The sequence below is a fragment of the Cryptomeria japonica genome, chromosome 1 (genome assembly GCF_030272615.1).
Source record: "Cryptomeria japonica chromosome 1, Sugi_1.0, whole genome shotgun sequence".
Classification (NCBI taxonomy): domain Eukaryota; kingdom Viridiplantae; phylum Streptophyta; class Pinopsida; order Cupressales; family Cupressaceae; genus Cryptomeria; species Cryptomeria japonica.
Genome location: NC_081405.1, coordinates 380657612 through 380801790, shown reverse-complemented (window position 1 = coordinate 380801790; position 144179 = coordinate 380657612). Strand labels below are relative to the sequence as shown.

The 144179-nt window shown below is 36.3% G+C and overlaps 2 protein-coding genes across 2 annotated transcripts; one reads left to right on the top strand and one right to left on the bottom strand.

The window, feature by feature from the left end:
• Positions 1-29014: 29014 nt before the first annotated feature.
• LOC131857460 (uncharacterized) lies at positions 29015-29608 on the bottom strand. Its single transcript, XM_059210079.1, has one exon. The coding sequence runs from the start codon at positions 29606-29608 to the stop codon at positions 29015-29017; it is 594 nt and encodes a 197-aa protein (XP_059066062.1).
• A 9321-nt stretch (positions 29609-38929) lies between these two features.
• On the top strand, positions 38930-106595 carry LOC131070906 (replication factor C subunit 3). Its single transcript, XM_058006578.2, has 11 exons — positions 38930-39375; positions 53336-53446; positions 53547-53579; positions 63996-64164; positions 64665-64846; positions 65104-65240; positions 65766-65864; positions 69405-69474; positions 69640-69714; positions 69866-69911; positions 106230-106595. The coding sequence occupies exons 1-11, from the start codon at positions 39292-39294 to the stop codon at positions 106286-106288; spliced, it is 1065 nt and encodes a 354-aa protein (XP_057862561.1). The 5' UTR covers positions 38930-39291; the 3' UTR covers positions 106289-106595.
• Positions 106596-144179: the final 37584 nt, after the last annotated feature.

Here is a 144179-nt window from a genome sequence, read left to right as displayed (position 1 = left end):
GACTAAGACCAGCTAGCAAGTCTCTCTTCGCTCTACAAGTGCTCAAGAATTCTCTTTTGAATGCATTTAGGGTAAAAATAACATGGTAAAACTTGTTTTTATTCTTTTTGCCTACTGCATTAAATGCTTGACCGCTAGGGTTACAAACCCTAATACACCACTTAATAATGCATACAATATTAACAGGTGTAAAATCAGTTGATAAACTTTTGAAAAACCGATTGACAAATGATATCAAGATTTCACACATAATAACTCAAAAATACAAACTCTCTTACCACTCATCTTTCAAGGGGTTCGGAAGTAGATTTACCGCTATGCTCCCCTTAGCCCTATTGAAAGGCTCAATTCACCGGTGCAGAATTATTCACACTGGGTAAAGGATTAGGTTCTTCTGCAGGTATATCATCACTCTTCTTTTTCTAGATTCGGTTCATCTCTTCTCTGGTTTCCTCAATATTTACCTTTTGCTTACCTCTCTGATCTACAAAATGATTAACCGGTTTGTTCTTTCTGGATCTACAGAACTTTGCCATGTGTCTCAGTTTATGATAATGATAGCAGGCCATTCCAGATGATCTCCAGGGTCCTGCATTGCCTCTTCCAGTTCTCCTTCTGCAATTCATAGCCACATGACCATAATTGTTACAAATGGTGCAAATGACATTAGTTACCTTTTCCATCTCAAATGGACTAAACCAGTTGACATGGGGTCTCTACCAGTTCATGTTACCTTGGTTGTCATAGGTTCTCATCCAGTTACCATTAGGTCTTGGACTCATGTGAGGTGTTGGATTATTTGCTCCATATCTACATTTAACTAATCTATGTCCATACATTTTGCATGTGAAACAATGACCTTCAAATCTCTTAGATACATACCTAGTATTTGCATTGTAGCCTGTATTCCCATTGTGTCTGTTTCTACACACATTTGCAGTATGTCCAGGTTTATGAGAGACAAAGCAAACAGGTTTAAAAACTTTCTTATCGGTAGGCTTGTTAGCCCTAGGAGCAGTTTTGCCCTTGTGAAAGTTGCTCTTTGTTCCAAAAGACTCTCCTTTCTCAGATGTGTTAAAACCTAGTCCAGATGTATCACCTTTCATCCTTTGTGATTGGATCTGCTCATCCAGCATGGTAGAACTTATGTTGACCTTTTCCAAATTTCCATTAGCCTCAATGAGCTCTCTAGTAAGATCTTCATTGTGTTTTGTAAGAGTCTCTCTTAGGGATGATGTCATTTCAAGATCTAGCTGCAAAGCCTCTTTTTCTTTTTCTTTTTGCATGCCAATGCTCATGAAAAGTTACATTCTCTTGTTTGATCTTAGCAATCTCATGATCTATTTCTTTGACAAGGTCTTCAGCTACCCTCCTAGATTCTAGCTCTTGACTCATGCGGATAGTTAGGGCTTCTAACTCTCTTCTCAAATTTAGCTTTTCACCGTTCAGTTTTTCAACTTCTTCAGCTAATGCATCAATGCCAGCTTCATCTGAAGAACCGTTATCAGATATTTCCAATAGTTGTTCAGTCAACTCTCTCCTTTCAACTTGTGAAGATTTAAATTTGACCCTTAGGGTTTCAAGCTCATCCTTAGTAGCTTCAAGCACTCTAGCCATCTCAAAGTAGCTCATATCCCCCATGGTGGCTTTAGGGTTTCCTTCCAAGAGATTAAACCTTAAAGAAGTTAGGCTCTGATACCAATTGATAAACTTATAAAGCACTAAGAGGGGGGTGAATCAGTGACACCAAAAAATAGTACTACTTTAAACACTGACCGGTAGATATACTTAACAAGTTTACTCAATACTATGCATGCAATCCAAAATGATATTGAAGCATCCACACTAAGTAAAACATCCAGCATAACACGTGTTTATACATGGAAAACCCAAATGGGAAAAACCATGGTGAGATGGGACTCATAAGTTAACTATCTGCAATAATAGGTAACTGACTAGTTAAGGTCTACAAAGGTGCTAAGCTAGGAGCAAATCTTGTTAAAGATCCCAAAGCTCTGTTAGGAGTTATACCCTATTAAAGGTAGTACCCTGTTAGGAGTAACCTCGATAGAGGATTTCTGAATCCAAAGTAATGGATCACCTTGTTAAATGATTTGTACAACGAAGCTTGTTAGAGCTTACCCAGTTAGGGGATTTGACTGATGTAGTGATTAGAAAACAACAGGTGGTGTGATCTAGAAGTAGCACAACTTGCTTGAATAGATCCTCTTCTGTGCACTCAAAACTGTATAACCAACATACTCTGCAATGCCTTCAACAACTTAACACTTCTATCTTCGCATCAAATCATCTCATGTCATATATCCAAAATAATTCATCATAATGTCATTATATAGACATTTAGATTTCATGTCGGCTTGGAAATCATATCACAATTTCCTAGGTGCAGTGTATCTGGACAATCAAACATAACTCATCACAAATTACTGCCAAAATTTGTCGGTTAGGGTAACTCATCACAACCGGTGATAACTCATCACACAATCACTGAATACCAGTTGGAACACTGATATCAATTAGAGAACCATTATCAGCATGTAAATCGATTGTCCTCCATTGCTTCTTTGATGGTCTCCACTGAATCTTCAAGTTGGTGTCAAGTTATTTCCTGCATATACCAGTTGTCTACATGTACCGGTTTGACACTCTCTAAACCATCATAAACAAAACTTCCAATACCGGTTGCAATACAAGTAACTTTTAGAAGTAATACCGGTAGACAATGTGAACATATGTGTGTACATGTTCCACCAATGACAATATATGAAGTCATTCATTACAATCATCATCAAGCCAACAAAAATACATCCCGAAAATACATCCATAGGTCCTATCCACACATTACATTAAATCCTGTCCATAACCTAGATCAATCGGGACATAGTATAGGTCCATACGCTACAACAATGATCTCCAACCGTCAATTCTCAAACATGATCACCAACAACATCCTGAAACTCCACCAAAAGTTGCACCAACACCATTTATGCAATTCATCAAAGATCTCCATCAAAATCTCTACTAGTGAAACCCTCGTCAGAACTAGAAATCAATCTTCTAAGCAGGCAGGATAACATTCAATCACCAGACAAAAACCAACTGACCAAATATGAGTATGAGTATCATGAACAAGCCAATTCCATTACCGGACTATACTGGAGCCTACTAGATCATGTTGGATCCAATTTAATCAGAAATCACTCAACCTACCGAGACCAGAAGGGTGTCGGTAAAGCATCCAAACAACTAGTGTTGGCATCAATGACAAAACATCAATGCAACACATAATCAATTCCACCAAATGACCAACAATCTCCCCATTTGGCATTGATGGCAACACTAGATGTGAAAAACATCTAAGTACCAAGAAATGCCAAACAAGTCTCCCCTTATGGAAGACAACCAACAAATTTCCACATATAGCTCTGAAGAAAAGTATCTATCCCCCTTTCTTTTTCTTTTTCACATCAATATATCACTCCCCTTTGACATCAATGCCAGAAATCTGACAGAAGTATCAAATAAAAAACATAAGCCTCTGAATCACAAAGCTGACTACTCCCCCTGAGCAGTGCCAGAATGAATAATATCTCTGATAATGCATGTTGGATTGATGCCAAACTGCATCAATCAAGTCTCTACCGGAGGGGTTGAAACTCCCAATCTATCTCTCAGGTACTCAAATGATTCCTTGGATATAGGTTTAGTGAAAATATCTGCAATCTGCTCTTTAGTGTTCACATAAACTAGTCTAACTTCATTTGCTTCCACCTTCTCCTTCAAAAAGTTATACTTGATAGATATGTGCTTTGTTTTAGAATGAAATATTGGATTCTTTGATATATCAATAGCAGCAGAGTTATCACAATGAATAACTACTGGTGCATCACAATCCACCTTTATATCCTTCAAAATTTGCTTCATCCATAAAACTTGTGTACAGTTAGTAGCATCAACAACATACTGAGCTTCAGTAGTAGATAAAGAAGTATGTTTCTTGCTGATCCATGAAACCAACTTCTTTCCAAGAAAGAAAGCTCCATCGGAAGTACTCTTCTGGTCATCAACATCTCCAGCCCAATTATCATTTGTATACACACATAAAGTAAATTTATCATCCTTAGGGTACCACAAGCCATATTCTGATGTACCTTGCAAGTATCTAAAAATCTTTTTCGCCATCTCATGATTTTTTCTAGGATCACTCTGAAATCTTGAAAGAATACAAACAACATTCATAATGGCAGGCCTATTCTAAGTCACATAAAGTAGACCTCCAATCATAGATTTGTATCTTGTAGGATTTACCGATGCAGAAACATTTTTTCTTGTCAATTTCTCTTTTGTAACCATAAGAGTACTTACTGGTTTAGCGTCTCACATACCAAATTTCTTCAACAATTCCTTAGCATATTTAGTTTGACAGATAAAAATACCTTTGTCAATCTGAGTAATCTGCAAACCTAAGAAAAATTTCATCTCACCAATCATAGACATCTCAAATTCTTTCTCCATATTCTTAGAAAATTCTATGCATAACTTATCTTCGCCTCCAAAAGTTATGTCATCAACAAATACTTCAACAATCAATATATCATCATCAATGATTTTAGAATATAAATTATTGCCAGCACTGCCTTTAGTAAAACCAAGCTTCAAAAGATATTTATCCAACCTTGCATACCAAGCTCTAAGTGCTTGTTTCAATCCATATAAAGCTTTCCTTAACCTAAAAACCATATTTGTATCATCTGATAGTGAAAAACCATCAGGTTGCTCAATATAAACTTCCTCATCAAGATCCCAATTCAAGAATGCACATTTAACATCCATCTGATAAACCTTGTAGTTTTTACAAGCAACATAGGCAAGAAATAATCTTACAGCTTCAATCCTAGCTACAGGTGCAAAAGTCTCTCCATAATCAATTCCTTCCTTCTAAGAATATCCTTTATAAACCAATCTAGCCTTATTCCTTATACCTTCACCATCCTCATTCAATTTATTCCTAAAAACCGATTTAGTTCCAATAATATTTTTATTTTTAGGTCGGGGAACCAAGGTCCATGTGTTATTTTTCTCAATTTGATCTAATTCTTCTTCCATATCTTTCAACTAATACTCATCTTTACATACTTCAATTACTGATACCGGTTCAACTTGTGAAATTAAACATACCTCATTAGTTGATAGTCATCTTCTTGTCATCACTCCATTGCTCTTATCCCCAATGATTTGATCTTCTGAATGATTCAATCTCACATACGTAGGGGTCTTCTGACTTTCTGTTCCTCTTCCTTGTTCTTCAGTTACTGTAGAATTCTCTGATTTTGTCGGAGTAACTGGTTTAAATCTCTATTCCGGTAAAGGTGCTACCAGTTCAGATATAATCATTTCCACTGTCGATTCCTTCTCATAAACTCTTATTTGACTTTTGTTCAGCTCATCTACTTTGACATTAGCACTCTCCATAATTCTTTGCAATCTCTTGTTATAACATCTATATGCTTTGTTTTCATTAGAATAACCAAGAAATATGCCTTCATCACATCTAAGATCAGATTTCCCAATAATATCATCTCTCGTGATATAACATTTACTACAAAAATTTTGAAATACTTAACTATAGGTGTATTGCCAAACCATAATTTATAAGGTGTCTTACCGGTTTCTCCTTTGATCCATTCTGCTGAGGTGTCTGGGGAGTACAAAATTGTCTTCGTATACCATGCTTGTCACAAAAGTTATTAAACTCACCGTATGTGAATTATCCACCATGATCTGATCTCAAACATTTAATCTTCAATCCTATCTTAGTTTCCACTTTAGCCTTAAAGATTTTAAACTTTTCAAATGCTTTAGATTTTTCTCTTAGAAAAGTAACCCACATCATTCTAGAATAATCATCAATGATTAGCATGAAATATCTCACCTTGAAAACTTTTAACTCTAGCAGGGCCACATAAATCAGTATGAATAAGATCAAGAACATCATTTGATTTATCTTGTATACTCCTAAAAGAGGTTTTGACCTGTTTACCCATTTGACATTCTTTACATACCGGATTATAGAGCTTCATAATCTTAGGTATATCCCTAACTGCCTTAGTTGAACTGATCTTCACAATGCAATCAAAATTCACATGACACAACCTTTTATGCCATAACCAACTCTCATCAATCTGTGTAATCAAACATGTCTTTTCACTGGATTTTAAGTGAAATATATTACCTTTTGTGTGTGTACCGGTTGCAATCTCCATTTTTCATCCTTGAATTGTAATTGAAATCCCTTGTCTACCAATCCTACACTCAAAATATTATGATTCAAACCTTCAACATAATAAACATTGTTAGTAATGTTCTTACCATCCAATGATATAGTTCCTTTTCCTTTGATCATACATGCCTTGTCATCTCCAAATCTAACTAGACCATCGTCAAATTCTTGCAAAGACATAAACTTACCTTTATCTCCAGTCATATGATGTGAACAACCACTGTCAATTACCCATTCATCCTTGTCTTCAATTTTAGCAGCAAGTGCCTTCTCTTTAGGTACATTCTCTTCCAGTGCTGGATCATCTTCCTTGATAGCCAGGAACACCCATTCCTTCCCATTGTCGGATCCACTAGCAGAGTCTTCTATCGGTCCATCATCTGAATCAGTAATGCCTTCCTCATCCCCTTTGTAGCATGATTTGTCTTTTTTTTTCTTGTATTTATATTTGTTCTGATATCCAAGGTTAGGCTTAAATGATCTTCTCACTCTTTCCTCAAATATTGAATTCCTTTCAGGACATCGAGAAGCAAAATGACCAATCTTATTACATGCAAAATATTTAAAAGGTGTTTTTGCTTCATACTTACTTCCTACCAGTCCTTTTGGTACTCTTCTAGCAAATAGTGCTTCAAGTTGCTCAAACTCATCATCTTCTCTCTTCATATCTTCCAACTCCTTTGCATATAAAGCTTTCCAGTCTTGCTTACTGGTTGTAGATGTAGATGCATGAAAAGCGGGTTCAGTCTTCACAACTTCAGAAGGTCCAAATTCCTCAAGCTCAAAAGCAGACAGTTTCCCAACCAAAGTATCTTTGTTGACAGATGTATTAGCCATTGTTCTCAACTCATTAATAGCAGTAGCCTTCATTTTGTAAGCTGGTGGTAGGGCTCTCAGGACTTTAGAAATAATTTCATCTTCGCTCAGAGTTCCACCACAACATTGAATTTCCATAACAATCTCATTTACCCTTTCCATGAATGCAATAATCCTTTCATCTTCTTCCATCTTCAGGTTTTCATATCTCACCCGGTAACCATCAAGTTTAGCAATCTTTACTATGGGGTCACCTTCATTAAGAGTCTCCAACTTATCCCATATAGCCTTTCCAGATGATTTATCTATTAATCCCATTATTTGTTGATCAAAAAGTGCACACAAGAGGGTTTTTCTTTCTCTACAATCATTCTCAAGCTCCTTGTCCAAGTTTGTCGGAGGAGGATTGCTAGATCATGGATTATAAGGTGTGATACCATTCTGTGTGATCTCCTAAATCTCCTTGCCAATACATCTCAGATGAGTCTCCATCTGAATCTTCCATACTGTGTAATTTGTTCCATCAAGCCTCAGAATATCCCTTCGAAAGATAGCTCCAGAAGAACTGGATGAACTTGAACTGTTAGTCGCCATAGGATCTTCCTCCAACGGTTAAGGTTTTTACAGAGAGGACCAAAGCTCTGATGCCAATTGTTAAACAGTTCAAATAACCAGGAGACAACTAAGAGGCAGGGGGGGTGAATCGCTTGTCACAGATTACAATAACCATTAGCAATTTAAACTTTAATGTCGAAACCCAAAACAGTAATACCGAAACCCAAAACAGTAATACCAAAACCCAAAATAGTAATACCGAAATAGTAATTAATCCAATTAAGCATAAACAATAATCACATAATAAAAGTCATCCACACAATGCCAAAATTTGTACGTGGAAAACCCAGTAAAGGGAAAAACCACGGTGGGAAGCTTACCCACAGTCAGATAATACTTCTGCAGTAAGTATGTGAATTACAATTGAGGGGTACGCACTTGCAGGAAGGCCAACAACCTAGAGCACACTGCTCATCACAAAAGGAGTCTCACTGACTACATATAAATCCAGACTACAATCCAAAGAAGTGTTGAACTGCAAAAGATAGCATCTACTATGCTTGAGTACAGTTTCGGTTAAGCTCAATACCGGAGGACTAAATCCTCTTAAATAAACCCAATTCGATCGACCAACTCCTCTGCTTGAATGATATTACATTATTCATACATTACATTCTTTGACCATGGCCTCTTACATATAACCATGATGATCTACAATGAGATCTTACATCTATTTATACAAAACCCTCGACCATAAACAATCAAGTCGGCCACCAGACAATAAATCGATTACATAATTACAAACCATGTCGGCCTTAGACCAAACAAACAATATCAACACATAAGACATCCTGGAAATACATCCATAGGTCCTATCCACACGTTACATTAAAGTTGGTCCATAACCTAGATCAATCAGGACCCAGTATAGGTCCATATGCTACAACAATGATCTCCAACCGTCAATTCTCAAACATGATCTGTGAGATTTTGCCAAGATCAAGAGCTCAATGAAAAGTACAATAGAGACAAAATATAGGATAAGAATAAACTGTATTATTATCAATAGATAAATGATCAATTGTTCCATTTACATACAATGTAGATGAGCCTGCTTATATAGGCAAGGCTAGGGATATGTGAGCACACAAACATGACATGTGGCTCAATAAGAAACAAGGGTAGGTAGGAAATAGGTGTGGGTAGGTAGGAGAAATAATATAATAGTCCACATGAGGTGGATCACCCACTGAATGTGGAGTGTAACAACAAGATCAACACCATAAAAGGTGGAAATTTTCCTACACACACTATCCCAATGTGGCACAAACACCCAAGTGTCTCATACTCAAACTACTATGAAATGCATTTCCTAAGTAAACTAAAGTAAGTGTAATAATATCCAAGATGAATAATTATTTACACCAACATGATCACCAATAGCATCATGAAATTCCACCAGAAGCTGCACCAACACCACTTATGCAATTCATCAAAGATCTCCATCAAAAGCCCTGTCGGTGAAACCCTCGCTGGAACTAGAAATCAATCTTCTAAGCAGGCATGATAGCATCCGATCACTAGATTTAAACCAACTGACCAAATATGAGTATAAGTATCATGAACAAGTCAATTCCATTACTAGACTATACCGAAGCCTACCAGATCATGCTGGATCCAAGTTAATCAGAAATCACTCAATCGACCAGGACTAGAAGGGTGTCGGTAAAGCATCCAAACAGCTAGTGTTGGCATCAATGACAAAACATCAATGCAACACATAATCAATTCCACCAAATGGGCAATAGTATGTGTGTGTTATTAATTTAAATGTGTATATTGTTTAATATATGTATACATATGTTATTTACTGCTCCATGTTTGTAATGAATTGAAACTAATTATATGTGTACATATGATAGTTTACAATCTATCAATTGCTTCAATTGTAAGATCTTTCCCCTTAAGCCATACATGCTAATTAGTTTCATCCCCTTAAGTCATCCCAATTAGGTCCTAGTTAGTTCATCCCCTTAAATAAGCCATGTCCTAATTAGTCCATCCCCCTTTAAGCCATGTGTCCTAATTTAATTGTGTACACATATTATCTAATATAGATGTATATTATTGATTCGTTCATGTAAATTGCTTTTATATATTAAATTGTATTTATTATGTCAATTGCTTCATTTATAATGTTTTAATGTGTGTGTATTTAATTTAAATATGTATAGTATTTAAGTTATATGATTATTATACATTGCTTTGAATTTGTAATCAAGGTACATACGAGCTTAGAAATCAATATAATTTAACACATGTACATTTAAGAACACGCATTATAAAGTCCATACATACATAGAATAAAGTACTAGAAAGCATGAATGTCCATACATGTATATGTAGAAAGCATATACAATGTCCATGCAATAAGTATAATGTAGGTCATGAAATGTACTCAAGCATATAATGTCCATGAAACATGTACTAAATCACATGTTGTCCATGATGAAACAAACAAACCATGAAATAAGTATAATGTAGGTCTTGAAATGTAAAATAAGTCCATGATGAAAAAAATTGCGCAAAACATGTACTGAATCTATATCTAGCCCCTAAAATCAATAGGACTCCCTAAAATATAGACTCCTCTTCAATCCATGCAAACCAGAATGAAGAGAATCACTCTGCAAGACAAAAATGAACTTGAAATCAAATATAAATTTAAAACGATGTAAAATGATTTAAAATATCTTATTCACTTTAAAATTTAAATTATAAAAGCAAAACTAACTAAAATGTACCATACACGAGTTTGATCATCTCCTCTCTTGTCCGGGTGCTCTACATCACCAAGTGCTATGGGAACTCCCAAAGTATCTCTTTTCTCATGCTATAGAATAAAAATGAAAAAAATAGAAATATTTATTTCATGATTATAAATAAAATTAGGCCCTAAAATTACATGTCCTAAAAGTAGGTGCTTTAAAATTTGTAAAGTCAAATATATACAACTAAATCGTGTACTTGATAATCTCCTCTAGACATATCTATGTGCTTTGCATCAGTATGTGTAGGTGCTATGGTCAGAGTGGTTGTAACATCAGGAGAAAAAGTGGTATTAACAATTTCCTATAAGGTAAAAAAAAAGCACATACATCAATGTGTGCTGTAATTTATCTATAGATGCACATAATATTATTTAAAAGTAAAAAAAAATTCACCCGAAATGCAACCGATGTCTCCAGAAATTCACCAAGAGGACCATATGGGTAAACCCATCCTAATAGTCGTGTCCACCTACAAAATTCATTTTTTTAAATTTAGTTAGATATGTGTGTGTATATACATGTACATTATATATAACACTTTAAATTTATATTTATACAAAATTGGTCAGTTTCAACGTACACTAAATGCAGGCTCATCTACAACAACTGATGTAGGAGGAGCACTCACCACAACTGTAGGTGGATGATCCGATGTGGAAGTTAGTGTCACGGGTCCCTTTAAAAAACACACATACCAATAAATTAATATATTTTAAAAAGTCCTACTTAAAATCAATCAAATAAAAAATATACCCCAAAAGACATGTTAAGATCCATAGGTGTCGACAATAGACTAAATCGATCAATAGATCTAGTCGACATGCCCCCCAACCATGGCCTAGAGACACAATTTACATGTATGAAACTTTATTAATATATTTAATTTATATATATGAAGTTATTATTTATATAAATTAATTATTTCATTTATATAGTATGTACCTATATATCATGGTGATTTGTCATATGATCATCAACACATGCAAAATCAACATATGAACCAATATTATCATGATCATCAGATGCTCCATGTGTAGCAATTGAAGTGGACAAATCGTGTGCACCTGAAGTGGATGCACCTGGATCACCAGGGCCATAGCATAATTGATTACAACTAGTACAAAAAAGGGGTGCTGATGAACAAGGAATGGATGTAATGTAACCATCATCTCCTCCTAATGCTCCACCATCTTCAGGGCTAGCTGCCATATCAGATGTCTGCTTAGTAAGGTTAGCAATGAGCTCAGTCAATGCGCCTAATGATGAGATCACAAAACCCTGGTGAATAGGAATAGCTATAGCAACAGAAGGGGTATCAACAATGGGCTGGCAAGGGATAGGTCAATTGGGGTCAACACGTGTCCCCAACCTCTATTGTGAAATGTCACCACCAACACCTTGGAATAATCTTATATCCAAATAATTGGGTTTTAAACCCATAATAAACTTTGCATATAATTTCCTCAAAAAGTAAATGGGGCACTCTAAGTTAGCATGTGTTGGTTGGTCAAAGACCATCCACCAGTACTCCCAAAAATGATCAACCATTGGCTTATGTACACACCACTTCATTGATATGTGAGATATGTTTGGAGGAATTGGTAGGTTTGTGATAGGGTCAACAAAATACGGAGATAAGTGGGCTTTGGTTATTTTCAAGTCTAAAATATCCCTATAAGAGAGGCCATTTGAATAGAACTGGCATCTCTCCTCCCTCCATGCACGATATGAATCTAGTTCTACATCAATGGTCCTAACTGCATCAATAACGTTTTGCATCTTCGATGCAAAAAACACTATATAGGGGGACATGTATGGTGCATTAAGGATCTCATTAACTCTTTCCTAAATGGATCCAATATTATCATTGATCTTGGCTCGATATTGAGCCTCGTCAGATCCAAGGGGTGGAGGTGGAGCACCTTGAACTAGATCATCTAGAGGAGGTGGAGATGGTGGATTAAGCAACTCGTTGATGCCAAATTCATTCATGATCTATAGATATGTGTTTGTATGTAAGATGGGTAAGAAATTTGCATATAAATACACAAATAGTATATGCAATTTTGAAAAAAGATTAAAAAATCAACTTTTAAATGAATCTAGATCTATACATATATATTTAATTCAAATTATTAAATAAAACATAAAAATAAAAACTCTAGGTCTACATACATGTGTAAATTAAATCCTAGATCATATGTACACACATACATGTACATATTGAAAGAAAAATTACACATCATGACATACATTTTTAAATGAGATACATATGTGAAAGTTTAAAGGTTTAAATTACAATCTAACTATATATAGATATAAATCAATCTATACATTTTACGCATGAAACTTTTGAGCACACATACATATATGATCACATGTACATTGAATTTGAAACTTTCATTTGCACACATACATACATGTATTTTAAATAACATTCAAAATTTAAATCTCTAGATAGAAACTTTAAAAAAAATACATGTACATATATATACTAAAAATTAAAAAATAAATGCACATGTATGCATTCTTGATGTCTTAAGGGGCCATGTATGTGATTGAGGATGTCAAGTTTAAGGGCTCTTATTTTAGTAGAGAGGTCCTGATGAGATCAAGTGAATAAATGTCAAGTATGTATATATCACATGTACATTTCAAAATTACTTTAAGGGTTTTCATATGTTATTTCAAGGATGTCTTATTAAGCCTGGGTCCTCAGATCCCCTTCAAGTCAAGAAAGAGTACATACATTGAAAGCATTTAATACTTAAGGCAATTTCATAATTAATGTCTTATTTATAGAGCCTTATTTCAGTTCCAGAGGTCCTAATAAGATCCTAAATACATCAAGTACATGTACATTGAAAGTATAATTAAGGGGTCCTATAAATCAACAAGAGGTCCTAATGAAATCCTGAATGTTAACTAGGTGCACATTTCAAAAGTATAAGGGGGCCATGTGATAATGAATGTCTTAAGGGGTCATGTGATCTAATTAATTATGCCTTAAGACTGGGTCATGTGGGATAATGAATGTTTAAACTTGGGGTCACATGTGATAATTAATGTCATAAGGGGTCCTAGACAAATGTTTGAAGGTAAAGGTTCTAATGAGATTCTGAATGTACATTAGGTGTACATATACATGTTGAAAGTACATGTAAGGGGACCTCATGTGATAATTAATGTCTAAAGGGGGATCATGTCATAATGAATGTTTTAAGGGGTCGTGTGATCTAATTAATTATGTCTTAATTCAGGGTTGCGTGATAATGAATGTTTTAACTTGGGGTCACATATATGATAATTAATGTCTCAAGGAGTCCTAGACAAATTATTGAAGGTAGAGGTCCTACTGAGGTCCTAAATACATTAGGTGTACATATACATTGAAAGTACATGTAAGGGGTCATGACTACATGACTTAAATAAATGTCTTAAGGGGTTGGATGTGATAATGAACATCTCAAGGCTCACACATGTGTGTGATTTAGTTAACGTATTAAGCTTGGATCCTATTTCAAGAAGAGGTCCTAATTCAAAATGTTGATTTGAAAGTAAAAAATGAAAGTATATATGTACATGGGGTCATGTGATTGACCTGATGTCTTTTAGAGGTCCTATTTTAGCTTAGAGAGACCTTACTAAGATCTTGAATGTCACTTGTACATGTGTACATTGAAACTTGTATGAGGGGTCATGTAATGAATAACATGTCTTAAGGGCTCATGTGTGATAATGAATGTTTTAAGGGACAATTATGTGTGATAATTAATGTCTCAAGGGGTCTTATTTTGACTATAGGTCCTAATGAGATCCTGAATGACAAGTAAATGTACATTGAAAGTATAAGGGGTCATGCGATAATTAATGGACCTTAAGGGGTCATGTGATAATTTTCATACCTTAAGTTTGGGTTTGAATTTCGTTTTCATTTTCATTTTTGTACACGTTTTCATTTTCATTTTTGTTTTTGATTTCGTTTTCATTGTTGTTTTTTATTTTGTTTTCATTTTTGTTTTTTATTTCATTTTCATTTTTATTTTTTATTTCATTTTGGTTTTTGTTTTGAACATTTTCATTTTCGTTCATTATGCGAAACAAAGAATTTAATTAAAAAAATTCTTAAATATTAAAACCTAAACTTAAATTTTGAAAAAAAACTAAAGTAAACAACAATTTTTTATTTATAAATTGGAAAAAAACTTAAATGAAACAATAAATTTTCATTTAAAAAAACAAACTAAATGAAACAATAATTTTTCTTTTATAAATTGAAAAAAACACATAAAAAAGTAAAATAGGGAAAAAAAGGAAAAAACAACCTACTTGGAGGGTTTGGCAAACTGTTGGAGGTCTTCAAATTGGGATCTCAGTGAACAAAATGAGTTGGGTCTCGATTTTTTAAAAATTATATATTTTTTTGAAACGGGATCCCGTTTCATTTCAAATGAGATCCCATTTCATTTTAGAACAGGATCTCGTTTCTAAAATCTAGGCTCAAAACCTTGTAGCCTATGGGATCTCGATATGTTTTTAGGCTTGTGATCTTGAGGCTAATTGGGATCCCAATTCGTTTCCCATGCGTAATGCCTGCCAAAATACCCTAGAGAAAATTAGCCAACTAACAAATAGAGATAATTAAAAAAAAAACCAAAAAAAACCAATGCAACACATATAAATATGTAACTATTTACATCTACTTAAACATCCACTAACCATGCACATAATCTACTTAAGCATGATTATGAGAATATAATATGGGAACTAGATTCATTACCCTGATAGTCATGCAGAACCATCTCAACCTATGAGAGAATCAAGGGAGTTCAGTTTATGGTCTTCATGGTTTCCTAAGGTACCTCTTGGTAGCCTATTATCTCATGACCCCTGCCATCACATGAAAGTCCACTCCTCCTAACCATCTTCCATGACCTTAGGGTAAACAACAATACATAGCAACAACAAGGGGTGTCACGACTCAAAGTAGACCTTAGTTATATTTATTGATTATGCCAGATATCTATATTGTTGACATTTTTTTTTGCACGTGATGGTTTGATTACATTAATGATGGATAGTTATTTTAATTTATGATGTTTTGTTGATATGATTTAATGATGATGAATAATATTGTTATGATATTTAATGATGTTAATATTTTGCTAGATTTTTATATAATGCAATCTGACGAATTTTTTGTCAAGTATAAGTTGCAGGGTAACCGTCAAAGCCGAACATATGACCGAGGAGGGGTTTTTCTAGCTCGCTAGTAGCCCCTAAGTATTGGAACCCTGTGCAAATTACCCAATTAGATAAGCAATTAGTAAATTAAATTAGGGAGTTTAATATAAATTGATAAAAAAAATAAAAAAATGATTAAAAGAAAAAAAGAAAATAATAATAATAAGGATAAATTATTAAATATACAAGTATTTAATATTACAATCAAGCTAGAAATTAATTATAATATAATTATTTAAAAGAGAGTAAATAAATTAATTAGTTGAGTAATTAAAAAATAAAATTATTGGAGATCTTATTTTTTTGGCGGAGCTCTGCAACCAAGGAAGCACATGAACGATCCTTGGCAGCAGGTCGCCTCTCCGCCCAGGGGCTCCCAGACCTAGTGGGAGGCCCCCGCATTTACTCTGCTCGCGCCTCCATTAATGGAGAAGGAACCCGATGACACTGGGACTAATACCCACAAGGCCTCCAACAATGGCAAAAAAACATTTAGTCAGACCGTTCAAGGGCTCCACACGACCTTTCCAAATGAGGCGAGGTTCGAACCAGAGGCGGCCCAAGATGTAGCAGCAACCCAAAATCGCGAAGAAGGTGAGGTTGCCTCGGCCCCAAGAGTCATCATTAAACCTAATTCCTCTATGACTGAATGCATTTCTAAAGAGATTGCTAGGCTTAGGGATTTTGTGATTTTTTTAGCAACCCTTGATGTAGATAAAATATCATCTATACAATATCTTAATAAATGGTTTCAAGATACTTGGTGTATTAAATTTGGAATTCAGTTTTCATTCTGTAGAATGTTGCAAAAAGGGATTTTTTTTTTTTTTTAATGATAAAGAAATGCAGAGGAAGGTTGTCGAGAAACAATTTTGGAGTATAGGTAACACCTATTTTAGGGCCGTTCCTTGGACCCCTCTTGCATGTAACAAGGAAATAATGGCACTCTCCAACCCTAAATGGGTAGTTATTAAAAATGTCCCTCCATTTTTATGGAACTGTATTTCTAAAATCACAGAACCACTTGGAAAAGTTATTAAAATTGACTCCTCGACTGCTTTACTACCCCATATGGATGCGAGGGTTCTCATAGCTTTCAACCCTAGAGTAACTTTTCCATCTGGAATTGATATTTGTATTGAAAACCAGCTATTCCCATGCCCCCTAGAATATTTAGGAGGGATTAATGCATGCCATAGATGTAGAAGAAGTGGTCACTACCTTAAAAATTGCCCACTAATGGTGAAGAAAAATGGTACCTCCTTCAAGAAGACCTCTATTAGAAACCACCTTCACCCGGATTCAGAAGAATCTAAAAAACATGATCCTACTCCCTCTGCTTCCCCACCTCTTGACCCATCCTCCCCAACCTAGGGTTGTTGAATCAATACCCTCATCTGAACCTACTCCCCCAATTTCTCAACCACAACCCCACCCTTGCCCTTCCAGTACTCCTCCCTCAATTGCCAAATCTTTACTCAAGTACCAGTTGGCATTAAAAGAAGCTAATTTGGCTGCCAGAGAACCTAAAACATTGGAACCGGATGCTAATAAAAACTCCACTAATACGGGTGGACCCAGGAAGCAAAATGCTCAGCAAATTGTCTTTGAAAAGTTGAAAATGACTGTAGAACATAGAAAACAACTTGAAATAACATTAATTAACCAAAAAAAGGAGATTGAATCATGTACCATACCCTTCCTCCAAGAGTTGATCGGAGGGGAAGATGGTGGTAGTCATGTTACCACCAGTGCTACTGAGGTGGTTAGTCACTCCCCTCATGGACCTAAAGATAGAAAAAATGACCCCTCTGGGGATATGAACATCCCTCATATTGAAAATACCCCATTGGAGACTAAGGATGGAGGGGATACAAAACCACACCCCAAGATTCATCCTGAAAGGACCTCTGATAACACTAATGGGGAGGTGGGGCCTACCACTTCTCCTTCTGACCAACCCCTAGAGAAAGGGCATGGTACTGAACCTGGGTTGCAGTCTGATGAAATTGTGACTAGCAATAATGAGAGGGAGACTTCATTTTCCCCCTGATCCTAGAACCTTTGAGGTTGGAGCTAATGATGGGGGAGAAGATATAGTTTGTAATAAAACAAAAACAAAAAAGGAGGAAAAGATCTCCTAAGGTAAATAAAGACAATACAGCTAGGAAAGAGTCATTGGGACTTGAATAGCTCTCTGAACTCAGGAAGAAGAGAGGTAGACCACTACCAACTGTGGCCTTTGATGCCAGCCATCTTTCTAAACCTGAGGAATGGCCCAAATGTTTTGAAGGGCTTAAATCCCTAGGGGACAATCCTGAAGCAACCTCCTAATGATGAAAACCATCTCATGGAACATCAGGGGATTAGAGGCCCCTGACAGGAAATATGTGGTCAAAAGATTTCTAAATATGCACAAGGAAATTGATTTCCTTATGCTCCAAGAACTAAAATCAGTGGGATTTTCTCTAGAAATTGGGTTAAAATCCATCTAGAGGGAGGCCACCCCCTTCTTCACCAATCACCCTAAGGGAAAGGGTGGAGCTGCAATATTGTTAAATCGTAAATGGGCAAATAAAGTTGTCAAATGGGGACAATCCCCTTGTGATAAAGCAGTATGGGTTATCATACAAAATGAAAGTACTACATTTGGTCTCTGCTCAATCTATGCATCTAATGATTACAGAGAAAGAGGGGACATGTGGGAATGGATTGCAAAATTAGAAGACATCCCTTGGCTCTTGGGAGGGGACTTTAACATGGTAATCAATGCATGAGATAAACAAGGAGGGAACAAGGTGGAATGGAAAGGTGCGAAGAGAATACACTGGGAAAGGATGGTTAACAAAATGAGATTGACTGACCCAATAGCAAGAAAAAAAGGAGAACACAATTCAATATGGTACACCTGGTGTAACCACCAACAATACAATAAGAGGGTCTATTGCGGACTAGATAGATTTTACTTCAACAAGGAGTTTTTTGAAATTATTAAAAATAAGGAGGGTGTTCAGTATATTGTCATACCATATACATTATCTAATCATCACCCCATTATGATTGGGCTAAAGGTAATTAATAGTAAAATGGCCCTACCAAGCCCTAGCTCGAATTTTAGAATGAACACTATCCTGCTAAAGGATGGTGATCTAAAATGTGCACTGCGCCTGTTCAGAATGTATAATAAATATGGAAACAACCAGTTGACAAACATTGATAGATGGAATCAAAATATTACAACCTGGACCTCACTTTGTCGGGTGGTGGGTAAAAAGAAAGCTAAAGATGCCAGAGCATCTGAGATGCAATTGCACAGTACCTTACAAATGGCAGAATCTGAACTTCAAGAGGATCCGGAAAATGTAACACTCACCAGTCAACTAATCAAGGCCAAAAATGACCTTAGAAGGCTGTAAAACCAGAAAATCAAAGGATGGAGAACAAGGGCTGAGCTAAACTGGTTAGATACTGGGGATCGAGGATCTAACTTTTTCTTCCAGATTCTCAAAATGAAACAAGCAAGAGAGAAAATAGACACCATATGGGAAGAGAATACGAACCTCTCTGAGCCAAATGAGATTCTAGAGTACTTTGCTCAGTTCTATAAGCAATTGTTCTTTGTAGAACCAGTTAGGAAGGAGCAGGCTAATGCAAGAAAATTAGTCATGTCTTTGGTCCCCAAACTCCTTGATGAGGAAGATAGTAGGATGCTTGAAAGAACTATTTCTAAAGAAGAAATCAAAGAAGCTATAGTGGCCCTCAATAATGACAAATCCCCTGGCCCTAATGGATTCCCAGTAGAATTCTACAAAGAAAATATTGAATGGATTGTGGATGATCTTCATGCTCTATACTCTGAGGCTATTCACATTGGGTCCCTGGAAGAAAACATAAACCAAGGCCTTATAAGCTCATTCATAAAGAGGGTGAAAAAACCCTAGTTAAAAATTGGAGACCCATTACACTGTTAAATGTGTCATATAAGATCTTAGCGAAATTGACAACAAGCAGATTGGAAAAAATCTTACCTAAGATTATCAGTACTACACAAACAGGGTTTGTCAAAGGATGGTATATACTAGAGAACTTAATCACATGTTGGGAATCTCTCCATTGGGCAAAATAATCAGGGCAAAATGGAGCTATGTTACTCATAGACTTCAAGAAAGCTTATGACTGAATAGAATGGGAATATATCATTCAGATGCTCCAGTCACTAGGTTTCCCCCCTGGGTTCTACAAACTGGTCAAAACACTATTATGTGATGCCAATGCCTCCGTTGAAGTGAATGGGATAAGATCCCCCAAATTTGCACTAACCAGATCTATCAGGAAAGGATGCCCCTTAGCCCCAACCCTATTTGTTCTAGTTGTTGATGCAATGTTCTACCTACTCAAAGACTCCTTTATCACTCCTCCTGTCAGGGGCATATCCTTACCTAATAAAAAGGAAATTTGTATTGTCCAATTTGTTGATGATACTGCAATTTTAATTAAACTTGATGAAGAGAACCTTGCTGCTCTGCTGAAAAATATAGATATATTTTGCCTAGCTTCTGGAAGTAAGATAGCTATGCACAAATCCAACCTACTTGGCTGGGATGACAGCCCCCCAAACTGGCTCTCAAATTTTTCTCTCAACTGGTTGGGCCCTACTCATATTGTAAAATATCTAGGCATCCCCTTCTTTGTCCTTCCAAATTTAAAAGAAATGTGGGAATGGGTAAGAAATAAGATAGAGAAGAAGCTCTCTAAATGGAACAGGAACTATCTGTCTCTAGCTGGAAGATTTCAAGTCTATCAAAAGATCTTGGCATCATATAACATCTACTTCTCCTCTGCCTAGCTCTTCAAAAACTATCAATTTAATCATATCCAAAAACAGATAAGGGAATTCCTTTGGTCTGATGGAAAAGGCACCAAGAAGCAACATGCAGTGAAATGGGAGTGGTGCACTATGCATAAAATCTATGGAGGGATGGGCCTAAAAGATCTCAAAACATAAGGCATTGCCCTCACATCTAAATGAATCCTCAAGGCCATGGATGGAGATGAGCCATGGAGAATCCTAATAAGAAACAATATTTCATCCTCAATTCCTAAGAAAGCCAAGAAATGGAAGGATCTCCCCATGATTGACCTTCTTCTTGAACAAATAGAGGTTGCCCCAGTTGAGTCTGGGGTCTTTAAGTCCCTATGGAAAGCTTGGGAGCAAGTGAAACACTTGGTACACTACAATGTAAATGGAAATAGACAGGGACAGATTTCCAGTGACAAATCTATATGGTGGAATCTATTTCATAATAGGAAACCATTAGCAGCTCTTCAAGGCTGCTCTGCACTAAAATGGCACAATATGGGAATCAAAAATTTTGATCAGATTCTGGAGATTGGCCAATTGAGAACATGGGAGGACTTGAAACTTACCTTCTCTATCCCGATGTCCCAGAGCAGAACCTATAACATCCTTAAATCAGCCTTAGCCTCTACCTTTCCCCCACCTCATCCTCCTCTCCCCCACTCACCCAATTCTGCACTCTATTGGGTTGATGACACACCTCTCCCCTCCCTTAAATTCAAATGCATATATGCATCTCTCACTGAGGCAAATACCATTTTTCTTCACCTGAACAGATGCTGGGATCTAAAATGGGAACCAAAGAAATGGAAAGATAGGTTAGGTAAATTCTGGATGGCTCAAAATGAACCAAAAAATAGTTCTTTGGCTAGAGACTGTTGTTAAATAAACTCCCCATAAAAGACAAGGAGGGTAACTACCTAAATTGCAAAATATATAGAGTACCAGAAACTGTGAAACATATCTTTTTTTATTGTCACTTTGCAAAGGAAATATGGAACTTGTTTGGTCTTAATTTGGAAACTAATTCTGTAGAAATCATAAATGTTGTTTTAGGCTACATTAAGGGCTATAGGAAAACTGCAAATATCTTATGGTCCTGTTTTTCTTTAGAAGTTCTTTGGCTCATTTGGAAATACCATAATGATGATGTCTTCAATAACAGCACTAGGCACCTCACTGAGTCTCTTAGGAGACTCGTTTTCTATACCGTTTCAATGCAGGTCACTGTGGTAATAAAGTTAGACTCATAAAAGTTTGATAGATGGATAAAGGAAGGTGCCACCACTATTTACATCCGAGATTTATCCCACAGATTCACATGGGAGAGAGATGAACTAGGAAAGGCCGCATTTGAGCAAGCACTCATGGCCTTCATGAGACAGATGGACCGTAGACACCTACACATGGAGATCTCTCGGGAGGAAGCTGACTTGTTTCATGAGTGTACCTCACACCCCCATAAGCAGGACATACTTGATGGCCGCGTGGAAATATGGTAGGATGGAATCATGGGCTGGGTGGCCTGGATCCCCCCATTAGGAGACAACCTTGCACCAGAATCTGAAATCTCTTTTTTCATAGTCCTTTAGAACTCTCTATTTTGGTCTTTTTTGCTCGTATAACTATGATGTAATTATTGTAATCATCTTCCCACAAGTGGAGGTGCTTGTTAAACTGTATATTTTTTGTGTATGCACCCTCCTACGGTGCCTTTATGTGGCTAAACTCAAACATTCCTGATGATATGTAATGACTATATGATATCTAATCCAAAATAAAAATAAAAATTATTTGATAATTAAATTATAAAATATATAAAATTTATTTAAGATATAATATCTTATAAATACTAAAATTAGAGGACTAATTAAAATAAATAAAGAGATTAATTCAAGAAATTAATTAAAATATTAGTTAATAAATTTAAATGAATGATCAAGACATGCAAAAATACAATGTTTGAGTAAACTTTTGTACTAAAAATATAGACGACATGCAAGGGTGTAATGTAAACTAAATAATTAAATTAGTGGATTATTTTCTTGAACTCAATTCTTCTCAATAAATTCAATATCATGCAACTTGGAGAACTAATTACTAAAAATATTTTTCCAATTATGGTCTTCCCCATACCTTATTTTGGGACTTAGTCTTAATGTTTATAGATATAGAACTCCCTATTCAAATTCATCATCCAATTTCTTTTGAGCTTTGTTATTACTTTCTTGCTGAGATTGATCTCAATTTAGGAGTTTTCAACAAGAGAATTGAGAGGAGAGCGATCAACTACAGGAAAGAACCAAGTTTCCTCATATTTTCTCATCACCACCCGACTCCTTCTCTTTATTCGACTGGTAATTGTATTGTTATTAGTTTTCTTTCAGATTTTACTGTTATTGAAATTATTGATTGGTTTGATCTAATTATTTGATCATCAGAAAATATGATTGTTTCTCTTTTACTCTCCTCCACATCTTCTCTCTTGTCACTCAAAATATCCTCTTTTATCACATATTATATTAAATAATGTCTGCTCCAGGAATAGGAAATTGTTTTCAGATTTTCAGTCTGCTAGTTTATTAGGCGTTAATCCCTCCACCTCTTTCTTTCTCATCTTCCACTCACCACAAAAGGAATGCTAAAGGCATAAGAAATATAAAAAGGGGTGTTTGTTGAGGCGTGGTGTATATTCTGGAGGGTTTGACCTCCCATGCCTCCTCTCTACTCCTCTTCCAGGCTTTCATGTTTCCTGCCACATTTTTACCCACGTGGATTTGCAGCTGGTACAAGTTAAGGAAGGGTATGACGGTGAAATTTTGATAGTCTAGTTATTAAATAATTTGAAAATAGTTTTCAACATTGACAATTCGTGTGATGGTAAAAGTCTTATTTTATTTAGAATCAGTAGGTCAGAGGATCAAATCCCACCATGAGCAACAATCAGTTTGACTTTTCTTTTTGACTTTTCTTCCTTTCCTATTAAAATATAGGTTTATGAATATTATTATTATTTGAGTTTTTAGATGAAGGTAAGTTAAATAATTTGAAAGGGAGAGAATATACTAAATAAAGATTAATTTGTTTATATAAAAATATTCTAATTGATTTAAGGAAATATTTTAATTTGGAAAAAGAGGATATATATATATATATATATATATATATATATATATATATATATATATATATATATATATACTAACAAGGATAAAATAGGAATTGATAGAGATTCTTTTTTTTTTAATAAGTAAGTTGTTGCATAGGGGCAACACCCTTGTATTAAACAAAAAGGAGGATACAAGGCCTGATTCAAAAAGAGCGGTAGGGGGAAAGAATCAGGAAGAAAACCCCCTACCATAGCTCAAGTCTAAGACAAGAAAGACCAACCCTGAGGGCTGGAAGAGTACAGACATAAACCAACCTCTTACAGAAACAGAGGTTTTCGAACAAAAACATACAAGCTCAAAAAAGCAGAGAGACCGGAGTGCCTAGTGACAACCGGAGTCAAAGAGAGTCTTCAGAAGCATCATCTGCTAGCACATTAGCCGCATCTAGAACAATGGGACATTTCGTGTCACAATTCGCATTAGCAACCGATTTTGCCTTCTCCTTTGGGAGTCGGTAATCGTTTGGGATCCACTCTTCGCCCAACCCAAAACCCCAGTCATTTCCCTCCACCAGATCTTCGTTCTCCAAAATCCCAAAGTCATTGATACCCGCAATATCTTCATCACAAAGAAATTTTGCCCGCCAATCTGAAGTGAAACCGCTATGAATGCCCGTCGCTTTAAACAGGAAGTCAATGTTCCTGGAGATGCCAGGCCAGGTTGCTTGGAGAGACTCGAAATCCAAAGAATCAACAATCACAAGCTTATTAACCTCTGCTCTGTTGCCTAGCGACATATAATAGTTTTGGGGTAGCGAAATTTTAAGATTGGAATCAATATTGTCCAATACGACATCTATTTCCCCCAACAGGCGATGCTTAAACATCATTTGCGTTAACAGTTTTGCTTTCTGCTTACTAGTACCCATGTAAATTATCATTGCAAGAAAAAAGGTTGGAATATCGGCATTGGCTCTGTACCTGTGATACGCCATGAAGAATTCCTTTCCTAGAATCCTCTTAACGCCATGGAGAATGAGAGGATGCCAAGAGAAGAGGACCTCTTGCAGACATCTGTCTGTGATTTTGCGCAGGAAAGCCATCTGGCGACAAGTAGCTTCAAGGAGGATTGGGGTCTCCATAGCGAATCGCCAAAAATAAAAGTAGTTATTTCATGGAGAGAAGGGTATACCATTGTTAAATAGCGTGACATCAAACCAGAGAATACGACACCTTGCAAGCAATTCATACCCAATAAATATCCACACGCGTGAGCTACCAATATCCACAAACCATCTGTGCCAAAGCTCCTCAACTTGGTATCGACTGACTTTAAGCATTAAGTGATTGAAAACAAATCATGAGATAATCTAGTCGTGACTAGATTTTAAAGTACACTTATATTCAATTGCCCCGAGGCCAAAACCATCACTAGTCAATGATGTCGGCAAGCATCACATCACGTTGGTGAGAAGAGACCATAATAGGTAAATGGGGCAAACAGTCGATCTCTCCACCGAAAACCATGATCGAGGGTAAAGCGGCTATCGAGGAGCAAAGCAGCAAATTGCTCCACAGCCGATAATTGCGGAATGAACCAAAGAGCGCATAACCATCAATAGACCCAACCGGAGAGTGACCCCCTAAACAGATAGCATGTCAACCGGTGGAACCAATGCCACATCACCAACCGGCCCCAAAAAACATCATCGATGAAAAATCAGGTGGGGTCACCTATGGCTATAGCCAATTTAGAAAGTCTATCATCTTCACCATTACCTTCCCTGTAAATGCAGCTAACCCGAAATTCCTCAAAGGTAGCTAGCAGTGCCAAGATTGGTTGAAGCCACTGGTTAAGACGCCAAATAGGGATGCTATTATAGCGGATCACATTAATAACATTTAATGAGTCTCCCTCCAAATTAATTCTCTGCACCTCTAGCTCCTTCCCTAACCGAAGACCTCTGAATTTTGCTTCATTATTAGTGGCCACACCAATCTTTTCAGAGATTTCTTTTAAACAGAGACCATCAGGGTCCCTCAGAATACAACCAACTCCACTTTGGCCCTGATTTTTTACAGACGCACCATCAAAGTTTACCTTGCACCACCCAACCTCTGTCGCATCCCATTTCACCCCCACTCTTGGATTGATCTAATCCACCAGGGTACCCAGTCTGAAGATCGAAGGGATGAGGAGGTTTGGAAGAAACAACTTAATATTACAATCCCAGTCCATGAACAAATTTTTCTTTAATGATTTGGATTGGGCAGCCTCATTCAAGAGTTCAGTCAGGTGGTTCTCTATTTTCCCACAAATAGACAATAGGCTCATTTCTTTACCCTGGAAGATTTTGCGATTCCTTTCTTTCCAAATTTCCTAAATCAAAAGAGATGGGAAGATAAAAAGCAAATCAACAAAAACAACCTCACCTGCCGGTTTAGGCCATTGCAAAAACCAGTTGACCAGCCCTGCTGGGAAGGGGCCAACGATTCATAGTTTACCCATGAAATGCCACCAGCAGTGACTGGAGAATTTGTAGTGGAGAAGAAGATGATCCACAATCTCTTCCTTTTCCAAACATAAAGGACATCTGCTGGGTCCATTGATACCCATTTATTGGAGCCTTTCTTGAGTCAAGATTTTTCTCTGACAAGCCAGCCAGGCAAAGGAGCCCGCTTTGGGAAGGAGATGTTGATGCCAAAAAAGATTAAAAGGTCAGTCTTGTTTGTCGATAGCCGCTTCTTTTAGTTTGTAACCAAAACATACTTTGTATTTGCCATTGGAGGAGCCACGCCACCTAATAATGTCCCTATCAAGGGAAGGGAAAATAAACCTTTTGTTGAGAATGTCAGTAAACAGGTCCTTCTGAAGCTGATCTAGGTCCAGCTGATCCAAAGAGTTCCATTTCCATTTGGCAATACCATTTTCTTGGATCAGATAACCATAATCATAGATACTGTGCCCCCAAAGGTGATAAAATTATGCCATAATAGGTTGTAGAGAGGGGTTGTGGCATAGGGCAGCTTCACCAGACCAAGAATTAAACCAAAAGGAGGCATCCCTGCCATTCCTGACATCCTAGGTAACCCGATCACTGATGATTTCCTTGTTGTCCACAATGAAATTCCAGATAGTTGAGCCTCTGGGAGGATTGTTGATAGTCAGTATCCTTTTAGGCTCCAAGGAGTCCATATATTTGTGTTTTAAGAGCCTTACTCATTTTTGCTTCCCGTCGCTACAGATCTCCCAAACCAACTTAGCACCCATTGCTAAATTCATGATCGAGATTTGGTGAATGCCAGCACCTCCTACCTTTTTTGGTTGGCAGATCTTTTTCCAAGATATCAAATGGAATTTACCTTTGTCATCCGAACCATTCCAAAGGATGTTTCTCATTAGAGAAATCAATTCATCTTCAGTTGCCACTGGTAATCTCAGGCAAGCCATGGAAAAAACCGGTAGCGCTAAAAGAATCGATTTTATCATAGTAAGCTTCCTAGTAGAGGATAACCACTTGCCTTTCCAAGATGCCAGTTTGGATTTGCACTTATCAATAAGATGCTTCCAGTAGTGAGATCTGTTGCTACCAATGAAGAGGGGAGTACCAAGAAACTTCCCAGGGAAGTTAGCAACTCTAAGATTAAGAATCCTTGATAATACAACTTGTAGGTTAAGCGGGGTGTTGACAAAAAACACTTTAGATTTATGCCAATTGATTTTCTGCCCGGAAGCCAAATAGTAATCATCAAGGCATGATTTAATAGTTCTAGCTTCCTGCCTACAAGACGAACCAAACATAATGGTGTCATCAGGAAACTGGAGATGAGTCATTTTTTCAACCCCTGTTGCCACATTAACTCCAACCCAACGGTCATCTTGCTAAAGAGCTCTAATAGATCAACCTAGAGCTTTAGCCATTATGATAAACAAAGATGGTGATAATGGATCACCTTGTCTGATTCCTCTTGTCAAAGAGAAAAAAACCATGGGATGAGCCATTAACCAGAACAAACAATTTGGGGGAATAAAGACAACTCGTGACCCAAGTGAGCCATTCCTTGCAAAAGCCAAATTTATTAAGAACATCAAATAAGAAAACCCTATCCACCATGTCATAAGCTTTCAGGATGTCAAGTTTTAAAACCATATAGGAGTCCTTGGTCTTTTGGGTTGTGTGAAGCATTTCATGAGAAACGATAATGCCTTCCACGATGGATCTTCCAGGGGCAAAACCGCTTTGTTCATCTGATATAATGTGATTAAGGAGGGGCTTCAATTTGTTAGCAATGATCTTTGTTACAATCTTATATACAATGTTGCATAGAGCAATGGGCCTAAAGTCGCTCATCTGTCGTGGATTTTGCTTCTTCGGAATTAGAGTAAAAAAGGTGTGATTGAAAGCCCCTAACATAGTCATCTTCTTTCTTGATTCTTCTACTGCAAGGTGTAGATCTCGAGCAATGATATCCCAGAAATGATGGAAGAAAGCAGCAGGGAAGCCATCTGGGCCAGGAGTCTTATCCGGATTCAGCTGGAAGGTGGTAGTCCTTACCTCATCAATTGAAATAGGAGTATGGAGAGTTGTATTTTGATCACCGGATATAACAGATGGGATTGAGTTCAGAATTATGGTTCTTGCTTCATGATTGATTTGATGGACCCCGTTCAACAAAGAGTCAAAGAATCTTACAACTTCCTACGTAATGTCCTCATAATTCCTGACAGTAACTCCATCCGATCTCATAATCTCCGATATTTTGTTTCTATTTTGATAGGTAATGACTGACCGATGGAAGAATTTGGTGTTTTTGTCACCTTCCTTAAGCCACAACTCCCTTGATTTTTGACGTTAGTGAATTTCCTCATATCGAAGGATTTCATTTAGGTCAGATTTGAGAGAATTTTCATTGATAAATAGATCCTTAGTCATTCCAGAAGTGATTACAAAGCTGGTTAAGTCTGCCAGTTCAGCCTTAATTCTTAATTTCTCCATATGAACATTCTTGAAATGGCTCTTATTCCATTCTTTGATCTTGACCTTAATATACTTGAGCTTTTTATTGAGAATGAGAAGTCTCGAATAATTCCCAAAAATTGGTTCATTCCACCAAGCGGCTATAAGGTCATATAGTTCAGGCATTCTGAACCACATTTTCTCAAACCGGAACGAGGTGCCCCCCTCTGCTTGACCCAAGTTGACCTCTAGACAAATCCAGTAGTGATATGATCCAATAAGCGGGAGAATCGACGATTCTAAGGCTAAATTTTGTCCTAACCACTCACCAGAGACAAGAAACTAGTCAAGTCGTTCAACAATATTAGTAAAACCTGTTCTCTGGTTCATCCATGTGAAAATACCATTTTTCAGAACAATGTCTAAAAGGTGATTCTGCTCAACAAAATCCAAAAAGTCTTTCTGGGACGTACCAGTTCTCTGAATACCCCCACTTTTCTCAGTGCCAGAGAGGATCGCATTGAAGTCCTCGGCTACCACACAACTACCATTGGTAATACTGTTTAGTTTGTTGGATAAGAGAGCCCGTTTATCACCGGTAGTAGATGGTCCGTACACATTGAAAAGATTGAAATTCTCATTCTGTCCAAGAATGGTAACCGAGCAGTGTTGCCAATACTTATCATCCCCTACAAGTGAGATCTTAACATTAATGGGGTTCCAAATGATACCCAAGCCACCAGAGGCTCCATCCGATTGCCTAAAAAGCTCATTCCACTGTTTCCAAACTCTCATTTTAGCAACAGTCTCAGCCATGCTCCATTTAGTTTCTTGAAGTAGCCAAATATCTCCTTTAGTGTCATCAATTTGGCGCTTAATCAAGCACCATTTGTCAGGGGCATTGATGCCCTTGACATTCCAAGATAGGAGTTTCATTGCTCCTGGGGAAGGGTATTTCCCTTCCCTGAATTAAGTTTGGTTTGACCACAGGCAGCACCAGCCACTGCAAGCATAACTTTTTTGGACTTGCACCCCCGCACACCTTTTGGCTTAAAATTAGGTTTGTCAATAGTTGAATCTGATTTACCAAAACCTTTTGGAGTACCCTCCAGTATAAGATCTGAGTTCGGTTCATAGTCTTCCTCCCCCTCCGAGGCGGAGGTCTCAATTTCACCATCTTCCAGCTCAATGCCTCTCGAGGAGCAGATTTGTCCTCCCATCTCCCTCAACATGCCAGTCTCCATAACCAGAGAGTGAAGATTGTCATCTTCAATTACCAGTTGATTCCTAGGCACATAGGGGGAGGGTGGAAGTGAATCCACTAACTTAGATTCAATATCTTCCTATAAGGTTTTGGTCTTCTCCAAAAGTGTGAGAAGATCTTGTTGACCCTCACATTGACCAGAGGAGGGAGGAATTACGATCAAAGGGGTTGCTTCCGTTAGTGGGACATTCTCATTGTCAAGAGTGTTGTTGCAAATAGCATCCTCGGTGTCAAAGGCAATAAAAGGTTTCGGTTGCAGATTTATCTCAATAAGAGATTGCATACAGGAATAACTTCGTTGAATCGTAGCCGAAACATCACAACTAATATCTGTATGATCTAAGGAAAAGCATTTAGGACAAATATGCAGTTGATCTTCTCTATCAATCTTTTGGATCCAGATCTTCCCTGCCCTAATAATTCTAACTTCGTCGGGAATCTTGGTGATTTGATCCGTGCTAATACAAATTCCGAGGAAGCTTCCCCATAATTTATCCTCCAAGATATCATCTGCCAATACAAAGGTGCCAAGGTCTTTGCATATATCCTTGATGACATCAATGTGCCAATAATCCGAGGGACAATTATACAGTCTTATCCATACCTTGTTGTCCAGCAGGTACATACATTTGGGGGTTGAAATTGGGCTGCCAATCAATGGTGTGAACTTCAATGCCATCTAAGATGTATGGACCTTTGTTTTGTGCTTGCCATTTATCCTTATTGCTCATGAATTCAATCATATAGAAATCATTCGAGAAGATATTAATGTTAATATCCTTACCCCACTGCGCTCTACACCAAGATTCAAAGTTATCCTTAACCTGCTTTCCACCACCCCACTTGATGAAAAGGCAAGAATCAAGCAAATTTGACCTAGCAGAATTAATTTTATTCTCATTTAAAAAGATGGTGGGTGTGGAGATTTTTCTTACTGGTTTATGAAAGCGGGGTCGCTGAGGGAGAGAGGCTTCTCTTCGAAAGTTAGGGCGTCTTTCGTAGCTCAACCGAGGGTTCTGATTGTTAGGGCGGAAATTGGATCTCCAAAAGCTGGCTTGGTCCGCCCTTGAGTTGTATTGCCTGAAGCACACATTCCACTTTTGGGGATTATCATGATCAATCGGGGGAACCAAAAAAGATTCAGATTGAGGATTGGCTCTCTCGGGTGCCGCACCAGAAATGTTAGGTTCAGGCGGTGGATACCAGTTTTGGGGAGCCTCGAAGGTGGGATGCTTAGCCTTACAAAACCAACCTTTGTTATTCGAAATGAAACCATTCTCCTTCCACTTATGCGGGTCAATAGGGCACTGGTTACCATTTGAGTAAGGGTTTCCAAAGTTTAACCGCGGTCTGGAATATCTGTTGCCCTGGACTATATCTGCTTTCCCAGCATTAATCGGTTTCTGAACAGATTGCAATCTACCTATCTCGATGGGGAAAGCCATATCCGCTTCATTGCTCCAAGATCCAACCTTCGAAGACTACGCGTCGGAATAGCGCACATCAGTAACCCTGCTCCTATTGCCAGTGTCGATCCTGCTGCCATCTGGTGCCGCCATTTCGCATTTTTATAATTGATAGAGATTCTTTAATTGAAATTATTGAAAATATTAAAATTTAATTTTTATTTGAGGAAATTATATTATAAAGGGAAAATTGCTAAAATTTATAAAGAACATTTGTTAAATAATATTATTCTGACATTAATCTGTGGAAGGTTAATTATTTTTCTGTCTATGAAGGATATTTATGGAACGAGAGTGCTTGTTATGGGCTAACCAAGGAAGGGTGATTTTCTTCACCTCCCCAATAGGGTAATTATGGCCATCATATTTATTTATTTATTTATTTTTCTCCCTACCATAGCACAAGTAGTTAGTTAAACCAGGATGGGTTTTTAGTTCTACATGATTGCACATGATTCCTTTACTGCCAGTTGGTACCGGCTTGCTAGGATACTCCATCGTGAGCGACGAGAGCTTATCAAGAGCACCGGGAAACTTATGCTTCATTTGGTTGGGTGGATAAAATGCTTGGGTCATATGTCCGTCATTCGATTTGCAAGAGGAGGTTATCCAGGTCAAACGAAGGCGAAAAATCCGGAGATAGAGAAAGTCAGAGATTTTAGATAAAAGTTTTTTTTTGTAATAATTAAAGATGTGTATTTTATTTCATTGTAAAGACCAAAATGGTCGTATGTAAAAGTTATGAAAAGGACCTATAAGGTTGCATGATGTAATGCGACAAGAAGTCGCCATGCAATGTAACTAACAAAAGAAAAGAAGAGAAAAATCTACTAACATACTAACCACTAACATGCATGGTTTACTTTCCTTAGATTAGTTTTCATTTACGATGCATGCATGGTCATATTTAATTATCTGTTAGTTGACTTGATTATGCATTTTTGCGTGTTAATCTATCACATAATAACTCATGCACACAATTTACTTTTACGCATGCACGCACGTAACTCGACATCGTAACTAATTATGGGTTTACATGCTATTCGATCCTCATGCATAATTTACTTATGTTATTTTTCTGCATGCAAATTTAATTTCCACATGTTAATTATGAGATGCATGGTTGTTCAGTTACTTATCTATTACTTGCATGTTGATAATCATTGCTTTTGCATGTGCAATAATGGTTAATTTAATTTTAATTGTAACTACGAGTTTAAGTATGGTTTAAGTAGGGTTAGGACAAGCAGGTCCTTACAAGGAGGCTCATCCATAACCACATAACAACATATGCAGATTTGAATACAATAGCCAAAATGCCATAAAGAAAAATCATATAATAAACCAAGAGCCTCATAAAAATAGTCAAAACCAGGACCAAGGCATAAACCCTCTTGCTCAACCATAATCAATATAATCCTCTATAGCAAGGCACAAATCATCTTGCTGGAGCCATAATAACGCATTCCTTCACAACAATGCAAAAACCATCTTGTTGGAGCTATAACATAATCAAATATCCAATTTGAACAATATAACGATTTAGGAAAATCACAAGGATGTGGAAAATAGCCTTTGGTATAAGATATAGACTCAAAAAAATGACACAGAAGGTCAAAATCAACTCACAAGTGAAAACACAGCAGATAGGCGCATTTGCAAAATTGAACAACTCATTTACTCATTGGTTTAGCGCTTTCGTATTACAGTTTAGCGCATATGTGAGACATGACAACAACTTTGAAAAAACTAACAGTGCATATACATAGAGAAACAACACATTTATAGGAAACATTAGCACATATACCTGCTTTGGTAGTGCATGTACTCAGACAAGTAGTGCATTCGTTCAACCTGACAACACATATACAATAATTTCTAGTGTATATATTAACTTAGCACATTCACCATAAGGTTTAGCGCATGTGATACACAAAACTCAAAACTTGAAGTAAAGATCACGATATTGCCTAGAAATACATTAAGACCATAAAGACGACACCATACTTGCAAATCGACCCGAATAAAAATGAAATCAAACTAGACAACGCAAATATGACACACACAACATAGGCAATCCTTCACATGTCAGATGCACAGATCAAAAGACTCAAACATTATAGCGAAACACAAAAATAACAAGGTATTCATTCCTGACGATGACACAAAGCTTCAAACACTGAAACAAGGCTTGCATAAAGTAAATGCAATAAACATAATTGCATATACAATAACCGACCCACGAGAATTCATAGAACATCCAAAATTTCAAAGATTGAAGCTCACGACAAACAAAGAATCAACCTAGCTCCCCATATTAAATCAAAGCTACATAAAATACAATTTAGCCAAGGTTCGTTCATGTGTAAATAAATATACATATATATCATTTAGCCAAACAACAAATCTCCATTTTCCCATTCTTGCAAACAATCTTTTCATAGGCAATCTTTTCAGGATGAAAATGCACAGAAAGCGAGATTCCTCCAACCTGGAATATTGAAGTTATGAACAAGAAATTCGATGAAGAGCAAATCCAATCCACAATCTAAAGCAAAGCTCTGAAACTCCAAATCTTGAGACCAATACAAAATTTCTCTAGCAAGCCAACTTTGACAAAAATTCAGAAAACTAGATTTATAAAAATTAAACCAAAACTATGAAATCTCTCAGCCAATCAAAATAATCTAGAAATATAATATTTCCTACCAACCATACCTGAAATCGGGATAGGAAAATATAAAGTAATATTATTTAAATCTCCTAGATCTCATAACCAATCATAAAATAGTGTAGGTGGAGTAAATAATAATTTATTAACCCAAATGGACAAAAAAGGAATTAAATAATAAGAACAACCCAATAATTAAATAAACCACAAAACTCACTAATATAAGATAAACAATAATTAAACAATAAATAAATAAATAATAAATCCAATAAATCAAAGGCTTAAATAATAAATATTCAATAAACATTAAACCATAAAATAATAATAATATAAAATCATCAATTAAATATAAATCCACAAAATAAACATTAATAAATAATAGATTCCCCGACAATAATAATCACACATTAATATTAAATATAAATGTCATCCATTAATTTAATTTTAATAATTAATAAACTATATGAATTGATTAATTATTAATTTAATAAATAATCACAACTCACAAGACAACCTTACATAGGGTCAAACAACATATCACATGACACTAACATGATGACATACGACAAGACATTAACCAACAAGGATATCAACGTGAGCTTGGAGTGTGTAGAAGGAGCTCATGTCATCTTTGATCAACTTGCCATTGAGATAAAGACATGCTCAGACCTATGAGACCAGGTGGAGTCAATGTCTAGTACTTGCAATCCTACATCCACTGATAACCACAAGACCACATATACAATAGCATAAATCATAAATAATCAAACAAGTGAAGAGAATCACAACATCCTATCACACTCATAATGAGTGGTATGACATTGTCTCTATCACAAATACAATAGTAAACAATCATGACAACCATAGCATCAACTCATCCAATATAATCATGAAATGGGGTTAGTACTAGCAAGATGCCATCATATCATCATGAGTAATATAATCCATCCATGAATAATGAGTGCATATAGATCATCAAGTGTAAGTCCATCCATCATAATAATCCATAATATATCATCATCCATATAATGTATCAAATGTCAATATAAAATGTCTAGCATCATCTAGAAACCTCTGAAATATAAATCAATACATAAGCATCAATCAAAAACCATCAAAGAGTCTAAGCAAGTCTATCGATGCACAAAAGAAAGATGAATCATGGAGGGACACTACACCATGCATTTTGTGCAATTTGCCATTTTTTTCTCCAAGTGTAAAACTTCCACACCAAGTGGACTCAACTTCTTGCACTTACCTTAGAGGGATAATCAAAGACATCCACAAGTTTCTTCTAGGGACAGGTCACTTTGAAATTGGTCATGTCGATAGGGTGGGCAATATGGTTATTGATGCCTTGGTGGCACTAGGTTTTCAAATTGAAGGATGGAGATGTTGGAGGAGGAAGGATGGCCTCCCTAATAATGTTTAGATACTTTTGCATGGAGATTCCTTGATAGCTGAGTCTAATGGGTAATTTCCATCTCTTAGGGAGCCGACTTTTGTAGCACCTATCAATTCAAGTTGGGGGCTGCAAGTTTGAATATAGATGGTGGGAAAATTCAAATACGAAGAGGAATGGGCCTTAGATGATATGGAATCAACCGAGGTGGACTCCTAGGCGGAGGTGGTACGATCATGTTGGAATTGGCAAACCTTACATACTAATGTGGAGTGGGGCCCACCATTTGTGTCTTGTGTGCCTTTTATTTTCTTGCGATATGGTGTTCTGGCATCATTGTAGTGAGTTGTGTGGGAGTTGGAGTAATGATGACAAGGTAAGCCCTAGGGAAAGAAAGCCTATGGATTTCAATTCTGCTATCACTTCTTATTGCATGTTGTGCTGCTAGCACATGTAAGGGATTAAGGAAAGATACAAGTGCATTTATGATTCTGACAACCTACACAAGACTTGCCCTCACATTTACTGTGACACCTCTTGAACGACATTCACAAATTTCTTTAGTGTTTCTTTGGTTTTTCTGCGAAACCTTAGTACTCTCAGAATTGGGGGAGATCATGTGCGTGCTGAGCCCAAAAAGCTAGATGAGTTCAGGAATATTTAAATTGTATGACACATTTGTAGGGAAGGAGGGGTTTATGGGTACCTTGAACTGATGCAAGGGTTTGATGAAGAACTATTGATACAATTTGCTACAACTTGGGTCAATAGGAGAGTCACGGTAGGAGAAATTTCGTTTGAGGTCAACAAGGAGATGATTGCACGGACCTTTCTATGAGAGGTAGGAAGTGGAAGAGAACTAGTCATGTGATAAATAGTAAAAGTCTTAACAAGTTCTTTCGTGAAAATGAAGCCCCTATGAAGTTGGAAGATGGATATGCAAGAGAGGATTGCTCGACCATTGAAAAATGGTATGCTTGATGATAATGAAGTACTTTACTTTGGAAGGTCATTTTAAAGTTTACTAATTTACAATATGCTGCAATCATTTTAGGAATTGTGACACCATCTCCTTCCCCTTCTATCTGTTTCACTCTTTGGAACACTTTGTCAAAGATGCCCTAGACCCTAAAAATCAAGACAAACAGCTTGTGTCCTTGGACCAAGGCTTGATTTATAGACCATATTCTTTCCATTTGGACTTGTGTCTACCTAAGAATATCATGGTCATGGAAGCTCCTGCCTCGAGTGCTTTCCCCTTGCTAATTGGTACACCCAATGTTTGGACCAAACATTGAGTTTGCCAACTTGAGGCTACTTTCATTGTTTCCCCTAGAACCCCCTCCACCGCAGTGGTAATTATATAAATTGATGTGCCCAAAACCCAAAAGCCCTTGACAAGCAAGAAGAAAGGAAAGAACACAATTTGCAAGAAGATTACTATTTTAGAAGAGTCGAGTAAGGAGGATGAGGAAGAAAGAGAGAGCAGTAGGAATGAAGGTAGAAGAAGGTCGAACAAATTGGCCTCCCATGATTCTGGGAATGGTAAAAGATTAAAGCTTGTTGATTATGGCTGAGAAGATGGGTAAGGAGAGCAGGGGAAGGAGTATGACAAAAAAGAGGATGAGGGGAATGTTGATGGTGGTGGGGAGAATTTGGATGAGGACCTAGAGAAGTCGGTAAATAATAGCTAGGCTAAATAGGGGAACTCGATTGGGGACGAAAGAATGGAAGAGGTTGCGTAGGTGAGAATTGCACGAGATGTCAGGAGGGTTGATAAGAGTTGAAGGAAATGGGGGAGGAACTGCGTAGGTTGGAGGACAAAATCCTTGAGCTGGAAATGAAGATGGGCAACATATCCAAATTTAACTTTCGAGTTATGCACAGTTCGAAGACCTCACTTTGTTTAATGTAGGACAAGGTGCTTGGTGATGCTGCAGGCGAGGATGACATTCACAAGGAGCTTTTAAGTTCTTGACCAAGGATTGGAACAATGCCTTGTTACAAGAGGGCCAAGGTGTTAAGAAGTCTAGTAATGCTTAGTGTCATAGAGGCCTTCTTTTTCTTTTTTTAATTTATTGAAGCTTGGCTCCCTTGATAAACTTATTAGGTTACTACAGTATGTTTTATGCTAGTTGATGTTCTGGACATTGGTTATTCTCTGGTTGGTTATGTTTACTGCTTTTGAAGTGCTAGGACTATAGCTATTACTAGTTGCTTGTTGTAATTTTTTCTGTTGTTTTTGGACGCCTTCAGATTGTGGGTGTTATAGGGACAACAACCTTGTTATGCTGCTTTTAATATAAAAAACAAAGCACATTCTAACTTCCAAAATAAAACAAATAATCATCACATCCGAAAACGTCGTGACATTGTATAAAGAGAAACATGTGACCGTTGGTTTATTTTTGCTTGTTTGCTTATAAAAATATCTTAAGAGCATGAGTATGCGTTTTCAATGGATTAGGTAAAACAACTAGAGGAAATTATGCATTTGATAGGGGAGAGGACCTAGTAGTTGTGCACCCTAACTTCACGCTTCTCAAAATCTTACGTGGAAATTTCAAATTGCTCCCAATTTTTTACAACAGCTTACTTGGCAAGTCTGTTGCTTCTAACTAAGGTTTTGGGGCCACATCATCAAATATTGTTGTTGTAAATAAATATTAATTTTGGATATTATTACACTTATTTAAGTTAACTTGGGATAATGCATCTCTTCGTAGTTTGGATTTGAGACACTTAGGGAAGTGTGCACGTAGGGATATAGCTTGTAGGAGAAATTCCACCTTTTGTGGTCTTATTTTGCTGTTACACTCCACATTCGGTGGGTCATCCACCTCTTGTGGAATATTATATTATTTCTCCTACCTACCCCTAGTATTTCTTACCTACCCTTGTTTCTCATTGAGCCACATGTCATATTTGTGTGCTCATACATCCATATGGCCTTGCCTATATAAGCAGGCCTATATTCATTGTATTGGTTAATCCAGTTGATCATTTTGCATATTGATGAGAATACAGTTTGTTCTTGTCATTCTATTGTCTCTTTTATGATTTTTATTGTGCCCTTGATCTTGGCAAAATCCTACAAATATGATGCCACATCAACATGCTTTTTGCCAAGGTGTCCAAAACAACCCAAAAAAAAAAGAGACCAATAGGTGTGCAAAAGGGGCCCTAATACTTGTGCAGCTGATGTGGCATCACATGATTGGTTGTTTTTCAATTATTGGTGAGCATCATAGCAATACCAACATTAAAGTCACAGAGTCACAACTATTAGTGCAATGTTGTAAAAAAATAGACATTAAATCAACAAGAATTGGGGTATTAAATCAACCACTTCTATTGCAACAATTGTAACATGCTCAAGTCCTATCCCTAATACCAATTTTTACAAAATTCTGTTTAATAGCTATCGGGAAATGGTTTTCAGGGAGACCGAAAGACGTTTTGAGGCTGAAAGATGTTTTTAAGCGTAAGACATGTATACCGGCAGTAAATCCTATTGGCTAATTAGATTTATGTTTAATCACAATTTCTGAAAATCTGACCAAAATCCTTCTTTCACGTGATTGTCTTCCCAAAATTTCGATCCTATTTTGCGGAAATACGGCCATCAAATTTAGGCGGTAAGATGATAATTGCCCTAAGCTCTTAGGTTTCATATTTTCGTTATTTATTCTCCGTCCAAGCGATATCCTCCCGCCAAAACAATTGTCACGGTTTTACATTGAGACTGCATATAGAAAGGAAAAGTCGGATAGAGGTGGAGTGTGCGTCATTCGCTGTATCAGATAAAGAGCGAAAATGCTGTGGGTAGACAAGTACAGGCCCAGGTCTCTCGATAAGATTATTGTGCATCGAGAAATTGCGGACAATTTAAAAAATCTGGTATTTTTTGTTTCTCATAGTTAATTCAGACTCTGTTTCCAATTGCAACAAGTTATATGTGATGATCTCACTGTCCTTCATATTTTTTATATATCTGTAATCGAATGCAATGTTATTAATGCTCTTTACACGAGAGGCTTCTAGCTTGAGGAGTTTAAAACGTATTCAGGTTCTCAGTAGGGAAAACTTAATGAATTGCTTAGGCATGGGTCTCATGAGGGGGCTTAAGCTCTATTTTTAAGGAAGAGGTGGTCGCATGAAGAATTTTTTTTTGTGCTGTTTGATTATTTGGAATCTTTTAAAAAAAAATAGAAGCTCTTACTTTTTAGGCATGTAAATTTGAGGAGGTGAAAAAGGTGTGGGGCTAGAAATTGCTCCACCAGCTTAGGGATGTTATCTGCCACTTGTCAAACATCTAAGTTTAATTTCTATTAAAAAATAGTTTTGGAGGGAAATAAATTATTTTTATATGTTCTAATTATGCACATACAAAGATATCATATTCATGAGACCACCAGCTTCCTTAAATTTCAGAGCATTTCACTAAAAATCTCAGTAGCTCCAGCTTTATTTTTTAGGAAGCTCCCCTCCATGGGACCCTAGCCTTACCTTTAGAGAAAAAAAGAATTAAAAAAAATCGAAGTCACCTCATGAATTTATGCGTAGAACTAAAAAAATATATATTTTCTTTGTGAAATTTTGTTTGGTGCTGAAAAAAAATCAAAGCAAAGTTGTGCCAAAGCCGCTAAAATAACAATTTATTTCATTTGGAAAGAAATGGAAATTTTTTTTCTTTATATTCAACTTGTTATAGCATTAAATTGAATATGGAAATAAATTATTTTTATATGTTTTAATTATGCACATACAAAGATATCATATTCACGAGACCAGCAGCTTCCTTAAATTTCGGAGCATTTCACTAAAAATCTCAGTAGCTCCAGCTTTATTTTTTAGGAAGCCCCCCTCCATGGGACCCTAGCCTTACCTCTAGAGAAAAAAAGAATTAAAAAAAATTGAGGTCACCTCACAAATTTATGCGTAGAACTAAAAAATTATATATTTTCTTTGTGAAATTTTGTTTGATGCTGAAAAACAATCAAAGCAAAGTTGTGCCAAAGCCGCTAAAATAACAATTTATTTCATTTGGAAAGAAATGGGAATTTTTTTTTCTTTATATTCAACTTGTAATAGCATTAAATTGAATATAATATTTTTGATCGAGTGGGCTATGCAAATGTAATTAATGCAGTATGTAAGACCTTAAACCAACTATTTAGGGGACTCGTGTGCTATTTTGATCTCATACATGCAGAACACAAATGAGTTATATTTCTCAGCTGAAATGGAATTGCACATTTGTTCATTTGTTGAAAGAACAACAAAGATTAGATATAACATTAAGTGGCAAATATTGCTAATTTTGTAATGATGTTTGAAAATGCCTGCTGATTAGGTCCCAGATCTGAACGTGCATTGTAATTTCAGGGTGTATATGGCCCAAACATGCATATTATTTAAGGGGAATTCACGCTTATCAAAATTTCAAAAAATAAATATGATGTCTTATCAGTATTCAACTCCATAGCTTCTGGATTGAACTAATTAATGCATGTTTTATGAGTAGTTGTGTAGAAGAACCTATCTCTCACGAGCATAAGCGATTCATGAAACATGCATTGCATCTAGCTGATGTACACAAGGATTAAACATCAGGATTTCTGAAGAGGCCACCCATCCCAGTACTACTTAGACTCAAGTGTGCTTAACCATGGAGCTTTCTGCAAGATTAAAGCCCACTCAAATTGCTATCCCATTTGCAAAACCTTCAGCTCATTATTGTGCCTTGTCAACCATTCATTATATAGCTCCTTTGCTCTTTCACTATCAATTAGGTAGTATTTTTCATAGTGTGTCAAGTTATGCGATGCTTTATTAGGATTCAGTTGTATAATTTTTGAGTCAAACTCACTGAGCTATATTACATGAGTAGGGATTCAAAAGAACCCATCTCTCATGAGCTTTGAGACTTTTTGAGAGGTCCCCTTATGGGTTTTTTTAGAAAGTTTCAATAACTCCTTCACTTTGTGATCCACCTTGTCTTGTGGATCCTCTTTTAGTGGATGTAATATATTTACTTGTGATCTATTCTCCTTTTTTACTTTGTGATCCACCTTTTTTGAGTTCTCATTTGGATACAAAGGAAATATTGTAAGCCCTCCCATTGGACTGGATATTCCTCTTTTTGGATGATAATATCCATTTTTTGGTTCCTTATTGATGGTAACATTTCCTTCACCACCATATTTATAGAAAAATGAACTAGTCTAGACACTTTGTTGTTGCTTCCTTCATGTACTATTTTGTAGTGGGAAGACTTTAAATGTGCATCTTTTTCTACTTCTCTTCATAATGTGGAAGAAAGTTGTTTGAATCTTGATGCAAGTGGACTTTCCTTATCATCCAATTCTTATACATCTTCATCAACTTGCAACTATTTGGTGCATCAATTCAGCTTTCTAGATTTTTAGAGGAGTAACATATCTCATTTGGCATCTTCATTGAACTGTTGATATGTTTATTTTCAAGCATTGTTATTGGTTAAGGAAGTTGTCTTGGGTAATGGGAGTGGTTTGTTTAAGTCGTTGCTTCTCTATTGGGTTTATTGTACATGGATGCCTCGTTATATCTCATTGCTAGGGCCCTTTTTGAATTTTTAGCCTTCGTTTATTGTAGAACACTCTCTAAGTTTCATTTTTAAAGTGCATGTTGGTGTGGTTATGTACCCTCCATTTACTTAAGCTTACTTGGGTAGTTAGTTTACACTAAGAAATATTAGCCTGTTTTATATTTTGAGTAATTAGGAAACTAGAAAAATAAGTTGACCAAGCCAACCAATAAGAGCTAAACTATGTTTCTAGCTCGTTGGTACTTGTCCCCAAATTTAGGATTTGGGTTGATCGTAATGTAGATATGGACAAGCAACTATAAAAACTACGGTTTTGTCTTGGAAGAGCTTGGGTGAACCTAGATGAAACTTGGACAAATCACATTGAACCATGAATGAATTCAACTAGTTTAGATGCATTTTATTCTATGCTACCCTGAGTTTCTGGGACGGAGACGGCAAGGGACGGGGTATATGTTTTCAGGATAGTGATTTTTTTTGCCAATTTTCGGGACGACTATATAAAAATAGGGAAAAGTAAAGATATAGGGAAATTTCAAATATTCATATGAAAACATGCACATATACATTATAGAACCTTAACATATAAAAAGTAGCAGAGTTCCTTATGGCAAATGTGTGTTAAATTGAGAGTCAAAGTCAAGCTTATAGAATTCATTGTCAAAATTCACGGTCTATATGCAAAAATTATGGGGACGTCCCCTAGAAGTCCCTTGCCCCCGGGACGTCCTCAGGATGGGGACGCCTGAAAAAAAAAAACCGGGGACGCGTCCTCGGGTAACGTAGATTTTATTTATTTTTTAATGTTATTGGATGCATAAAAACAAATCCCAAAGATTGCTAGGCATGATTTCAGTTTGTTGCTTCACTTCCACCATCTTTGCCCTTTTAATCACGCAAACTCCTTGCATGCAATTATGGTTGCAAAATATACTTTATGGCCTTAATATATTAATTGCAAAATATAAACTTAATAATTGTCCATATTTATTGTGATGGCCTTATATTATAATTGTAATTACAAAATATGACAATGGCAAAATATAAACTTTATTAAGTTTTACGTTGCAATTATTTAGTTTATTTATTTCTTAATATAAACTTTATTTATAATTGATTATTATATTATACTAGTTTTATTAATATTATATAAGGTTAATAAATATTTTGGCACACTAATAATATTAGGAAATATGTAGATGTTTATAAGTTTTATATGTTTTTCTCTGGACAAACCCAAAATGAACCCAACCCCAATTTTTTTGAATTGAATCCACAAATTGAATCCTGCGAACCTAAATCCAAACCAGTACTAAGATTGACAACATAGGAGTTAACAATGTAAACTTGCAAAACAAAATCAAGGGTGATGTAATATGGTCATTGTTATCACAAAAGCTTGCACCTTTGCCGAGCTATCAATTCAGCAACCTTGTGAAACATGGAAACAACCCCGAAGTGTGGGACCTTGCGCAAGGGGGATGAATCTCCGGAGAAGGCCGACTTCCTTCTCCATCAAGGTGCAGGTGTTGAACCAACTCAACACTACAAAACTAACTCCTAGGCCTATCCGAACAAATTGCAGAGGTAAAGGGAAAAGAGAATTGCTTGAAATCAAGGAAGGTGATGCACCAAGATAAGAGATTGTTCCTCTCCCTAACCGAAATGGCACAAGGAATCAACTGAAATACCTAAGAGATGCACAAACTTTAGTTGCATGAATGACTTGAACGCATGTATGGAGGTTAGAATTTGCTAAGTGTCAAGAGGGGAGAAGGATTCCCACAAGTCACACTTAGAAAAAACAAGTTAACACAGCATATATGGAGGGAAGGGCTACATAACATACACCGATGATGAAGGCAAAGAAACATACACAACATGCATAAGTTGAAGGAAGGCAAGAATGTAATTTCAATTCATTCAAAGGCCAAAGGCCAAACTTACAGTTGCAGAAATGCAAAAATAATTACAAGTCTTCAAGAGAAGAGAAAGAGCATAGGAAAGAAAAGTAACAGATTGCCATGAATTTAATGTCATTAAAATCGGCTCAGAACAAATTTTAATATAAATCTCAAGACAGTATGAAGATTAAAACAATAAATCATAAAGCCATCTACACATCAAAGACCCAACCGAAGCATATTCACAGACATAATTTTATTCCGGTAATCTATATGAGCATAGAGAAGTAAGAAAGAAATCCACACAACACGCTTAGAGGAGATTCTCGCCTACCTAGAAAACACAATACACCCAAGCTTGAAGACACGATTTGGAAGCTCTCAGTCCAGCCCATCTCTTCAGCAATCTCCTATCTGCAGCAAATCTTCCACCTCATATCTGGTTTTGGCTTTGAGTCGCTTTCATTACCACCAGTTACAGATTGGTAGGGTTCGCTTCTCATAGATGGAACACTATCACATAAGCTTATATAAAAAAAATCTGAAGTTGGAAAACCTCTTCCCATCAGTCTTCTGCAAAATCCGTCCATCCTCCTCCATGCATTTATACTTTTCAAGCGTAAATAGAAGGTCGATTTTTTATTGATAGAAACTATTCTAAATTAACATGGTTTCAAACTTAGCTAAGTTTTATTTGAAAAAGCTTTCTCCCTCATTAAATTTTATCCTTTCCTTGAACTAATCGATACCTTTCTAAATTTTCTCTTTCAAAATCTATTAAAATTAATTTGCCATTCACATTAACTTTTGATTATCTGTAATATCAAATCAGTTTAATAAAAGCTAAATTAATCAGTTACATTTAACTTTTAATTATTTAAACCATTAACTTAATTTGATAAACTTAATTAATGGATTATGTTTGGAGATTATATTATTATTCGTTGCATTCATTTAATGCATTTAAATATAATTATTTTACATCTAATTATGTTGTATAATTAATTTTACCATTTCATAAATTATGAGTTGTAGTTGTAATTTTATGATCAATAACAAGTCCTTCAAAACTACAAATAGTGTGGTAGGAGAGGGGCATCACACTTGTGGCTTCCTTGGATGTACAAAGGCTTTCCTAGCAAGAAGGGTCTTTCGAACATAGGTAGAAAGGATTGCTTGGAAGCTGTGACTGTAAAGAGAGAGAAAAGAGAAGAGTAGAGTGAATTATGCAAGACCAGTGTGTAGATTTCTTTCTTTGGAATGATTAAATAGTTTCTCATTTTAAGCATTACCTAACCTAATGCATACAAGGTTAGTTGGGTTGAACTTGTCACAAGTGATGGATATGATTGTGGTTGAACCTATAGTTTTTAGGTAGGAGATTGGGGGAAGGGTAATTGAGATGTGCTAGGATGTATCGAGTGGTATGTGTGAAAGAGAAGAGCTTGTGGAAGTGACCTAAGGGAGCATGCTAGGAAGTAAGGGGAAGGGTAAGTGAAATGTGCTACGAGGTATCAGGTGGCATGTGTGAGAGGGAAAGGTTTGTGGAGGGTGACCTGAGGGACTGTGTAGTGTGATTATTGCCAACTTCTCTTTTGTATTGTCACAAGTCACAAAACATAAGAGATGATAGTAAATTGGTATATGTATGGATGCCACTTAAGCAATCAAATTTCTTGTTGAAGCTCCTTTCTCTAATGAGGCAATTGTTGCTCTTCTTGCTCTTGATATGGTGGAAGAATGAGCATGGGAGAGCTTTTTGATTTTCCTTTGTATGGAGGTTTTCCAACAAACAATATCAAAAGCTGAACCCATTGTATATGGGCATTACATTCTTTTAAGTAGTTGGTCTTAATGCTATTTGCTTGGGTCTTCAATTTCAGCATGGCATGCATGTTGTTGTCAATATGAGCTAGCTAAGGCTACGCTCATCAAGGTTCTCTGCTGGCACAAGCCAATTGGATTCAAGGACATAACTTGTATAGAAAATATAATTCTCAACTCATGTAGAAGTTGGGGACATCTTCTGCTTAGTAGGGAGGAAATAACGACAATCATTTTTGTAATTTCTCTCTTCTTGTAATAGTTAGACAACTAAGTGAGGTGTATTTACATGTCCAGTTTTGGGGGTAGTTTGCATGCGGTTGCCCTTGTGTAGCCAACACCTAGGTCCCATCGTCATATTTGTGAATTGATTTGACCTTCATGATGAAGAGTGTATTGACATCAGTTTTGGCAGGATATCTCCTTTGTTCTCTTGTCATTCTATTTCCTTTCCCTAGTTTTTAGCAGTGAGAATAGAAGGTATATATCAGATAGGAATATCATTGTCTGGTACATGCATAAAACTGTAGGAATTGCATTTATGGTTCTTAACTTTGGCATTCTTGGTTGAATGTCTTTTTTTTTATATTAAATATAATGGGAAAACATATACAATATCACATTAAGTATCACGGTATTGGGTACTCCATGTCATTAGACAGTGAAAATTACCTACTGTTCTCTAGCATGCTACAGCCATACATAGTGAACCAAGGACAAAAAGGGTCCTATACATTGACTCATATACATCGAGGACCATATACATATAAGCTCTGTGTCCATACATTGCTTGACCATATACAAAAAGAATCTTGTACCTATACACGAACATCTAAAAACTAAGAGCCGAACTCATAGACAGTGCCAACTATTTAGTTATCCACCCAAGCTATCCACCCCAAGGGGCCTTCCATCCAGATGATGCTTTTGTTCCAGTTCATTGCCCCTACTGCAGCTAGCTATTGAGCCTGGTATTCCCTTTCCACCTGCTTGCCATCTCATTCATGAAGGCCTCCAATGCATTGACAAACATGGATCTCTCTATCTTAAACTTGGACCATGTGTATCTATGCGATAGCTCTGAGAGGTAAATTTTGGTTGTGCCATCTTAAATGAACCTCTCAAACTTTTTCTTTGTAAGCCTTATAACAATGGTGACCTACATTTCAACATTGAAAACAACGAGTCTTCTTAAAGACTCAATAAGCAATCTATCCTTACGTTGAAATTTCTCTTCATTCCTAAATGACCAAATAGTCCAAAGAATTTTGCATGATAAAAGTGCCCAAAAAAGATTACTGTCCTTTTTAATGCCATTTATAAAACCAAAAACAACATCATAGCAAGACAATTAATTAGAGAAATTGATTCCAAATATATTCTAGATTTCTTTAGCCACAACACAGTCAAAAGAAATATGCATGATAGATTCAGTAACTCTGCAGAAACTATAGACATCATTAACCTGTTGCTTATTTTTAATAGGCAGTCTATGAAGATTAAACAACCATTTAAAGCCTTTCTTTTTGGGCATGATAACTCTGCCCCAAAGAATGGTAAAGACTTTTTGCTAGTCATCGTTACTATAATTCAAGTTCCAAACAGAGTGAACATGAGCAATCAAATCAACATTACAACATAGAGTACTGTAAACAGCTTTAGCCTTGGTGTTCGTCAACAGGGTATCATCCACCCACGTGAATGATCTGAATCTGTCTTCAGCGACCGAACATTGCTTGGGCAGGTGTAAGCTGCTACATGCTTCTCACAACACAGAATATGTTCTCCAGTTGGAGGGAGGTAGTTGATACTTTAGGTTGAGAACATTCTAAGAAATTAGTTGACCATTAAGAATGATATCATTAAAATAACAAATACCCTTAGAATTCCAGCATAAGGGCAAGAGGCCTACCCTTGTGGGATAGATTCCATCAAATAGACCTCTCATTGCATAAAGAGTTATCATTATTGAGGATTCTATTATGAGAAACAAAGCTTCTAATACATTCGCATGCCTTCCATATCACTTTGAAGACATTAGAGCCGATTGAGAAGACTGGGAAATTACCAGCAATGAGGTCACTAAATGGAAGCAACTTCCAAGTCTTGGCCTGTTTAGGAACAACAAGTCTAACAGTATTCCTAATGAGAACCTTCCATGGTTGATTACCATCCAAGGCGTGAAAGGTCCATTTAGCTGCTAATGCAATCCCTTGCACCTTAAGATTCTTTAGACCCAAGCCGCCCATCTTCTTGTTTAGGCAATACCAGTTCCTCTTGACGGGATGCCATTTCTTGTTACCTCTACCATCAGACCAAAGAAAATTCCGAATTACTTTTTGAATATCATTGATTTGATAATTGCTGAACATCCACACAGAGGCGTAGTAAAGACTATAAGAGGAGAGAATCTTCTGGCATACTTGCATCCTTCCAGCCATGGACAGGTATTGCTTATTCCATCTAGCCAACTTGTTTTCAATTTTTCCTTTTATCCACATCCACATATCATTTAGACATGGGTTGATTGCAAAAGGAATACTTAGGTATCTAACTTGGTTAGATCCCCCATTGATAATTGTATTTGCTGAACCATGTAGGGGGGCCATCTTCCCATTCAAGCAGGGTGGATTTGGCAGAAGAAATCTTAGCCCTTGAAGCTTCACAAAAGAAAATAAGCTTCACCATCAAAGAGTCCATGTTTGTCTCTTCAAGTTCTAGGAAATGGACTGTATCATCAGCAAGCTGTATATTAACCAGGTCCTCTTTGTTAGGCAAAGAGATACCCTTGACCCTTGGGGAGAGAGTAGACTCTCTCAGAAGGTAGAATATAGCATCAAATGCTATAACAAAAAGGGCCAGAGCCAGAGGGCACCCCTGCCTAATGGATCTTTCCAATTTGAGGGATTGAGTATGAGAACCATTGACCTCCACCTAAGTAGAGGCATCATTAAGTAGAATCTAAACCATCTGACATAGCTCCTTAGGAAAACTGAATGAATCCAACATCACGATGAGGAAACTCCATTCAATTCGATCATATGCCTTTTCAAAGTCAATTAAGAACATAGCCACTTTTTGATTGGTGCATTTGGCCTATTTCATTGCCTCCCAATTGGTATAAGGTTTTCAAGTATGTATGTGCCCTTGATGAAACCAGTCCAATTATTACTCACAAAGTTGGCTAAGATATCCACTAATTTGAGTGCAATAATCTTGGCTAGTATTTTATAAGAAACATTTAATAGAGTAATAGGCCTCCAATTTTTGATAAGAGATTTGTCCCCATCTTTGGGGAGCAGTTTAGTTACCCCTTTTTTTATATTGGCTCCCAAAGAGCCCTTATTTAATGCTTCCTCATAAACCTATAGCAAGTCCAAGCCTATCCATTCCTTAGCATCTTTGTAGAACTCAATAGGTAAGCCATTAGGGCCGGAGGCCTTGTCATTGTTAAGAGTGTTGATGGCCTTAAGGATCTCCTCAATTGTGATTGGCTTCTTGAGCACATTAGCCTCCTTCGAAATTTTCCTTGGTATGAGGGCTTTGCACTTATCTCTTGCAAGCTAACTGGATGATGAGTTCGCTTAAGAGGAAAACAATTTCTTATAGTAAAGGAAGAATGCGTCTTTAATGTCATTATTGCCCACCAACTCTTTGCCTTCTTCCCATTCTTTATCGATCCTCTTTTTGAACTCCTTCTGTCTCAACAGATTAAAGAAAAACTTGGATCCCTTGTCTCCCTGCTCTAACCAGTTGATCCTGGCCCTTTGATTCCCTGAATCTTATAATTCTGAATGCCCCTAAGTGAAATTTTTGGTCCAAGGCAACAATTGCACTAAATCATGGTTGGTAGGGTCCATTTGAGTTTGAGCTTCTAGAATCATAAGGTTGTCAACCAAGTCCCTTTCAAGTTTCCTCTCATCTTTGGCTTTTTTCTTTTCCACTGTTTGTAGCAAGATCCTCCAGCTATTAACATTCTTATTCCATCTATTGATAGTAGAGACGGTGTGGCAGTCCCATTTATTAATCTGCCTAATCATGTAGATAGCACATCTAATATCCTGGTCCTTAAGTAGGCTAGTATTGAGGATGAAGTTATCATCCCTCTTATTAGGTAGCCAACATTAGAATTTAATGCAATCTGAGCTTTAATAGGATGGTGATCCGATAGGGTGTATGGGCATACCCTAACTATGGAGCCATCTTCCTCGTGTTTGAAGGAGAACAAATCTTTATTAGCATAAAATATATCAAGCCTACGGTAAGTCCTCCTTCCTTGTTGGTAGTTACACCAAGTGTACCATATAGATCCATAACCATTCGTCTTTCCTTCAAGAGGATCATAGAGTTTGAGTTTTTCCTTCATCCTGGCCGAGTAGAGTTTCACCCCACTTTTCCACTCTAGATCCAATCCTCTCGACTTATCTTCTTGATTCTCAGTTATGTTGAAGTCCCCTCCAATTATCCAAGGGATATCCGGGAGAATGCATAACCACTTCCATAAGTTAATTCTCTCTCTGTGATTGTTAGAAGCATAAAGGGAACACACTCCAAATTTATTGTCTTGGATGCAAATTATGGTCCACACAACTCTATTGCATTGGGGGCAACCATTAATCAACAACCTTATTATCCCACCCGCCTCCTAACAGAATGACAACTCCTCCTTTTCTTTATCATGTTTGGTAGAAAAGGGATTGCTTCTTTCTAGATAAATCTAAGGTTCACATCCAATGTGAACTTAGTGGATTTAACTTCCTCTAACAACATGATATCAATATGTTTATGTTCCATCAAAAACCACTTGACAACATATTTCTTGACTGAGGATTCAAGACCCCTAACGTTCCAAGATATGTAGTTCAAATCCATGAGACACGTTATTGAACAATGTCCATAGCAGCCTTAAAGATGTCAAAGCATTTAGTAAGCTCTTTGTTATTATCCTTCTTCTTCGGCAGAGGCGACTGCTTACCTTTAGGTCTCCCTCTCTTCCTTCTAGCTTTAGTGAGAAGGCCATTTCCAGCAAGAATCAACACCTCACATTCATCTTTCTTATTCTTTTTGACCTGATTTAACAATTGCTCCTCTCTAGAGACCAACTCATTGGATAGTGATCCAGTCTCCAGGTCAAACTCTAATGGGTGAGTTTCAGAGTTGTCTATTTTGAGACTCACTCTATTATTAGCATATGGAACTATGGCCAGGTCATGGTTCTCGGTAGAAGCCTCATTTCCCCTAAGAGGATCGACAATAATTATATCAAAATATGCATTATCCTTGTCAACACTAGAGTTATGGTAATTGCTAGAAGGATTGATGCTACTGTGAGGTTGGGATGAGTGGGTAGCTTGCATATCTCCAGGGGGGGAGGACCCACACTCAATCTCACCATCTTGAGGCTTCTCATTTGGGATAGGTAGATTATCTGACTCACCCAACATCACATTAGAATGTCTCTTTTCTTCGATATCCTAAACTATGGTTTTGACAAGAGAGCGGTTATTTTTTTTTAGTCACACTAACCATCGACGACAAAGATTAGGAATCATTATCCATTGGAATAAAGGCATGGTCAATGGGAGAGAGCTTGATAGGGGATTGTGAAACTTCAATCATACAATCCCTGTTCTTAAGCTTCTCCAGAACAAGCTGTTGAGCATTCTTCCTTTTGGTCTTGTGAGCCCTAGGCTGAATAAACTAGTCATGGGTATCTTTCTTGGCATTTCTTAGTTGAGATAATGAGATAGAGATAGCCAAATGAGGCAAGGGGTCAACATTGAATTCCCCAATTTTAAGGGATTTGTCAAAGGAGGGTAGATTAGTGGTTAGGGTGGTGATCATAGCCTCATCGCCTCCTTCAAGGAGTTGAGCCTCTCCAACATAGGCCCTTGAGCAACATTCGAAGTACCATCGGGTAGAGCCCAAACAAAAAGGGTAGGCTCACTAACTACTTGCTTTGGGAGACCCTCCTCAGAGAAGCTCTTAGGTTTATTAGGAGGTTTTTGCTTTGACAAAATAGGGCAATTCCTCTGAATATGGCCCTCACGCCTACATAGAAAACATGCATTAATCCCACCAAGGGTTTCGATAATGCAGACCATGGTATCATCATCGACATTGATTTCTATAAACTTGGGAAGATCTTTGCCCGGGTTAACTGAAATAAACTCTCTAGCATCCGTATGAGGAACTAAAGATTGGGTGTTATCCACCCTAAGCACCTTCCCTTTGGATTCCAACAATTAGGGAATAGAGGAGGGAGGTTTGTAACCACAATCCATCTAGGGCAAGATAAGGCCAATATCTATTTAGAAACAACATCGGAACCACTTGAGGGCCCTAAATGTACATTTTCCAATGGACCACAATTGTTTCTCAATCACTGTCATCTGGGATTTAGAATCATTGAAAAAAATAATAAAAAGCCCTTTTTGAATCATTTTGCAGAAGGACAGTTGAAACCCTAATTTCTTAATCCAAACATTTTTGAAACATTCGTCTAAAAATTTGCAGGCCGAGCACCTAGTGACATCCACGACCACGAGAAGCATAACAACATTTTTTAAACAAGACTTTTCATTATTCAAAGCATTGATCATTTCAGAATTAGGAGAAATAGTAAGGCTAGAGACAGAGGGAGTAGCTTGCTTACTTGCTCCTTCTAATTCACCATTACCTATGGAGAGGGTAACCAAATTCGTGTCGAACTTCGCAGATTTAGGGATGGAAAATGGGGTTTCAATCAATGCGGATTTGATGCCGTTTGCAAGGGCACCCTCATTACTATTGGCATGGTGAGCCGGATTAATGTCCCCATGAATTGGATTTCCATCCATACGGGCACATTAACGCACCCTACCTCACGAACTGAAACAAACCCACCAAACATGAGTGAGAAATGCAGAGAAAAAATAGGAAAGGAAAGAACGACTTACCTTAGTGGAGGAGGTCGTACGACCTCCTCCACAACCACGAAGAAGACCCCTGCACTGGGGGAACCCTAGGGATGTTCGCCTTTGAACTTGCAGAGCCTTTTTCCAAGCTCATTCAAAAATCGGTTGAATATGTCTTTTCTACAACCACAACAACATTATATGTATTTTTTTGCTGGTGAAGTGTTCTTTTTGTTTCTTGTCGATAATTTGAGTAAGATCTCTCCAACTTTACGTGATTGAGTATTATGGATGTCTTTTAAAAGAATCGAATTAAACACTTATAGGACATTCTTTTTGATTCATGTGTTTGCTTGATCATTTACTCTCCAATCTTTAACCTATATTCTTAACTGAAAATAATTTCATCTTTTTGTGTAAAATGGACTTCTAAATTTCTTTTATTGTCGCTGTTAGTGGAAATTGTGGTTACACTAACGTGTTTATGGTTTTCAAATTTCTGTTTGCAACCCTCTTTTCTTATTGATTATTTAATCCTATAACTGGCAAAAGCGTGATGTTATATATTTTAGGATGCTTAATTTCATTTTTAATTATATATGTTACATGATTATTTTTGGATTGAAGTGCTATGTTTATTTTGTTAGGTTAGTGAGCATGATTGCCCTCATCTACTATTTTATGGGCCACCAGGAGCTGGGAAGAAAACTTTAATCATAGCTCTTCTAAAGCAAATATTTGGTCCAGGGGCTGAGAAGGTTGTATTTTATTTTACCTTTATTTTGTTACTTAAGCTATTGCAACATTATGGACATGGAAAATCATGAGGTCTAATGCCTATTCTTTAATGCTGTGCAGGTGAAGGTAGAAAATCGGCCATGGAAGATTGAGGTAATTTGTTTATTTTAAATTTTTTATTTTTCACATGAAAGAGAAACAGAATCAATGCAAGTGTCATTAGTCCAAGGAGACTGCAGCGAAATCTCATTTTCTGGAACATTTAGCTTCACTGTTATTCTTTTTTTTTGTTTTTGTTTAAGAGATAAAATCAAGACTTGATATTGATGCTCAAAAAAAAAATCTTCGACTTTATTGATAAATAGACTTTTTTTACTCGTTCTCAAATTCATTTTGCTCCGTTTTACCAAACGGTTGAATCCAGTACCGACAGGTATCATTCCCCCGAGAATAACATTTTCCTTCAAGCCCTTCAACCAATCAATGTGACCTTCCTTACAAGGCGATTCTTCCAAGGGAATTTTAAATCACAACTTTAGTTATTAGTTACCACTTTTGGCTCATAAATTATATCTTTAACTAATTTAGGTTGCCATATAAATACGCATGAAAGCTTCCAATTGGAATACTTGAATAAAAACATTTTTAACATAACAAGGCACTATGCTAGTTGATTCTAAGTAATTGCTCTATGTACTTGCATACCACAGAGGGCTACATGTTTATTTGAGATAAGAGAGAAGGGAAGAGCATATGTTTTCCATTAGTAGATGATGTTCCACAAGAATGATCTTTAAGCTTTATCCTTTACAGGAATCACTTCAAAGGGTATTAATCATGTTCAACTTCTGTAACTTAGGAGGAATAAATCTTATGTTTGTCAAGTAATGTCTCCAATTTTGACTAGTTCATGGAACTTGCTCTTTTGTTTGGGCTTCATAAGTGCTTGAATTTTCTTCTTCTCTTGAAGTGACAGAATAAAATTTAATTTGAACCATCAACCGTTTGTCAAGCATTCTTTGTTCTATTGATTTTTTGGATAGTGTGCATGAAACAGGCAAGTTGCTTCGACATAATATGGAAAATATGCATGAGAAGAAATGAAATTGAAATGTGCAGCAACTAAATGGCAATGGCATATGGTGCCTTCCAAGGTTGGGAACTCTTGAAAGGGGTAGTGGGAATTGAATTATAAATAGATGCATTGGATTTTTTTTGTTTTGTTTTTTAAATCGCACATTTGAAAAGTTAAGCCATGGTCTTTGTCAATATTGAAAGTATAAATACAACGGTATTGACAGCTGGTCTTTTTATTGTTTAGATGAAGGTAAGGGTTGCTCCATTGAATGAATTATTTTTCATCTACTAAGATCTTACCGTGTTGAATGTTATATATGCAAAAAGGCATTGTACTTTATATCAACAGGAATGTTGTCGACATCTGCACTTCTCTATTTTGTTCTATATCCTGAAGCTCACGGTGTCTCAAATACAAAGCTTTCTAATTGATTATAATCCATTCAAAACCTCTGGGATCAGCCAACAGGAACAAGTTGCTGACGGTGGTGCTTGACAAGCTTGGGAAAATATGAAAATTTAAATCTTACGACTTGTGAAAAAGTTAGTATGTATTCATTGGCAATGTTTTGCTACCTTGTTGCTAATACTTACCTTTCAGCCATGTCTATTATCCTTTTGGGGCAATGGATGCACATATGTAGCATAGAGTTCACTTCTGTTTATTGAGATAGACGTTTTAGGGATTTCCTAAAGTGCATGCTTTTTTGTAATTCTGATGCTTCTATTTTTTTGGGATAATGTTTAATATTCTATTAAAAAACATTGGGAAAGTTACAATATTAAAATCATAAGTTTCTGAATAGGAATTAGGGACTGGTATGGGCACGTGGGTATTGTATGCTGGTATTGTGTTTTGTTTTGGGCTAGTTACATCTGTATTGTTAGACTCACCGATGGACTCAGTCCTCCAAGATCACTTGCAAAACCAAAAGATGCCTTCCACAAGAGACCAACAAGAGCAAAATAATTCTTGATTATGCAATGGATTAGATTGATTTTGGACATACAAAATGTACATAGATGCCTTGCTTATATAGGTAAGATTGAGGGTTAGGATTAGGCAAGATTGTGACACGTGTCTTAATCCCATGACATGAGACAACTAACATGACAATTATTAAATGACCTAGAACATAATAAGTAAATGTCAAGATAAGATAAGAGAAAATCACATGGCAACTAAGACTTCTAGAAAGATTCCTAGGACCTAAGTAAACATAACATGTGAATGTTGCAAATATGAGTTCTTGTTGTTATTGATGTCAAACTTGTTGATCTGGATGTGCAACTTGGTTACATTCCATTGTCCGGATGTGGTCAGATATAGTGTAGATACAATGGGATGGCAACGTGATCATGCGGATGTGTGGAATCTATTTGTAGTTGCTTTAGAAGGCTTATAATGATGTATCTTGAAGTTTTCAGAGCTTTACTGTTGGTTTCTAGGATATGCAGTTGGTGTTTAGTCAAATATGACTATTTTGGTGTCAGTGCACAAGAATGTGCTGCATTCCTATACTTGCTAGTGTTTAGGTAAGGCGATTTGATTATTCAGTGTTGTGGATATTTATTGATGCTATCTTAGGCATCCGCAAGTACTCTTAGTGGTCTGCATTGAAGTTTGTGCAAAGTTGTGGTGGTGTGCTTTGACAGTTGTATGATTTGTACCTTTTGGTTTGTGTGGTTGCGTGTGGATCTATGGGCAATGTTTTAGGATGGATAGGAAGGTGCTGACTTAGTGTGATGTCTCACATGTCTTATTTTTCTTTCCGCATTATATTGGAGTTTGTTTTTGGGCCGATAGTTATGTATTTGCACGTTACATCTAATTAGGCCGACCTAATTGATGCCATCAAGGTTGTGGTTGATATATAAAGGATGAAATCATTGTGTAAAGGTATATAGTAGTTGTGTGTGTTGTGCAAAGTGTATGTAAAGCAGTACAGTGGTTCGAAAGCATCTCATAGCAGTGATGAAGACAATATTTGATATGTTTTGAATTGTGAATTGTGATCAGCATTGCAGTGGATGCGGTTCTTTACAATTCAACCCTATTGATGTCTTTTTATTTGGAGTATTGTATCTTGCCATGAAGTCATCTTCAGGTTGTGTAGGTCTATTTTATATCTTGCCCTAATGTTGTGTGCCTTAGCTTTGGAAGTCATCTCAAGGGCAGTGAGCTCCTTGGCCTTTGACCTAAACATTGTAACTTAGTTATTCATATAGTGAGATGGTTTTCATCGTGGTTTTTCCCTATTTGGGTTTTCCACTTAAAAAACTTGGTGTTCTTGTGTGGTTGTTTTTGTGGTTTCAGTTTTTTACTTTCATGTATAAAGTAATGGAATGAATGATAAGTAAAAAAGGGTAATTCAGATTAAGTTTTTGTATATGCTAATTCACCCCCCACTTTCAGCATTCGGTAGTGTTCAATAATTGGTATCAGGGCAAGGTACCTGAAGTTACGGCCTAACAACTTAGGTAGGTCCTGGTTTTGAACGCTATGTTTTCTGAAAGAGTCTTGGATGCTATGGAACAACACGAAGGAGACAGTGATGTTGTGGTAGACATGGAAAGAGAATTGAGGCATGCTGTAGCAGATTTGGACGAAAGTGCAAGAAAGAAGAAGATAAGATCTCCTTTTTAAGAAAGCTATTTGATGAAGGAAGGAATGCTATTGATGATCTTGAAACAAAGCTACGTGACAAATCCAGAGAATGCATCAAACTAGAGGAAAAAGTGGAAGAAGAAGAAAAAGAGGACACAGTGTCTCTAGTCAGAAGAAAAAGATCATTGGTCACTCTGGAAGTGACCCCTGTCAAGAAAAGAAAAGAATTCAAGAAGAAAGTGCCTACAAAGCCTAAGGAGAAGGAGAACATTGAAGATGATCCAAATTATGAGCCTTTGGATCTTGACAGTTTGGTGAATGTGGTATGTGAGCATAATTCATTGGAGTTCTCTACTGGGATGTATTCGGATGCACCTTTGGTAGACAAGGAGAAGATCGAGAAGGTGGTAATTAAGTATATGATTACCTTTAAAAAATCCGTAGATGAAATTGAAGAGAAATTGCCCAAAAAACTTTTGGAGGTATTAACAAAGAAAAGGAAGGTTGTGGCGATGGAGTCAAATATAAGGACTCAAGCATTGGATATGGTAACCAGTTCACTGTCAGAAGAAGAAAGGACAATAATCAAATATGTCTTAAACACAAGATTTCAGGCAAAGGAAAGAGTGAATTTGATCATGGGAGGAGATCCAAAAGACATCAAAAGAATAACAAGACAGATTGGAAATGAAGCCATGGAGGCTATGGAACAATTAAAGGTTACTTTGTCTTCTCCTCCGTAGAAGACATAGGATGTTGTTTGGAAGAGCTAAGCAGTCTAGCAGATTCAGAAAGGAAAACAGATGAGCAGAAAAAGGAGAATGTTGATTCAGATATTATTCTGGATTATTAGTTGAATACAAAACAAAATATGATGGATGTTGCTGAGGAGATTCCACAAGAGACTAGAGAAGAAAAGGAGAAAGAGATCCGAAGAAGGACACAATAGAGGAAGTAAAGAAGGATGAGAAGACAGAAGAAAAGACAGAGAAACCAGAGAAGGAAGAAGAGAAGAAAGACAATTTGGAGAAGAAGCAGATGAGTCCGGTAAAGGAGGAGTTTAGAAGAATGTCAGTGGGAGAATATCCGAACTATCTGGAGATTTTGTATCTGAATTACTACAGCTGCAAATGAAGTGTGGACTAGTTGTAACATCATGTGTTGCAGGTACCAATGACACAAGGTAAGCTAGACGTAGATAAGTTGTCGCCCCTTCATATGCTACATTTGGGTGATGTTCTCCATCACATAGCAAGGAAGAAATACATCATTTCTAAGGTGGATTGTATTGAATTGATAAATAACATAAAGCTTCTCCATAAGAAACTTTTGGATGTGAAGATTGATGAGTCTCTTAATGATGAGGAGCAATTGCAGGCTCTTCTGAGTGGATTGAAGAACTGTGCTTCTAACATGGAAGCAACAATTTTGGTAGATTTTGAGAAGATGGTAGAGAAGAGGTCAGGTGATCTGGTGAATAAGTGTGCAGATGCAGACAACTGGTTGCAGGAGAGTATAAGTGGTTTTGATAAAAGTGTAGATAATGCTGTAGAGGTATATCAATTTTGTCACAAGTAGCCTGAATCAACTCAAGGTATACAGGATCAGATAAACATTTTCTGAGAATCGAATTGTAGAGTTGTCTAAGTTAGTAAACTTTAAGGAAGATGGAGATGGTAAAGGGAGAGTTCAGTTAGATAACCTTTACATAAAGCCTAATTTAGTAATAAATCAAAAAGAATAGATCAAGAAGGATCTCTACTGGTTGAGAGATATTATAGATGTGTACTTCACCACTATGGTGAAAATTCTTAAAGACTCTTAGGAGTTAAGCAAGTCAGTGAAGGTTTCAAGAAGTTGTGAAGGGGTAGAGAATCTTCTATTGAAGATGGAGAGTTAGTGTAACCTTTTGGTCTCTGCAGGAGCTGGAGTACTGCTTGGGCTTAGCTAAAGTTCGTTCAGTAGTGTATCATATCCCCAACTTAGCAAGGTGGTTAAATAGTTTTCCAATAAGAAAATTTTGATTGTATAAATATACAGACATGTTAGTAATACAATTTTGGGTTCTAGTTTTGAGGAAGTGTTGTAGATAGGGGGAGCTGTATATAGGTTGTTGAGTTTTGTTGTAAGAAGACACCCTTTGTCTTTGATGTCAAAGGGGGAGTGATTTTGGTCTCTACTCTTGACTGCATCACAGAACAACTGGAATAATTGCCATGAAAAAAGGTGAGACCTTCCCTCTCCAAATCAGCAGGATACAAGTGGGATTTCAGTATAAATCAGCAATTCTATTAACATGAAAAGTGACAGTACTATGCAGCAGAAAATCAGGCAATGGACTCTTCTACTACTTAGTCTTTGTCTCTTCAAAAAACAGTAACTAATTGCTCTGCCAAATTAGCATTCATTGTCCCATACTCGAGTAGCCACCTGTTCCTTGCTCTGCCAACAGATGTTCTGGGTGCTGCAGACCTTATTAAAGGGCCCCAGTAGTTTCATCTTTCTCTCTTTCCTTCTAACACAAATCTTTATCCATTTAATATGCAGCAAACAAGCCCCCCTAAAGCTGATTCATTTATTGAGAGCCTGATATACCATTGACTAACGAGATGGTGGGGTGCCCAACAGCTGGTCCCAATCACACCCTCACACCACTGTCTTCCTCAAGAAAAAATGCACAATCTTCAAAATGCAAAGAATCCTCATTGCATATTGCTTTGGAAAACATAAAAAACTCCTTGCAAGGGCCTTTGGTTACAATGGACACAAAGGAAAAAGAAAATATTCTCTTTAGCAGATTGGCTCTCTTTGGGTCACCTACATCCAGGAGCAAAAGAGGAATGATCTTTTGCAGCAAAATGGTCTGTTGAAGTAGACAGTTTGTGAACCTAACGAGGCAAAATTTTGATCATCCTTCAGAAGAAATTGTCACAAGTGAAAGATAGAGGCATCACCTAGCAGGGGTAATGCAACATAACCAACAACAAATTACAACTCACTTTCCTGCAAATGCCATGGTGATTCTTTGTGTTATGGAATATGTTGGACATCCTATGCATCATCCAACTAATGAAGGAGCAGCTGAGGAGGGTGGGGGTGAACTCACCGAGTCTATGATGTCTGGAACACTGGAAAGTAGCACAGAAAGAAACAGCATTTTCATCCCAAAGGAACACTTGAAGATATGCTGCTCTATTTCTATGCATACCACTGAATTATCAGTTTCTATTCCCAAGTTTATGACGGTTTCTGCTTTTATTGACACTAAATAGCTTCTCTAGTGCAGCTGTAATGACCCCAATTGGACAACATTAGGGAATAGACAATTTCCCTAGTGTGTGCAAGTTGAAATAATTGTAAAATACAAGCTCCCACACCGTGAGTTGATTATCTGGATTTCTTTGTTCCGTCCGCAACTGGATCAAGCTCATTAGAACCCATCAAGCTCATGCTGTAGGACATGCGATGAGAAAATGAAAGCATGCTCAGGTAGGCTCCTCGTTTACTTCCGGTTGAACAACTAGAATATCCCGATCCCTGTACCTTTCTATCCTGGGGCCCTAACTTCTATGCATACCACTGAATTATCAGTTTCTATTCCCAAGTTTATGACGGTTTCTGCTTTTATTGACACTAAATAGCTTCTCTAGTGCAGCTGTAATGACCCCAATTAGACAACTTTAGGAAATAGACAATTTCCCTAATGTGTGCAAGTTGAAAAAATTGTAAAATACAAAATGTAGAGTGCTAAACTTTACTGAAATTTATACTGATTAGCAATATGTTGAACTTACAAAGCCTTATCAATCAAAATACACAATTATGAACAATGGATCCAATATCCTACAATTTGATATGAATTTTGGAACCATCAAGTGGTGAAAATATGACAAAGAACTAGCAGATCTGATGTACAACAGCTGGTAAAATGCTCAAAACCCTTAAGTACACTTCCACATGAATCATAGATTATTTATGAGGGTAGATCAGACTTTTATAACAACAAATAATCGGTATCAAACAACTATTACAGCAGAATCAGATCTGAATTGAAGCACCAAAGTACCAAATTAATCCCATGCTAAATATTATATCAACAATATGTCCTTAAATAGCAATTTAGGAAGGCATCTTTAATATATTTTATTAGCAAATTCACTTGCATCAGTTGGTGTGGCTATATGGAAGGTACAAACACTCAAGTGTGGTAATAAACTTGTCTGGCAGCACCTCGAAGGTGCTAAAAAAGTCTGAAACCTTTCTAAACTGGCTGCAAATGCCCATTAATAGCAGATCTAGGAGATGAACTTTAAAAATCAGCAAGACAAAGATAATATGACAGCAGCAATACTGCAAAACCTCTTTAAAAATCAGCAATAGCGACAAATCAGCATGGTTCAACTGCTGGAAACGTGATGTTTGATGATTGAAAATCTTCACAAACAGCAGCAAATCTAATCCCCTTTTTCACATTGTAGCAGCATTGGAGCAACTGAAAATGACTTCAAATCCTCAAATTAAGCTTCAACAAATCACAACAATTGGGAATTACCTCTAATGTATGAGAGGGTTGAAATTAAAAGGGTTTTTGTCCTCCAGATCTCTCCACACTAAGGGTTTTCATTCTTGAATGCTCCAAATTCCAAATTAGAAGGAATAGCGAAATAACAAATAAGGATGGTTTGCTTTAAGCAATGCCTTTCATTTATAGTTGCCATTTGGGTCCTCTATTTGAATTTTCTTTTCTCTTTAAGTATTTAAAATTACTTTTAAAATTACACAGAGTGTCTAAAAACACCTTTTAAACACACTTTTTAAATATGAAATAGGCCTTATAATAATTTTTAATGTGGCCATTTCAAAATAAAGTGATAGGTTCCAACTTTAAAGATTATTATTATTTCCCTTGATTTGTCCCTTATCCTATGGGAAATAAAGAATAGGCGACAGATCCTCAATTAATTCCTTTAGTTTTGAAAAGGGGACATGACAGAAGCAATCTTTTTATTAGGATTGTAACTTCTACTTTAGTCCCTCCCTTGTCCATTCTTTTCTTGGATGTAGTTCTCTCATTCTTGCCCTTTCTCAGGGGTTTTCTTCTCCTGTTTGCTGAGGTTTTGGTACTTTATTAATACAATTAGCTTTTGTAAAGAAAACTACCATGCATTTGAAATAAACCCTATTTGTGGGTCTTGCCTGGGCACATTGAGTATTCTGATAGTCCATGGACCATGTGTTAAAAAGACATGGTTTCATCTAAGGTTTCTATGGTTTACTCTTCTAACCTTTTTAAGGTCTTCAGTCCTATATCTTGGATTAACAATTCATAAACTATGACCATCTCATAGATCCGTGCTATTTTTTGCTGGTCTTTTTCTCTTTTTGACTGAAGTGGGTATTCTAAAGGTTTGTTGCACATTATCTCAGCTGCTTTTGGCTTGCTGTAGTGGTTTTAGATTTGGTAATTGGCGATGAAATTGTACCGCATAAAATATTTACCATTCCTTATCAACAGTTGGCCATTTTTCCTTTTCTTTTGGTATAAATTGTTTGCATCTTTTAGATCAGAGGAGTGAGGTACATTAGGAGCTTCCTAGACCTCCCAAAGGCCTTCAATGTTCAATGAGAATGGCTGATTTAGAGCCTAGATGGGGTTAGAGTCACTGATTTGTGACATCCTCTACACCTTCAATCTTTCATGCACATTGGAATTTGTCATGTCTTTTCTATTCTATATTCAATGTGATATATGCAGGAGAGGTATTTGGGAAGGGTTTTGTGTTGGTTTTCTTAGATTTGTTCCAATAGTTAAAAGGTAGGGCATATTCTAGCAAGATATCCATGATCATTATATATCTGCTACCTGAAGGATTATTCTTGTAGTTAATAGGCTGTTCCAATTTCACCCCTTCTGTAACTACAGAATCTTATTGGGAAGAGTTTACTCTAGATCAAAGGTGATGCATAGTAGTGTAGTATACTCACCTATTGTATTTCCTATCTAACACAGCACAAATTCATGTCAGTAATGATTTGGAAGAAGGTGAAGCCTAACTCAAATGGGAGAGATGATTGAAAGATCATTTGTAATTTTGTAGATTTGGTGTGAATATCATTGGTCTCACCTTCTTATGAACCAAGGTACTCCCTTGGAAAGCCTGATCATTTTCTTGCTTGGAGCTGAAGACTGCAACAAAAGATCCCTTATCCATCACCATAATAATTATTAATCTAGAAGATTTCCAGTTATCATTTATCCAGGATAAACGTCTACAAATCTGCAAATTAAAGGCAATTTTTTGAGAAGTGGCAACCTCTGGATCATTTCATCAATAGAAAATTGAACCTTCAGGCCATTCTCCTTTTTGGAGACGAAAGATTGTGCAATCTGGGTATGCTGCTGCATAAAACAGAGTATACTCTCTGCAAATGGCAGAGGTGTCTTTATAAATTGCAGATGTAAAACTTTGGGAAGGCCGAGTTTCAGAGGAGGCTATGATTCCCCTCTTTGTGAGGGGTTTGGAAGTAAGGCATGGGTCCAGGCTTGTATATGGTATTTCTAAATTCCAAAAGGATTGTGGACTTTTCATTGCAACTTGTTTAATATTTGTGTGTAAGTGATTCTGATGCGTCTATGAGCATGTGTTCCTTCTTTTTGGACATGAAACAATCACATAATTAAGGTCAATCAATTATAGAATTGCAGATTTGTACATTCATGTGTGGAGTATAAATTTTCATGACGTGATATAATTTATTGATTTCAACAACTATCCTTTTTGGGACCAGGAAAACATGTATTTGTTAAATATTGTTATACATGCCAGTTCTTATTACAATGGATTTATAGATGCTAGTTCTTAATACAATGTATTGTAATTCAGGCTGGTACAAGGACAATTGAAGTGGAGTTGACGACAGTTTCAAGTAATTACCATGTGGAATTGAATCCTAGTGATGTGGGTTTCCAAGATAAATATGTTGTTCAAGAGATTATCAAAGAAATGGCCAAGAGTAGGCCCATCGATATAAATGGAAATAAGGGTTACAAAGGTATTTACCTCAGCCTCGCTATTTCTTGTCTGGCTCAGTACTGGTTTGTTGATGTACCATGATAACAAAGAGATGAAACCAAAGCTAAAATAACTTGAAATTTTTAGTTAGGGGAAAGGCAAAGGTACTAGTCCAGTTGTTTGTCATTGTGCCTGGAAATAAAAATTAAAAACCTTATAAAGGAGCCTGACATTTATATGGAATCACAGTAGACAAGTCAAATGTATAACTTGTGCATGTTGAGTATGTTAGGAATGACGCAAAGCAGAAACTTATTATAATTTGCATTTTCAGTTTCATTTTGCTTCCTATTTTTTTTTTCTCTCCCTTTGACCTCTTTTTGGATAGAATGCAAGAGTGAGAATATTTTTTGATGAAGGATAAGAAGTAGAGTTTACAGAATTAAGAAGATTGAAACTGAACTAATAGGTTCTCCTATATATTGTAGCATTAACTTGATTCTGGAACATAGATCATTGAGGATTTTTATTTGCTGGCAGTATTGGTTCTCAATGAGGTTGACAAACTTTCTAAAGAAGCTCAACACTCTCTTCGACGGACAATGGAACTGTATAGTGGAGTCTGCCGAATAATTTTATGTTGTAATAGTGCATCAAAAGTTATTGAAGCAGTTAGGTCTCGTTGTTTAAATGTTCGCATCAATGCACCATCAAAAGAGCAGGCAAGTTTAGAGGAAAGCATATAATTCATAGTTATTAATAACAGTTTGTTTACATTTTGTGCTTCAGCAATACTTATATTTGTAATGATGATTTAGATTTCAAATCATGATTTGCAAATTGAAAAGAGTGAAGTGTGCTGTACTTTCTCACTGATCTTTTCTTGTATATTTCAAAATTCAAACGTTATTTGATTATTCTCATGAATCACTTGCATGTATTTTTTACATGATTGATCTATTTTTGTTTTTTGGTTCAGATAATTGAAGTATTGGAGTATATTGCAAAGAAAGAAGGACTACAACTTCCTATAGGATTTGCAGGTCGTATAGCCATACAATCTGAGAGAAACTTAAGAAGAGCAATACTTTGCTTTGAGACTTGCAGAGTGCAACAGTAATACCCTTTCTGGTTACTACTTTGTGTAGTTAATGCATTTATTATACCTTAGGTTAAGCTTACTGAGGTAACTTGTTTACTTAGGTTTAGTTATTTTTGTTGTTTTTGGATTATGAGGCATTATTGGCTTCCATTGGTGTTACACTTACTCTTTTGGAGAATACGGTGTCATCTCATTCCTTGGAGTTGCATTTTGTGGAGAGTGAATTGTCATCCTCTCCTCCTCACATTTTCTATAAATGTAACTTTATTTCATAAATGGATAGCCAAGTTTTTTTCATTGCATTTTGTATCTATGTAATTTCTTTGAGCAACTAGGTTATTGAAAACAGCTTTAAGGCATTTGTTCTTGGGAATATATTTCATGATTATCCGAAAACTTACATCTACCTTATCATTTTTGGATAATTATAGCCATTTCCTACATTTGTTTATGTCTTTATTCTGGTTTGTCATATATCATTGTGTTTACTGAATAATTATTGGAATCTTTTAAGTCAACTTCAAAGTTTTGTTCTCCAGGTATCCTTTCACTGATAACCAACCTGTGCAACCAATGGACTGGGAACAGTACATTTCTGAGATAGCTTCAGATATTGTGAATGAACAGAGCCCCAAAAGGTTAGTAGTTACGTGGAATATGGGTCTCGGAGGACATTCATTTGGTATGATATGTTCTAAAGGAAATATGAATTTCAGTAGCTTGTTCACTTTTTAATATTTTATATATAGCTTTATGTTTCATGGCTGAATTTGACTGCATACTCAACCACAGTTTTTCCTCAGTTTACAGTCTTTAATCCTATGGCCAAATTTTATTTTATAGATAGGAATGGGCTTTACACTTATGTTTTGTGAACACAGGAGGAGAGTGCATAACACTTGGGCCTTTTTAATCCTGTTTAGTGGATGGTGTAGGGTTTTAAATGTCAGGGCCTATCATTCATTTAGTTTCTGTTCATTTTGTTGTGCCTGGAAGATTACCGAGTTAACAGGATAACAAGAACGGACTTACCAGGCTATGGAGACAGGAAAGATCCTTGAGCTGACACATCTCCTGTGCCTTACTTTACTTCTCTATCTATTGAAATCCTGTTCATGTAGAAATCTACTGATTGTACATGGAATGGTACCTAGTTAATGACAAGAATTTCAAAGTGATCTATCTCCTTGAAATTTATTCCCTGGTTACAAAATTGCTTGACACATGACATCAATAGTGCAGCATTTGATAGGAGGGAGGGGAAATTTCTTGGCATTTAACATCCACATTTATGCTAGATACTAGGCCAATGTAGTCACCATTTCATTTAGAAGAACTTGTCATTCTCCTTCATGAAAGACATAAATGCATAATTTTAAACTGTAACCTGTTTTGCTTAAGTCTTTGGGTCACCAGGTCTATCTCAGTTGAATATCATGATACTCGAAGGCTGTAAATGGAAGTTCAACCATTTATAGGTCATAAGTGTTTAATGCTAGGGAGTCATGGTTAGCTGTCAATTATCTGGTGATTTCCTTCATTACATGAGAAATGCAAAAAATTTCACCATCTTCAATTTCTTATTGTTAGAATGTTGTCATCGATGTCAAAGGTGAGATTGTCATTGGTTAAGGAATTGGATAGCTGTGATTTATATGAAAGAGCTTAATACACAATCCAAATGAAATATTGTCATTGATATCAAAGTTTGAGAAAACAAAGTCATTGATATCAGCCTAAGGGTGTAGATAATATTGTCATTAATGTCAAAGCAATTGGAGTGATATATTAAAGACACTATAAGACAAGATTTGAGATTAATATAATCTTTAAGGCAGAGATTAATAGATTATAATGGGCAGTAACAGGAAGCAGCGATAAAATAGACTCAAACTAATGCTGGCCTACCACGAAGAGAAGCAACTTAAGAATAAAAAGAAAAGACAGTGACTTGACATAGACGTGAGTTGACTACGAGCACAAAGTAGTTTCAGAATCTAATGCAATCACTAAGATGATTATATTTTGGCAGATATAGAAAAGCCGCTAGCATAGAGATGTCCACATTCTTTGAACAGCAAAGATATCATTAACATATGCAGCAGTTTGTTAATGATAGCAACGAATGTTTATAACACAAGCATTAATAATCTTAATCGTGTCAATAACAACGACAGTAAGAGGGAAGACACGATGACTCTAGAGAAAGTTTGAACAATGTAGATCACCATTACATTGGAAAAGATAATAACAAGTGATAAGAAGAAGACAGTGATACAGTGATCATAACAAAAAACAATAGAGCAATCAGTATGCACAACGATGATCATAGAGGTCTAAACAAATAAACTACAATACAGTGATCTTAAGATACTGAATGGATACAGAGTTCAAGACTTTGATAAAAATATCGATTTGGGTTTATCAATGATACACTTGAAGCACTCCTTATAATAAGACAATTGACTTATTCAAAATGATAATGATAAGGAGCGGGTACAAAGTTTATTACAAGGCAATATAAAAGTGCTTTATTGATCTGGCCGACTTATCAAGGTAGCTTATTCGATTAAGTCACAACATTGGTTTTATTGAACAACAGAAATTAATAAACAAAAAGGTGAACATAAATCTAGTTGGAAAATGAAACATATTCATTTACGATATTGCTCCAATAAATTGTGGTATGAATAGCGACTATTCAGATTACAATAATATTGGCGAACAAGCCTGACAAAGTGTAATAGAGGAAAGAAGCGTTTAAATGATCAAAGGCAGTGATATAAAAGATTTGCCTATATCATGTGCAGCGATTGAAGTAACTCATTATAATAGACAGCGATATAGAAAAATGGGAAGAAAAAATATATTGAAAATGACGATGTCAACTCTTCAGGCAGCGATATTGATAAGCAACATCAGTATCATATACAGCAGTATTAAGGTATTAAGGAAACTACACATCAACGTCAGCACAAAGAAATTGACTCAGCATCAAGTAAATTTGTTTGTATCGACTTGTTTGTTGGTATCGACTTGTTAAAGAAATATGTTTGTTAATGATTTCTAAACAAATACAATTCATGAAAAGGTGCATTTTAAATACACAAAAAGATATATGAAAGAAGATGACCAGTGGATATGACTGATGAATAAGATATAAATAAGAATTAAAATGAAGATTGATAGTGTTGTGTTGTCACTTGTCTCTGACGTTTGAGTAAAAATAGAGTATCATATGAATTTAGAACAGACGTATATACAGAGATAAAGTGAAAAAGGAAATATATCATATACACAACAGAATAAGGAAGTGAGAAGATGCAGATATAAGGAATATATATATGCAGGCATAAAAGGAATTTTATCAGATATATGAAGGGATCATGAGCAGATTGGTGAATAAGAATAAATGAAGATATGGAAGGAGTATGTATGCAGATTTGGTAGTTAGAATATATATAGAACATTGACGTGAATCAATGATGGAATAAGTATAAATAATCATGAAAGTTGTTGTAAGATATTTTTGTGAAGGAAATAGTGAACAGATTTCATAGCAGATTTGAAAGGGAAGTGAGTGATTGTTTTGTGGCAGATTTATGATCAAGTGATAGCAGTTTGAAGAAGGAAATTTGAAAAGAATAGAATTCATCATCCATTGTAGAAGCAACATGGTCAAGGTGGAAATTTGAAGAAGTGGGTTGGTGCTCACGAATTTAGAAGTGGGAGTTGGTGCTTCCAGTGGGCTGGTGCTCCCGAATTCAGAAGTGGGAGTTGGTGCTTCCAGTGGGTTGGTGCTTACAAACAAACTTAGTGGTTGGTGCCTACAAATATTGTAAAAGAAGATATTCATATAAGCATTTATTGCCGTGGTTTTCTCCCGTCAGGGTTTCCACGTAAATATCTTGTGTTCTATTTGTGTTCATAGTAGTTAGATCTCATTTGAATAATAATATACAATGATTATGCTTATGAGATAAGTTATATGATTGTGATTAAAGTTCAAGAAGTAAAAGTTTGCTAATATACTGATTCAACCCCCCCTCCTCTCAGTATATTCTTGTGCTCTTCACTTATGTTGTTTCTTTGTAAGTGATACATGATATAGAAAACCATATTATTTTTGGTACTAGTAATTAGTAAACTTGAAACTCATTTCTACTTTGCTTTTGTAGGCTTTTTGTGGTCAGGGGAAAGATATATGATCTTCTTGTGAATTGCATTCCTCCTGAAGTAGTTTTAAAGGTGATCCTTTAAAGTTCAGAAGCTATCTTAGAGCTTTACTTATTCAAACTATTTGTTCTATTCATAAAGTTGTTGGAGCAAAGTTGCATATTTATCAATTTTATAAGAATTTGTTCAATATCTATGACCTTGTCTAATTGGAATTCATATGAATCACCAAAGTAGAGATTGGTGTTTGAATTGATGAAGAAGTTGGACTCTGAATTGAAACATGAAGTTTGCCACTGGGCTGCTTATTATGTGAGTATTGCTATTGCTTAACTTGTAGTATTGCATTGCCCTGGTTTTTGGATTCGACTTGACCTTTCATGATTGCATATGATGACTAAGATGCCACTAGCTAAGCATTATTTTAACATCAAAAGTTTTCATATTATATTGCTACTTGCAGGAACACAGGATGCATCTTGGACAGAAGGCAATATTTCACATAGAAGGTACCATACTCTTAGTCAGTAACTTCCTATAAAGCACTGCCTTTCCTTTGTTATGGATGTATCATCTCTCATCTCCTTCAATTTTTTGATTTCAATTTGGGTTTGAGGCTTTTCTTGTGGTTGCCACTCATAGTTGTGGCAATTGCATGTGTACTCCTGTAATGTATCTTGATTTCAAGGCTTAATTTGCCATCTAGAGAAATTTATTTAGTTCATTGCTGTGTAGCCTAAACTGTCTTTGCTATCTTGTGGTTGGCAAATTACATTCCAGTCCTAGAAACAACAATATAGGTATGTGGGAATCAAACATGCAAGAAACCTTTCTGAGAGAACCATAAGCATTCTAGCTCCATTTCGTGCACTTTCCCATCATCTCAAAATGTTTGCAGTGTGTTTTGGAATTGGTTTTGGTGCTGCACACATTCTAATTTTTTCTGGGGCCATCAACTATTTGAAATTTAATTTTGAACCACTAAAGAAAACTAAACTTATACTATTATATTAGTAGAGAACAAAAAGAAAGAGACAAGGAATAGAAGTAATGAGACAAAAAAGGAGCAATAACTGTAGGTAAGATTGCAGAGGAGACGGAATAACAGCAAATGATATTTTTTTCTATTTTAGCAATTTTAAGTTGAGAGAAGTGAAGAGAGTTGGATGGGAACCCTTTAATTGGCATTTGTGAGGTGGAATGTAGGTTTTTCCTTAGATTGTGGTTTTGTGTTGAAAAAGGAAATTGATAAGAGCATTGGCCATCTGCTAGGCTTGGATTTTAGATGGAGTATACCTCCACAATTCATCGTTCTCAAATTGTGAATGTTTTGAGTTCAACTGCAGGATTATCTTTTGAGAGAGTTAAAAGAGATAGCCATGAATAAAGTTCCTTATTTTGGTCAAGAAGAGACCTATACCATAGTTTGAAAAAATGTGGACTTAGCAGCCCAAAAATTTGACTTGGTCTTGGGACTGGACAAAAAATAAACATAATTACACGATAAAATACAGAAATTAATGCATTTAGGGGACCTAAAGCTCTTCTATGATCATCAATCTGTAATAATTTAAGCATTACATATGTCATTTGACTCTCAAATGTTCAAACTTTGAAAATTGAAAGTTTCAAAGCCGAATAATACATTGTATTACAACAAAATTATAAACAATAATTGTTTAACAGCACTATGATATTTACTTATGTAAAAAACAGCCAAATACAATCTTCATCACCTACATCCCCTTCGTAGCATAACTTAATTTTTTTGGGTCTTTGTAATGTCTCTTTGTTAGATAGTCCAGTTGTCAGCATGGGTTAGCCTATAATTAGGGTTTCCGTGGGCTAACGTGATGGATAGGGAGCCCATTTGGGGGTTTGGTGATCTTCTAAGGAGTATTGGAGACGTTTTGGGCGTTTTGAGGTAGTTTCCTATTTTTTTGGAGGGTTCCTATTTTTTTGGAGGAGACTGCCAGTTCCATTGCCACATCCAGTCATCATCCTTGGACAGGTGACATCATTCAGTTTTTAGTTTGGGAGTTCTTGTGGTGAATTCAGGGATAAATTTGGATTATTAAAATAATAACTTTAATAATTCCACTTAATTGAATGAAGTGCTTTCTTAATAAAGTATTAAATAAAGGGGACCACCTTCGCCCACGTTGGCTAGGAGACATAAGTTTTTTTTAAAACAACTTAAAATAAGAAAAGGGAGCCTAGGGAAAAAGTACGATCAGCATAAAGAAAGGCCAAGTATTTTAATAAAACATTATAAAGTGTTTTAAAATAAAGCATGGAAACCCTAAAAGGTACGTTTAAGGTTCGAGGCTATTAAAGTGACATGTTGGGGTTTCTTTGGTCATTCATTCAATCATTTTACATCAGCTATTTTGGAATTGAGCTTTGCAAATGGTTTCCAGCAGCAAACCAGCCTTCAGGGAACAAAAACCCGTTTGGGATCAGTGAATTGGATGCAAACTCAGTTCATAATTGTGGGGAATTCATACAGGATTACTATTTGTGCTTCAATTGAGAGTACTATCAACGGATTTAGACCTATATCAGCAGATTTAGACTTTACCTTGCAGATTGAAGAGGGTTTGGAAATCCCTAAAGGCTGCCATACCATTTCTTGGGCCAGCCATACCTTGTTCTTGCTGGCCGTACCACTTGCAGGCCTTAGGGTGCACAAATTGTGCCGTACATCTCAGTAGAAGGTTTGAAATTGGAGTGTTCTTCATTGTCATCACTTTCCAGCAGAGATTTGATAAATTTTTCAGGCTATAGATGACAAAAGGGGTTCAAATCAGTCATTCATTGAGGAAAATTTAGTAGATTCAATAATCTTGCTTGCAGGCCAAGCACAAATCTTAGCAGTTTCAGAATATTTGTTTTTGTTAATTATAGTTGATGCAAATAAACTCCATTGGAGTCATTGGACATCCTTGGACGCTCATCCATTGTCTTCTATTCAAGATTATTCAATAAATCCACTTTCCTGGCTAGGCGTTGGACTCTTGGTACACTCATTGTGCTTTGGTGAAATAGATTTCTTGATTTTGGAAGTTATTGTATTGCTGTCTTAAAAATCAGAACTCTGAAATTAATAAACAGTTCATTATATTCTTGCATTTTGCTTTCAAAGTGATGGTTTATTGGCATTTATTCATGATTAAATCCCATGCAAATTACTGATAACAAACCCAAGCAAAAACCCTCAAAAAATCAGTCTTAAAACCTCAATACAGCAGAATAAGAATCAGGAAAATTCACTATAACCTGGCTGGGGATCTTTCAATCTTGAACTTGGAGGTTGGTCAGTATCAACATGAGGATGGATTGCCTAAGAAATTTCTTCTTTTGCCTCAAATGCTTCCACCTCTGTTGCTGCTCACTCCAATTCAGCTAGATCTTCATCAATAAATACAATATCATTGTTTTCTTCTTCAATTTTGCAATCAACAAAAGGATTGTTTTCACTCAAGTCACTAGGATCATTAGAAGGACCCTTGACCCTTTTGGTTTGAAGATAAAGGTTGTACTAGAGGATGGCAAAGTCATTAAGACACTCGTGGGTCAATTTGTTTCTCTTCTTCATGTGAGCGCTCTCAAACAGGCTCCAATTATGTTCACACCTAAAAGCACTACAAAGCTAGGATAAAATATGGATGGCTAGCTTTTGAAGAATTTGTGTGCTAGCATTGTAATTCTCCCACCACAAATCTACAAATAAAATATTTAAAATTATATAAGAATTAATTAAAAAATTTAGAATATGTTCAAACTTTTAAGTTTTTGGTTTGTACTTTCTAGTATCAAGTTAAAAGTTAAAAGGATTATTTTTTTATTTGAATGTTGTTTTTCCTTGTTTTGAATTGTGTGAGTTGAAGAAAAAAGCCTTCCATTGCACCCTCGTAGACTTCCAACTCATCAAGAGCTATTTCTCTATTCTCATAATCTTGTACCATCTTATCAAGGTATGAAACAACTCTTGCCATGACCTCCTCGTCATCCTTAAATGCGTTAGAGAAGTAAACTTTGGGTTTAAATAGTTGGCCAAGGCATGCATCTATTGGTGAAGTTATTTCACCCATCTACAATCAATGATGTGTCAAATGATCTCATGCATTATTTTTTTTTTCTACTCTAGTAGTGCAAAATGGCCCCTTTGGCCCTATCCATGCCCTTTGGTAACTCATCGACATGCCATCCCCATCCACCAAACACAAAACCTTGACCAAAGGTTTTTTCACCAAAAAAATTGAAAACAAATTTTAAATTGTTACAAAATTAGCTAAAAACAAAAAAAGAACAGCAAGTATATAATTCCCTATAAATTTACGTTTTTAATTTTTACCTTGAATAACTCCTTTGCAGTCTTTTTCCCTTAAATTTTCTTGGCACATGGAGATTCCATCCATGAATTGACCAGAAAAATTTGCTTGAGAGAATGAAGCTACAGCGCTATGCAAAATGAGGAAGTGGGTGGCAAATCGTCACTCTTAGTTGCACAAGCTTCTTGCCATTTGTGTGATCTCTCATCAAAGAAAGGACAAGTATGGTTGTAAATAAATTTGATAACTTGTTTAGCGTCGTCAACCATACTTTTGACTCATCCAATTTTTCAATGTTCTCTAGCATCAAATACAAGCAATGTGTAGCACAAGGAGTCCAAGGAGTAGTGGGATGTCTCTCCATAATAAGTCTTCTTGTGGATACATATGCTATTGCGTTGTTCATGACAATTTAAACAACATTTTCAACCCCAACCGCATGGATCACCCCATCCAATAAATGAACAAAGTATTAACGTTTTAACTTCTCGTGAGGCATATGAACTTAAAGAACATCAGTATGACACTTGAAGCCACTAAAATGTTCAAGAGAGTCCTATTTCAGTCATCTTTTCGTCCATTTGATAAGATATTGTAGCCCTTTCTTTGTCATACTTTCTTTTGATTGTCAACCACAAGCCGTGTATTTTTGATACTTCCCACTGGAAATGGCCCAATTCAAATTTTAGTGGTCGGACTCTTAAACCCTCCTTTTACAATTATTAATTCATTTACTAACTCCTCTCAATATGGTCTGTTAGCCAAATTGAAGGGCATTTTTTTCTACTATCAAAAATTTGTTGTTGCCATCCTAGCTTCATGGTGTTTCTCTTTATTCTGCGCAATACCTTCAAGTGAGGGTTGTGCTCTTCGAAAGATAGATGTTTGTCACCGTTGTCATTGCTTCCTTTGTTCTCTTCTTTTCCAATTTTTTATATCAAGACTGGTAAGAGGGCATTCATTTCTCTCCCAGACTCTTCAGGTGTGCCGTCACATGCTCTTCCACCATGTCTAGGTATCCAAGTAAGGTTGTATTTTAATGTATTGATTCCTTTTGTCATAAGAATCTTGCAAAAATTACATTTGATTTTTCCCTTGGCATCACCTCGTGTCCCATGCTTCCATGTAGGATCTTTCTTGCTGCTACTTTGCCATGAACTTACTATTGCTAATTTTGACATAGGAAAAAAAATCAACAGGGTCTGAAAAAAAAATGTTATTGCAAACATTCATAAGATAAATAAAATGAAAAGCATGTGGCAGGGTTAAGAATTAGAGCAGAAAAGCCAAAAAAGGAGAAGAAATCAGCAGGGTTCAGAAATATTGTTATGGTAACCATTTATTAGATAAAATGGAACCAAACATGTGGTAGGATTAGGGAATGGAGGGGATAAAAAAGAAATGGGCTGTATCACCCGTAGGTTCTCAACATTTATCATTTCAAATCCGGGAAAAAAAGGGATTGTTCAAAATTAATGAAAAGCACTACAAATTTGCGCATGTCTTCAAATTGTGTTCAAACACAATTTAAAATATTGTTCCCATCTCTGCTGCTTGCAACTTTGCTTGGCCAAAAAGAGAGGAAAAAACACAGAAAATGTGGTTCAAAATAGAATGGAAAAACAAACTGGGCATGTGGGTTTTTCCTTTTCATGCCAAGTGATTTCAACTTCAGAACATGTGAGCTGCCTTCAGAAATGTGTCTCATTTCATGCACAGACTTGGGTGAGTTGCAAAGAGTACTTGGCTGAGGTGCAACTTGCAAGTCATGTCGATCAACACATATCTGCGAATGGCTCACAAGTTGCACCAAGTTTTCCATCAGAGGCCTAAACCATAGAGGACAAAAATGGCATGAACATTTATTTTCTGTTACATTGCTCGAAACTTGCAGTTTAAATGTTGTGACCAACTTTACTTTTTGGCATTGCTTGAAAGTGTAATGATTCTCGGAAAAGTTTGTTAACTTTAAAACAAGTCATGGAACAAAAATAAATTATAATCCTCAAAGTGAACTCATTTTGGCACTTGTAAATGAATTTTCTGTTGAATGAAGTTCCATCTTAGAGGGAATGCTAAAATTTGCTCCCAACAGCGAAGAAACTGGACTATAAATGCTCAACTTGTGTTAACGGAGCTATCATTGGGCTTAAATTTAGAAGTTAATAAAAGGTTGCTATGGACTTAATGCTTAAAAATTAGTTGTCTCGCTCTCAAAAAGTCAAGAAATTCCCTCTTCACTAACTGGCTATTAATATGGGTGTACTATATCTCGATGTGCAAGTAACTATGCCATTTAAGTTTTGTCATTTGGCATTCTAAAAAAGTATCCGAACTTCCATAATTTTCCAACAGGCAGCATACCATTTGTTGAGATTTCAGAATATGTCTCCCCAAATTATATCACAGATTCTTTCTATTTATTCTTCAATAAAAATAAATCTGGAAAAATGTAGTGGAACCTGAGCTAGTTGTCAAAGAAAATCACTATGTGCTCTTGCCAATTTTTATGGTTTCATTGCCCTAACAATAAATTGGATGTACTTCTTACCTCACGTTCCCTTTCATTGCATCTCAACTTAAGTTCATTCAAATTTTCCACAACTGCATTTAAGCTCCACATCCATACCTTCCACCTGAAGTTGTGCCCTTTTCACCTACAACCCTGCCCTGTTTGTGGAAAGTTTGTCAATAATAGTTTTGGTTTGAAGTTGTACACTGAAGTTTTGAAAAATCTATGATGGCAATTTTATTCCTCACTCGTTTTGATGATTTGAGGAGATTTATGTCTGCCATTGCCCACCAATCATGTATATCACAGTTTTTTCAAGTGTTCAGTATTTATCATATAGAATATATATTATTTATTTCACTCTTTTAAATCTACTTTATAATATATGAAATTTTGAATGTATTCTATATTGTTTTTTGTGTTCTATGATAGGTTAATTTAGGGTTCTGTAGGGGCCCTCACCTTAATGAAATACACAGAAATATAAAACGGGCATGAAAATCTGAGAAAGGCCCATTAGACTACATAAAACATGTAGTGCTAAAACAGCAAGGACAACACTGGCTAGAAGAACTCGTAGCAGTTAACATCATACAAAACCTAAAACAACAAAAAACCATTTCACCCAGAAGAGGAAATCAATGTGAGGGTCCTGTTGATGTGTGTTTTATGCACATACGAACACAGAATAAAATACCTAAGTTTTTTACCCCCTCTTGAACAAAATCACCTCAGATGCTAAATATCTGATCAACTAAGACGATTACAAGGTTTCTACGGTCAATTTTTGACATGTGGGTAACTCAATGGCTTAATGTGATAATGCTGTTTTCACTTGGGGACACACAATTGTTCAATTTGGGAATCTTTCATGGATTCAGAATTGGAATAAGCTATGCCGCTGACTTAGGATTTTGCAATTCAGCTCTTGATCTAATCTAACAAATATTTTTAAAAAGGGGACAAAAGGAATAGGGTTTAGGAATTCTATTCTAAAGCCTAGAATGCAAGAAAAGGGTGAATGATTTAATGGAATCCTACTAGGCAAGGTGTTGATTTGTGGTGTGCTTGATTAACCACGGGCAATGACACAGCGTTGCCCTCCCAACCATAGACAATAAACTCTATCGTCTTCCCCGAGCATAGAGATTACCATAGGAAAACCTTCCTCTTGAAGGTGAAAAACCCAACAACATAGAGATATTTATTCCTTCAATAAAACAGGAGTCTTTACAAGAAGCTGCTTCACTCTTTGAAGCTAAGTGATGATACAAGATCACCCTAGACAACAGTAAGGAATCTGCACTACTGTATATCAGTCTATGCTGATAAGTCCACCTTCTATATTCTACGATCTGCCTTGATGATCCTCAACCTGCTGTAGATAGCTTTGATAGAGATACACACAATATGAATCGCTGATGGAGAAGTGCGAATATGCTTGCTGTAGATGTGTTGCCCCATATATGACATACCCAAAATTTGAACTTCAAATTGGTCCCAATGTTGAATGAAGGCCCAAATATGTGTCTATGCGTAATGAGTGAGCATGTGATCCAAGGTTGTTGTCAGTCAAAATGTGAAAAATGGATGAATTTTGAAAATTACAAAGAATTGAGAAAAATCGCTTTGTGAACATGTCTTAAGCATTGTTTTGTGTCATATGACCAATTTTTGCCTGAACCCAGTTCATAGTTTGCCATATTTTAAACTTTCAAATTTTGATGTCCCTCGCTTTAAATCAATTAAAATCCCACGTCCAAGGTATTGTCATGAGGAATAAATGATGGTATATGCTTATCCTCCTACCTTGAAGGCGTGTTTCGAATTTCAGAGCCTAACTCCTTACCAATTGAAAGTTGTGGCCATTTTTCCTGAATCGAGGCATTAAAGTCTTATGGGAAATATTTGAATTATTCTTTAAAAAATAATTCAAATATTTTAAATTGTTTTCAATATATTTCTCATTTTGATCTTTTGAAGCGAAAGAGCAATTAAAAGTCCTTATGTAGGTTTGGATGAAATAAATCTTTTGCTCAAAGCCCTTAATTGCTCAAAAATTTCAAAATTCTAACCTTAATAGGTTAAAAATGCTCAAAAAGTGAGCAAGCCTAACCTATTGCTCAAAAGTTTCAAAAGCATAACCTATTGCTCTGAAAAGTCAAAATCCTAACCTTAGGAGGTTAGATATGCTAAAAAATTGAGCAATTCTAACCTTTATGCTCACTTGCCGAGGAATCCTAACTTTCTAACCTCCATTGCTCGAAAAACTTAAGTTCCTAACCTCATGACACTGGACATTTTCCATGCTCCAATTACAATCAAAAGATGCCATTGCCAGCCACTCCCCATCTCAATCTCACATCATTATGTAGAGAGGACCAGTTGAAAGAGGCGCTGCACATTCTGCTTACCACACACAATCCCCCTGGAGACTCCTCTACATATCTTCAGTTATTGTAGACTTGTATTTTCAAGAATGCACTCTCACAAGTGAATAATGTCCACTCTTTCATCGCTCACAAGCGATTTGCATTTGCTACGCGCACTGCTTTTCAAAATAGTCTTATTAATTTGTATGTCAAGTGCGGAAGTTTGGTGGATGCTCTTAAAGTGTTTGATCACATGAGAGAATGAAACATCGTGTCATGGAACACAATTATTGCAGCATATCGAAGACATGGGTATCCTCAAGAGGTAGTAGCACTGTTTCACCATATGCAACAAAAAGGCTTCCAACTTGATTAATTCACATTTGCCAGCATAGTGGTAGCCTGTGCCAAAATGGGAGCTTTAGATCAGGGTATGGACATTCATCAAAGCATAAAAGATAGAGGAATTTCGTCAGATGTTGTAGTTGCAACTGCTCTGGTAGACGTGTATGCAAAAATGTGGAAGCATATACAAGGCAAGTGAACTGTTTGACAAAATGCGTCAAGGAAATGTAGTCTCATGCAACATATGTACAAAATGGATTTGTTGAAAAGTGTCATGTCCCCTCGATCATTATATATATCATAAATGAAATAATAATAATTATTAATTAATATAATAATTACCAAAGAATGTTTGTTGGAAACTTAATTATTTATTAAATATTATTATTTAAATAATAATAATAATATTCTTGAAATATTCCAATAAAAATAAATTAATATTATATTATAAACATAATTTATATATTATAAATTTTAAACATAATTGTAAACACAATTTATATATTTAACTTGATATGAACGATTACAACATGTTTTAAAAGTCTGATTTTCAGGTTGTCTTCAGAATTGTTGACCTCCATTGTTGATTGTGTCTTCAGACATTCATTGTGTGAAAACACAAACCTTTCACACTTTTCCTTAGTCATCATTAATCCAGTATACTACTTTGCATTTTAGCTTGCATATTTTCTAAGCGTAAGGAGGTATAAATGAATTTTATGGAAGGCTTTCATGCCTTAGTGTTGTCACACTTTGAACTTAATTGCTAAAATTTACCAAGTGTATGGATTATTTTCCTGACTCCATGCTCTAAATTAGCTAAATCTTTAGAAAGTCAGGAATTTTATTACGAATATTTTCCTAAGTCTAACTTCGAGCTTCGTACAGGTACAATGTCAAAGTCAGGATACAAGGAAAGGAAAGAGCTGCTGAAGACGCTGGATTTTATCCAGAGTTTAAGATTTCATCCAGATGGAAGGAGATTACGGATACAAACATGCATTTTCTAGACTTCGACCAAATGTAGCGTCGGATGTTCGGAGTTAGAGATCAAGTTCCTTCCCCAGCATATGCGAATATTATGAAGAGTGGCATTTTCCATGCCGCTGGATTTCTACAGTCCATATAGTGCAGTGAGTTGATCCTGGAGTGTGCACGATGTTACGATCCGCTCACAAGAATGATTAAGAGTCCTAAGGGCGTTGTCATCGCCTACCTTGTTGAGGATGCTATTGCTGAGGTGTTCGGAATTCCACGCGGAACAGACATGAAGGATGTGACGAAGGAGGATTATGCAGACAGATACACAAAGAAGATGGGTGTATGCAAGAATTTAATTAACAAAGAGTGGATGATTGAGCCTAGGTCTCATCATTCCAAGGCTCCCAAGACACTTATGTGCATAGATTTTAAGGAGGAATATAGTGATTTGATATTCCTACTCAACAGAGTGATGGGAATGCCTCAGGGAGCAATATTTGATGGATGGATGTTCTACTTCATTCAGGATTGTCTGAGAGGAACACTAGTAAATTGGTCCAAGATTATAAGTGACAATCTGGATTTCCAGTTGAGGAACGTAGAGCGGTCCAAGTCATTCGCCACGACTTCTTACCTGGTGTACCTGTTTGCATGATTTGTTTCATACAGAGGATTAATATGCAAAGGTGAAGTCGGGAATGGGCAAGGACAATTCAAGAGTTATGAGTGCTACCTGCAGCTGAGCATGCACATAATTGAAGATTACAAAAGAGTGAATGATGCATTCACTATGTACATCACACGGATGCTGCAAGGCGGAATCCACAGAAGATTGTCCAAGGAGGCAACAGAGCTGATAGAAAAATATGGATCGTGGTATATACAGTTTCCCACTTTCACATACCTCAAGATTCGTGGGTTTCAATCTGAACGCTACAGACTTCCTAGGTATCCTACCGACAAAATGATATTGTTGGAAGTGGTGAAACAACTTCTAGAGTTCGATGTTATCCAGACAGAGAAGCACAGGACAGGAATGACATTCCCTATTTCAGTTGGGAAGACGTCAGAGGTTTGCCAATCCGCCATAGCCGCCAACACTGTAGGTGGGGAGCTTGCATTCTATCGATTTGCTACATATAAGAAGAGAGAAAGATTCGATCCAGACAAGAAGGTCGGAAGGATCAGAGGAGAGAAGTTCACTCATAAGATTGACATAGAAGATTATTGGGCTAACCTGATGGACGAGCAAGCAGTGAAGAGAAGAATGTGGTCCAGAATGTCAGTGGATTTCATGAGGAAGTGTGGACTTTTCCTCATTCCTGATCAAGTATTAGATGATAGAGATCATACACATCCACAGTATGAGAGTAAAATGAAGAAGGCAATCCTATTGCCAAATTGGTCAGAGTCATAAGAGATTGACCTGAATACATTGATGAGAGAGGTTTTGAATTTCTCCCGCCTATGGGTGGATATACAGATGAATAAATTAGTTGACATGGGTGTTCCCTTCACTTATGAAAGGATGAAGCCGAAAGAGTCTACTTCCGAGGATGATCAAAGGATTGTCAGTGATGTCAGGATTGATGCAGACGAAGAGAGTCAAGCTCCCAAGAGAAGGAAGAACACACCTGGAGAAGTCAAAGCCAGGGGGAAGAAGATTGAGGAGGTGAAGAAGAAACAAAAGACTATCATCCCGCCTATCATTCCTTCACCCCCTCCTAGTGTCTCATCAATCGAAGTGATTGAAGTAACAGATCAGAATAAGGAGACTCAACAATGTTCCAACACAGTGATACTACCAGAGAATACTCAGGAATTTCATGCCACAGTGACATCTGCACCTCCTGATGAAAATGATGATCAGCCGGGATCCCCCACTGTCCTTTTGGAAGTTAGTTTGGGAAATGATGTATATGATTGGATCAGGAATAATCCTGATGATAATGATGAAGTTATCTCGGCATTGAAAGGACTTGATCACGAGATATGTCTCAATGATGGTATGGAGATGGCCGCTATTCCTGAATGGTTGAAGAAGAGTATGGAGAGAAGTAAATAGATGATAGAGGTGCAACCTATTCATGATATTGATGACTACCTAAGTAGGAGTGCTAAGGAGAAGGAGCCCAAGAGAGCGGAGATTTAATCGCACATAGCTAGAGATGAGACAGGAATGTGGATTGCGCAGATTGCTATTCCTATTGCAGGCATGACGACAGACATTGCTACTCCTATGGATTTCCAGATCACTTCAGTCGCCCTTGGTCGTACATCCACAGAGCAAGAATTCTAGGAGATTGGTGACAACCTCTAGGCAATCAATGCAAGGTTAGGCAGAGCGGTTGCGAAGAATGAAAGGTACAGAGAAGAAAATATTAGACTTAGAGAGTATATTGCAGGGACAAGGCATGGAGATCCCACCCTTATTCCCCCTATTGCAGTTGACCATGGAATACATTCACACTGCGAGGTAGCGAGAGGTACACACTCAGAGGTGGAAAAATGGATTGAGGGCACACTCAGAGGTGGAAAAATGGATTGAGGGCACAAGAAAGTAGGCAGATGATTTCCTTACTCAATTTGTTCATGCATATGATAGGACAATAGGACTGATATTCAAAATCCAGTATTTTGAGGGAGTTTGGGAAGAATTCCGGCTATTCAGGACAAGACTATTCCACGCCTCCAGGCATTGAAGAAGATTCCTAGTTCCACCTTGGTCAGCGAGAACATTGTGCACAGTGGAGACGAAAACAATTTCCATGGATGGTATTGTTCACTAGCCGTGAAGAAATCAATTTATGAGAATGCCCAATCGAGTTGCATGGAGATGGAAGGATTAATTCAGGACATTCAGATGAAGATCCTTGCCTCGATTGAGGAATTATTGGGTGTTGATGTTAGTGATGCTAGTGGTTTACACTTATCCGAATTAAGAGACAAGATGAAATTTATGTATTTTTGCCAGTTGGACTCTTTGAAGAAGAGTCAGATAAATGACTTGGTCTCTTTGTTGATTCATGTTCATAGTTCGCAGAAGCTCATGCCAGAATGGGAGAACACTTTGAATGCTTGCTCGGATTCATTGGACATGATTGATTTACAATAGGATACCTTGCCTAGCATTTCCATGGAGGAGTTAGATTCAGTATTGGCTAGATTCTTGGAGTATGCTAGGAGAGAGAGAGATGCAGGGAGGAATCTTCTAGAAGATTCCCTATATGATGACTAGGTATCTTTTCATTGGGCCATATGATGGTGGCGCCATTTTTGATGTAACCCTAATTAGGGCAATTCTAGGGTTTTGTTGGCATGATCTCGGCTGTTAATATTAGATTAATTTGGGCCATCCATTTTTGTAAGAGACTCTATATATGACCCCTTGTCTCTCATTTGTAAGAGAGAGTTTTTGTAGAATTGTTGGTATATGCTACAACTATTTGAATCCTAATCATTGTTCAATTGTTGGTGATTTTGCTCTTCAAGTGTTGTATTTGGATTCATGGTTCTCAATTCCTCCAAGTTAGATTAGAATTTATTTCATGTATGTTAGATTGAGTGGAAGATTTGTTGAATTCATTTGTGTGGAATCTTTAGTCCATACCACTAGCCTCTTGCCGCTGGTAAGTGCGCCTTGTGTGGTCGACTGGAATTTGAGTAAGCATAACTTCAACTATTACGCGTCCGTTGACAAGCATCAACTTGGATGGTGCCTACGTTTGATGGTGATAGCCTGAAAATCTTTAAGTATACCTTAGACGATTGCACTAAGCTTGTGTCAATACCTGATTGTGAGACCTTGCCTGGTTTGATTCCTCTAAATCCATTCACCATTTCCTACATTCCTAGGATTAGAATAGATTTCCTGAACCCTATTCTTTTTCCCCCTTTTTTAGTAAGAAGTAAATCCAGAGCCTTATTGATAAATCTTAAGTTGTCAGCACACCTATTCCGCATCATTCATGATAATCCAAACATTTGCGTAAGCCCCCAAGTGAAAGACAGCCCCCAAGTGAAAGACAACAATTCACATCAACCACTGAACTTACCCACTCGTCAAGACCCGACATGTAGAAACCTTGGAATCATTTTAGTTGATCTCATTTTTAGCATCTGAGGTGATTTTGTTCAAGAGAGGGTAAATTACCTTGGTACTTTATTCTGAAATGTTCTATGCATAAAAAACACATCAACACTTCCCAACGTGTGCTATGTAGAAAGAAAGAGGAGTTAAGTAATCACATTCTCCTCCATTGTGATTTTTCTTTTGTTGTTTGGAATCATTGTGTTGAACTATTGGAGATGTGTTGAGTTTTTTTGGAGACTATTTGGCCTAATGGTACTAAGTTTTTGGGACTGTTGTGGCAGATCACTCTTGTTTATACTCTTTTGGGCATATGGTTAGAAAGAGACAGTAGACTCTTTTGTGACAGAGTTACCCCATGGTAGCATTATTGATCAAATGCTTAAGCTTGTGATCTAGGCATATGTCAAGTTTGCCATTGCTTTTGTTCAAGGGAATTTTTTGAATTGAGAAGTCCATCTCTTGAAGCGTTGGGACATTTCTCTTTCTTTTCTTTTGTTATAGGAGTAATCAATAAGAAAACAATTGTAAGGAATTCAAAATTGATGAAACTTATGTAGGGATTTTGGAAGTTAAATTTTGATGGACTTCTAGATGTAATTGCATCTTACAGATGTGGGATTATTATTTAGGGATGAGTTTGGTAAGTTTTTGGAAGATACTTCATTTTTCTTGGGTGTTAGGTTTAATAGTGAAGTTGACTAAGTTGCACCTATTGAAAGTTTTTTATGGCTTCCAAGTTCGGTTGTAAGAATGTAATGTCCCCTTCTTAGCAGTAATCAACTCAGTTGATCGTTAGTCTATTTCGGAGACTCGTAGGCTAGTTAGAAGCAGAAATTAGGGTTTCCTACCTCTGGGAGGACATTTCAACATTTTTGGTGGCTTGTATGTTGAAGTTTGTCAGTTTTGGGTCTTGATTCCTTTTGGGTTTTCAGAAAGCTTTGCAATGATTGTACATGCATAGCAAGCAGTGGAGTTTGACAAACTTACTATTTTTAGTAAGTGGGGGTGAGGGCAGCTTATTTCTTTGCATTTTTTTGGGTTTTCTCAGAGCTTCGCAATGGTATAACATGCAAATCAATCTGAAGACTTTTTCTGGACTTATTATTTTTAGTAAGTTGCGATGGCTACTCAAAATGTTGTTAAAATTACTTTGGGAACACTTACTATTTTTAGCAGTATTCTATTTATAGTAAGTACTATTTTTGGCAGGTTCCTGTGTTCCAGCTCAGATGGTTATTTTAGCAATGCAGTTCAGTACTTTGGCCTCAGCTCAACATTGACAGTTGTCAGTAATTAAAGAAGGTATATTTTAATGGTTAAGCCTTATATTTATTTTATTTAGACTTGGACGACTTGGAGAGGAGAAATAATATTTTTATCCTAAGTCTATTTGGCGAAATATTTTACCTTCATAATGGGGTGCCAAAATGCAGTTAAATTTTATAACTTATGGTTGGATGCCTTTGGAGGAAATTCTCATTAAAAAAGGTTTATACTTAGTATTATTTTAACGTTGGCTAAAGTTGGTGTCCACTTGAGGGAATAATGTATTTGTTGCCAAATAAAATATTATTATTCCTTGGGCGATTTGATGAGGGAATGAAATGAAGTGAATTGAAACACAAATTAAAGGAAATTTGAATGTTGCTGTTTAATCCCATATTGGAGGGAAAGGAAGTTCGATTTAGATAGTATGTTATAAATAAGTGCCTTGGCCTTCATTTGAGTTATCCATGAATATTATAACGAAGTGTTGTCAGAATGCTGATTGAATGCTTCGAGGATTGTCTCCTCCTAGATTGAATGCTTAGCTTCTCGCTTGAAAGATAGCGACTAGTTGAGACTTGGGATTGTTCTTCACTTAGGAGAATAGATGGAATTCATTGTGAAGTTTGTGTTCGAAGTTTTCTGATTTTGGAGTGTTGTGTGTGAGTTCCAAGTTGCTGATTTCCGGTTTGCTGTAGGTGTGTTTTGCTCATAAGTCTTTGCATTGTCTTCTGCCGGTTTTGGATATTGGCTCGTTATTGCTCTATGCTCTAGGTGATCATTCCTGTAAGTTTTTAGCGCTTATCTTGGAGTCTTTAATTTTATAATTGCAAATTGATTTTCTGCCCTAGCTGTACCACGCTAGAGCTGCCTTGGGATGCGTGCAAAATAGTTTTGGGTCCTTTTGATGTGTTTTGTCAGTTCTAGCTTAATCGCCTATCTCCTAGCTTTCATTTGCATATGTTGGGGTCATTTCGTTGTGTGTGGGCAAAGTTGTGAGCAATTTTGTGAGTTTTGTAGTCGCTGGTCTGCGTATTTCCAGCTTGCTGTTTGCTTATCAGATTCTGATATTGATAGTGAGAAGTGTGTTTTTGGAATGGTTAGTCATTGGTGGGTTTGGAGTGCATATCTTATCATTTGCAGCAATGGACATCAATGTTCTTATCCTGAAATCTCATGCTATATATTGTAAAGATGGTTAAATTTAGTAGTACTAACAGCGATTTCTTTCTAGATTTGTAACACAAGACCCATTGAATAAGTGGAAGAGGTTTGCCTTGCCTCTTATCTTTCTTATTTTTATGCTGTCCTCCTGCTAAATAAGCGGTTGAGTAGATTGTATTTATCATTTTCAGTCCTCTCGCTGAATAAGTGGTTGAGTGATTGTTATTTACTTCAGTTTCATTGGCATTGTGATTGGCTGGTTATACTACCAAATTGTTGTTAGAATTTCTACTACCTGCTGGACAAGCGAAACGGGTTGGCTTGCCACCCAGAGTTGTAATTTCCGGTTGATTTTGGAAGCTAACGATCCCCTTATCACCGTATGCTCTCACCTTCCCACACTGAGCTCTTGGTGATTAGAAAGTGGAAGGGTTACCTTTCAGAAGCATTTGATTATTATTTTTCTAACCCTAACGGGTGCTTGTGATATTTGTAATTGGAAAAAAATGAAAAAAATCAAGGGGGGATATCTCAAAGAAACTAAATGTGGAAGGAGATTCTTCAATTGTTATCAAAGGCTTGAGTAAGATTTCTTCTTGGAATTGGAAACCAATGAGTTTGTTTGAGGAGGCTTTGAGTTTATATCAATCTTTTAATGATGTTTGTTTCACTCATCACTTGCAAGAATGTAATAAGTATTATAATAGAATGATATATTACAACATTGTATATTCATTAATGATAATCACATTTTATTATTATTAACAATAGTCAATTGGGTATGCTTGGCTTAGTTGATTAATTACTGATAATTGACTTGCCATTGTATATCTTACTATCATATCGATAACATGATTGCTCATTGCCTCAATCTTTAATTTTTGTATCACAAGACATTATAGTTCTTGCCTTGTACAACTATGAAGACGTGAGAAGAAGCAAAAGAATAGACAAATAATTCCTTTTGAGAGATTGAACATTGTAGAAAGGGTTATGAGCTTGTAAATGTTTTGTAAGCTGTAGAAGCAAAAACATTGTAAATGATTGAAGAAGCTTTTGCAAACACAATCTCGTAGAAGTTGATGATCAACCACATGAGCCAAGAATCATCTACAAGCAAAACACCTATCACACAAAAGAGATCAAACAAAGATTGTATGCTCTATAACAACCAAAAGATTCTGTATTGTTGCACAAAAGGATTGAAGATTCAATATTGAAGGTACAATAATTGAGATACAATTACAATGAATGAAAGAATTGCTTTTTAGAAAGCAAGAGATGCCTAATCCTAAACTTAGAAGAACTAAAGCAATGCAGAGTAGTGAGCTAAATTAAGCTCAACTTCAAGCTAAAAAAGCTAACTTTAAGTGAACTCAAACTAAAAAACTCATTCTACCCTAATCCATGTTAAAGCTTGCAAACAAACTGAAATAAATGTTCTCCCTATTTAGCGTACAACCTGTTGACGTGTATTTTGTACACTATCAAACACAGAATAAAATACCCAAGGGTACTGTTGACGTGTATTTTGTACACTATCACACACAGAATAAAATACCCAAGGGTACCTTATCCTCTCTTGAATAAAGCCTCTGATTGCTGAAGATGTCGCGAAAAAGGATCAATCAGGATGACTCCAAGGTTCTTCGATGTAGGGTCTCTACGTGTGGATAAGCACCAGTGGTCGTTGTGAATGCTGTTTCATCAAGGGGCCTTACGTTTCCGAATTGCAGGAACAAAATTTCCTAAAACTAGCAAGTTCTCAAAAAAGATCAAAAGATAGGGTTTGCAAGAGATGAATTCTAATCTAATCCTAAGAATGACTGAATGTGAGCTAGACTTGGTAAAATTCTACCAATTTCAGTATTGCCAAGAAATTACAACTTTACTGGAATTGATGTGATCTTCTAAGGTGATTAGTGATTTTTCGAATCATCAAAAATTATAGACACTACCATGAAGGTACATATCAATAGTTCAATAATGATCGAAGGTTCAAGCTATCTATATATCTCCAGTTGACCACACAAGGCGTCCTTACAATTAGTAAGAAGCTAGTGGTTTGGAACGTGAATCTCACCAAAGATCAAGCTCAACACGTAGTCCTTCAAACTTAAATACTATTTCGATTGAGAATGATTCAAGAAAGTAAACAACCATGAAGATAGCCACAAGAATTGCAATAAAACACCATAACTTCAATATTTTATTGATCTCAAAGCCAACATAAACAACAATTGCTTGAAATTCTTTCTTCAATGCTCAATCTTGCTACAAAATAACTTTCTTCTATCTAATATCTAAAATCTGATTTCTCTATAATATCTCCTCTAATATCTAATGACAAAATGAAAATGAGTGAGGGTATATATAGCATCCTCAATTACAATGAACGGCCCAGATCAAAAGAAGATCAACGGCTGAGATTTTGACACCTAAACCCTAATTAGGGTTTATTACAAAAAGTTCCCTTTTTAGTTGAACAATATTAAATGCATAGCCAAATATTTAATTGGCACAAAAATCTAGGAAACATAGACCAATGATAATTAAGGCGCCACATCATCTACAACAACCTCTCTTCTAGAACCTTATTTCCTTTCCAATGTTCCTTCTTAGCATATGCAATGAATCTGGACACAATTCTTTCAATTTCAGCAATAGGAATCTCGGGAAGATTCCTCATTCGTTCCTCCAAGTGGATAACCTGATCAAAGGCCTTAAGAAGAGCCGCATCCCATCCGGGTTCGAGTTCTTTGATTTTCTCAATCAGGAGCATAGTAGCGAACATTTGATCCCGTTGCCCATCTGTGATGACATTCTCATCCTTGCAAAAGATGACCTTGACTCTTTCTTCCAATTCTTGAAGGTCCACATCTGTCTCAACTTCGATCCTTCTGCCCAGAATGGTACATAACACCTCAAACACCTTGTCTTGAATTGGATGGATGACGCCCTCAACTTGATTGCATTTGGTGCTGATGTCCTCGAAAAGAACCTCCTTCATCTAAAGTAGGGTTGACCATTGAAGTAAACTATGAGCTCCTCCATCCATTATCTTTTCTTGTGCTAGGATCTTCCTTGGTGTTTGCTTGATTACTTGTAGAACAGGAATGATAACATCTCTAGTGTGAGCGAAAGCGGCTACTGTTATCATCAAGTTGTGGATGATCTCAAGGACCTGGATAGCTCGATGGATTGTCTGCATCATTCTTGTTGCAAATTCAACGGCAACTGTGTGGGATTTGTCCATCCAAGAGCTCATAAGTTGAACCAAGCTCTTGACTCTTTCTGCCTCGCCAACTGATTCAAGGGGAAGTGCTTGCATAGGAGACACTGCTGGATCTTGACGTCCCAAGGGCTGATTGAGATGGCTAAAGTAGCCTCTCCAAGAACCTCTCTCTCTCTCAAGCTTTCTATTCTTTTCCATTTCTTCCTTAAGATTGTCTTTAAGTACCTCAAATGAATCGGTTGCCTCATCCAGTGCCTGCTCAGCAGTGAGTGGACCAAGTTCAAATGTTTCTACATCATACTCTTCTGCAAGGATTTCACCTTCATACTTGTCCACTGTTGGTGTAGCTATCTGCAACTTCCTGGACCCTGTCTCATCTCTGATCATCTTGGACATCTTGGTGGCCGCCTTCTTCTTCGTTACTTCCTGAGAATTCCCTACAAGGCTCTCTAAGTCAATCACATTATCTTTATCCTCGATCACAATCACCCTTGTCAGTCTCTCCTTCAACCAATCTGGAATGGCGGATCTCGTCTCTCTAACTTGTATTTCTTTAGGCAATGGTTCTTCTTCTCGGAGAGGAGATGTCACTTCATCATCATTCTTGTCTTCATGTAGCTCATTGACTTGGGGAGATCGACTTGATGAATGCTGAGGTGCCTTCCCCTTTTCAGGTCTATCATTCTGTACTATTGACTCCATAGACTCATCCACCTCAGGCATCGTCATCTCTTGTCCTTCAACTTGACTTATCCTTTTCTCATGTCGAGATGATGTACCTGATGAGCGATCTCGATTAGCCTCTTGCTTCTTCTTGGAGGGTTCCCTTTTCTCGGGTCTTTCTTTCCTCTTCGCGCCTCTAGGATGAGAATTGTCTTCACTTGCACTTGCTCCTCCTTCTTCTGGTCTTTCCTCCAAAGTATAAGTCATTGGTACGTTCTGTTCTCTTAACTTTTGATGTTGTGCATCCACCCATCTGCGAGTACATGACAAAACTGGAGCCATCAAAGCTCTCAAGTCTGTAATCTCAGGCTCGTTCCAATCTATCTTCACTGCTTTGTCTTCTCTATCATAGGATGACTAGAGATGTCTGCCACTGTCCTGAGCTTGATCGACCACTCTGTAAACTTTGCATTTCCTGATGAAATCTAAAGGTAACCTGGAATGCATCTTTCTTTTCACTTCTAAATCACTTGAGAGATTCATCCAAAAGTTTTCTACCTGAAATTTGTGCTTGTACTTCCTACCATATGTCTCTTCTATATACCCATAAGGATCAAAATTCTCCCTTGAGGCAAAGAACGTGAATGAATATGAGGCCAACTCCCTCTCTGCATCATCTAAGGCTAGAGCATTAGGACATACCTCAACTGAATTCCCCAATATGATAGGCACGGGAGCTCCATTTCTATGCCTATGTCTGAATGCCTTCGCATAGTCTGCCAACTACCTAGTCACCTCGAGTAGCACTATCTTGTCTGTCGGATACCTCGGCAACATGTAGGGGGGTGAAGGACATCCATGGACTCTGATATATGTAAACTTTTGAAACTGGATGAACCAAGCACCGTACCTCTTTATAAGTTCTTGTGCATCTTGAGATAGTCGATTGTGAATCCCGCCTTGCAATATCCTAGTGATGTTCATCGTGAAGGTATCATTGACTAACTTGTAGTCACTTCCTGGTGGATGATGCAAATGAACATAAGAGTCACAAACTCTAACTTCTCTGGGTCCTCTTCCGATCACTCCTCTGTGAGGTAGTCCTGCATATTCGAAACTCCTGATCAAGGCATATATGACATATGAGCTCATGTGAAATGACTTGGTAGCCTTCAGTCTTCTTAACTGCACGTCCAAGCAATGGCTAATAATTCTAGCCCAATGAATCGTTCCTTTTCCTTGAACTATCACTTGGATGAAGTAGAACATCCACTTCTCAAAATAGAAGGCCTGAGGAGCCCCTGTAACTTGATTGAGCAAAGTTATCAAATCTCTGTACTCCTCCTGGAAGTCGATCCTATGTGGTGTATTGGGAATCTTGCTCAGGCGAGGACGACTTTTGAGTAACCAATTCTTATTGATGATGCTCAAGCAAGAGTCTGGATCATCTTCATACATCGACCTGGCTCCTTCTAGACTTTTGTAAATCATATCTTTATGCTCTGGAAGATGGAGAGCTTCACTTATAGCCTCCTTTGAAAGGTACGCCAAAGTGTTCCCTTCCTTGGACACGATCGATCTTGATTGTGGGTCATAATGGCGAGCACACTCGATCATTAGCTCATGGCACTGGACTGCTGGAGGGAAACCGATCGCCTTGATGATGCCACTTTCAATTATTCTCCTTGCGACAGGTGATGGCTTTCCAATGTAAGGGACCTCTCGAAACTTCTTGACACTGAAGTTTCCCAAGTTGGTATCTCCAATGTTGCTCCACTTGGACACGATCTTAGTCTCCAATTCTTCATTCCTCTGATCTTCCTTCATGAGGGCTGGACGACTAGTGGATGCTCCTGCCTTTGGGGTCACCATCTTGACACCTACACAACATTTCATAATGAGTAAAATACTTTGCAATGTAGAAATATAGAAATAAAGGAAGATTTAAGATTTTAATTAGGAAACTTTATGATAAACCTTGAGTTATCATTTCCTAATTAACTACGCAATTTTCAAAAACTTAAAGTTCAAAATTCAAATCTTCACATTGGAACTAGGATGATCTCACCATACCTCCACTTGAGAATTAATTCTAAAAATGATGCAAAAATAAGGTGAATTTTGGCTAGGCAAAATGTAGATCGAAATCCTCCTTTTAGCAAAATGCGCCTCCTTTAGTCTTCAACACTTGGGATAATTCGCTCCAGCTAGACCAGATTTTGCACCTCTTTCTTTGCTCCTCAAATCGCACTTGAAGTAATGAATGAATGATAATTAAAATTGCTCAAAACACCCTTATTATATAGGGCGCTCACCACTTCACCTCTCCATAGGCCGACTTGGCAAAATAGGGCAAAAAAAAAAAAAAATTTGCAAAAACAAGAGGCCGACCTAATAAAATAATAAAACATGATACCTCAAGCGCCCCATTTTCAATTTTAATTTAATAAAAAAATAATTTTAAATGCCTTAATAATAAAAAATTGATTTTTGAGGCTCAAAATTAATTTATTAAATGCCATGCGCCTTTATTAAATGCCAATTAAATTAATTTTTTCAAATATTTTGAAGTTGATGATTTTGGCATATAATGCGATTTGGAGGATGTCAACGTTAGGATATGGCAAAAAATAATGAATGCTAATGACTTCGCTCTGGTCCCTTGGAGAGGGACAGGAGCACTTTTCTCGATCTAGGCCTTGCATTCCTCATTTTCATGTTCAAAACTTCATCTAGGCATTTAAAATGGCGTTTTCAATTGGAGTCTTGAGTTTAATTCACTTGATTTTTAGGAGGACGGTGCCTTTAGGACATTTCGCCCTGGACCCTGGGCGAGGGACATGAGCACTTTTTCACTTTTGGGCTAGGATTCTCAATTTTTTGAAGTCAAACCTTTGTTCACCATGCCTTAGAAGATCCTTCCCATCTCACACAACTTTGCCTTGGCATAATCTTGGAGGGAATTTGTTGTTTCATAAAAAAGCGCCCTGGTCCTTCAGTGAGGGACGGGAGCACTTTTGAGTCCATTGCATGAATTCTTGATCATATCAACTTCAAATTATCCTCCAGGCGTAGAATATCACATTTCACTCCATCTTGAGCCTTGGTAATAAAAATATCATTTCAAAATGCAAGGTAAATGGTCATATTTGGAAATTGCGCCCTGGTCCCTTGGTGAGGGACGGGAGCACTTTTGCCAATTGTCGTCAAATTTGCAACTCTCACATCTCAATTCCACTTTAAGGCATTTTAAACACTTTTTCAAACTTGCGCCTTGGCCTCAATTTGTCCAAAATTGGTGAGAAAGGCTAGATAACGTGTTAAGTGCTCTGGTCCTTCAGTGAGGGACAGGAGCACTTTTTCAACTTCAAGCTTATCCATCCTTTGCTAGCTTCCCAAATTATCTTCAATGGGCTAATCATGTCCTCTTCCATTCAGTTCAATCACAAACTCGCCTTGTCTTTGCAAGAGATTTACACTTTCTTGGAAAATCGCTCTGGTCCCTTGGAGAGGGACAGGAGCACTTTTTGGAAAATCACTCTGGTCCCTTGGAGAGGGACAAGAGCACTTTTTGTATCTTGGTGTATCTCTTTGTTCTTTTAAACCTTCAATCGCGTCCAAGGCATAAAACATCCTTCGTCCTTCCTATCCAAGTCAAGTTTTGCCATAAAATATCAAACAAAGAGGAGAAACTTGAAAAAGTGCCATGGTCCTTCAGTGTGGGACATGAGCACTTTTTGTCATTTGGGTTGATTTACTCCTTTGTAGACTGCTTAAATTATATTCAATGGACGAAACATGCCTCCCTTAACCTCTTCAAATCATAAAATCACCTTAACCTTGCAAAGATAGTGCGAATTTGAAATTCAGTGCTTCGGTCCTTCAGTGAGGGACAGGAGCACTTCTTGCCCTCTTAGCCAAATTGTCTCACTTTTCGTCTCGAAATTCCTTTGCTAGGGAAGATTTCATCTTACTTCACGCTATGAATAAAAGTTAATGTCCAATAAAGGTCTAAAATTGTGCATATAAAGAAAAGCGCTCTGGTCCTTCAGTGAGGGACAGGAGCACTTTTGACCTTCTAGGCAAAAACTTCATCATTTCATCGTTTTTGATCAAGTCTGGATGCTTTATCATGTTCATTTAGTCCTCCACTATGCCTTTGATGTTTCGATTTGACCAAACAAGGCCAGGAATGGCTCAAATAAGTCTTTTCACCCTGGTCCTTCAGTGAAGGACGGGAGCACTTTGCCTTGGTCCCTTGGAGAGGGACGGGTGCACTTTTGATGATTCAAACAAAATCCTTCACTTTTCCAAGCTAAAACCTCTTCAGGCGGGTGGAGAAAATCACTTGTTTTCCATTCATATCCAACACTTGGCCTATTTTCATTGCGAGATGAGGGAATTCAAAATTTCACCTTGGTCCCTGAGTGAGGGATAGGAGCACTTTTCCCTTTAACCTTCAAAATTCACCATTTTCATGTCTTCAAAATCTTCAAAAACACCAAGTCACGTCCAATTATCATTCCGGGAGACCCTGCACAAAACAAAATAGAAAAGTCAGTGACAAATATGCATTAGATGACATTTGCGCCTTGGTCCCTTGGAGAGGGACGAGAGCACTTTTGTCCTTTCTGGCTAGAATATTCAAAATTTAGGTCTCCAATCATTTCACAAGGCAGAATTAGGTCATCTTCAAGGCCAGGAATCAGTTAGCAAGCCCTCGCAAAATAAGAAATTGCACTTAGAATGAAATTCGCCTTGGGCCTCCAGTGAAGGACAGGAGCACTTTCTCTGTTTCAGGCATCATCTTGCCTCCGAAATTTGATCAAAATTTACCTAGGCAAGAATATACAATTTCATCTTCAAAATACTAACACTTAGACAAAATTTGAATTTTACCCCAAAAAACCCTGACTAGACCTAACCTGAGACATATCTGACTTCCCGACAGACTTATCTTACTTCAAAAATCTCGATCTTCGGGAGGATGCTTAATAACTTTCAAAATTTGATTGGACTCAGCTTGAATAATGTCCAAAAGAAACCCCCTAAGGCTTAGCCCTAGCCCAGACATACCACTCACTCACTCAAAACCCTAAAAGCAGAGAGAAGAACAGGCAAAACAAAAGCGAGAAGAGGGGGTCCCCATTCTAATGGGGCAATGTGTGAAATGGTCACAACAGGTACCTTATCCTCTCTTGAGAGTCTCTGAATGCTAAAGATGTCGCGAAAAGGATCAATCGGGATGACTTCAAGGTTCTTTGTTGTAGGATCTCCACGTGTGGATAAGCTCTCTGTGGTATGATGTGATTTGCTGGAATCACAAGGGGACTTACACTTGATGACTGAACGTCTGATTTGCTTTGAATATTGTTGGAACACAGGTTTTTACTAGCTTAGATTTGAAAAAAAAGGAAAAAAGATGAGGGTGAGGAAAGGATCTAACCCTAATACTAAGGAATGTAGGAGCAATGATTGATCTTTGATGAAATTCTAACTAAGTCTTGTTTTGACATCCCAGGACCATCTCCACAAGGTTAGTGCGATCTTCGAAGGAAAGCTTTATGATGTTCAAATCATCACTGCAGGCATAGACACCATCAGGCTGATGCATATCAATGAAGAAGCAACAATTGAAGTTAAGCTTAAGCTGAATGATTCCAGTTGACTACACAAGGCAAGTCTGCAATCAACAAACTGCTAGTAGTATGGATATACGAATTTCACCATCAATCAAGCACATTTCTTCCACTCATCTAATAACATGAAATCAAATATGAGAAGTATAGAGACCATGCAAATTGTCGAATCGACCCATAAATTTCACCATTTCTTCAATGAAGTTTCACAAGTCTTTTACAACATCTTGGCAACACTCTTTGCCTTCTCCCTCTACTCTACTCTAATTGCTATTCTATCAACTAGCTAATCACCTTCTAACTACTCTCTATTCGCTAACTCCTTTCTAACTGCTTTCTAACTCTTACTGCCTTTACAAAATGAAGAGTCGGGGCTTATATACTGCCCTTAATACAATTCAATGGCTAAGATCAATTTGAGATCAATGGCCAAGATTAAACAATGAAAACCCTAATTAGGGTTTGTTACAACCATTACATAACATTTAATGCTTGACCAGTGATAAAATTACATTTTAAGGACACATGTCTTCTCTGGAAAATTCGACCAATAGATAGCTGGGGTAGGTACATCGAAGTTTGTGCCACCTCCCATGAGTTAGGTACATTGAATCTGGACATGCTGAGGTGGACCACACTGACTGGAGAAATGATGACTAGGATGCCAACTCGTCTGACACTTGGTTGATGCCAATTTGATGTTGCTGAGAAGCTAGCTTTAATTAACTCTTCTGAAACTATTTGCTTCTTCAACGTACCCTTGCTCTAACTTCTTTGTCTTTGATGTGCAGGATGATGATATACCTGGCCTTGGAATGTTGGATTTGAAGAGGCTATTCCTGATGATGCTTGACCGAAGAAGGCCGTCCTTGTCGATGCCAGACTGGAGGAGGTCGCCCTTATCCTTGCTTGATCTTCTTTGGTGATACTGAGCTGGAGGAGATCATCTTTGTCCTGGACCGGATCTTCTTTGATGAGAACCTGTCGACTTGTAGATCCTCCGGGCTTTGGAGTCACCATCTTGATACCTACACAACATTTCAAAATTAGTAATATATCTTGAAGTGTAGAAATTAAACTTAAAAGGAAGATTTAAGATTTTAATTAGGAAATTTCATGATAAATCTTGAGTTATCATTTCCTAATTAACCATGCAATACTTAGATTTTCCAAAACAAATGTCCAAAAATCAAACCTTAAACAAGGGTGTCAAGATGATTTCGCCATACCTCCTCTTGAGTATTAAACTCTAAGAAATGATGCAAAAATAGATGAATTTCGATAAGCAAAATGTAGATCAAAGCTCTCCCTTAGATAAAATGCGCCTCCTTTAGCCTTCACAAGAATCAACTCCACTTCCTTCAATCTTCAACACTTAGTAGAAATTCGCTCCAAGCAAGCTAGATTTCGCTCCTCAAATTGCTCCTTAATTAGTAGAATTTCGCCTCCAACATGCTATATTTCGCTCCTCAAATAGCTCTCCAATTTCGCACCTCAAATAGCTCTCCAATTTCGCACTTAGGAAAGGATGAATGAATGATTAAACTTGAACAAAGCATCCCCCATATATAGAGCGCTCACCTTGATTCCCTCCAAGGCCGACTTGCCAAAAGGGAAATGGAAATGAAATAAAATCCCCCTCAAAAGAAGGCCGACTTGCTTGTAAAAGCAAATAAATGTATTTGAGCGCTCACCTTCATTTAAAATTTGAAAATTAATTTTAATGCCTCCAAAGTGGATTTTTGATTATTTCAAGGCCTAAAAATTAATTTATTAAATTAAAATGCCTTTAATTTAATGCGAATTTGATTTAGCCTTTCCAAAGGCTTTGAAGTGAGCAATTTTGAGGATTTTAAGGAATATCAACGCTCAATAATGTAAAAATGAAGGATATCACCAATTTCGCCCTAGACCTTCAGTGAAGGTCAGGAGTGATTTTTCAATCTTGCTCTTAATCCTTCATCTTTTGGATTCCAAATTGCTTCCGAGACATAAAATATCATCTCTTCTTCCTATCCACACAAGATTTGGTCTCAATTCCTCAAACAAAGGAGAGGATCCTGAAAAATCGCTATGGGCCCTCTCTGAGGGTCCGGAGCGATTTTTTGATTTTAGGCTTGATTCTTCATCATTTTTCATTGAAACTTCATTCATCATTTGGCAATGTCCTTCCTTAATCCACTCCAACCAAATTCGCTTTGTTGTTGCAAGGTAAAATGAGGATTTTCAACAATATCGCTATGGGCCCTCTCTGAGGGTCCGGAGCGATTTTTCGCTGTGGGCCTTCACTGAGGGTTCGGAGCGACTTTTCATTTTCTGACCAAAATCATCAAGTTTCAAAGGCAAAATAATATTCATCACGCTCTTGGAGGTCTTTTCTCCTTGTCCTAACCTTGCCTTAGCACCATTTTGAAGAAAACATGCATTTTTTGAAAATCTCGCTGTGGGCCTTCAGTGAGGGTTCAGAGCGATTAGGCAAATTCCTTTATCTTTTAATCTTCAAATCACCTCCAAGGCATAACACATCATGTTCTCCTCCTGTCCAAGCAAGTTTTTACCTCAATTCTTCAAACAAAGGAGAGAAAACTGGAAAATCGCTATGGGCCCTCTTTGAGGGTCCGAAGCGATTTTTGTAATTGCCTTCAAAATATTGATTCTCAACAATTTCTTTTCACTTCAAGGCTTTTCAAACATCGTTTCAAACCCATGCCTAACCTTAGTTTTCCTCAAACTTGGATGAAAATCTCCCATTTTAGGTTTCTCGCTGTGGGCCCTCTCTGAGGGTTCGGAGTGATTTTTCACTGTGGGCCTTCAGTGAGGGTCAGGAGCGATTTTTCATTTTTGGGTTGATTTCTTCTTGTGTTGATCCTCCAAATTATATCCAACGGATAGAACATGCTTTCCTTCATCCCTTCCAATCATAAAATCACTTTGATCTTGCAAGAATAATGCATATTTGAAAATCTTGCTGTGGACCCTCTCTGAGGGTCAGGAGCGATTTTTGCTACCTAGACCAAAATGTTTCACCTTTCATCTAAAAATCACTTTGCCAAGGGAGATATCGTCTTGTTCTTTGCTATGAATAAAAATTCATGTCCAAGAAAGGTCCAAAAATGTGCACACAAAGAAAATCGCTGTGGGCCCTCTCTGAGGGTCAGGAGCGATTTTTCCTTTCCTGGGCAAAACTCCTTCAATTTATCATCTTTGATCAAGTCTAGATACTTCATTATGCTCATTCTATCCTTCACCATGCTTTTGACATCTTAAGTCGACCAAATAAGGCTAGCAATGACCCTTATAATATTTCTCGCTGTGGGCCCTCTCTGAGGGTTAGGAGCGATTTTTCTGTTTTCAACAAGGTCCTTCATCATTTCTAGCCAAAACTTCTTCAGGTGGGTGGAGAAAGTCATTTATTTTCCATTCATGATCAAAACTTGGTCTCTTTTCATTTCAAATCGAAGGAAATCAAAATCTCGCTGTGGGCCCTCTCTGAGGGTCAGGAGCGAAATTTGACCTTTTGAACTCTCTGTCAGGATAATTTTATGGAATATAACATTTAAGTATAAGTGATGGAAATGTCACTTATACTTTAAGTTATATTCCATATATACTTTCAGGATGTTTGAGAGTGGTTTCAGACCTCCAGGAGCTATATTGCAAAATCTAGTTTTTGGAGGATTTTCAGTTTCCAGACTTAGTCAAATTTCAGGATCAGGACATTCCAGACTTAGCCAAATTTCAAGATCAGGACTTTCAGACTTAGCCAAATTTCAGGATCAGGACATTCCAGACTTAGCCAAATTTCAGGATCAGGACATCACTCAAGCAGGACCTGCTATCCAGGTGATCCCCTTGGCGACACTCAAAATGCAAAGGCTAACTGACAAAACCCTAAAAGACCTAAAAACAAACCCTAGAAAGCAAAAAGCAGGGGTCCCCATTTGCAATGGGGCGATGTGTGAAAACGTCACAACACAACCTTACATGATTTTATGGCATGAAGACATTGCTGCCAAAGTTGGTGCTTTCTTTTTTATTTTATCCTATGTTTATTAAGTTACAAAGGAGATATATGGTTTAAATACAGAGGCCCATTTATTTTTAAATTTCATTTTTTTTTATTGCAAACTATTAATATTTTTTAGTTGCAAAGACAAATATTAAAAGTTCATATTAATATAGTCCAAAATTAAAAAGAACTAACTATATTAATTTGTTTTATTGCACTTAGAAAACTATTTTGTAATTTTTGGAGTATTATAATTTCTTTAAAAACAATATAAGCCATTCATTTTTTACATCTTGTAACAAACAAGTAGTATCCAATATAGATGGTGCCTTTGATTCACATTTTTGGGTAAAGCCATTGTGTCGAATTATTGAATCTGATGCCTATTATGGCAATGACCATGTGAATCATTCTGGAAAAATAAGGCCCCTTTAACCAAAATAATAACTGGCTACAAATGCTCCCAAGATCATGCTTCAGCACTCTTAGTTGTTGAGAGTTAATGACTATTCTGCCTAGTATGTAAAGGTCCAAACACAATTGGAATCGAAGAACAATTAGATTTTGTAAATGACATTGTTAGATGCACATGAGTAGAGAGATATGAAAGGCCATTTAATAATCCTATTTGCAGTCACCAATGAGGTTCCCTCATATTAGAGCATCCCAAAACGTTAAAGATGCATGTAATAGAGTAATAACTATCAATGAAGCTAAGAATTAAAATCAGATTCTTCATCCACAAAGGTGGTAGCTTGTTTGAGAATGAAAAGTGGTAAAAATTGGATGGATTCTTGCAAAAAATTGTAGAATTGAGACACCACTCCAGGTGTTTTTGGAAACAATTTTAGATGACTTTCTTATACCAATCTTCTTGATAGCATTGCTCCCTTCCTTTCAAATGTTTCTCATCTATTTGAATGTGTCTCATCTATTTGAATGTGGCTAGCAAAAAGTCCACATTTGAAGAGTTGGCGAGTTTGCTTCAACAAGAAGAATCATTTCAAGATGAGTCCACAAACTCCACAAAAATTTGGGCTGTTGTCTCACACAACAATTCAGAAAAAAGCTTGAATGTCAGAGTGGTCCATCCAAGCAAAAACAAGACAATTAATTCGTACAATAGAAGTGCCTCATTTGTGGCAGAAAGGGGCAAATGTCCAAGAGTGTTGGTACAACTTGTTTGCAAAAATAGAATTGAGCTAGTGAAAGACGCAATAGAAATCCTAGGGGGACAAATGGAAGAATCCTAGATGGAAAAGAAGTCTCATAAGCAACAAGGAGATGTTGCTTCCATAGAAGATTTTGATGAAGAGGACTTTTTATACGTTGTAGAAACATCCTCATCCTTTGTAGAACAATTAGTTTGGTATGTTGATTCTAGTGCTTCTAGACATATGAAAGGAGAAAAAGAGTTGTTTGTCAACTTGATCACCTAAACATCATTTGGGCAAGGTTCACTTGGAGGCAATACATCTTGTGAAGTGAAATGCATCGGTGAAATTTCATTGTCACTCAAAACCCACAAATGTTGACTTATGAAGGTTCTTTATGCTCTAGGGCTAGCTAAGAACCTCTTGTCCATTAGTCAATTATTTGAGCACAACTTGAGAGTTGAATTTGATGGATATGATGGTCAAAAAGTATGTCTCATTTGAGGCAAGTCTTGAAATTATGAAGTCGTAGCTCATGCTTCTAGGGTCAAGATGTTTCAATTGGTTGATGTTTCTCAGGTAGACAAAGACCTAACAATAAATACACATTCTTATACCACATTTGTGAACAAGATGAATTTTAGCTATCTTCTTGCTCTGAGTAAACAAGACATGGGGCAAGGACTTATTCCCATGAAGATTTCAAAAGATCTTGACTCTATTAATCTCGTTGAAGAGAACATTGAATTTTGTTTACTACAATGGAGAAACAAGCCCTTTGTCTTTTGGATTTGGTGCAAATTGATTTGTGTGGACCAATGACATTGAGTCATAATTGTGCTTGATATTTTCAACCATTCATAGATGATCACACTAGGAAAATGTGAGTATATTGCTTGACAAGCAAGGCTAAAGCATTTGCAAAGGTAATAGAGTTTCGAGCCATTTTTGAATCGTCATTTGGTTGTCCTCTGAAGGCAATCCACTCAAATCGAGGGGGAATTCATGACTAATGAGTTCTTTGCACATTTGAAAGGTAGTGGGATCAAAAGATAGCTGACCATTGCATTTATGCCACAAGAGAATGTTGCTGCAAAGAGGTGTAATTGTACCATCATGGAAATGATGCCATGCCTAAAGAGAATGTTGCTGCAAAGAGAGGTAATTGTACCATCATGGAAATGATACAAAGTACATTGAAAGATGCAAATTTGATTCTTGCATTCTGGGCATAAGTTGTTCATACAATAGTGTATTTGTTGAACATAGCACCCACAAAGGTGCTTGACGACATAACTCCTCAAAAAGTATGGACTATGACAAAACCCTCTATCTCACATCTAAAGTTGTTTGGATGTACAATTTTCATGCACATTCCCAACGTGTAGAGAAAAAAGTTGGATGACAAATCCTTAAAATGTATTTTTCTTAGATAGAATTCAGAGTAAAAAAGAACTACTTTGAAACAAGCGCCAAAGATTCTTGACAGTGAAGAAGAAATTGAGGATGCTGGATATCAAGAAGAAGAAGGTGGTGAATATTTTCTAAAGTCAGAACAACCTCCGCCCTTCTCATTTGTTGTGCGCAAAATACCCAAGTGTTGTGACACCACCATGAAGGATGAATAATTAGATGCACTTTTTGATAAATTTGCATCAGGACCAAAGACTTGTAGCAATGCTCTTGAGGGATTATTTTTTGGCTCTCGTGCACATTGATACAAAAAAGAGAATCAAAAACATTTAAACAAGATTGATTCATATTCTTGGAAAGATGACATGGATGCAGACTATCAAGTATTGATGATAAGTAACCCTTTGGAAATTATTGGTCTTCCACTTGGGAAGGAAGCTATTGGATGCAAATGGGCCTTCTAGACTATACATTAGGTAGATGGTAGTGTTGATAAGTAGAAGGCCCGACTTATGGCTAAGGGCTATGCTTAGAAAGAAGGCATCAACTATAAGTAAACTTTTGCCTCTGCTGCAAATATCAAGGCTAGGAAGATGGTTCAGTTTGGTTGGTTCATCAAACGGGTGTAAAAAAGTGCTATTTGGTTAGGTGCAGAAAGTGTGTAGAATTGTGAAATGTCTTTATGGTCTGAAATATGCTCACAGAGCTTGGTACATCAAGGGTGATGAGAATCTCCTCAGTTACGCATTCATTAAGAATCCATATGATTTGAATTGCTACCTCAAGGAGCAGTTGGGGAGGAGATTCTGATTTTGATAATATATGTCAATAATTTGGTCATCATTGGGAGTTTTCAGAAGATGATTAAAGCAATGAAGAATGATTGCAAATGATCTTTCGACATCACAGATCTGACACTACTGCATTATTGTCTTGGACTGGAAGTATTGCAAAGTATAAATCATATGTTTGTAACAAAAATAAAATATGCCAAGACATTGTACGAGAAATTTTGCATGGAAGATTGCAAACTGATGTCAACACAAATAGAGATAGGCTTTACAATATTCATGGAATGATCCATCATCACATGTAAATGTAACTCTTTATTGTCAGTTGATTGGGAGCCTCATTTACTTGACATGCGCTAGGCTAGATGTCAACTATTTTGCAGCTATCTTTCGGGGTTCAAGCAAGAACTTAATGTGTTGCTTTAAAGCAGCAAATTAGTAGTTGAGATATGTTTGTTGTACAATGGAACATGGTTTATAATATAAGCATAATGATAATTTTGACATGATTGGATACATAGACATAAACTTTGTAGGATCCTTGGATGATAGGAAATCTACTTTTTGATATGTATTCTTTTTGGGTACTGGGCCAAGATCATGGGAGAGTAAAAACTAAAAGGAAAAGCAACATTGCTCACTCTTCCATAGTAGTAAATTATCATGTCATACATGAAGCTGTTTGCAAGGCAATATGATTGCATTACATCTTGATGGGAATGGGCATAGTGGCATGACAAAATATAGTTCTATTTTGTGCAATCAGAGTGCGTTGAAGCTTGTTTGTAATCTTGTTTTTCATGAGTGCGCTAAACATTAAGGTTTAGTGCCATTACATTTGAGAATATGCTTAGTAACATTATATTCAGCTCCAGTATTGTTCAACTCAAGAGCAATGTGCAAACTGCAAACATTTTTACCAAAATTCTTTTAGTAGAGTGAAGTTCAAAACTTTTTTGACACTTCCTAAGTCATGCTCTTGAGAAAATGTTGTAATAAGGGGAGATTGTTAGAATAAAATAATATATTACATCATTGTATATTTGTTAAGAATCGCATATTATTATTATTAGTCACATAGTCAGTTGGGTAGTTGGTTGGTTATGCCTGGCCTAGTTGATTAATAACTGATTCGTCATTGTATAGAGTGCTACCATATCACTAATGTGATTGCTTATTGCCTCTCCCCATTCTATTTGTAAGTTGGTATCTTTTGGCTAATGCTGGTATGGACCAAGTACCCTTCTCAGACTTGATCAGTGATAGATTAGAACGTTGGGAAAGGTTTAGACAGTATCCTGAAAGCTGACTTTGATCCAGGATGAGGGTGGTTGTTTTCTTTTGGCTTTTCATAATTTATATTTTATTAACATTAATTTTATTTAAAAAAACTGAATATTTATTGATAAAAGACAATAACGAGTTTTATAAGCGTGCTGTTCCTTATTCATTTCTATGGCCTTTTCTTCTGGAGGAAGCTTGAGGTGCATGGTGTAAGAAGAAACGTGTCTTTTGTAATTTGGTTTGTGTGGGCCTCATTATGAGCCAACTTTATTGGTTTTGGCTTCTGAAGTTTCTCTGGTCTCTCGCTTTGCTGAATAGTCAGAATTCTTTTCTGTTTTTTTCACTGTATGCAGGATTTGTCTTTGCAGTGGTTTTTGGCTTCTAGTTGCAGATCTATATAGGTCTGCCGGTTTTCCTAGGGATCCTTACCTCAAGGGAGCAGTGTCTGATTGTCATCTCAATGCAATTTTCAATTGCATGCAGTCTATATGAATTTGGTGCAGTGCATTCTTGGTCCCAAGGGTGTAGGCAATGCTAGTGTAGTGAGGTCCAGAGCCTACTTTCAGGCTGATTTTCTTCAAAAATTGGAGACCAAGGTTCCTGATTAAGAGATTCACTGCTGGGTTGTGAAAAAGCTTCTTCCACTCCTGGGACAGTTGTCTTCTTTGTTGTCTGTGGTGGAGGATGGGGTTTTGATCCCTGTGGTTTCAAAGTGTCTAAAAGCACTAGCTTCTACAGGAGACATCAAGGTTTTGAGGAAGGAAAAATTGGCTGTTCCAACAATTGGAGATGGTTATAAATCATTTGATGGTTTTCTATTGTAAAGTTAGGAGGTAATGAATTCTGTCATGCTGCCTTTCTTTGAGGATGGCTTTTTCTGGATAAAGTGATCAGAAAAGAGGAAATAATTTATGATGTAAAATTTGCCATTTGGAGGATGTAAGGTTGTTATTCCACTCTTACGGTGAGGGGGTGACAAATGTGAAGGGTTTCTGTGCTCATGCTGAGGTTTTGGATCCTGGTGATGGAGTAGGGGTATAGGGAGTTCCTAGCCCCTTCTAGGTTTTACTGCGTCCTTCAATTCCCTTTTGTGTTTTCTCAGAGATGGTAAGTTTTTTTGTGCCAAGTTTATTATACTTTGGCTGTGGTTTTTTGTCTTTTTCATTCATGTCGCCTTGTTTCAATTGAATAGTTGCTGACTGGAATGGTCATTTTTGTTTGTAATCAGTTTTATATATTACTTCCATTAGTGATGGCCCCAATAGACAGAGTCATTAATATATCAGAATAAAGAAGAAATCCTTGTACAATTTGCTAGTATTTCTGTAAAGGCCTAACCAGTTTCTTCTCATTTTAGATAATATTATAGTACGTTGTAGGTTTCTTCTAAACTGTAGCCTAAGAGTGGAATATTTTGTGATTACTCTATTGATGGATAGAGCTGTCATTTCTTAACAGTTTTCCTACTGATAATGTCATCTATGTCTTTAAATGCTACATATTATGTTTCTATGTGATTACTATACTAATTTTGTTTTCGTAAATGTCAATAATACTCTCTTTTGTGTGCAGCCTTTATTGCAAAATTCATGAGCATATACAAGAAATTTCTTATTGCAACTTTTGGCTGAGACCTTTCTGGAGATGGACACTATTACCTTCACTGTTCCTTGCCCTTGTATGTGCTGGTTAGTGCTGATTCTTCGGACATTTTATCAATATAAAAATGTAGCTAGGTGTTCTGCTCTAGCATCAATGGTTAACAGTTAAGAGTGGTTATCCAGGCTGCTTGTCGGTCAATTGCAATACTAAGTTTCTTATTGGATTAATATCTTGTACTTGAAAAAATGTAGCTAATCCAAAAAATGTAGCTAATCCAATGAGTTAAATAGATGATGTTATGTTTTTAATATATAAAGCTGTTCAAATATAATAGTTTTGGCAATGTGTTTGTTACAAACTTGGCACGTTTTTATTTTGATACGTTACAAACTTATTTCTTTTATGGCAAAACCATAGCAGTATTATTTCTTTTGATTGTTTCTTACATAGAATCATTCTGCTGTATTTCTCAGTTTACTTTTTGACACTATAAATAAATGAGCTGTTATTAAGATTTTAATAGCATTTATGTTTCATTTTTTTAAAGGGGGCTATCATATAACCTGGAAAGGATAAGCATACATCTTCAGTTACACAACATTTTTCATTTTACTGTTATATTATTTTATTCAGCAGATTTACTCGTTGAAAGTGGTTCTCACCTCTCTCTAAAATGCTAAATGTTATAACTCTTGATTAGCATCTTTACTCTGTTAAGCAGCTATCTCTGAAAAAATAGTGTTTGCTTATTATCTGTCAAAGATAAATAAAGGATATTTCATATTGTGTTTCAAATCTGCCATGGTCTTTGCTGGTTTGTTTTTCTCAGCCAATGAGGATGATCAGAGTTTGGTTATGTTGCCTTTTGTGGGAAGAGTGCACCCAATTTCTGTTGAATGTCTGGAGATTGGATAAATAATCTCATTGTTGTGGCCCCATTTCTTTAGATTAATTAGTTATCTATTGGAGCTCCCACCCATCAATCATTAATATTTATTTACATCCATAGTCAAGTCAAGAGGCAAGATGGCAAGGCAGTCATTAATGGCAAGACTCAAAACTCAGAGATAAATCTTATGATCAGATTATAGATTATAATCATGCATAAACATAAACATCATTACATAAAGAAAGACATATATTGATATGGCAATGTCAGTTCAAGAGATGTTGGGCTATTTTTAACAGAAACCATGATGAGTTCTGAACTTAGTTGCCAGAAACGCGACGGTCTCCCGTCGTTTCGCGTTTCAACGGGAGAAACGCGTTTCGCGTTTCTAACGGCCGTTTCTGCAGCGAAATTCCTTTGTAATATGTTTTCCATTGTTTTGATTTGTCAGTCAAATAATTGTTTTCCATTATAAGTGGGGTAAAGTAATTGTTTTTAACAGTAAAGTAAATGTTTTAAATGGTAAAGTAATTGTTTTTAACAGGTTTGATAGTAAAGTAAATGTTTTAAACAGATTTGACAGTAAAGTAATTGTTTTTTATTGATTTAACATTGACACACTTGCATGCCTTTTAGATTTGACAGTAAAGTAATTTTTATAATAAACTTGCATGGGTATATATATTGTTTTGTATTTTAGAAACTTTAACTTCATATTTTTTATTTATGTGAAATAAAGTTTTTTAATGAAACTATATATAAAAATTCATGCCTTTCAATTATGTAGAATAATATTTTATAATAAAAACTTGCATATACATATATCTATTGTTTTGTATTTTAGAAACTTTAACTTCATATTTTTTATTTATGTGAAATAAAGTTTTTTAATGAAAATATATATAAAACTCCATGCTTTTTCATTTATGTAAAATATTTTTTTATAATATTATATATATATATATATACGTTTCTTATACGCAACCTTTAAATATTCCGTTTCTCGTCACGTTGCCGTTGCGGTTGCGTTTCTCGTTTCTCGTTTCTGGTAACTAAGGTTCTGAAAGATACGATTTGTTTTATGTCAGCCACTCACCAATTAAAAAAGGCCTTGGAAAGTTTATATGGTGAAACAATAATCTGATGAAGTGTTTGTTAATAACAAATTCGATTAATATTCCAATGGATAGTTGTGATATAGGCAAATGTTTGCAGCGATAATTAGTCAGACATAAAGACACTAATTGTAAGCCTTATACCGACTGCAATCAAGACAACAGAAAGTGACAGTGATCATCTAAAGAAGAGAAGCGATAAAGAATATGCTGAAGAGCAGCAATGGACAATGATTGGCTTCACAACACAGTGATCGAAGATTTTTAAGTGCAGCGATCTTTTTGTAAGAATAAAAAGCAATTCTATGAGGAACAAAATCATCAAAGAGTGATTCAATTTATGGAGTAATCTTATTCATATAAGAAGTAATATAATAGAAATGATTTGTAGCAACAATCAATATAAATGATGACAGTAATATGAGGGAACGAACGCAGCACAAGGAAACGATATAATATATTCCTTAAAGACCATTGTTTTGACTACACAAGCAATAGTGGCAGCATCATTATGGATATGTTGGTCTTCAACAATGAATAATGGCGATGTGGTTAAGCAAGCGATTTGAGATTGATTCTTGTATAGAATATATCGAGCACAATGAATATATTGAGAGAAGAAACGTGGAAGAAACGTGGCAAATGTGATTATATTGAGGTGGCGGTTTAATTAATAAACAAGTGATTACATTATAAACCATAAAAGGCAGTGAACTTTTACAAAGAAGGAGACGTGGCTTTGTTAAGACTAGGTAGCAATTGTATGTTTTATTTTAATAAACATTAAAGGTGGGGTCTTGATTAATGAGGGGATGCGTTTGGGCCTAGTGAGAAGGTGTGATGCTTTGTAATGGCTATAATCATGAAATGGTGCGATTTCGTTTAAGGCAAGGAATGTGGCGATGTTAATTAATATGCTTGTTTATTAAAGTGGCAGTTCTTATTTATTATGCAAGTTAATCTCTTAAATGAAGCAGCAATCAAAGTCAATGTTTGAGAGGTAGCGATTAAAGTTGAGGTTAAGGAGTGATTAGATTTGGAAAGAAAGTTATTAGTTTATGTTAATCAAAAGTCAAACTAAAACTCAAACATAATCGCTTCTCCTTCTCTGTCGCCGTCGAGTCCTCTTCTCTACCGCCGCGTGCTCCGGTGGACAACGGCTAAAGATGTCCCTCCGTGCCCCCCCAGGGTTTCTACAAGCGCTGAAGCTGGTTATGCGTGGCATAAAAGGCCTAAGTCTGTTGCTTTCTCTCGGCCCCCACTGCGTCTGGATGAGTCTGGGCGGCGGCATAATGTGGCGGTTGGCGTGGTGCAGAGCGGTGGCTCTACGAAGGGGGGCTTCTATCCTTGCAAACAAAAATTGAGACCTTATTGGAGATGGGGAGGAAGGATCAAAGGCCGTTGGCATCGCCCTTGAGAAATGGGAAAAAAGAATAGAGGGCTAATCGATTGGTCTTTGGTTTTGGGGGTGCCCATAACAGGGACGCTTGTGGGAGTGGGGAAGAGGATGTTGCTGCTAGGGCAACAATAAATTTGGATGCAGATGCAACCAATGAGGTTTTGGAAAATGAACAATATTTTGCTTAAAGGGGTTTGATAGGGAGGTTTCAAGGATTTGGGATCTTCACAAGTGGATCTTAGAGACCCAGCGCCCTGTTATGGTGGGTAATGTGTAGATCTATCCAGGAGCTCGAGGCTTCTTTGTGGTTATCTTTGACAAAGTGGAAGATAGGAATAAAATCTTTTGCACATCTCTTTGGAGTTCGGAGAAGAAACATACTCTCCTGCTCAAACCCTGGTATCCAACATTCAACCCAATTACTGAATCTTTTGATCAGATTCTGATCTGGGTAAGAGAGACTCCCTAACTTACCACTTTAGTTTTGGCTCGAATCTTGCTTTAAAGCTGTAGGTGACTCTTTGGGGAAATTTTTAGGGGTTGATAAGGGCTCCTTGGATTATCTTCATACCACTTATGCACGCATCTTAGTGGAAATGGATTCATCCAAGATCCCACCCGCAGAACTGGTTTTAAAATCTGTAAATGGGATTTGGGTGCAATCAATAGATTATGGAGGTATTCCTTTTAGACGTAGGAAATGTTTCCAAATTGGGCATATGTCAGTCAAATGTGAGAAGCAAAATAACAATAGGTAGGTTTCCCTTCATCATTATTCAGTGGAGAAGGATGTAGGGAACAACCAAAAAACAATCTTAGACAATGAATCTTCTGTGGATGGACAGGAGAAATCATATTTAAACGCCTTGAACTAGGAGATTGGCAAAGGCAAAAAGGACAAACAGTTTATAGACTCCTCACCTCCAAACCTTGAAAGGGTAGTAGAAACAAATCGACAAGAAGTATTGAGCCCAAAGGCTATGACCAGGACAAGTTCTTCAAGTAGGAGTGAGGACACCATCAAGGATGGGGTGTTGAGCATGAGACTTTCAGGGGTCTCCCTTTGTTCAACATAGGAGGCTCCCTCCCAGGAGGGAGAATGGCATGAAGTTCGTAGAAAGAAAGAAAGGAAGGTCCCAAAAGAGTCTCTTTCCAACCTAGATCTGGAAATGACTCAATTTTCTGGGATGGCTTCAGTTTTGGCTGGATAGCTGATTGGTCCTTGGGATTTCTTCAAGCTGGTTCGAGCCAGTTTTGGAAATCTCAAACTTTGTTTGAGGTTTTTGAGTTTTCTATATTTTATCTATAGCTATATGATTAAGTTCTGGTTTATTGTTTGAAACCCTCTGGTTTGAGCAATTATATGTAATTTTCTACAGCTGATGATGTTTTGGATATCAGTTCAAATCATGTTGATTGATGATGTTCTGGATAACGTTCAGATTATGTTGATTTGAAAAGTAATTTTAACACTCTTTTTTAATATTAATATAAAATTCTTGGCTCTGCCTTTATCGATTAAAAAAAAAGAGTCGAACTAAAACTAAAGGGTGCGATCCTTTATAAAGAGTTGTGCTTGTCTAAAAAGATTGTGACTGTACGAAGGAACATGTCTTTACGTGGATATAAGTAGAGACTAAAATGTAGAGTGTGTGAGAGTGATGAGTGTGAATAATGCTGGAAATAGAACAACATATACGTGAGAAGAGATATACATAAAACTGAAAATATAAGAAGAGTTTTAAGAGGATCAACTGCAGATTTATAGGGAGATTGTGAGAATACTAGTTCTAGGTATATGGGCAGACTATATTTCAGATATAGAACAGACATTGGACAGATAATTATGAAGAGTGTTTCAGATTTATACTGAAGAATATATGCAGTTCATGTATGAGGGATAAGTGTAGAATATGTGTAAAAGATGTATGCAGATATAGAAGAGGAATATATGCAAATATAAAAGGAGAATTTATGCAGATTTAAAGGAGAAAGAAGATAATAAAAAAGGAAATTAGATTTTATCATTCATTGTTATAGAAACATTGTCAAGGTGGAAAATCAGATTTATGTGAAGTGGGTTGGTGCTCATGAATTTTGGAGTGGAAGTTGGTGCTTCTAGTGGGTTGGTGCGTACAAAATTCAGATTTGAGAGGTGGTGCTTCCAGTGGGTTGGTGCTCACAAACATAGGGGTTGTGCTTCTAGTAGGCTGGTGCCTACAAACATCGTAAAAGAAGAATTGTATAAAAACATTGATTTGCCGTGGTTTTCTCCTATAAGGGTTTCCACGTATATATCTTGAGTTCTACTTGTGTTCATATTAGTTAGATCACATATGAAGGTTGGTATGCAACGAATATGACAATAATGATATCATCCACCACCCCAAAAAAGAGCCATGAACCAAAAAACATTAGTCAACAAGTAACCATGCAAACATAGCAATCAACATCAATAAACACCCCAACGTCCCACCTTGAATTCTTTGTGCCTCCCCATGCAGTAGTTTCACCCACTTCTAATGTATTATTTGAAAATTGGACATCATCTCCACCTTAAGCAGCATGATCCAAAGATAGAAGGTTCACATCATGAATTACCTTTGCCCATCTCTTTAGTCTATGTACCTTAGTGACACAAAAGACAATGATTGCGTTGTCATGGGTGAACTCTCAGTGACCCTTACTATGGGCTACCATGAGTCTCGATAGTCCCTTGCCTATGTTTACATAGTATACCCTTGGAAATTGCACCTTTGTTTGCAACAACTTTAACTAATCATCTTCCCAACACCAACAAAGGCATCTAAGGGTTTTGCATCTTATTCCCATCAACGCATCCATCTATTTCAATTTTGACATTACAAGATGCAATGACATTTCTTCAAAATGACCATGCAACACTAGAGGATCTCGATCCTCTAAGCTACCTTTGGGATCTATATGACCAATTTTGATACTAAATCTTGCCTAATAGAGGCCTTGGATATTGATGACCCTTGCAAACACATACAATTCTTACCAAGAATTGCTTTGATAAACCCTAATGTAGGAGGGGCTTTGTAGGTGAAGGGCTAGATGATTGTTTGACACAATTCCCTTTCTATTAGGATCCCTAGAATATGCGATGTAAGCGTTCTTGTCCTTTGTTGCTTGTGGTTTAAAAAATTCTATCTTGTTGCAATGGTCCCCTCCATTGATGGCGAGTTCCTTGTCGTGGGTTTGGTGAAGATGCTCTATTGCATTGTGTTTTGAACTACTCTTTGGTGCAAGTTCATGGATGCTCTTCTTCCTACTTGGGTTCTATCTATTCATGGGCCCTTGATTTGACTATTGATAACATTTGGGGTTTAAAAGTTTGTGCCCGTCTGAGGCTTACTACTGGTGTAGTTAAGGCTCTTTTTATTGGTGGTAAGAAGTTTTATGTCAATGTTTTTAGTGTTGAAGGTATTTCTTGCCCTTTGAGGGAGAAATCATGACCCACCCCTTGTACCAAACTGCCTCCCTTGTGGTGATTTGTGGCTAGAATGTGGTAGAAAATGAGGACTTCTATCAATTAGGAGATTGGTTTGTAGATTCTACAATATGTGGGTTTTCTTTGCTTGACTTGCACAAATGTGTCTTGGATTCTTAGAGGCCTGTTGTTGAGGGTAAGATCAAACACTTCCCTCATGGAAAGGGTTCTTTATTGCTATTTTTGCTTCTTCAAATGATATAGATTTGGCACTTGATAGTATGTTGTGGTCTTGGGGAGAACATTCTCCATAAAGCCTTGGTTGGCTTCCTTTAACCCTCTTACAACTCCTATAAATGTGCATTTGGTGTTAGACTAACCCTCTTACAATGCCTCTAATTGTGCATTTGGTTTTAGACTTTCGAATCTCGCTCTCCAATTTCAGGATGTTTCATGCTACTAGGCCATAGACAATTCTATTGGTTGCTTCTTAAAGGTTGACAATTCCACTTCTTACATGGGGCACCCTACTTCTGCTTGCATTTTGGTGGACATTGACATCTCTAAGCCTCTTCATGGGGATGTGGTTTTGATGGTGGGGGATAGGCCTTGGATTCAACTACTTGATTACAAAGGTATCCCTTTTATATGCAAATGATGCTTTGTCATTGTTCGCCTAGCTACATATTGTCCTTTTTTGATGCAATGGCCCAATAACTTAATGGTAGAATGCAAACAAAGTTCACTTGACTATTCATGGCCCTAATTCTTTGGAGGATGACTCCCTTGAGGAAGACAAGTCTTCTCAGGAGGATTACTCTTTAGCTTTTGGTACGGCTTGGATGAGTGCTCCTACTCCTCCAGACCCTATTGGAGAATCGCATGCTCCGACCTCTTAGCCCACTCCTTTGGTTTTGGATTAGTTTCAAATTACTCATGTTGGAGGGTCACCATTTGTCTTTGCCTCATCGATCTTTTGCTCTTTCTTTGTGTCTTGATGAGCTTGCTATGGGGGAATGCTCCTTGCTTTATCATATTATGAGAACTTGGGGTTTAATACCTCTTAGACTATTGTTAGGAGGAAGAAAGGTCTTTTCAAAAAATTGATCCCAAACTCATGCTTGAGTGTTCGGTGAGAGGCTAAGTAGAGCAAGGTTTGGAATTGTCTAAGTGGGACCTCAAGGGTCCTATCTTTATTTCTTATTTGTAGTTGTTTTTGGCAACTTGGCTCAATTGTATCTTACTCCTTTTTGTCTTGTTGAGTGTTTTGGTTTGTCTCATTGCTCATGGTACATATTTTGTCTATGTTTTGGCTTTTCTATGATTAGTGGGAAAATAGGTTTTGAAGGGGCCTCAGAACCCTTTATAACAAGAGACATCCAACCTATAGTTGGAGAACAACAAAAGTAGCTAAAAAAGATAGGCTATCGTAGACAACAACCAAGTTGCCACACACCAAACATAGCCAACAACACATACATTTGAACCCAAATTGCTAACAAAACAAACAAAGATAGCCAACTACGCCACACCTCGACCCTTCCTAACACTGAGCATCCAAAGCTTGGGTGTGAGGCACTAGCATGCTTAGAATGACCTTGTTTCTTTCTATTGACAATCTTCTAAAAATATCATCCTTCAAAGACTCAGATTGAGGGGATAGGGAAGGGTTATCCTATGCTACCCACAAAGGTGATCAAGCTAGAGTTGTCAGCTTTATTGAAGCATCTAAAGACATATTATTCCTACTTTTAACCCTTGACATTGAAGAGTTCGAAGGTAGAACGACCAATGGGCCCATAGAAGATAACTTGGCAGGAGTCTTAGAAGATACCACAACCCTTGGGCCCAAGTCTTCCTCCGATGCCTCCTCAAAATTAAAAAAATTGCTAGCTTTCAAATGTTCATAGTGGGCATTTCCACCAAGTAGCTTCACCTTTCTTGCTACGAGAGTTAGGGCAAGTCGAAGCCAAGTGTCTAACAAAGCATCTCTAAATGTTTATCCCCTTCAAGTAGGACAATATCCTTAGGTAGATCCTTAGATTGTGTCAATGTCCACAAGAATTTGGGCCTAAGTAGTATGACCATAGTTTATTGTTATAGCATCTTCCTATAAAAAAATTGACCAAGAACATTGTCGATAGATTTAAACAAGACACTTCCCAGAGTTCAAGAGGAAGATTAGAAGTTTAACCCAAATAGGTAGATACATAAGGATCTTGTAAGTGGGTTGAAGGCAAGAAACCAAGGTTGAATAAAGGGAATGCTCTTCCCATATCCAAACCCCACCATCCACCACCCATGTCTTATCATCACCTGATTGGAAGTATGCCAAAAAAAATCCCCTAGCAAAAGGATAGAGTTCAATCTTTCCAGTCTTGAAAGTTCATTTGTTCAAATCAAGAAGAGAAGACCAAAAACCATTAAATCTGCAAATGGGAGCATGATGTCGAAAGTGCTCTTCATTTTCTAACACCTGCCCATTTGGCTTTGTTGATTTACAAGGGTTCAAGCCCTTTCAATCTTGCTTGTCAATATAAAAAACAAATGGATAAACAATTTTTTGCATTACAATTGTAACATAACCATGTTTCAACACATCAAGACAAGTTGTATGCATATCCCAAACAAAGTGAGTTTTGATCAATCCATTCTTTTTCGAAGAAAATGGATAAATTGACAAAATGGAAAACACCTCAATACAATGGAGCTAACTATTTGTCTAACATTGGTGTACACTCAATACGAACATTAAGCACATATGATAATACAATAGCCAAAGCCACATAATAATAATCAAGAAGAATATGAAATCAAGCAAGGAACACATACATATCTTGCAATCTCATTATATTTGAATCAAAACTTAATATTAAACTTTTATCGATTATAGTCTTGAATTGCAATCACCTCACATGTTGAACCAAAAGAAGAACTTACTATTAGCATACATTATTGAAATCGATTAAGTTGAATGAGTTACATATGTGCAAATACATTCATATACAACCAATACGTTCATATAATCAAAAGTTGGGTGTGCTCACATAATAAATATGGATATTCCTTCAAGCACTTATCGATTAGGTTGTAAAACATGCTCTACCCTGAGGTTAATTGTAGATTAATTATAAGACTAGGTAAAAGCAAGAATAAGCATAGGTGGGATTTACAAAACCAAGACATTAGAGATATCACATTTCACAAATTGAGTAAACAACCAACCACAACTTGTTTTCAATTCAACACAAACACCTTTGCTAGCACAAGCCCCTTAAAAATGCATCTCACACACTTATTAAAAGGATCTTCTAGCTTCACACTCTAGAATTGCTTCCACCAAACCATTAATTAAACATGATAAATGATTAATGTGCTTAGCCAAAATAAAGATGATCATAGGGTCATGAAATGAGAGGAAACATTTTTATTAGGGAGATTATGTAAAAGAAAAAAGTCTATCGCTTCCCAAAATGATATTAAATGATTGTAGAGTAGTCAATGGGTTTGAATCCACTCCATATTTTGCTGAGAAATTTGTTGTTGCATTTGCTTTATCTCACTTTTGAAAACTTAGTGATGAAACTCAAAAGCTTTTGCTTCTTCCATGTATCATAACTACAATTGAAGCACAAGCTTAAGAGCATAAACTACCATCACATAGTCACTCTTAACAATTGGATTTTGTGCTCCTACATATGTTTGATACAACCATGCTTGAACTACACCTTTCCACTCCTAGGAAAAAAGAGAACCACCATGAATAAAGTTACCAATGTTATTCCACAATTTCATAGAGGGGCACCATTAAAACATGGTTTTACAAATTTTTGAGGGTAGGTTTCCATGCCTATTTGTCTCTCTTTATTACAAGAGGAGCTAAGCCAAATTTACTACCCACAATATTATTTCCTCTTAAAGCTTCTAACAAGGCATATTATTGTGGGCATTATTTACAATTTAGCCAATCTTTACGTACCATTTTCATTGATATTATTATTATTATTTAATATTTTGAGATAGTTTTAAATTTAATAATTTTTGTTATTTGTTAACTTTTAATGCTTAAAGATCCTTTGGTGGACTCCACATGTGAAGATGGGTTTAGAAATATGAAGGTTCTATTGATGTATGTTTGGGTTTAGAAATATAAGGGTTCTATTGATGTATGTTTTGACACACCAATTTGAATGGAAAAAGTTATTATTCTTTGAAAGAGAATTGCTTCCTCCAAGGTTCACTTTATATGATCTAGGTACGCTTTAGTTTGACCTCGAGGTCTGTTTTTTGTTTTAAAAGGCCTCTGTACATTCCTAAAAGCTTCGAGTTCATAATGTTTAATCTAAGAAGTTCAAATTAATGTCTTTAACCTTTATAAATGTTTGTGATTCAATATTAGTTTATTATACAAATATGCGATATTTTTGATTTAGCTTTTTACATGGATTTTTACTAGAAAAACAAAGTATGTTAAATTTAGGCTTAACAAATAAGCAATTGACATACAATAATTTAGCAAAAAATATATTTTTTATTTTGAAATATCTATATGAAAACAAAACTACCATGTATTCCTAACTTAATGGAAATCTATTATGTAATCTTTTTTTTTTCAAAGAAATATCAAAACATAAAGATTAATAGAGGAAAAATGAGTTTGAGGTATCTATTTAGAAAGTTTGGTTTTGTGAAGTCAATTGATTCATCACACACTTATAATTCTAAAAAACACGATCATCAAAGGGATAAGAAACAACAATGATTTATAAATGCAATCACCTTATTTGATACTATATTTTGCGCCAAGTTCATTTGCTTTCATCAAGATCTATATATTAAAACTAGTCAATTCTTTGATTTGCCAAATTTTCATTTAAAGTATGAAAATTCATCACAAGACCATCTAGCTCGGATTAGTAGAGAAGTATTGAATTTGAGTATATGTTGGTTAATTATGAATGACGGGTAATTAAAATCCAATTAAATTTTTAGCGAAAATTATAAAATTTTGAAGCCTATTTGGGTACCATCTATTGAAAATATATGTGAGTTGACTTTTTTTCTTTTCTTTTGATGCATACCAAATATTGGATTTGGGTAATGTTGGTTAATTATGAATGATGGGTAATTAAAATCCAATTAAAGTTTTAACGAAAAATGCAAAATTTTGAAGCCTATTTGTGTAAGCTCCACACATATAATAATCACAATAATACAATATAAAAGATAGATCATACAATGCATGAGATGTTTGTACAACAAGATGACATAATATCCAGTAAATAGGGAAATAGAATAAAACATTGAGGTAGGGTAACATTGTGCAATACTCCTAATGGAAGAAGTCACTCCATGCAATATCTCCCAGGAGGTCCCAAATAATATCATACTCATCATATAACCTTAACCTTACAATGATATTCACCCTCTTTATATAGACATTCTCCTAATATCATAATGGAGGGGTAAACCACTAGACCAATGCTGGCTTACTTATTACTTAATACAAATTACATTTAAGTTCTTCACATGAACTAATATGACTAACTTAAATGGTGTGTGCCACATGTTGGTACCTCAATTAAGCTCGATACATGATAATACTCCCTAGGTACATAACATGTCATTGCTCCTTGACATGTTTCGTTCCCAAAATATGAGACAGACAAATAGTAGACCATTGCAAGTCATTACAAGTGTGTTGCCATGTTCTCTAATCCAACCATCAAAAGGTGAGCTTCTAGTGGTTTTAAGTTGACCATACCTAGATGCCATCCTTGATCCACAGTTCATGGCACCACTTCGATTCAATTTCTTGTCATAGTAAATTCTTTTTTCCCATGAATGTCCATTGCTTCTATTATGCTAATTATTATTGTAATTGATCATTTGATTCCATCCAGATCCGTAAAAATTAGTTAGTTGATTTCATGTAGTATCATGCCTCCATAATGGTTTCTTTATGATTTGCCTCACAATGATGCTAATGCTTATATATTATACCCTTTTCTATTTTGGGAGCCTTCTTTGATTCTTCACCGTTTGTGACCACTTGCTTTGTTGACTCAAGAAGTGTAACAAACTTTTCCTATTTTTTCTTTATATGTAGCTCCTCTTGTTTGTCCTTTGATTTTTTGGTGCACTTTCTAGTTAACTTCTTGAACTTGCTCTACCTTAACTTTGCTTTGGTTTTTATTGTGTAAAATCGTGTAATGCAACTTTTTTTTCTTGCTAGACCATAGCTTCATATGTTTCTTTTGCAGATTAATGTTTACTATTCTTTAAGAGAATTAAGAACAATATCCAATCCATTCGTATCCAAAGCATAAACCTTTAAATGCAAAACATAAATATCCACAAAGAGCTTTGAATATTAAAAAGAATGATATATTCTCACTTGCTATTTGGCTGTCCTTAATGTGTTTTTCTCATACCTATAGTTTCTTGGTTAATTCCACACTTATAAAGTCACACTTTTTACTAAGGTTTATAGAAACAATAACCTTTTTCTTCTAAATACATCTATGAAATCGAATGATCAAATCTTCTTTTCATGGAGCCAAAATGAATGTGCTTGCTTCCTTCACTTTCGCTTAGTTATCCTCTTTTCTTCTTCGCCCTCTGCATCATTTTCCTTCATCTTCTTAATTATCATCATCCTTTTGATTTTTTTTCTTGTCATCTCTATCCACATCATCTATTATTTATATTATAATCTATCGAAAAATTCTCGTTCTAGTTTATCAAAACAATAGTTGTACATATGTAATTGACCATACCATATTTTTGCTTCACCTTTTAAGTATAAACCAACAGATAGTTTCCATACTATATGTTTACCATAAATTCATTTGAAATTTTATCCATCATTCTAATGCATTACCATTTCCATCAAAAACTTCTATTAAACTATGTTTTTCAATTTTTTTTTAATAGAATACGCTTGTACTACATACCATTGAGGTGACTGACTCGATCAATTCATTTTGTTGGCCTCAAATCCAAAAATACAAATAAGACAACCCTAACTAATTCTGATGAGCTTTCTAGGAGTGTAAAACAGAAAAAAAATCCATAATTTTTTGCCTAGAGAGTGATTTTATAAAAATACATAAAATGGTGATAACTCACTCAATATTGATGTTCAAAAGCTAAAAATTGGATTGCATCATACATGTGTAATCCTTCAACTCTAGTAAAAAAATTCAAATTTTTAATAGTTGTTTCAAAGATATAGGTTAATATTCAGAAAATTGGGCTTTATCCTCACTCATGCCTAAATTATTTCTTTGATATGATGTGGTAAGATTTGTAATATAACGACAAGAAGACAATATAAAAGAGAAATCATACAACACGAGATGGCCATGGTCCAAGATGCCCTAATTTATAATATATGTAGAAATAAAATAAACCTTAGATGTAGGGTAGAACCATATAACACTCCTTATTGAAGAAGCCACTCTATGCTATATGTCTAAGAGATCCCAAATACAATAGCATTCTCTTCACATAATATTTCAATTATATTCACCTTATTTATATAGATCTCTTTTTGATAAGATAATGATGGGTGAACCACTAAATTCAATGTAGATTTATTACCTAATATAATTAATTACACTTTAGTTGTTTAGATGACCCAATATAATTAAATTAGGGGTTGCATGCCACATATTATGATCTCTACCCACCTAAATGTATTATAATATTATATCTCTAGGTATACAACAAGTTCACCTCCTCAACTTGCTCTTGGGTTCTCTTCAATATCTATGCCCCTAATGTTCATAATACAAGAAAAGTTGTTTGGGAAGATGCTCCTCCCTAGATCTTGGTGATGATGACTCTCTCTGGATGGTTGCTAGGGATGTTAACTCCCCCTTGTTCCCTTCTAAGAAGTTGGGATGCTTAAATGACTATTCTTTTAGGTGCTAGGTTCACCTCTTTGACTCGCTCATCAATCCTCTTCAATATCCATGCCCCATGTTCGTAATGCAAGAAAAATTGTTTGGAAAGATGTTACCTCTTAGGTTTTGGTTGATGGGGATTCTCTGGATGGTTGTTGGAGATTTTAATTCCCCCATGTTCTCTTCTGATAAGGTGGGAGACTTAAATGACGATTCTGACAGTTGGTAGACCTTGTGAAATGATGACTATCCTACCTTCTCGTCCTTGTAGACGCTATTGGGGAACCTCTTGCCCTGTGCTTACAACCTATTTTTCTTGTTGCTCTTGTTTAAATCCTAGCATTGGTTGAGGAAGTCCATCTATTGCCTCATCAACCTATTGCCTCTTCGAGTGATGACAATGTTCTTTGTGGAGGTGTCCCCTCATGTTTTCCCTTGTAATGGTGTTTTAGATGACAATATTCCTTGGACTATTATTAGTTAATGAAGAAAAGCTCTTTCTTCCCCCTCTTCCCAAACTCATCTTCAAGTTGCGGGTGAGAGTTCAACCAACTCTTGATGTGGGATTGTTTGTAGGTTGTTTGTGGGATGCAAGTTGTCTATCGATAGCCCGTGTTGTTGTAAGTGGTCTACAATGGCTTGTGTTGTTGTAAGTGGTCTATTTATGGCCTATGTAACTTCGCCCTTGGGGATTTGATTGTAATAGGGTCAACACCCTTATTTGTTGCTTCTTTAATCAAACAAATATTTATATAAAATCTAGGTCTGTTGGTTCATTCTAGATCATCACACATGACGTTAGTTCACTTTGGAAGGCCTGGTAATCTATTAAGATGTTCTTTGTATTTAATTGTCTAAATTACACAACCATCAATTATCACCATCCCATTGACCCATTCATCAACTACTAATGCACGGTACTTGATTCTTTGTACCCAACCATTGGTTTTCATTGCAGTTTGTACCACTTTCTCACAATTTGATTTTGTTGTCAACTCCACTTTCTTCAGAAACACATATTGGAAGTTATTTATTTATTTTGTTAAATGCAAATATAGAGAGAAGGTTGCTCGAGTTGAATCCCATTTATTTAAATCCAATTGAGTCAACTAAGCTAAAATATCAGCCATTTCCTAGGCAACTTATCTTGTCAATTTATTGGGTCTCTCGTCTCACCTTCAATCATCATCTATACTAGATTGGAGGAATGTTATAGGGAATTATAGATTAGTATGTGTCATCAATTACTTATTACAAGGTCCATTGGACCTCTATCAACTTGTTTTGCTTTTACAAACCTCTAACTTCCTTTTGCTTAGTTTGGGCATTTTGAGTAGAATTCTATATTTCTACGAAATATGATTACAAATGAATCAATAAGTGATATAATAGCTAGAGTTAATTTTTACCTTTTCTACCAATTCTTTGAGTATTTTTGCCAACTTATTCCTCTACAACTCTTTATTCTCTTTCATCAAGAATTATATTTGATCAATAACTACATTTGACATGGCCTTTACCACATGAAATTTATTATATCCTTTTCATTCTCATAGATACTATAAAAAATCCTTGTTATAAATGGTTGATTATAATTTGCCCATTAGCCTTGTTTTCCCTAGAATATAATCTCTTCACTCTCTTCATTTACCTATAATACTTGATCTATTATTGACGTGGTCAATTCTCATTTGCAGGTTTTATGGTAATGAGGCATGTTGCTTCTTTGTTCAATCCAATTGGTTTCAAAGGATCTTGTAGTCAAGATATCAAATATTTAAGTTGAAATCATAGTAGAAGCAAGGGACTTACACAAAAAGTATAGTGGAAAAAGGTAATCTCGAAACAAGAATGGTGGAAATAGGGGAACTTGGAGTAGAGTGTGAAAGAGTAGAAGAGAGGTGTACAAGATGTTGAAACAATAATTGGAGGTAGAGACTAAATACAAGATGATATTGAATAAAGCATAATGCGAAACATTCTAATGGAGAAAACATGTTGAGTGGCTATTGTATCTTTGATTTGGTAATTATAGGTTTTGAAAGGGCCCAAACCCTTGTAGAAAGAGAAAGATTAAGCAATAAGCTTAACAAGACACTAAAGAAAAACCAAGATGAGCAACTATGACACTACAAAAAATAAGATATCCTAAATCCTTACAATAGACCAACCCAAAGTTAAGATGGTTTGAAAAATTGTTCCAAAGATTTTTGCTTTACTGCAATACAAGGATTCTTGTCCTCTAAACTTCTTTTCTTGTAATGTTCAAACCCAAAAGCTTTAGAGGACATGTCCATTAAAGTATAGTTTATAGGATATTTCCCCTTATTATTTTCTTTTAGCGCCTTCTCAAAGGTAGTAACGAACTCCTCAATAGTAGTAGGAATATATTCTATTTTCCTCCAAACAAAATTGTATTTTGTTGTTTCTCAAGAAAGTAGTGGTAGCATGAGCTGATTTACCACTAGAATGACAAATAAAAGGAGACTCTTCAAATTCAATCTATTGCACCCAATTACTTTATTTTTAAGATAAGGTAATTTGAGTAGGGAGTACCTTGTTTTCTCCATTAACAAACAAAATCTAGTGAACAACTAGAACTTCTTGAATGTGGTGATTGAATTAGTAGCATAATATTACCAAAAATAATTGGCAATAATTATAAAACTCTTTTCATCTCAGTACTCCAATGGTAGTTTTTGCAATCGAACCCAAACATGAAACTTGAAGATGGCATTATTCATTGGATTGAAACCCAAAGACTAGTGGATATTGTGTTATCTTAATCTATCTTATAACTATTATACTCATGAATGGCGTGCAAAATTGTGGTTCACATTGATTGAATAAAATAATTTTGTGAGGTAGCAAGAGGTGTAATGTGTTGAACACACCACGAGACTTAGAAGGGGGGGCGCGCGTGCGAGGGGGGGGTGGGGGGTGGGTGGGTGGGGTGGTGAATCAGTCCAGACCTCAAAGTACTTAATTTTTTATATTTTAAACTTCAAACTACAACTATATAATTACTACAATAATAAATCATGAAAGCACAAGGCAAAACAAACACATGAACACCAAATTTACATGGAAAACCATAAGTAGGAAAAAAGCACAATAAGAATCACACTCACAATATGAATATAATCTTTTACAATTGTCGCCTCTGAAACTCATTGTCCTTGAGAGGACTTGTAAAACTAAGGTGCACAACCTAAGGGCAAGATACAAATGACTAGGAGGACTGAGATACATTGTCTTAGGGCAAGATACATAAAGTTGCCAGGATACTCACTATCTTCTGATAGAGAAAGGAATAATTGAATTGAAATGAACAATATCTCCTAATCATGAAATTTTTCTTGAACCTCTATTTCAAGTGACCAATATCATGGCAAACACATCTGACTTCAAACACCATCTCAGGTTATTGTCACATTGAATATAAAGCTCTTCACAACTGACTTCCACCAAATTTGCTTGCAAATCATTCACATCCATTTCTCGTCAATTCACACACTTCCCATATTTTCATTCACACATCCACACTCCTTTATATACAAGATTATTAATTAAAACCCTTAACAAGGTCGACCACATGCAAAATATACAATATTACATAAATTAGGCCACTTGGACCAAAAATATCAAATGCAGTCCACTCCAGGAGATAGAGGGTAGTCAAACACATCACAACACATCCATCTAAGTTGATTCCAATGAACTGCACATGCTAACACATCCTGTAAAGTTGACATCAAATGAATCGTGTAGATAAATATTAAAGCACGTTAACCAATTGGCCCAAAACTATACTCCAATGCAAATTACACAATGCAGATCTCCACACGCCACAGTGAGACCCAAGACACTAACCAAACTCATTCTCCAAAGAAAACTTAGACCAAAAGAATATGATCCAAGTAAGATAAGCCAACCAAAACAACTTGAACTTAACACAACTGAGCATGTCGAACACAAAACAACATAACTTCACTTGCCAATCAACTTAACACCCAAAAACTAAATTGGAATACTACACCAACCAAATGAACATGTGCACCAAACCACAATACTTGAATTCACATATTTGGAAGCCACCAAGTATTCTTCAGACCAAATCTGACATACAACCTCACTGTCAAAAACAAAACCTAACTCCACCATCTGAGCAACAGAAGACCTATAAAATTTATAGTACAACATACACAAAACATAAACATTATATCTAGAGCTGCAACACATAATCTTTACAATCCACATGAATGTAAAGCATTCTTCCATCGAGACATTAAAAACTCTTTCATACATAAATACCGTTTCCTACATATTGAAACTTCCACTATGACAACCTTTCGGAAATACTTGAATATTTTCACCAGACCATATAACAATATCAAAACGCTCACTTTTGAACCATCTGCAACACATAGTGTCACTATGATGATATAAGATAGGTTGACATCAATGAAAACACAACACAACTCAAGTTTTGAACATTCTCTCCCTTTGTCATTGATGAAAACACCACCAACATCAAAGAGTGCTGAACAAAACTGAACTCACGACCAATCTATTTCTAAATCTGTATATCTCTCCCCATTTGACATCAAGGACAAAGGAAACTCTTTGAAACTCTTTCTCCCCCCTACTGATAAGACTTTGATAACTTCAACATTAATTGGTCCCCCTGGGAGAAGCCACCACATTAGTTTGGGAGCAAAAGATAAACTTTAGAAATCCCCCTAGAGAGATGCACCATTTGAATGCATCTAGTTTAAAAAAGGAGGGGCAATGACCCCCAACTTCTATCAGAAATGTACTCAAAAGTATCCTTCACCAACGCCTTAGTAAAGAAATCTGTAATATGTTCCTTAGTAGGTATATACTCCAATATGACTTCCTTTTCTGCAACCTTCTCTCTTAATAGATGATACTAGATCGCAATAAGTTTAGTCCTTGAATGCATTGCCCGATTATTTGAAATATTAATAGCACTTGTATTATCACAAAAAATCGGAATTGCTTCATCATACACTACCTTGATATCTTTTAGAGTTTGTTCCATCCACATGACCTGCAAGAAGCTGCTGCAATGTATTTTGCCTTTGTAGTAGACAATGATACAAAATCTTGTTTCTTACTCAACTAAGAGACCAATCTGTCTCCCAAGAAAAATACACCACCACTTGTACTTCTTTTGTCTTTTGCATATTTGACCCAATCAACATATGTATATGCTTTTAGCGTGAAATCATCATCCTTCTTATACCATAATGCATAATTTGGAGTCTCTTTCAAATATTTGAATATCCTCTTCACTACTTGATCATGAGATTTCTTAGGACTAGCTTGATATCTAGCCACCAAACAAACAACCTACATAATATTCGGATCTTGAAGCAATCAAATACAACAATCCTCCAATCATAAATCTATACCTTTTCTGATCAACATCCGAAGATCTATCATCCTTGCTTAACTTACAACTAGTAGTCATAGGGGTAGCAATTGGTTTAGAATTCTCCATCTCAAACTTCTTTAATATCTCTCTAATATACTTGTTCTGAAAAATAAAAATGTTTTTTTCTAATTGAGTAACTTGAAGACCAAGGAGAAATGACAATTCACCTATCATAGACATCTCAAATTCCTTTTGCATCTCTTCTGCAAACATCCTATATACACTATCATCTCCTCCAAATATGATATCATCAACATACACAACAACAATTAACAATTTATCACCTTTAATTTTGAAATAAAGATAGTTATTTGTAGTAATTTTTTTTGAAATTTTACTGCAACAAATACCTGTCCAATCTGGCATACCAAGCTCTAGGAGCTTGTTTGAGTCCATAAAGAACATTCTTGAGTTTGCAAACCATATTCGGATGTTCAGACAACTTGAACCCACTCGATTATTCACTGTATACTTCTTGAAGTTCACCATTTAGAAAGGCTAACTTGACATACATATGATATACCTTAATGTTCTTGTTAGCTGCAAATGCAAGAAACATCCTTATAGCTTCCATCCTTGCTATTGGAGCAAATGTCTCCTCAAAATTTATGCCTTCAACTTGTAAATAACCTTTGTAGACTAATCTTGCCTTATTTCTAGTGACTTTTCCATCTTCATTTAGCTTGTTCTGAAACACCCATTTGGTTCTTATCACAGTTTTGTCCATTGATCTAGGTACTAGTTCCCATGTCTGATTCTTTTCTACCTAATTCAACTCTTCTTCCATTGCTTATATCTAACTCTCATAGTTTATGGCTTTTTCATAGGTCTTTGGCTCTATTTGAGACAAGAAACAATAATTTGCTTGTTCACTAGATTCTACAAGTCTTCTTCTTGTTTGAACACCTTTGCTCTTGTCTCCAATGATTTAATCATGAGTGATTTTTCCACACATACTTTGCTCGTGTTTTAGGAGCTTGTTTAGGTTCTTCTGTATCAGTCTCTTCCTCTTTTAGATCAACTTTCTCTTTTGCAAAAACTGATATAATTTCTAGCTCAGTCTTAGGTTCAGATGCAATCTCAATATGATTCTATGCTTTAGAATCTTTTAAATTTGTACTTTCAACAATCTTCTATAGCCTCTAATTGTAACACCGGTAAGCCTTGCTATTTGTAGAATATCCCAAAAATATTTCATCTTCTCTTGCATCAAACTTGCCTAGATCTTCTTCATCTCTCTTTATGTAGCACTTACTTCCAAATATTTTGAAGTACTTAAGTATAGGAGGTCTTCCATTCCAAAGTTCATAAAGTGTCTTTGTGTAATTCACTTTGATATGTACCTTGTTATGAATGTAAACAACAATATGCACCATTTTTTTCTAATACACATTAGGCAGGTTAGCACCTTTCAACATAGTTCTAGCCATCTCAACAATAGTCATATTTTTCCTTTCAACTACACCAATCTACTGAGGAGTCCTCGAAGCATAGAAATGCCTCATAATACCATGTTTTTCACAAAATTTATAGAATTCATTTGATGTATGCTCTCCTCCTGTATCAGACCTTATACATTTGATTTTACCATCTATTTGATTCTCAAGAATTGACTTGAGTACTTTAAATCTCTCTAATGATTTAGACTTTTCTTTAAAGTAAGTAACCCATGTCATTCTAGAGTAATCATCAATAAGTAACATAAAATACCTTTCTCCTTTTAGTCCTTTTGTCCTTGTAGGTCCACATAAATTTGCATGAACCAACTCCAAAGGTTGTGAAGTAGCATACTCCTTGTTTTTGAATCTCCTGTTTTTTTGCTTTTCCAATTGGCATTCCCTGCACATAGTATCAACAATTTTGATAATTCTTGGTAAATCTCTCACAACATGATTAGAACTAATCTTCACCATATTATCAAAGTTGATATGTCTCATTCTTTTGTGCCACAACCAACATTCATTACTCTATGCCAACAAACAATTTCTTCCACTATTATCATTCACATAGTAGACATTTACATTAGTCTTATTACCTTTTACAACCAGTCTTCCAAACCCTCCTTTTCTAATTTCACATCCGATCCCATGAAATATGACCTTATAACCTTTGCTACACATCTAAATCACACTCAACAAGTTATGTCTCAGAACTTTAACATAATAAACATCGCCGGTTTTATGCATACCATCAATAGAGATGTTTCGTTTTCCCCAAATAGGTGCAACTTCCTCTCCTGCAAACTTAATTAATCCACCATCATACTTCTCAAGGTCAATAAACTTGCCTTTATCACCGGTCATATGATTTGAATATCTAGAGTGAATGATCCACACCTTCAATTCCACAATTGCATGTGGCCAAGTCTTCACACACTGGTTTCTCACTATTATTCACATCTTCCAAACTTTCAAATTGCTCATTATTCATTCTTTTATAGCTAGGAACAAAGATTCTTCATTTGAGTCATCACCATCTTCTTCTTCAAATGAGTAGGTCTCCGTTGAACAAAAACCTTTCTTTTTCTTATCTTGGTCATCTCTTCTCTTATTTATGTCATTCCTTCTATATTTTTCCTTTCCTTTGTTATCAACATTATATATTTTATCATAATCCTTTTTATACATATGTCTAGAAGCATAATGACTAAGTCTTTCACAATTAAAACATTTTAAGGGTAACTTATTTTTGTACTATCCACTTCCTCTCTTCAATCTTCTCATAAAGTTTGCATCAATCTTATCCATGTCTTCATTTTCTTCTAGTTCTTCTTCAAGTTTATTTGTAAATTTGAATGTTTTTTCTTTCCATTTTTTTGATGTCATCCAATTTAGCTATCTCAAAGGCAGAGAGTGAACCAAGGAGCTAATCCATAGTGTACTTGTCCATATCAATACTTTCCTCAATAGGTTGCCATTCGGGCAAAGTTGCCATTATCTTCCTCACAATTTCACATTCTTCTAGTATTCCATGAATACCCCTAAGTGCATTTACAATCTCATTCACTCGATGTATATAGCCTTCAATATTTTCATCACCAAACATCTTCACATTCTCAAACTTGTACTTTAGATTTGTAATCTTGGCTTGCTTTGTCTCTTCATCACCTTCAAATACACTATTCAACTTATCCCAAATTTCTTTAGCTAACTTTGTGCCTTTAAATTTGCTAAATACTGCACCATTCAAACAACTAACAATTGCAACTATAGCCTTTCCATTATTATCATATGCCTTGATTTCATCTGGAATTTTAAGACCATTATGAGGAGCCGTATAGCCATTCTAAATGCTTTCCCATATGTCAATTGGCAAGTTGCTAAGTGATATTCTATCCTTTCTTTCCAATAAACATAATTTGTGCCATCAAACTGTGGAGCCTTGTAGGTAAATTCTTGTACCAATTTGGATATTCCTCAAGGGATCTTAAGCTTCTCAAGAGGAACCTCGCTTTGATACCAATTGTTAAACACACCACATGACTGAGAAGGGGGGGTGAATTAGTCTGGACCTCAAAATACTTAATTTACGATCTTTTAAATTTAAAACCACAACTATATAATTACTGCAATAATAAATCATAAAATCACAAGGCACAACAAACACATGAACACTGGATTTACATGGAAAACCCTAAACAAGGAAAAACTATGGTGAGAATCACACTCACAATATGAATACAATCAATTACAATTGTTGCCTCCATAACTCACTATTCTTGAGAGGACGAAAAACTAAGGTGCACAACCTTAGGGAAAGATACAAATGACTTGCAGGATTGGGACACAATGTCTCAAAGCAAGATACAAAAAGTTTCCAAGAGACTCAATTGTCTTTTGGTAGAGAAAGAAATTGCTGAATTTAAATGAACAAGATCTCCTAACCATGAAATTGTCCTTAAACCACTATGTCAAGCAACCAATATCATGACAAACACATGAATTTAAACACTATCTCAGAACACTATCACACTAAAGATAAACCTATTCACAACTGAATTTTGCACATCTCCAACACCAAATTTGCTTGCAAATCATTCACACCCATTAGTCAATTCACGTGCATCCTATAATTTCATTCACACATCCACACTCCTTTATATACAATATTATTCATTAAAACCCTTAACAAGGTCAACCACATATAATATACAATATTACATAAATTAGGCCACCCAGACCAAAAATATCAAATGCAGTCCACTCTAGAAGATAGCATGGACCCAAACACATCACAACACATCCATCTAAGTTGATTCCAATGAAATCCCAAATGCTAACACATCCTCTAAAGTCAATATCAAATGAAACATGTAGATAAACATTAAATCACACTAACTAGTCTACCCAAAACTATCCTCCAATGCAAATTACACAATATAGATCTCCATATGCCACAGTGACGCCCAAGACACTAACCAAACTCATTCTCCAAATATAAACCAAACCAAAAGAATATGGTCTAAGTAAGATAAGCCAATTACGCCAGCTTGAACACAACACAACTGAGCATGTTGAACACAAAACAACATAACTTCACTTTCTAGTCAACTTAACACCCAAAAACTGAATTGAAATATTGCACAAACCAAATGAATAGGTCCTCCAAATCACAACACTTGAATTTGCATATCTAGAAGCCACCAAGTATTCTTTGGACTATTTTTGACATACAACCTTATTGTCAGAAACACCACCTAACTCCACCATTTGGGCAATAGAGGACCTGTAAACTTGATAGTACAACATACACTGAACATAAACATTGTATCTAGAGTTGCAACATATAATATTCACAATCCAGAGGAATGCAAAGAATTATTCCATTGAGACATTTAAAACTCTTTCTTGCATGAATACTGTTTCTGCATATTGAAACTTTCACTACATCAAATTTCTAGAAATGCCTCAAGATATTCACCAGACCACACAAAAATACCAGAACACTCACTTCTGAACCATCTACAATATAGAGCCATTTGCAATACATAGTGACACTAATGACAATGCGAGATAAGTTGACGTCAATGACAACACAACACAACAACTCAGGTTTCCAACATAATGATGGAGGATTAAGGGAGACTCTTTTTATGATGGAGTGCTCTATGGAGGATAAGGATATTGGATTATATAGTTGATATGACAATATAGTTTTCTAGAATTGTTTGTGGGATAGTGATCCCATTTGAAGGACCACTTTCTTCAAGTAGGAGAAGTGTTCTATGACTGATAGCGACTCTTTGCAAATGTGTGATAGTGATTATTTGTAATGCGAGTATTTATGATGGTACGTATGGTGTTGAGTTCATGATGAATATTCTCTAGGAAGGTCTCAAGACAATGAATCACTACATCAATTAATATATCAAGATGTGTTAGCTCAATGATAAGTTTATATAAATTGGGATTTTTTTATTTGATAAGTTTACGAGGTGATTTTTCCCTTAGTTTTGTCAAGGTAACCTCTATCCAATCTTCTGTTGGATATTGTTGCTGCTAGGATATGTTGTTGTCATTGATGTCAACATATTCCTATGTCCCAGTATTGCAGTGAGTTGGTTTGTTTGTTTCAGTTGGTATGTTGCAGATGTGATTGTGGGGATTTGTGATTTTAGTAATGAAGTATCTCTACTTGATTCAATGTTGGTTTCATGATGATATGTGGTGATTTGATCAAGTTATGGATTCCGGTATGAGGATTGGTTTTTCAGTGTTTAGTGTTGTATTGTTTTGGTATTTGATCGGTTGTGCTCCAGAATGATTATATCTCGAGTTGCAGATTTGGGAGAGTGTTTAAGATGTTCATGCGTATCTTCAATTTAGATGGTTTGTGATTTGGTGCTCCACAAGTTATCTTTCTTGTTCCAATTGCTGCTATTGAGTGTTCTTGAATATTAGCGTGTTGATCGATGAATATTTGATTAAGTGGTGTTGGTGCAACTATTACGGATGGTTCTAACATGCTTGTTGGTGTTTCCTAATCATGTCCTATTTGTTTTTCTAGTCCGCATTAATCATTTCATTGTGCGCATTATTGAGGATCTTATGGGTCTGGCGATGTTCTTCATGTTATGCAGCATTTTCGGTGGTGTAGCATGTTGCAGATGATCTTGGCGAGATTTTTGGTGGCGTTGCATGTTCGAGGATTTAATTTGGGTCCATGATATGTCGACAACAACATTGTATTGCTCTGGTGGTTGATTTATGTATCGTGTGATGTAATTTTGTAATTAGGTTTTAAGGGTTGAGCCGACCTTGTAGTCAAGGTTGATGATTTGTATAAATAGGTTTCATATTCATGCAATTTGTGTGTCATGGATGTGTCTGCATTATCAGAGAGTGGTGTATGTGCAAACAACCGAACTCATCTTTTAGTTAGAAGTGTTGAGCAGAGAGTGTTGTAGGGTAGACAAATGTGCTTAACCAGAACTGTCATTAGGCATTTGGAGATGCGATTCTTTCAGTTCATTTAATCCAGATTGTTGTTTGATCTTTGTAAGGAAGTGAGGCTTCCCTTAAGGTTGTAGCCTTCCAAGTTTCTTGTTTTTGAGTAGTAAGCTTTAGGTAGTGCGCCTGAATGCATGTGCATTCCCCATTGTAATATTTTCACATACTACTACAAAGTATCATCTTATTGTGGGTAGGTTCCCACCATGGTTTTTCCCTCAACAGGGTTTTCCACGTCAAAATCAGGTGTTATGTGTGTTGCTGTTGTTGTGCTTATCTTTGTTCTTGCTACAGTTGATCATATTTGGAGTTGTGCTTAAACTGTTTAATCCGGTGAAAATTGATTCACCCTCCCTCTCAGTTTTCCTTCATTGTTGTTGCCAACAATTGGTATCAGAGCTAGATCCTCTGAAAGAAGATTGATCGCTTGAGGAGATTCGGGATGACAACCTATATTTTCAAGAAAGAGAGTTCAAGATTTGATGGAATCAATTACACTATATGGAAGGATCGGATGGAGTGTCACTTGAAGTGTCTTGGAGATGATTATTGGAAGATTACAAAGAATACCTACAATGTTCCTCAGAATGGTCCGGTTACTTCAAATGAGATCAAGGATGTTGAACATAATATAAGAGCTAAAGAAGCATTGTTGAGTGCCCTAACCGATTCAGAGATGACTAATATGATGGGACTGCATACTGCACATGAGATCTGCAAAAAGTTAGAAACCTTGTATGAAGGAGATAAACATGTCAAAGTTGCTAAACTATAGAGTTTGAAAGGAAAGTATGAGATGTCGAAGATGGGAGAAGATGATAACATATCATCCTTTATGGATAAGGTGAACGAACTTGTCATGAATATCATATGTGTCAGTGGAACTCTTGAAGAAGATGAGATTGTTGCTAAATCGTTGAGATCTTTGCCTGTTGCTTACAAATTTAAAGTTGTTGCTATTGATGAAATCTAGATTATGACCACTTTGACAAGAGACATGCTAGTTGGTAAACTTGCTACTTTTGAGTTGAGTGAATTTGCATAATCACATGGTAAATATGAGATTGCATTTAAAGCCTCTATATCTAGGAAGCAGAAGTATGATCTGTGAGAAAGTTCATCTAGGGTTTCCATATATGAAAGAGAAATGAGAGAGATGGAAGAATAGGAAAGAGAGTTGGAAGAGCTTGAAGCACTTATTGCTTAGAGATTTCCTAAGTGAGCCAGTAAGTATGATGGGAAGTTACCTTTGAAATGTTTCTCTTGTAATAACATAGGACATTTTTCTTTTAGGTGTCTTGAAAGAATGTCTAAATATGATAAGCATGACAGATATGAGAAGCATGATAAGTATGATAAGCCCTATAAGCCTAACCAAAAGTACAAATACCAGAAGAATGTTATTATGTTGCTAATGAAGGTGTGACAGATGAAGAGTTTGGGAATGAGAATTCAGAAGGAATTTATTTATTGCTATCAAAGAAGATGATCCGGTACCAGTGAATTCTACAAGTTGCATTGTTGAGGAGAAAGCTTTGGCTGCTAAGATGGAAGAGAATGATGAATGGGTAATTGACAACAGTTGTTCACATCATATGATAGGTGACAAAAGTAAATTTGTGAGTATGGAGAGGTATGATGGTGGTATAGTAAGATTTGGAGATGATAAAGCTTGTGTGATTCGTGGTAGAGGTTCTATTTCTTTTGATGGTAAGAATAATACTGATGATGTCTTATATGTTGAAGGATTGAAGCATAATATTTTGAGTGTCTGACATATGGTTGATAAGGGATATGATTTATAATTCAAGAATGGTAAATGCAAGATTCTGAATGCCTCAGGTATAGAGATTGCATCAGGGACTAAGACTAAAGGTAATATCTTTCATTTGAATGCTGGTGAGAAAAGTTGTTTGATTGCTCAGATAGATGAAAGCTGGTTGTGGTATAGAAGGGTGTGTCATGCTAATTTTGACTGCATGATTAAGATAAGTTCTACTCAAGCTGTTAGAGACTTGCCTAAAATTGTGAAACCTTCTAACCAGTATGTAAAGAATGTCAAGTGGAAAAGCAAACACAAATTTCATTCAAGAGTAAGCAATATACATATAATGGATTATTAGATCTTGTGCGTACTGACTGGTGTGGTCCTACAAGAGTGAGAAGTGTGCAGGGTGATAGATATTTCATGTTGCTGATTGATGACTATTCTAGAATGATGTGGGTTACTTTTCTAAGGGAGAAATCAGAAGCATTGGAGAAATTCAATATATTCAATGATAAGGTGGAGACAAAGACAGGATTGAAGCTGAAATGTGTGAAATTTGATAGAGGAGGAGAATTCACATCCGGTGAGTTTGATTCATTTTGTGAAAAGAATGGAATTATAAGATAGTTATATGCTTCTAGAACCCCTCAACAGAATGGAGTTGTTGAAAGGAAGAACAAAACTATTTTGGATGCTGCTAGGACTATGTTGATTGAAGGAGATGTTTCAAAGACCTTTTGGAGAGAAGCTATTAGCACTGCTGTATACACATTCAACCAGGTGCATATAAAAGGTGATTATGGTAATACTCCTTATGAGTTATGGTTTGGTCATCTTCCTACAGTTAGATATTTCAATTTTTTTGGAAGAAATGTTATATCAAAAGAGATGAGGATTTAGGAAAGTTTGATGCAAGATGTAATGAAGGAATCTTCTTGGGTTATTCTACTAAGAGAAAGGCCTACCAGTGTTACGATAAGAGGTTGAAAAAGATATTGGAAAGTGAAAATGTGAAGGTTGATGAATTTCATGGAAAGTATATCAGAGCATGCAGATATGAGTTTGATGATCAGGATGCCATTTCAAAGCAAGTGCAGACTGAGAGCCTAAAGCAAAATGATCTGGTAGAGATAGCTAATCCAGATATTGCTATTGCCGGTGAAGTAGTTCAAGAACTCGAGAACCGGAACAATCAGAAGACTCTGAGGTATGTGAAATTAAATCATTCAAAAAATCAAATTACTAGTGATAAAAATAAAGGTGTGATGACTAGTAGAAGGATTGCTATTGAAGAGATATGTTTAATTTTAAAGATTGAACCTAAAGATGTTGCTGAAGCTTGTAAGGATGAGAATTGGATAAAAGCAATGGAAGAAGAGTTGAATCAGATTGAGAAGAACAATACATGGGAAGTTGTTCTTGATACCTAAAGACAAGAATGTGATTAGTACAAAATGGGTATTCAAAAATAAGTTGAATGAAGCTGGTGAAGTGGTTAGAAACAAAACAAGACATGTATGAAAAGGATGCTCACAAATCGAAGGAATTGAAGCTGTTAGATTACTTCTTGCATATGCTACTTATAAGAATTTCAAGGTATATCAGATGGATGTTAAGTCAACCTTTTTGAATGGTGATTTGGAAGAGGAAGTTTACATTGAGAAACCATATGGGTTTTCATTATCAGATGAAGGAGACATGGTATGTAGATTAAAGAAAGCGCTATATGGACTTCAACAAGCCCCTAGAGCTTGGTATGCTAGATTGGACATGTATTTGATGAAGTTTGGATTCTGTAAAGGTACTGCTAACAACAATTTATATTTTAAGGTTGATAAAGATAACATTTTGACTGTTGAAGTTTTTATTGATGACATTATTTTTGAAGGAGATGATGAATTGAGTATGAAGTTTGATGATATGCAAAAAGAGTTTGAGATGTCTATGGTAGGTGAGATGAAATTCTTCTTAGGATTGCAGATTACACAGACTAATAAAGGCATTTCCTTTCTCAATCTAAGTATATGAAGGAATCTCTAACCCTTTTGGAACTTCTATGGTGACTGGATGCAAGTTGTCTAAGCAAGACGAATCTTCGAAAGTTAATCAAACCTTGTATAGATCTATAGTTGGTGGATTGCTATACTTGACTCATACTAGACTGGATATTATGCATGATGTTTGTCTTTGTGCAAGATTTCAAGCTGATCCTAAAGAAAGTCATGTTACTGCTGTAAAAAGGATTTTCAGATACTTGAAGGGGACAATTGACTATGGTTTGTGGTATATGAAGAATGATGATTTCATGTTACGTGCTTATACTGATGCTGATTGGGCAAGTGATGTTGATGACCAGAAGAGCACTACCGCTGGAGCATTCTTTCTAGGAAAGAAGTTGGTTTCTTGGTCAAGTAAGAAGCAAGATGCTATTTCTCTATCTACTGTAGAAGCTGAATACATTGCTGCTACTAGCAATTGTACTAAGGTAGTTTGGATGAAGTAGATGTTGAAGGACATTAGAGTTGTTTATGATGAGCCTACTATTATATATTGTGATAATTCAAGTGCTATGAATATTTCCAAGTATCCGATACTACACTCTAAAACAAAGCATATATCAATTAAGTATCATTTCTTGAGGAAGAAGTCAAATTGGAGTATGTATCTATAGAGGATTGAATTGCAGATATTTTTACTAAGCCTTTGCCTGCAGATACATTTGTGTATTTGAGAGATAAGTTAGGGGTCTCTACCCCTCCTGGTGAGAACTGGATGCATTAAGATGCATCAATCCGGTGGACTTCATAGTCTTATCTACTTATCCAGATTGATGAGTTGGTGCTGCTCCTCCGGGGGAGTAGTCAGTGTGTGGTTCATAAGTTTGTGTTTGTGGGAGAGATTATCTTGTAAGGGGAGAGGATAATGATTTGTATTCTATCTTTGGCATTGTTGTCAAAGGGGGAGAGAAGCATGTAAAAAACTACCTTATCTTTGAAGCTTTGAGTGCATGATCTCAGGAAGAGATTGCTGGTATTGATCTATTTCTTTGTATCATCTTATTGTGGGTAGGTTCCCACCGTTTTTTTTCCCCCTTAATTGGGTTTTCCATGCCAAAATCTTGGTGTTATGTGTGTTGCTGTTATTGTGTTTATCTTTGTTCTTGCTAGAGTTGATTAGATTTGAAGTTGTGCTTAAATTGTTTAATTCGATGAAAACTGATTTACCCCCCTCTTAGTTTTCCTTTATTGTTGTTACCAACATCTTCTCTAATCCTAGGACACATGAGCCTGATATGTCAAATGTGACTAAGGGAAAGAAAATGCGGGTAAATATATCCTTGGAGCATTGTCTCGACCATTCTTTGTTAATCACGATTCAATGAAAGTTCTATTTGTTTGTGCCTCATTAAATGTTTGTTTATATGATGTGTAGTTGTGGAGCATGCTTGACTTGAAAAAAGAAAAGGTCCTAAGTTGTGTTCTTGTTTTATGTTTGTAAAATAGAAGTTAATTAAATTAAGTGTTGGAATAGACAATAACAAATAAAATTAATGGAGACCAGCCTATAATTTTTTTTAATTTTTTACAATATGAAATTAAATAACAATCTAGCTAACAATTTATATCGAAATTTATAGTGCTACTGTTATTTTTGTTCTTTTTCTTGTGTAATTTTATAATTTCATGTAATTAAATATTTAAATTGCATTTATGGATCTAAAATAACATAAAAATCAACCTCTTCCATTTCACTTTTCGTTTTCTTAAATTAGTTAATCTAGGGATTTTTCTAACTCTTTGGTTTAGAATGTGCTTAAAAAAATTAAAGAAATTATACAACTCACTAATTTTTGTAAGAAATTGGTAAATAAATATTTTCCTTTTTATCTTATGGTTATTCAATCAATTCATTGGTTGTTTCTTGGTAATAGATGTTTGTTTGTTGTTGGTATGTGTTTAGTTTTATTGATTCCAAGGATAAATATGCTATTGTTGTAAAAAAATGTTTTAAAAAAAAGCTAATCTAATAAAAATATAATTTCTTAAAATTTAAGGAATTATATTAGAATGTTGTTGACTTGGAGAACAATGTGAAACAAATGAAATCTAATTATAACTTTTTTGTACTCTAAAAATCACAAACAATTTTGATTGAGATAACTAAAATAAAAGATTTCCCACACCTAAGAACTAACAATTGAAGATACTTACAAGTTTTCCTTCACTTTATTTCTTCTCTATTGGGAGTCTTCCTTTGATGAAAAGGAGATAAAAAGAATACCACTATGAAGGAGGGATAAGAATTATTGTTAAATGAGATTTGAAGTTGTTTGTAATTGAATAAGAGCCTAAAGGCTATGCCATCCATTTTTTTTGTAATGATTTTGTTGTAGAAGTTGTGGAAAAATTAGAAAATTGTACTTATCTCCTTATAATGGCTAAGAGAAGGAAACTATGTTAGAAATAATTATCTGAGTTGTCATTGATGTCAAACCTGGTGGTTCGGATTGGTCTAGATTGATGTGGAAGATAGGTATGTATGATATGTTGCAGACAGTGGAAGATAGGTATGTATGCTGCTATGGATGTTGTTGTTGATGTTACAGTCCTTTGTTTCTTCGAAAGCGTGTATCAAGAACATGAGAAGATGTAAATCTGGATGTGAGAGTTTTGGTGTTGGTCGTAGCATTTGATTTTGTGCTCTGGAAGTCATTCTCTAGATGTTGTGCTCCAATTGTATGTTCAAGTATGCAGTGAAGTCATTCTTCGAATGTTGTGCTCTAGTTGTATGTTTGAGTATGCACTGAAGTCATTCTTTAGATATTGTAATCTAGTTGTATGTTTGTGTATGCAATGATGAGAAAATTATGGTTCTTTGGTTTCCTTTGGTTCTTTTGATTTATGGTGATGCTCGTTTGATGATCTATTAGTCACATCTTAAACCTTGCAATGTTGTCTTGGATCATGATTATTCCCTTTGGTTCTTAGCTATGCTGTATCTTGGTCCATTTTCCTGAACGCTCTACCTTGTGCTCCAACAATTGCAACATTCAGTTAGCGTGTTGTTTTGGCATTTTGAGGATATGTTTACTTCGGGGTTGGCCGACATTGAAAGTTGATGTTTTGATCTAGTGATTGGAGCGTGTATCTTTTTTATTGAAATGTTACTTTGAAGAAATGTTTTTGAGGTCGATCTATATTTCTAATTGACACACACATATATATGTAGATTCTCTTGTTTGTAATATTGATCAGAGAAGCAATGAGTGATTGAGAAAGTATAAGAGGGATATATTGCAACGAAGAAGGAAAGCATGAGTGAAGGATAGAGTTGTAAGAATTAGAGTTGATTCAGTGTGAGCAGATTGGCACAATCAGATAGTGAAGCATGTTGCTGAGGTTCTTAACTAGATCTGCTACAAGTAGTCATCGTATTATCAGAGCTTTTGTAGTGCCCACTCTTGAGCAAACTTGTTTCATTTTGGATTGACTTGATCAGACCTTTATTTTGTGTGATGGATATGATTCGATTTATGTGATGCATGGATATTGATTATGACTATTTACATTCCCAGTTGATGATTTTGATGATAGAGATTACATGACCTTATACTATTGATGTTATTGACTGTGCTCATGGCTAGTTATGATTCCTAGATGGTTAGTAATGGCATTTTGGTTATCATGTGCTTTGATAGATTTTATGGATCATGCTTCATTTGGAATGGACATACTAACCCTAGTTTGATTCACCTATGATGCGATGTTTCATGAGTTATATGTTCACTATATGGATACTGTTTGACTGTCTTTGTGGGGGGATCAACGTTACATCACTCATTGCGAGCGGGATGTGTCATTGCGATATCCCTCCACCTGCCTGTCTTGTATGTATGTATATATATGTATATGCACATGCATCTAATTCGTTGTGGTTGCAAGGTTGTAGGTACTAAGACATTCAATCCTCCCAGGCAATCGGGTGCAACCTCCCCTAGCTTTACAGGTGCGAGCGTGTCTCTTCCCGATGAAAATATGTGGTTTGGAGGTGTCATCAGTTCCCTACCCACACTCTAGGTCTAGGTTGTCATTGAGTACTTGTCATCAGTCCTGGCGAATTTTGCCATGATGAGTTAGTCGTCATGATTTGTGAGTATGTGGCATGATGAGTTTGAGTTTGACTATAGTAATAGATTAATTATTTTATCTAGTTATCGCGATTTATTGATTTAGTATTGGATTGATTTATTTAATAATTGGCGATAAATGATTTATTTTGATTGAGTAATTATTTGATAATAATTCATGATCTTTTTTGTGTTAGTGTTATTTTAATTTATTACGATTTAATGATTTTTGTTTATTTAATTATTCTCACGATCGGATTTAAATTAACATTTAGTTGAGATTTTATTTAATAATTAATGTCCCGAGTGATTTGATTTATTGAATTATTGAATTATTTTGCCTTACTAATTTTATTTAGTTATTGGCGATTTTGACCTTTATTTAATTATTTATTGGTTATTTTAATTATTTTACTTATCTAATATTAACCTTTATTTAATTATTATGGGTTTGATTATTTAAATAATTTTTATCAATAGTGATATATTGAGTAATTAGAAATAATAGTGTTGTGATTTTTATTTCAAGTTGATTTTTGAGATCCCATAAAAATAAATGGGAAAAATAAGTTTATTTTATTCCCATAGTTGGAAGGGAAATATTTTAAAATGAAATATTTTCATTGGCTGTTGGATTGGCTAGGGTTTCAATTTTTTTCCTTTGTTTTTTTTTAAACCTTGTCGTGAAAGCATTTTTGGGGCTTCTGCAATTTTTCTTTGGGCAATTTGGGGAAATTTGGTCTACAACCTTGGCTTGGAAATTTCTTTTGGTTTGAAGTGTTGCTGTTGCTGGAAGGAGTGAGCAAGCTCTCCATCAGATATTTCTCTTCCATCACTCAAGGAAGAGGTTGGTTCCTACCATCCATTCTTCTTTCACATCTCTTTCTTTAGTTTTGGAACCCTGTGTGTGTGTACTCTTTGTGACTATAGGGTATATGATTTGTAATGTAAACTAAAATTTCTTGGGTGTGTTATTTCAATGACATTTGGGAAGAATTCTGTGTATGAAATCTACATTTCGTTATATATTCTATGTTCTTGATTGGAATCAAAAGAATTATATGGTTTGGGGTTTCTTTCTATTGCTTGTATTCAGCGATTCAGATAATCATTTGTTATTTTAGATCCCCCTACTATTGTGTTTGTAAAAACCTTTGTTTTTTTTTTTGGGGGGGGGGGATTTGATGTATTTTCCATTTCTCATATTATGAATTGGGGTTTCTGCCCCATGTTTATCCCTGCCTCCCCCTTATCCATTTATTTTGTTTGTTGTTTGATTAACCCATATCGTGGGTTTGGTGCCATCACCACCCATGACATGGTGGATGTTATTGCACCACCCATGCCATGGTGGTGCATAGCACCCTCCCCACAACATTGGGGGTGCAGTAGCACCACCCATGTTGTGGTGGTGCTAGCACCACCCATTACATGATTGGTGCACAACACACCATTGTCGTGGTGGTGCTAAGCACACCCATGACATGGTGGGTGCTCTGCACCACCGACATTGTGGTGGTGTGTAGCACCACACATGGCTTGGGGTGCAACTGCACACCATGATGTGGTGGTGCCTAGCACCACCCACGACATGGTGGGTGCACTACACCACCCATGTCATGGTGGGTGCATAACGTGCATAATGTGCATAACACAACAACATCACCACAATTTTGGTGCTGGGAGTTATTTAGTATTGTTGCTGTTTGGAAATTGTCATATTTAATGGGGTTAAATACCCCTTTTGATGGGTTCGATATACTCGTCAATGATAATTAATGTGTTGGGCAGATTTGTGCATATATATGTATACTCAGTAATTTGAATGCTGTAATATGATGTTTATTTGACCATTTTAATTCTGAGCGTATAAGTCCATAATGACTATATAAATTTAGAGGTTGAATGTTATGTTTCACTGTGAATTGGGGCACAACCTACGAGTTATAGCACAGGCTAAGCATAAATTAAACGCTGCCCCTATCTTATTCTTTTGTCTTCATTTGCGAACGTTATTTCTACGCTGTGTTATGCTGTAATTTGGTACTAGAGGCCACCTTGCATATGATTGTATCATAGATTGATTTTGTTTAGTTTGATGCCATTGTCTGAATGTGGAATTATATTGTTATTTTGAATTGTCTCCTAATATTTTACCTTGAGTAGGTGATTTCCTTATGCTGTTGATTTTATGACAGCAACTGTGAAGACATTGCTGGTTTGTTTTCAATTTGATTGAAACAGTGTATTAACTTGGTTTATATACTCTTTTGGTCAAGAGGCTCGCCCATTCATGCATATTGATGTTTAATCTTCTTGAGCATGTGTTTATGCATGGTTTGAGTACTGTATAATATTTTATTTCAAATTTACTTATTGTCTTAGAGCCTCTTGTAATATAGTTGTGGGTCCATGTAAGGGAGTGGGCTCCTTTGCGACACCCGGGGTCACGAGAGATGGACTATCATGAGGTTCCTTATAAGGATGCATGAAGTTTGGACCTCTTGGGCGTAAGGGAATTTTCCTTGTTCTAATCAACTGATAATTAATTTAATGAATGGGAATGGGTAGACAGTTAATTAAAAAGCTAATAAATGGTAGTGCCTCATGAATCAGTCCTGTAGCGTCGTAAATTGTACGCACTTGCTAAGGCAGTACAATTTCACACCTAGTTTAGCACCCGCCTTGGTGCGGTTTTCATTTTGCATTGCATTTCCCCTTTAGCACTTAATTAATCAAATTAATTAGGTCTAAGGTCCTATTTCATCATCCTTCACATCATAAAGTCGGGCCCTTTCATTAAAGTGTGCCCCTTTTCATGTGATTCCTCCAATGCATCATCTAATCGAAAACCCTAATTAAGTCCTATTTTGAACTTGGGGGCTTGATTTCGGGGGTCAAAACATCTCGAAATCACCTATAACTTCGGGATTCTCTCTAAAATCATCATATTTGACGGCCCTGAAAATTTGGTGAAAAGTTGTCGGAACCATGGCGCCCGGAGTGCACATGGTCCTGGACATTTTTCCCGAAATTTTAGGAGCGTGATCCAATCATAAAATAAAGCTTAACCCCAAGAAATTGGTGGGAGATTCAATCTCTAGGTCGGCCTAAAGTTGAAATTAAGACCTAGGGTTTCATATATAAGAGCTCTCTTTCTTCATTTGAGAGGATCCAGATTTTTTTGGTTTTCAAGGACCTTCTATGCAGCGAAAGAGCAGATCTTTGAAGACTTCAACAACATTCAACATCCATCCATCAAGCATCTACCAATTTCATTCATCCATTTAGGGCTTTGAAGACATTGAAGAGCAATAGGAGATTACCGGCTGAAGATTGGCTTGTACC

Bases quoted from the DNA above. Each gene is read 5' to 3' on its own strand.
- LOC131070906 (XM_058006578.2), top strand. From the start codon at position 39,292: ATGCTGTGGGTAGACAAGTACAGGCCCAGGTCTCTCGATAAGATTATT. The intron at 64,165-64,664 runs GTATTTACCTCA...ATTTGCTGGCAG, and splicing joins TGGAAATAAGGGTTACAAAG to TATTGGTTCTCAATGAGGTT. The intron at 69,475-69,639 runs GTGATCCTTTAA...TCACCAAAGTAG, and splicing joins CTCCTGAAGTAGTTTTAAAG to AGATTGGTGTTTGAATTGAT.
- LOC131857460 (XM_059210079.1), bottom strand. From the start codon at position 29,608: ATGAAACTCCTATCTTGGAATGTCAAGGGCATCAATGCCCCTGACAAA.